The 136,236-nt window shown below is 47.8% G+C and overlaps 10 protein-coding genes and 1 non-coding gene across 50 annotated transcripts; 4 read left to right on the plus strand and 7 right to left on the minus strand.

The window, feature by feature from the left end:
• Window positions 1-13,677: 13,677 nt before the first annotated feature.
• Window positions 13,678-28,218, plus strand: ZNF219 (zinc finger protein 219). 5 transcript variants are annotated; one of them, XM_043471289.1, is made up of 5 exons: window positions 13,678-13,854; window positions 24,709-24,801; window positions 25,091-26,498; window positions 26,807-26,938; window positions 27,158-28,218. In XM_043471289.1, exons 2-5 carry the CDS (start codon window positions 24,796-24,798, stop codon window positions 27,760-27,762), a joined length of 2,151 nt encoding a protein of 716 aa, XP_043327224.1. In that variant the 5' UTR covers window positions 13,678-13,854; window positions 24,709-24,795; the 3' UTR covers window positions 27,763-28,218. The 5 variants fall into 5 exon arrangements, with proteins under 5 accessions (XP_043327224.1, XP_043327221.1, XP_043327220.1 ...); XM_043471286.1 differs by lacking the exon at window positions 13,678-13,854 and adding an exon at window positions 19,318-19,515; XM_043471285.1 differs by lacking the exon at window positions 13,678-13,854 and adding an exon at window positions 19,627-20,016.
• TMEM253 (transmembrane protein 253) lies at window positions 14,643-18,211 on the minus strand. Of its 3 annotated transcripts, none has more exons than XM_043471302.1 (7): window positions 17,365-18,211; window positions 17,107-17,244; window positions 16,612-16,722; window positions 16,471-16,527; window positions 16,077-16,187; window positions 15,815-15,961; window positions 14,643-15,263 (listed from the first exon to the last, which is right to left on the minus strand). In XM_043471302.1, the coding sequence occupies exons 2-7, from the start codon at window positions 17,206-17,208 to the stop codon at window positions 15,183-15,185; spliced, it is 609 nt and encodes a 202-aa protein (XP_043327237.1). In that variant the 5' UTR covers window positions 17,209-17,244; window positions 17,365-18,211; the 3' UTR covers window positions 14,643-15,182. The 3 variants fall into 3 exon arrangements, with proteins under 3 accessions (XP_043327237.1, XP_043327235.1, XP_043327238.1); XM_043471300.1 differs by having other exon boundaries at window positions 16,071-16,187; XM_043471303.1 differs by lacking the exon at window positions 16,077-16,187.
• A 501-nt stretch (window positions 28,219-28,719) lies between the features above and the next one.
• ARHGEF40 (Rho guanine nucleotide exchange factor 40) lies at window positions 28,720-50,341 on the minus strand. Of its 8 annotated transcripts, none has more exons than XR_006269962.1 (25): window positions 50,097-50,330; window positions 47,370-47,567; window positions 45,508-46,759; window positions 45,211-45,378; window positions 44,950-45,070; window positions 44,298-44,394; window positions 44,108-44,188; window positions 43,862-43,978; window positions 39,506-39,601; window positions 39,280-39,395; window positions 38,808-38,934; window positions 36,665-36,787; window positions 36,445-36,588; window positions 35,342-35,952; window positions 35,004-35,238; window positions 34,555-34,641; window positions 33,532-33,747; window positions 32,662-32,832; window positions 31,675-31,852; window positions 30,831-30,935; window positions 30,461-30,604; window positions 29,825-29,967; window positions 29,528-29,677; window positions 29,378-29,423; window positions 28,720-29,257 (listed from the first exon to the last, which is right to left on the minus strand). XR_006269962.1 is itself a non-coding variant. In XM_043471282.1 (24 exons), exons 1-23 carry the CDS (start codon window positions 50,097-50,099, stop codon window positions 29,382-29,384), a joined length of 4,563 nt encoding a protein of 1,520 aa, XP_043327217.1. In that variant the 5' UTR covers window positions 50,100-50,341; the 3' UTR covers window positions 28,720-29,257; window positions 29,378-29,381. The 8 variants fall into 8 exon arrangements, 4 of the variants coding, with proteins under 4 accessions (XP_043327217.1, XP_043327216.1, XP_043327218.1 ...); XR_006269963.1 differs by having other exon boundaries at window positions 29,825-29,955; window positions 50,097-50,322; XR_006269964.1 differs by lacking the exon at window positions 30,461-30,604 and having other exon boundaries at window positions 50,097-50,336.
• RNASE13 (ribonuclease A family member 13 (inactive)) lies at window positions 48,673-95,351 on the plus strand. 9 transcript variants are annotated; one of them, XM_043471307.1, is made up of 5 exons: window positions 49,205-49,748; window positions 69,000-69,155; window positions 93,171-93,321; window positions 93,467-93,646; window positions 93,932-95,351. In XM_043471307.1, the coding sequence occupies exon 5, from the start codon at window positions 93,940-93,942 to the stop codon at window positions 94,399-94,401; it is 462 nt and encodes a 153-aa protein (XP_043327242.1). In that variant the 5' UTR covers window positions 49,205-49,748; window positions 69,000-69,155; window positions 93,171-93,321; window positions 93,467-93,646; window positions 93,932-93,939; the 3' UTR covers window positions 94,402-95,351. The 9 variants fall into 9 exon arrangements, with proteins under 9 accessions (XP_043327245.1, XP_043327242.1, XP_043327243.1 ...); XM_043471308.1 differs by having other exon boundaries at window positions 93,213-93,321; XM_043471313.1 differs by having other exon boundaries at window positions 93,213-93,321; window positions 93,503-93,646.
• LOC122444248 (ribonuclease 7-like) lies at window positions 60,075-65,088 on the minus strand. Its single transcript, XM_043472986.1, has 2 exons — window positions 64,658-65,088; window positions 60,075-60,162 (listed from the first exon to the last, which is right to left on the minus strand). Exons 1-2 carry the CDS (start codon window positions 65,086-65,088, stop codon window positions 60,075-60,077), a joined length of 519 nt encoding a protein of 172 aa, XP_043328921.1.
• On the plus strand, window positions 79,974-80,080 carry LOC122444359. The gene has a single exon (XR_006270203.1). It is a non-coding gene; the product is annotated as a U6 spliceosomal RNA (small nuclear RNA).
• On the minus strand, window positions 82,061-83,275 carry LOC122443296 (ribonuclease 7-like). Its single transcript, XM_043471304.1, has 2 exons — window positions 83,193-83,275; window positions 82,061-82,685 (listed from the first exon to the last, which is right to left on the minus strand). The coding sequence occupies exon 2, from the start codon at window positions 82,643-82,645 to the stop codon at window positions 82,175-82,177; it is 471 nt and encodes a 156-aa protein (XP_043327239.1). The 5' UTR covers window positions 82,646-82,685; window positions 83,193-83,275; the 3' UTR covers window positions 82,061-82,174.
• On the minus strand, window positions 86,309-102,530 carry TPPP2 (tubulin polymerization promoting protein family member 2). 5 transcript variants are annotated; one of them, XR_006269966.1, is made up of 6 exons: window positions 100,297-102,047; window positions 97,997-98,238; window positions 97,597-97,750; window positions 96,391-96,528; window positions 94,041-94,193; window positions 86,309-86,567 (listed from the first exon to the last, which is right to left on the minus strand). XR_006269966.1 is itself a non-coding variant. In XM_043471298.1 (5 exons), exons 2-5 carry the CDS (start codon window positions 100,330-100,332, stop codon window positions 96,340-96,342), a joined length of 621 nt encoding a protein of 206 aa, XP_043327233.1. In that variant the 5' UTR covers window positions 100,333-101,076; window positions 102,253-102,530; the 3' UTR covers window positions 96,239-96,339. The 5 variants fall into 5 exon arrangements, 2 of the variants coding, with proteins under 2 accessions (XP_043327233.1, XP_043327234.1); XR_006269967.1 differs by lacking the exon at window positions 86,309-86,567 and adding an exon at window positions 93,080-93,215; XR_006269968.1 differs by lacking the exon at window positions 86,309-86,567 and adding an exon at window positions 93,658-93,816.
• Window positions 102,079-110,857, plus strand: NDRG2 (NDRG family member 2). Of its 6 annotated transcripts, none has more exons than XM_043471292.1 (17): window positions 102,079-102,174; window positions 103,803-103,869; window positions 104,573-104,653; window positions 104,991-105,032; window positions 105,415-105,520; window positions 105,753-105,873; window positions 106,054-106,116; window positions 106,990-107,050; window positions 107,244-107,330; window positions 107,510-107,566; window positions 107,744-107,847; window positions 108,312-108,356; window positions 108,644-108,695; window positions 109,071-109,118; window positions 109,374-109,409; window positions 109,563-109,614; window positions 109,862-110,857. In XM_043471292.1, the coding sequence occupies exons 3-17, from the start codon at window positions 104,579-104,581 to the stop codon at window positions 110,026-110,028; spliced, it is 1,116 nt and encodes a 371-aa protein (XP_043327227.1). In that variant the 5' UTR covers window positions 102,079-102,174; window positions 103,803-103,869; window positions 104,573-104,578; the 3' UTR covers window positions 110,029-110,857. The 6 variants fall into 6 exon arrangements, with proteins under 6 accessions (XP_043327227.1, XP_043327230.1, XP_043327226.1 ...); XM_043471291.1 differs by lacking the exon at window positions 102,079-102,174 and adding an exon at window positions 102,737-102,818; XM_043471293.1 differs by lacking the exon at window positions 102,079-102,174 and adding an exon at window positions 103,241-103,263.
• Window positions 110,858-117,953: 7,096 nt separating this feature from the next.
• SLC39A2 (solute carrier family 39 member 2) lies at window positions 117,954-121,309 on the minus strand. Of its 7 annotated transcripts, none has more exons than XM_043471319.1 (4): window positions 120,119-121,309; window positions 119,798-119,928; window positions 119,514-119,564; window positions 117,954-118,862 (listed from the first exon to the last, which is right to left on the minus strand). In XM_043471319.1, the coding sequence occupies exons 1-4, from the start codon at window positions 120,231-120,233 to the stop codon at window positions 118,236-118,238; spliced, it is 924 nt and encodes a 307-aa protein (XP_043327254.1). In that variant the 5' UTR covers window positions 120,234-121,309; the 3' UTR covers window positions 117,954-118,235. The 7 variants fall into 7 exon arrangements, 3 of the variants coding, with proteins under 3 accessions (XP_043327254.1, XP_043327255.1, XP_043327256.1); XM_043471320.1 differs by having other exon boundaries at window positions 118,241-118,471; XR_006269971.1 differs by having other exon boundaries at window positions 118,388-118,471; window positions 119,661-119,928.
• A 143-nt stretch (window positions 121,310-121,452) lies between these two features.
• On the minus strand, window positions 121,453-129,180 carry METTL17 (methyltransferase like 17). Of its 4 annotated transcripts, none has more exons than XM_043471315.1 (14): window positions 128,870-129,179; window positions 128,569-128,722; window positions 128,348-128,482; window positions 126,149-126,227; window positions 125,815-125,896; window positions 125,401-125,474; window positions 124,849-124,943; window positions 124,451-124,521; window positions 124,152-124,259; window positions 123,810-123,878; window positions 123,066-123,116; window positions 122,731-122,823; window positions 122,327-122,507; window positions 121,453-122,248 (listed from the first exon to the last, which is right to left on the minus strand). In XM_043471315.1, exons 1-14 carry the CDS (start codon window positions 128,948-128,950, stop codon window positions 122,196-122,198), a joined length of 1,326 nt encoding a protein of 441 aa, XP_043327250.1. In that variant the 5' UTR covers window positions 128,951-129,179; the 3' UTR covers window positions 121,453-122,195. The 4 variants fall into 4 exon arrangements, with proteins under 4 accessions (XP_043327250.1, XP_043327249.1, XP_043327253.1 ...); XM_043471314.1 differs by having other exon boundaries at window positions 122,323-122,507; window positions 128,870-129,178; XM_043471318.1 differs by having other exon boundaries at window positions 122,323-122,507; window positions 128,803-128,930.
• Between the last annotated feature and the right edge of the window lie 7,056 nt (window positions 129,181-136,236).

A 136,236-nucleotide genomic window follows, 5' to 3' on the forward strand; every position in this document is an offset into this window, starting at 1 on the left:
TTGATATCTTTTAAATTCTTTCTTTGTCACTGACTTTTGATAGTTTTAATATAATATGTCTTGGAAAAGGTCCTGCTGCACTGATACAATTAGATGTTGTACTAGTTTCATGAATGTATACATCCATTTCCTTCCCCAGGTTTGGAAAATTCTCAGTTATTATTTCTTTAAAAGTTCTTTTCTCCCTCTTCCTCCTTTCTTCTGGGATACCCATTATCTTTATGTTGCCTTTCCTAATGTAGATAGTTCTCATAGTTTCTTCATTGAAAACAAAACAAAACTTGGTTTTATTATCTCCTCTTCTACATGAATCATTTCTAGATTTCCATCTTTGAGTCTGTGAATTATCTCTTCTATATGGTCTTCTCTATTTTCAATGCTTTCTAATGCATTTTTCATCTCATTTATTGAGCTCTTCATCTCCACAATTTCTACTTGGTTCTTTTTTAGAGTTTCATTCTCTTTGGCAAAATATTCCTTCTGTTAATTGATTCTATTCCTGAGCTCATTGAGCTGTCTTCTGTATTTTCTTGTAGCTCATTTAATTTCTTCATGACAGCTATTTTTGAATTCTAACAGTTGGATTAGAAATCTTCTGTAATTTTGTTTCAGTCCTATGGACTTGTCACTTTCTTTTTTTGATACTGTGTTACCATGTTTTTTATGATGCTGGATGAACAGATCCTCTGCCAGCACATTTGAAATAGTGAACACTTTTGTTATTTAAGTAGTTTTGTTTACTTTTAACAATGTAACAGACCAGTCGCTAGAAGGCCTTTCTTTTGTTTATCAGTAGGTGGTGCTATAGCACAAGTTTTTGGTGTCTCTTACCAGCGCTGCTGCCCATATTTGAGAATCAGCACTTTCCACCTTCCATGACTTTTGCCAAAGGTGTCACTGCGGCCCTTGTCATAGCTGCCTGGGCCTCTGGGGCTCCTAGTGCCTTGCTGCTGCTGGTGACGCTGGTGTTGCTGGTGTCACCACCAGGGGCACTGGGATGGCGGGAACCTTTGTTTTGTCCAAAGTTGTCTGGGTTGCAAGCATTGCCACCGCGATGAGAGAGGAGGGGAAGAGCTGGGGGAGCCAGGGTCAGGCACACCTCCACCATGTCTGGGGTTGTTTGGTTTGCAGTAACTGCTGCAGTAGGCAAGGGCAGGGGGGCACGGAGCGTTGTAGGCGCCACCACAGTTGGAAGGACTGTCTTGGCCCCACCAGTGCCGTGGCCGTTTCCAGTGCAGCAGAGATGCTGAAATTGTGTCTGCTGCCCCTCCTCCTGCCATCCGTGTGCGAGGCTCACTGCTGTGAGCAAGGGGCTGGGATCCTGGGCACTGCCTCTGCTGTCTACCCACCTTCTACCTCCTCTGGGTTCCAATCCACCCACCTTCACAGGTACAGATGTATGGATCTCTCTAGCATCCTGGTGTGTTGGGTAGGGAGCTTTTCTTGAGTCAGGGATGTTTTACTAGTTGTAAATTGAAGGTGTGAAACAAAGGGAGCTTCTCACACTACACGATCCTCCAGGAAAACTTTAAAATAATATTTAAAACCCAGATTAGGAGGTTATATATATGTGTGTGTGTGTGTGTGTGTGTGTGTGTGTGTGTGTATAAGCTACAGTTTTTCCAGTAGTCATGTACGGATATGAGAGGCAGATAATAAAGAAGGCTGAGTGCTGAAGAATTGATGTTTTTGAACCGTAGGGCTAGAGAAGACTCATAAGAGTCCCTTGGACTATAAGGAGATCAAACCAGCCAATCCCAAAGGAAATCAACCCTGAATATTCCTTGGGACAAGGACTGATGCTGAAGCTGAAGCTCCAATACTTTGGCCATCTGATCTGAAGAGCTGACTTATTGGAAAAGACCTTGATGCTGGGAAGGATTGAGGGCAGGAGGGGAAGAGGGTGACAGAGGATGAGATGGTTGGATGGCATCACAGACTCAATGGACATAAGTTTGAGCAATCTCAGGGAGACAGTGAAGGACAGAGGAGCCTGGCAGGCTCCGTGGAGTCGCAAAGAGTTAGACAAGCCTGAGAGAGACTGATCAGAAACTGTTTAGGGATCGGACCTGCATCCCCTGAACTGGAAGGCGATTCTTAACCACTGGACCACCAGAGGAGTCCCTATCCTTCTACACATTTTTTCCTATGCATATACTTCAGAAAAACAAAACCAACTATACCTACTGTTTTATAATGTGCTTTTTTTTATTGTGGTAAAATTCACATAATATACATTTCACTATTTTAACTATTTTAAAGTATACAATTCAGTGGCACTTAATACATTCACAGTGTTCTGCAATCATTACCACTATCTAATTCCAGAACACTTTCAGCGTCACAAAAGGAAACCCCATAGCCATTACGCAGTCTTAGCCCATTCTTTCTTCCTAGCCCATGGCAACCATTAATATGCCTTTTGCTTCCGTGGGTTTGTCTATTCTAGATATTTCAGATAAATGGAATCACACAATATGTGGCCTTTTGTGTCTGGCTTCTTTCACTTAGCACAGTATTTGCAGGGTTCATCCATGTTGTAGCTTAGTGGGATAAGAAGTTTTCCATTATATGGATATACCACATCATATGCATTCATTTATCAGTTGATGGTCATTTGAGTTGTTTCCATCTTTTCTCTATGAATATTTATATCTAAATCTTTGTTTGAACACCTGTTTAGTAAATGCATAAGAGCAGAATTGCTGGCTCACATAGTAATTCTATGTCTCACCTATTGAGGAAATGCCAACCTATTTTCCAAAACAGCATTTACGCTCCTACCAGCAATACATGAGAGGTCCAGTTCCTCCACATCCTTGCCAACAATTGTTATTTTCCGTTTGTTGCTATTGTTCTTATAGTTCTCCTAGTAGGTGTGAGGCAGTAGAGTAGTATCTCATTGTGGTTTTGAATTGTATTTCCCTAATGACTAATGATGCTTGACATCATTTTCATGTGATTATTGGCCATTTGCAAATTTTTTGGAGAAAAATGGCAAAAGACTTTTTTATTCAAGGCTTTTTCCATTTTTTAATTGGATGCAATGATAAGAAAATTTTTTTACTTAGGAATATACCATGGGCATCTTTTACTCTTCTTATACCAGTATAATATAGTATAACATTTCAATCTCTAGGTTTATTATACTTTAAAAATCAACTAGGACTTCCCTGGCAGTCTGATGGCTAGGACTCTGCGCTTCCACTGCAGGGGGCATGGGTGTGGAGTAAAATTTTAAAACAAGAATAATAATAAAAAAATCAACAACTATATTGTTTCTCTGGTGGCTCAGACAGTAAAGAGTCTGCTTACAATGTTGGAGACCTGGGTTCAATCCCTGGGTTGGGAAGATCCCCTGGAGAAGGAAATGGCAACCCACTCCAGCGTTCTTACCTGGGAAATCCCATGGATGGAGGAGCCTGGCAGCCTACAGTCCATGGGGTTGCAAAGGGTAGGACACAACTGAGCAGCTAACACACACACCGAACTGTGTGTTATATTTAGATATTTTATTTAGAATATTATGTTATAATATTAGATATTATGTAAATATAATAATTTAATCTAAATATATTATATTTAGATATATTTATATTTAAGATATTTAAAACTGCTTGCACTTTTAAAATTAATGATGTACTGAACATTTCAGTAGGTAACTCCTTACATATGTCCAAAAGTATTCCTGTAAAAAATTCCTAGATGCAGAATTGCTGGGTCAAGGGTAGGCAATTTTTTTTTTGTGGCCAAGCCATGCAGCATGCAGGATTTTAGCTTCTTGACCAGGGCTCAAACCTGTGCTTCCTGCAGTAAAAGTGCAGAGCCCTAACCACTGGACAACCAGAGAATTCCCAAGGGTAGGTAATTTTTAATCTGTATATATAAGATGTTAAGTTGCTTTCCATTACAGTTTACCAATTTACAGTCCTATCAGAGGAATAAGAAAATCCCTATTTCCTTGCGTACTCATCAATGATGGGTTTTATGCATTTAAAAGTAACAACATGACTGACACAAAATAGCATCTTATTGTTTTAAATTGCATTTATTTAGGGCCTTCTCTGGCAGTCCAGTGGTTAAGATTCTTCACTTCCATTGCAGGGGGCACAGGTTCTATCCTTGGTTGGGGAACTAAGATCTCACATGCTGAGCAGTGCAGCCAAAAAATAGATAGATAAATAAATAAATTGAATTTATTTAACTACTATGATTACAAATCACCTTTCATAGATTTATTGGCCATTTAAGTTTCTTTACTGTATTTCTTTATTTGGTAAATTGGCTGTTTTGTCTTTATCAATTTCTCTGTAAGAAAAGATTCAGAGACTTCCCTGATGGTCCAGTGGCTAAGACTCCATGCTCACAATGCAGGGGGCCGGGGTTTAAACCCTGGTGAGGGATCTAGATCCCACATGTCACATCTAAGACCCAAAGCAGCCAAATAATAAAAATAAATATTAAAAAATAAAAGATTCAGTACTGATACTAACCATCTTTTAGTTTTATGTTATTCTGTCATCCTTTAACTTTACATTTGAACTTTACCTTTATTTATTGTAATTTTTTTGATAGAAAACTTAAAATTTTTAATGTAAAATCAATCTTTTTCCTTTCAGTTTCTACTTTGTTGTTCATTTGCTTAGTAGTGTCCAACTCTTTATGACCCCATAAGCAGCAACACGCCAGGCTTCCCTGTCCTTCACCATCTCTGGGAGTTTGCTCAAACTCATGTCCATTGAGTTGGTGATGCCATCCAACCATCTCATCCTCTGTTGTCCCCTTCTCCTCCTGCCGTCAATCTTGCCCAGTACCAGGGTCTTTTCCAATGAGTCAGCTCTTTGCATCAGGTGGCCAAAATACTGGAGCTTCAGGTTCAGCATCAGTCCTTCCAGTGCATATTCAGGGTTGATTTCCTTTAGGATTGACTGGTTTGATTTCCTCGCTGTTCAAGAGGCTCTCAAAAGTCTTCTCCAACACCACAATTTGAAGGCATCAGTTCTTCGGCACTCAACCTGTTTTATTGTCCAGCTCTCATATCCGTACATGACTACTGGAAAAACCATAGCTTTGATTATACAGACCTTTGTAGGTAAAGTAATATCCCTGCTTTTTAATACACTGTCTAGGTTTGTCACTGCTTTTCTTCCAAGGAGCAAGCATCTTGTGATTTCATGGCTGCAGTCACCATCTGCAGTGATTTTGGAGCCCCCAAAAATAAAGTCTCTCACTGTTTCCATTGTTTCCCCATCTATTTGCCATGAAGTAATGGGACCAGATGCCATGATCTTAGTTTTTTAAATGTTGAGTTTTTTTTTAAAATGTTGAGTTTTAAGCCAGCTTTTTCACTCTCTTCTTTCACCTGCATCAAGAAACTCTTTAGTTCTTCTTCTGCCATAAGGGTGGTATCATCTGCATATCTGAGGTTATGGATATTTCTCCCACAATCTTGATTTCAGCTGTGCTTCATCCAGCCTGGCATTTTGCATGATGTACTCTGCATGTAAGTTAAATAAGCAGGGCAACAATATACAGCCTTGACATACTCATTTCCCAATTTCGAACCACTCCATTGTTCCATGTCTGGTTCTAACTGTGGCTTCTTGATCTGCATACAGATTTTTCAGAAGGCAGGTAAGGTGGTCTGGTATTCCCATCTCTTTAAGAATTTTCCACAGTTTGTTGTGATCCACACAGTCAAAGGCTTTAGCTCATAGTCAATGAAGTGGAAGTAGATGTTTTTCTGGAATTCTCTAGTATTTTCTATGATCCAAAGGATGTTGGCAATTTGATCTCAAGTTCCTCTTCCTTTTCTGTATGCAGGTTGTACATCTGGAAGTTCTTGGTTCACATGCTGTTGAAGTATAGTTTGAAGGGTTTTTGAGCATTACTTTGCTAGCATGTGAAATGAGTGCAGTTGTGTGGTAGCTTGAACATTCTTTGGCATTGCCCTTCTTTAGGATTGGAATGAAAACTTGACCTTTTCCAATCCTGTGGCCACTGCTGAGTTTTCCAAATTTGCTGGCATATTGAGTGCAGCACTATAACAGCATCATCTTTTAGGATTTGAAATAGCTCTGCTGGAATGCCATCACCTCCACTAGCTTTGTTCATCACCTCCACTAGCTTTGTTTGCAGTTTCTGCTATTAATGTTATATCTAAAAGCTCTCATTTGACCTGGGCTGTATAAATAATTACCTATATTTCTTCTCATATTTTTATGATTTTGATTTTTCCCATTTATGTCTAGAATTTATTTTGGTATATGGTATATGATAGAAGTTTAACTTAGTACAGTTATGCAGTTATTCCAATATCATAAACTGATTTTAGTTCATGATTAACTAACTGATAAGAAATAGTACTACTAAAAGTTATTAAATCTTATACTGGAGCTCTTCTTTTGACTCTATTCTATTCCATTCATCTATCTATCTATTCTGATGTCAATACCATAGCGTTTTAATTTTTCATCTTACACATTAATAGCTGATAGACCAAGCCTCATCTTACTACTATTGCTAGAAACCCTTTCTTTGTTCTTTCTTTTTCTTCTTTCCTGACTTCTTGTTCTTTCATTATCATCTGTTTATTCTTCCAGATGCACCTTAGAATAACTATTGAAAACAAAACAAGACAAAAAACTTGAAGTAGCAGCTGTAGACACTGAGAACTGCCAATAGTAGTATTAATATTATGGGGTTGCCTTTAGGATCTGGCTGCAGTTTGAGATCACGAATTTGTTGTGGAACCAGCTGCCATGATTGAGTGACTTTCTCCAGTGACCATGACTGTTAATTTTTTAACAGAGACTGAATGACTGTCAGAATGTTGCATAGGAGTTTCTATGTTGAAGTTCCCTCAGACTTAGTGTATTTATTTATTCATTCAGTCAACATGTATTGAATGTCTCCTACATGCCATTCCCTTAGCTAGGTTCTGGGTTTATAAAGAGGAACAAAACATAGTTCCTGCTTCAAAGGTGGGCACATAAAGATAATTTCATCTGTGGGGGAAGAAAAAAACTTCTCTACTTTCTTGGTTTAGTAGCTGGAGCTTGCAAATTAAATTCATAAAAGTCAAATTAACAGGAAAAAAGGCATATACATTTCACTTGTTAATATTTCAATTTTTATATATACAGAGACTCTTCATAGAAAAGAAATGATGGCTCAAAGAGGTGCTTAGACACAGGGGATTATATAGTATTTTAACAAAGGGTGATAAACTGTGGAGAAGTGACAAGACAAAGGAGAAGCATTTTAGGGCTCTAGGAGTGGTAGATTTCAGGAAACTAAATATATGGGGAAAACTGATAAAAGATAATGGTGATTTTAGTAAGGTTGTTTGTGTACATTCATGATGGTGCTGACTCTGTCTGCCGTGTAATAGTTGCTTTTCTTCCTCCCACTATGAGAGATAGGAGGGGATGACCTTTACAAAGGGAAATTTATATTCCACTTTTATTAGAGGGAGGGCAAAGGGCTCTTTCTGAGTGTGCTGCTTATTTGCCTTCTAATCAAGACAACCTCCATGCCAATGTGACACATTTTGGGGTGATGCCTTCTGATCCCCTTCATAATAAGTATAGAATTATGTGTAGAGCACTGTAAAAGTACCTGGTAGTGAGGAGAGAAGTCAGGGAAGCTTCCCGAAGTAGGTGAAGACTAAACTGAGTCTTGAGGAATCAGTACCAGTTAGCAATTTGGAGCTAGGACTATTTACCACTGCTTGAATAAGGCACATAAGAAACATATGTGCCAAAGTGAGATGTTTTGACTTGGCTATTTTGACATGACATGGCTTTAACTTCTCGCTGAAGTTTTGATTGTTCTGACTTTTCACCAATGTGTGCAAAAAACAGTCCTGACTCCCACCTTGCCCATCACTGAGTCACTGCCGTCATCATCATCACCCTTGAAAGTGAAAGTCACTCAGTCGTGTCTGACTCTTTGAGACCCCCGCCCCCGCCACGGTCTATACAGTCCATGGAATTCTCCAGGCAAGAATACTGGAGTGGGTAGCCTTTCCGTTTTCCAGGGGATCTTCCCAACCCAGGGATTGAACCTGCGTCTCCTGCATTGCAGGCAGATTCTTTACTGCCTGAGCCACCAGATTATGGGTGGGTCCATTTAAAAAACACCATCACTGGGGTTTCCCTGCTAGTCCAGTGGTTAAGAATCTGTCCTGCAATGTAGGGGACATTAGTTCAATCCTTGCTCCAGGAAGATCCCACGTGCCATGGGGCAATTAAGCCTGTGCGCCACAAGTATTGAGACTGTGCTCTGGAGCTTGCAAGCTGCAACTACTGAAGCCTGAGCACCCTAGAGCCTGTGTTTCACAAGGGAAGCCATCTCAATGAGAAGCCCAACACCATAACTACAGAGTAGCCCCCACTCTCCGCAAGCAGAGAAAGCCCATGTGCAGCAATGAAGACGCAGAGCAGTCAAAAAACAAAACAAAAAACAAAACCATCACTGCTGAGAAACCAAATCTTAATGTTGGAGAATGAATTAAAGGTCATCTATTCCAACCATTACTGGAGAAGAGAATGGCAAACCACTTCAGCATTCTTGCCTTGAGAACCCCATGAACAGTACAAAAATGCAAAAAGATATGACACTGAAAGATGAACTCCCCAGGTCGGTAGGTGTACAATATGCTACTGGAAAAGAGCAGAGAAATAGCTCCAGAAGGAATGAAGAGGTTGAGCCAAAGCAGAAACAATGCCCAGCTGTGGATGTGTCTGGTGGTGAAAATAAAGTCTGATGTTGCGGTGTTGGAGAAGCCTGTTGAGAGTCCCTTGGACAGCAAGGAAATCCAACCAGTCAATCCTAAAGGAAATCAGTCCTGAATATTCATTGGAAGGATTCATGCTGAAACTGAAGCTCCAATACTTTGGCTATCTGATGCAAAGAGCTGACTCATTAGAAAAGACCCTGATGCTGGGAAAGATTGAAGGCAGGAGGAGAGGATGAGAAGGTTGGATGGCATCACTGACTCAATGGACATTAGTTTGAGCAAGCTCCCGGAGACGGTGAAAGACAGAGAAGCCTCGTGTGCTACAGTCCATGGGGTCACAAACAGTTGGACATGACACAGAAGCTGAACAACAACATTCCAACCATTTGGTTGATACTTGTAAACTCACTTCAACAACTTAACTGTACAGAAGTGCATTGCACAAAACACCTCAAACATTACCCAGAGGTTGAGACTAACTTCAAAGCAGCTCATCTTTAGAAAGGTGTTCCATTTCTCTCTTTTGCTTGAAAACCAGCCTCTCTGCCTCTCTATAATAGGACACCATTGGACCCAGCTTCACATCTTGGGCTCACTAACAATAGTTTCTCTTCCTCATAATTATCTGTGAGATTTACAAAGACATCAGTCCTGTTTCTCTTATGCCATGACATTGAGTCCTCTCATTTTGTCTAAAGCACGAGAGTGGATACATAGCAGTTTCTTTATACATAAAGTGAGCACAGAATTATAAAGAAGCAAAGCTCCTCTATCTGAGGAGCTTGGACTTGTAGGAAAATACTTTATAAATAAAACTTTAAAAGGCAAGGAAAAATAGACAAGAGTCAACAAAAACAACTCATTCACTCTGGATTGAACACAGGAAAAGTTTCTGAGAAGAAAAATAAACCAAAGATTCAGATCATAAGTAGAATCAAGAATAACATATAGGACTTACCAGATGGTCCAGTGCTTAAGAATCTGCCTGCCAAACCTGGGACACTGTTCAATCTCTGGTCTGAGAAGATCCCACATGCCACGGGGCAACGAAGCCCATGTACCACAACGACTGAAGCCTGTTGCAGAGCCCATCTCTGCAACAAGAGAAGCCATGGCAATGAGAAGCCTGCACAACATAACTAAAGAGTAGCCTCCGCTACCCACACTAGAGAAAGCCCATGTGCACCAATGAAGACCCAGAGCAGCCAGAAATAAATAAGTTTTAAAAAAATTTTATAAAAAATAAAAAGGAATAACATGAACCACAAAATATAATTAAAATAAGCTGAAAAAATATAGGCAAAGAAGGAAAACCAAAAGAAACAGAAGACAACTCCCATTAAGTAAACAGCATCTGAGTTACAAAGCAACACATACCGGTTTAATAGCCTAGGAAATTATACAGGAGGCCCTTCCCCTGAATTTTTCTTTTTTTTCTATTTTTAAATTTAATTTTAAAAAGTTTTTTACAGTGTTGTGTAAAAACACAACTGTATATGTGTGCTTCTGCCATACAGCAATGCAAATCAGCTGCAATTATAGATACAGCCCTTCCCTCCCCAGCCTTCCTCCCCTTCCCCCATCCTATTCCTCCAGGTCATCACAGAGCACCAGACTCCCTAAATTTTTATACATGGGAAAGCATATTAAAACGAACTACAGGCAACTGTTTTTCGTCCCCTTCCTCCTTTGTCTCCTCCTCCAATTCTGCAGTTAGGGATAAGGAGGGCCTGGTAGAGTCTGGGCTCTCCATAAAAAGCCAAACATGTGTAAAATATACAGGAAGAGCAAACAGCTAGGGGACAGTTCTATACATTTATTAATACTTTAACTCTTGGAAGGTTTTAAACACACTATTATAATGAAAGAAAACAGCACCAACTTGAAGTTTTCCTGCCTTTCCTCCAGAACGAGTCACTTGCTGCTCAGTCACCAATAGCCCAGCTACAAGGGCAGTCTCCTAGATTCCCTGTGCCCTGGACATGGACCTCTGATCACTACAGTGCTCAGATCCTGTCATCCTTATAGGAAACACTGCTTAACAGTGACACCCACTGCCACTGTCCTGCTCAATCCAGCAATTAAACATCGAACTTGAAGCAGCACTGGCTGGACAAGCCAAGAAGGAACGGTGTGTACACAGAGCAAACCAAAATGGGCCTGGACAGTAAAACAAAATCCTGATGGGGTAATCATCTCTTCTCACTAAGATAAAGGATATCTCAGCCCTGACGGTGAGTAGAGAGAGGCTGCAGGCCATTCACTGGTCCAAGCAAGCGAGGTCAGCTCCGATTACTCCTGGGTAGTTGAGTTTACTGATTTTCTGGCTTGAGTCCAGGATTGCATAACACATGGAGGCCCAAGGGCTGGGAATGACCCAGAAGGGCCCTGTGCCTCCAGCCTACTTGCTACGCGCTTGGCGTGTGTCACAGCCCAGGTGGACTCATAGCAGGGGAGGGATTTGGCACATACCCCACAGTGAGCAGAGACTCCTTCTCCAACGAAGCCACAAGCCACTGACACACGCCATTACCTGGAGGGAAGAAGGCCCTTTGTGAGACCTCGACCCCGGGCAGCAAAAAGGCCACAAGATGGCAGCAGAGGACACAGCCCAAGACACAAAACCTGAGCCATCTGCAAAAGCTGACACCTCATTTGGGAAATGTCTGTTGTCTGCAATCATGTATTAGAGGTCAGAATAAATGACTGAATTTCAAAAAAAATCAGGGTAAAATTCATCAACATGGAGAATTTCCCAACCACCTCAGAATTCAGCCGCATATGAAGCCACATATTTCTTAAATGCTTAAAGTAGGGGATGGGGTCAAGGCCTTTAAAACTGACGTCAGCAGGAATCTTGTCATAGTCACTTCTTTCTGTGAAGTTCCAATGCGCAGCAATTCAAGTAAAACATGAGTGACTTTTATAGCGGCTGCCAAACTGATGAAGGGACAGATACAATGGTTGCTGGGAAGCACTGCAGCAAAGCAGAATGCTTTCATGGAGCAGCTAGGAACTCTGTCAGTAGGCAGTAGGCCGAGAAGGGGTGGGGGGATAACGAGGACCACAGGACAAGTCTCACAGTCTTCACTTGCAGCTAGCAGAGGACAATGCACGGGAAAGGGGCAACAGTAGCACTGGGACTAAATCTCTGATCTTCCAATTTATCCTCTTAATTCTCTTTTGGTTACATACTCTTTGCCACCCGTGAAGCTGTCACTCCCAAAAATTGCCAAATAATCCCTGTTGGGGCAAAATACCCCTCCCAGAAAACCAATATGAGAGGGATATGATTCTTAAAAAATGGCTTTGAGAACCTAATATTAAATCTCTACAGGACTCTTGAATTTTATAAAAGGCTTTGATGGCCTACAAGAACCATATTGCACATCTAAACTCTAAATTTCTACCATATGTGTATATAAAGGAGACATAATAATTGAAGGACTATGAGCCAAATCTGGTACTGTTTTAAGAAAATCAGTTGTTAACATTTTAAAATCAGAAGATTTTACATTTAAAAAGTCAGAATTTCTGACTATTATAGAAAAATTGGAACAATGGCAATACTAAGCCCACAGTCCCACATGGCAATAATTGGGTAGAGTTGAGTAGGGTTAGTCTTTAAACAGAATGTGGGCTCTCTAGTTTGCCATAGTTCCCATCTCTCCCTATTAACTCATGCCTAATCTGCTTCACTCATTTACACTATTTCTCATCTCTATAGGCAATTTATTTTCAACCTCTGAAGCGCTTTATAAAGTTTTTTTTTCTTTTTCTCATGTGTGATTTATTTGAGCCTTAGTACTCCAGTAAGGTAGAGAGGGTAAATATTATAATCTCCATTTAAGCAAAATGCACTGCAGAGAGGTCTGATTTGCCCAAACTTACACATCAAAACCAGAGTCTAGATTTTCTGACTCCCAATCTTATTATTCTGGGCAGGGGGAACTATTAAGTTTCTATTAAGAACTTCATTTTATGGACTTCCCTGGAAGTCTAGTGGCTGGAACTTCATGTCTCCAACTGTAGGGGGCATGGGTTCCATCCCTGGTCAGGGAACTAAAATCCTGTGAGGCATGTGACATGGACCAAAAAAAGAACTTCATTTTAGTGGTTCATGTATCAAAACCAGAGAAGTAGATACAGGTATAACTGCTGGAATGGATGAATTCCCACTGTTTAGTTGTTCAAGAATCCTTGCAAATGATTACCTCCTCTTCTTTCAGTGAACTATGTCTACTCCTCTTTCAGGCATATGAAGATTGCCCTTCTAACCATCCTGAAGTTGGGTGTGGCTATATGACTTGTTTTTGTCAATGAAGTGTGTGTGAAAGCGATATGTATCCCTTTGACGCAGAAGCATTTAAGAACCTGAACAATTCTTCATGTTTACTTCCCAACTTGGGAAGGGGCTGGAGATGGGGGGAGGGGGGATTAGTCTCATGGTGACATGGTAGGAACTCAAAATGGTGGTGCTCCATGGACTTGGGTACCTGAATAGTTTACAAGGAGCAGAGCACCCTGCCAGAGAGTAAACCTTCACGGTTTTAGACCATTGAGATTTTGGCATTGTTACCACAGCATAACCTAGCCTAACCTGATACAAGGTTCATCTGCATGGTAACTGAACTTTTCCAAGAACTAAAATGCAATTCCTAGATATCTGATCATATCACTAAAACTTGTTGCTCCTACGTGGAAGACAGTTAAGAATGAATTGTTGACTTTTATTCCTAGCTTCTTCAGCTACCACCACCTTCTGATTTTGAGGAAAATTATTGTGAGTGCTTCACAGATGAGCTCTCCATTATTTCGGCATTTAGACTGGGCGTGGGGGCGGGGGGAGATTTTGTTTTCTCATTCCAGAGCCTAATCCCAGAACTGTCCCCACCCACTAATACTCACACAATCTTGTCATAGGGCAACTATTACCACTCCCAAGGTGTCACAAACAGCTGGCGCCACGGCAATGTCAGGGCAATGCAGCCAGGCTGCGCTCTTTCCTCACTGGTGCCTGGGCTTGGTTAAGCCTGGAGAAGCAGCCTTCTCAAGTGGGAACAAAAATGAATGTGAGGCGCACACCCATCCCGGCACTATGTGAATTTGGGGTGAGTTTTCTTAGTATTGCAGCTCTGGTCAATTTCTAGTTTCTCTAGCGGCTAGCAAGCTGTCCGGTTGGTGCTACTGGGTGCCCTCATTTTCCTGGGCTTTTCTCAAGCCCACCTGAACTTGCCATCTTTGCACACTTGCAAAGGTCATAAACGGTGGGGGCTGAGCACAACCAGAGCTTCAGCAAGCGCGCCGCAGCTGGGATCAAAGGTCGGCAGGGCTGCCGAGAGGCTGAGCCTGCGCAGTTCCGCTCCCGCCTTGGAGAGAAAGGGTGGCGGCAACGCGGGATCGTTACACCGGCTAGCTCACAAGAGGCGGGAAAACCTTAGGTTGGGTCGCCGTGTCCCTCCCTCTTCCTGCCCTGTCCACCCCGTCTGCCCAGCCAGTCCGTCCTCCTCAGGCGCCTAGGCCCCGGGGGAGGGGGATGAGAAGGGCCCTGGGCTTCTGACTCATCATCTCCAACCCCTTTCTCGCGCGCGCTCCAAGTCTCAGGACTTTGGACCTGGGCACTGTGGGAGGGGGCGCGGCCACAGCATCTGGGAAACCCCAGTTCTGCCGAGGGGCAGCCCTCAACCCCAGCCGGTCTCCAAAGCTACCAGATGGAGGAATGTAGAACCCCAGTCAGTTCTCAGTTACCGAGGTTGGGGTGGTGGCGCCCCCGCGTAGAACTGCCCGCCCAGCTCCTCCCTGCACGCGGGGCCAGTGGTCGCGTCCGAGGAAACGCTCGTCTAGGCCCAGATTTCCAGCGCCTCGCGTCATTCAGCAGATGCACAGCGCCCCCACCACAGAAGGGAAGGCTCTTTATTTCCCAGCAGGCCACGGGGCGGCGAGGCATCCTGGGATTTGTAGTTTCCGCTAGAGTAGAAAGGCACCAGATCGAAGCGAGAGAACGAAAGCACCAGTAGTGAATTGATTTCAGAGTGGGCGTGTACGGGAACCCGGGTTTGGAGTGAATGGGATTGTGAAAGGTGGAAATCTTGGAAACAGTGAGATGAGGCAGATGTGAAGCTGGGGAGGCAGTGGGTAAGAATGGAAGGGAGGAAATGGATCTAGCTGAAAGTTAGTTTAAAGATATCTTATCTTGCAGGCAGTCAGATTCTCAGGACTGTGAGGTGATGAAAGACTCAGTCTAGTTATTGCTTTCCCCAGCAGGGAAGGGTAAAGCAAGGGGCCTAGTCAGAGTGAAAACTGAAGGCACTCCACTGGACTTCATGTATGTCTCAGGGGACTCCATCTAATTTGAGTTCAGGGGGATGCGGTGCAGGAGAGTCTGGAGAATGTTCCCGTCGGGTAGGAGAGCAGCACATGTCTGCTTCCACTTGCCAGCTCACTCATTTGTTCTCTTTGCTGTGCTAGCCACTGTGGGACCAGTCTCCAACTCAGGAACTTCCTCCAACTCTGAGAGGCCCTGAAAACCAGACAGTTGTGAGGTGAGCAAACTTAAAGTGTGAGAAAGGAATCCCAAAGAGATGCAGCTTCCTCATCTCCCATTTTTTTCCCTCATGTTCCCATAGTCCTTCCAATATGTAGTCACATTCCTAAAGCTCTCCCACATTTCTAGCCCCAACCATTTAGATACTCAGTTTCCTCTAACCCATCACTAGGAGAAAGTGAAAGTGAAGTCAGTCAGTGTGTCTGACTCTTTGCGACCCCATGGACTGTAGCCTACCAGGCTCCTCAGTCCATGGAATTTTCCAGGCAAGAGTACTGTAATGGGTTGCCATTTCCTTCTCCAGGGGATCTTCCCAACCCAGGGATCGAACCCGGGTCTCCTGCACTGCTTTACGGTCTGAGTCTCCTAGCCATCACTAGGAGAGACATGTCCAAAGCCAGAAAACTAATAAGTTTCAGTTTAACAACCCCGCCTGCCCCGCCCCATTTTCTCTTAAGTACCATTGACCAGGATAGCCAGTGAAAAAATGAGCTTCTAGCTCTCTGCTTCCTCCCTGCCCTCAATACCTCCTGTAGCTCCTGGTAGCGCAGACTCTGGCTTCTGCAGCATCTTGGCTTCCTCTGGCTCAGCAGGAACAGGGCGTATGCTGAGACCAGCACTCCCCCTAGAGTGAAGGCCTCAGCGCTGAGCTCCAGCATCAGCAAGCCGGCTAGCTGTAGGTAGATGGGGCTGAGGGTGTGCTGCAGGGGACCCTGCACCTATCTGCCCTTGTCCTTTCCCCTCCTCTTGCCTCCGCATCCTCCCACATTCTCCTTTATTCACTTGTACCTGGGAGGAGACAGTTGGGGCAGACATCAAGGCTGTCTTCATCACCTCGACCACCAATGCGATGAAGCCCGAGATCAGATTAAAGGTGTTGAATATCATCATGGCGCGCACCTGCCAGTGAGCCAGTTGAGTCCTGCCAGCCTAGGGGACTCATTGGAACCTGAAGCCCCACCTGTAGCCTAGCTGAAAACAAAACTCAGCTCCTATTCCTCCACCTCCAAACAAGACCATCAGCCCTTTAACTTTCTTATTTTCCCCTCTCGGGGTTTTAGGCCAGTCACAGGCAGAGAGCTGACACAATTAGTCAACAGAAATTCACTTCCTAGACTGAGATGTGTGTGTGTGTGTGTTTTAGGGGGTGGGAGAATAGTACTACATTCTTTTCCCTTCTCACCTTCCAGAGACGGGGTGCTCTGCGCAGTTCAAGGGTAACAATCCCAGTGAGGAGACCCTGAATGATGAGAAAGGCAAGTGGTGAGGTCTGGCTTGTTAGGGAGGGGCCCTTCCTTCTACCCTCCCACGGGGTAGTTCTTACCAGTATGCCAGGCCCAAGTGGCAGTGCTGTGGTCATGTGACAAGCAGAGTTCAGGCAGGCTACTGAGACAGCAAAGGGCAGCACAGCCACTGCCAGCCACAGCTGGCTCACCTGGAGGCCAGATGCAGTGTAGTTGAAGGGAAACTCAGGAACTCCCTTCCTCCCAATCCTTGGCTCTTCTAGAGATCAGCAATTGGGAGGAATGCATAGTGCCAGAGAGTAGTCAACCAAGGGCCATAAGGAGAAGGAGATATCTTTTAATTTTTCTGCCTCATGCTGTAGTTCAGTTACTTGCCTATGTGTTTTCCCCATATGGAGAATCTACTTGGAGATTAAGGGTCTTGCCTTGTTTGTTTTATATTTCCTCCACCCTCCTCCCACTCAGAGCCTAGCACAGTTTCAGGCACTTGATAGGTGCTTACAAAACATGTGTAGGACTGAACTGGGGGGACACGTGAACATGCTGAGGGGCGGGGTGGGGCAGCTTGGTCTCACCGCCAGCACCAGGAGGCGCCCACTCTGCCTGTGCCTGGCCCAGTGCTGTAGCTTTTCCAGACGAAGGCTAGGTCTCTCTTGCTGACCGGCTCTGTCCTCCATGGTTCCCTTGATCACTAGAGCTCCGTGATTTCTAGCCTGGGGACAATGCATTATGATACTCATCAGAAGACAGGACATACAGCAACATCTCTTTCAGCTGCCCCTCTGCCCGCTTTCAATATCCAGGAAGTTGAGGCTTAGAGTCCTTATACCTACCTAGTCTGAAGCAGCTGCTCCAAAGGGATGGGTCCCAATCGGGCCTGGAGCTCCTGGCGGGGCTCCTGGTAGCTCAGAGCAGACGACAAACTTGTCCTGGCAGAGACAGGCTCTCAGGGCTGAGGTGTGGTGGGGCAAAGGTCCCTATGAGGGCCTATGGATCCAGGGAGTGGCGGTGGGTAGACACCAGCCTCAGTTCACTCTACTAGATACCTCGCCCTATCTCATTCTGTTCCCATTTCCTGTTGACCCCGTCTCTGCCCATCCTTGGTGCCTCTTCTGATCACTCACCTATCGACATGGATACTATCACCCTGGGCTCCAATGTCCCATTTCCATCTAATGTTTCCTTTTTTAGGGGGCTTCCTCCTTAAATTACTTGCCATTCTGTAGGGAAATCCCACCTCACTCTCTGGATTAGTCCCATCATTACCACTTGAAGGTTTGTCCCAACACCAGCCAAGACCTGGCTTCTTATCTCTCACTTTCTGGACAATTTCTCCTCTCCCATTCCTTTCTTGAAGGATTTACTCTGGATTGGGCACTGACTAAGTGGATGGAGAGCTCTATTTATAGTAGGGATTGTTTTTGACTCAGTGATAACCTGTAGTTAGACATGTTAGAAGATGGTCCTTAAATGGTCAGTCTTGGAAAGGACACTATTGCAACAATTAATATTTTTGAGGGACAGACGTTGCCTTGCAGCCAGGCAAGCTCTGACACTTTCCCAGCTGTGTGGCCTTGGATACATTATTCTACCAATTTGAACCTCAGTTTGTTGAAACTGAGTGAAAAAAGGCGGACAGTAATATGACTGGGAAGGATTGTTGACTCAGAGTGGGTACATAATAACCATTAATGATGCTGATTAGTTTATACTGATGTACCTGATGCCCATATATTACAGCACTTATTCAGAAGCTAAACTGGGGTCATTTATTTCTACACACCAGGGAGGCCTGGTGTGCTGCAGTTCCTGGGGTCGAAAAGAGTTGGACACAACTTAGCTACTGAACAGCAATAAAGAAGCAGAATCACCTGGGCCCAAATATATATTCTGTAGATCAAAAGTAGGAAAAGCCCACCTTGGTGCGAGCCTGACTTCTTGAGGCAACCAGATCTATGTTGAAATCCCAGAGCAACCCAGGTGACCTTGGGCAAGTTACTTAATCTCTGTTTTCTTATCATTAAAGGCAAATTAATACCAATCTCAAGGGGTTGCCTTAAGTATTAAAAGAGAAAATGCATATGAACCAATTCAGTCCAGCACCTGGCACATACATGCTCAATAAATATGAATGGCTATTATTAATTAAAGACCAAAGACTGAGCCAGAAGACCCCAGGAGTTAGAACTAGGAGGCAGGGTCCTGGGAGGCAAGTGGCTTTCTGTGTGAGCCACTTCTGCCCTGTTCAGTGCTGTGCCAACTCACTGGAACACTGTGCCCACTCTTCTTTCCTGGGCAGTGAGAATCACATTTAAAGGGATCCTGAGAACTGTTGTGTCTACTCTCTCCTCTATCCTTATGTACATTAATTTTATTTTGTGGCGATGGCCTGACAGAATGTGAGATGTTGGGCTTGCACTGAGTATCCCTTAGCTGGTAGGCCAGTGGAAAGAGACTAGCCTCATTTTCCTTACCTGTAAATGCAGACTAATTACAGAAGTGTTATTGGAAGGATTGTATACTATTAAATATGTGATCAGGCATTCAGTGAAATATTGATCAAATCTAAGTATCCAGTTTACAAATTTGTAGTCCCTGTGTAGATTACAATCTCCTCGAGGGAGAGTACCACATTCCCCTGCTGTGTTCATCCCCCACGGCACTGAGCGTAGTGCTTGGTACTTAGTAAGCACTCAGTAAATATTTGCTGTATTGAAGAGCCATTAAAGTGACTTAAGGAATGGAAAAACAGAATTCGAGAGGAAGGAGCAGGAATTGTTTATCAAGAACAGAAAGGACCGAAGAGTAACTTTAATGTTTCTTACACGGCGCCGACATTAACTATCTCTATAATCGCCCCTCCTCCTCCCCCAAAACAGAGACAGAAATTGTAAGGGAGAGGCTTTGAGATAAAACCCCAGGAAGAACTTCCCGAGTCTGTGCATGTTGGGGCAGAAAGAGCGGCAGAGCCAGCTCCTTCCCTGGTATGTCCGGGTTTAGGGTGGGAGGGGCAGTCCTGCTTGGAGGCTGGGGGAAGGACGAGATGACCTTTCAAAATCTCTTCCAGTCTCCTGTTGGAATCATCCGTGCGCCCCACCCCCGTTCCCCCCCCCTCCTCCGACAGCGCCCCCAGTCTCCAAACGGCCCGCACCCCGCCCCTGGCGGCCGCCTCTCGCGGCTCCCGGGGTCCCCTGCTCCCAGTCCCCGGAGCCACAGCCCCGCTCCCGCTCCCGCTCCCGTGCGGCTCCCAGCCCCGCCGCGCCGCCCCCCGCATGCTAATGGCCGGGCCGCCTCCCGCCGCACACAATGCGGGCCGGGGCCGGGGGCGGGGGACCGGGGAGGGGGCGGGGGCCGGGCCGGGGGCGGGGGGGCCGGGGCCCGGCGCATCTCCCCCGGCCCCACGTAACGCTGACGCCCGCGCCGCCGGCCCGCCGCCCGCCGCCGCCGCCGCCGCCGCCCGCTCCGCCGCCGCCCGCCCGGGGCTCGTGAGTAGCCGCTCCCCCCACTCCCGGCCCCCCCTCCGCCACCCGGCCCCCGCCCCCGGCCCCCGCCCCCCCTCCCGGAGGGGGGGCCCCGCTCCGCGCGCCCGGCTCGGAGCAGGTGCAGGGGGCGGGGGCGGGGGAGGGGCGCCGGCTCGGCCCCAAGCAAACTTCGCCCAGAGCTCCTGGGGGGGCGGGGTGGGGGCGGCGGCCACGGAAGCCCGGAGAGCTAGGGGGGCCTCGAAGGAGGGGGGGCAGGTGGGGGAGTCGGGAAAGCGGACACCAAAGGGGAAAGGCCAGCGGGGGTGGGGGGGGCGGTCGTCTTTGTAGGGGCCCGAAGGCAGGGCGCGAGGGGCCTGGGGGTGCCGGGCGGCCGAACTGGGAACCAGAGTGGATGAGTGCCCCCCGGCCCAGGTAGGGCTGATGGAGGAGGAGGGGGAAGGGACCCAAACTCTCCGGGAGCGGGGGATGGGGGAGGGGAGAGGATGGGGGGGTGCTTCCCTCTCTGCGTCCCAAACAAAGTGTCACAAAGAGCTCGGCCGGCGGCAGCGGCGGAGGCGGCTGCAACTCAGCTTTTGTTCTCCGGGCCCGGGTAGCTGAGCCTTGGCCTCCCAGTCTCCCAACCCTGTCCCCCATCATCCTTCTGGTTTATCTTCCCCGGGAGGGGCCCGGGGTGCTGCTAGAAGAACCTCTTGTGCAAGATCAAAGGTCTTGCCCTACTTGCCAACCTGCTTCTGGGAGGGAGATTTTCCCAGAGTCTTTCCTACCCACTCCCCACCCCCTAATCTGAGAACTGAGGTTCATATGGGTGCTGAGACTCTGACCTTTCTAGGGTCAGCTCCAGCTAAGGGGGCTTAGGGCGGGCTGCATGCCCCTCCCCCAGATCCAGGTCCTTCAGAACTTTCAGAAGAGGGGTCAACTTGGGACATGCCTCTGGGATAAGATTCACCATGGTGGGGTGGCTGTAGGTGAGCAGGTGTACCTCCCTCTCACCTCTTGCTGTCCATTTGAAACCCACAACTGAGGTCTGTAGCCCCCCACTCAGGGTAGTGAGGATGGAAGAAAGGAGGCTTTACCAAGAACTCAGTCTAAAAGGTGGGCAGGCTGTGCTATGAGGTCAGTTTTGGGGGAACCACCTGAGCGGTGCAGTTCAGAGGACCATGGGAAGGAGGCCATAAAAGTGAACTAGTGGCGTGTCTATGTGATAAAGGTGGTCTTGACTCTAGACCACCTAAGGAGTTCCCTTTCAACTCCATCTAGTACAGCATTAATCATAATTGTTAGAGGATTTGGAAGGTGTAAATATTCTCAGAGGGAAAAACATCGAGTATTAGAGATGACCAGAGACAGAGACCTAGTCACTGTCCTTCAGGCCCAAAACTTCAAGTCCTGAACCATTGCCCCTTACACTTTGACCCTAAAAGCTTTTGAAACAGAAAGTTTGAATCTTCATGGTCCTCCAGACAGCAGATGCATCTATGTACTTGTCCCTGTTGTTTCTAAGAGTCTTCTAACCAACCCTTCCATCCTTCCCTACTCAGTAAGGTTTGATGATCCACACCCCCTTTCCCACCAGGTCTCCTAGCACATAAAAGGAGTTGGCCTATTGCTTTGGAAAGATTTTGGATCCCTATCCCTGGCCCTACATCCCTGTAGAACCCAAATAAGGGCAAAATAACCCTTGATTCCCACTGAGGGTGGGAAGTAGGTCAGTGCTACTGCCTGGCTAAGTCTCGTGGTTGGTGTTTAGGGCCTGACTATAGAAAACTCTGATTATTGCCCACAGGCAATGCATGCATGATCTGGGTTCCAGGTCAGTTCATAAAATCTGGGGCTCTGGGGCTCTGTCAGTGCTTTCTCCTACTGAGAAGAACTTGTGGGATCAGGTTCTTGCGACCTCTTTGGTGAGGAGATGATTCTGGAGATCTTGACTGAGTCTAGGAGGGTCTCTCAGTGGGTTTTGTTGATTTGAGGCTACCCTCTGGGGAAACTTTCTGCTTGGGAATTCAGCTTCACTTTGAGCTTTCTTGTATATCACTGCATTTCCGTCCTGGAAAACTGCTATGTGCAAAGCAGTGTTTTGTTTTGTTTTTGGGAGGAAGCTTTGCCCAATTCCTACTCTACTTGCCTTGGTATGAGATCAGCCTCCCATGAGGTATTTTGTTTACTATCCTATAGGCAGTTTTAAGGGCCCTAGAATCTTCTCAGAATCAGAGTATGTGCCCATAGGTTAGTCAGCTATGACCATGCAGTATTCCCAGCCTCCTCCCCCTCCTCCCCCACCATCTGCTTCCTCTGAATATACCAGATTGGCTGTACACCAGGATGTTCCGGGAATCCCCAGGAGAGCAACAGAATGTGATGGACCCAAATATGATGCCTCAGTAACTCATTCCAGGATGTACAAACTGTAACTGTCAGAACACTCCTTATAGCTAATTAAAATTCTTCTAGTTACATCTATTTTCTGTTACATCTGTCTATTTTCAGTGACATCCAAAAGGCCAAAATAATCCCTCTGGTACCACTGGTTTCTTTTTCCCCCTCTACGGTTTCCAGATAAGAATTTCTAAAAATCCTCTGGCTTTTCTCATTGCCTTATGTGAGGTGCTAAAATGGCAAATGTGGCCCCTCTAGCACTTGATTGCTCTATGGTATGGAGGTGGCCAAAGAGGCTCCTCTGGTAGCCCACTGCACTCTCCATGGTACTGAAGGAATGACCATTTGTTTCAACATCTCTCTGGGGTCCAGAAGAGTCCTATGACTCAGAACCACAAAACTTTTGAACTGGAGGGGACCATCAGTATAAATTAGTCTAACCCCCTTATTTTACAAATGAGTAAACTGGGAAGTTAAGTGATTTACTGAAGGTTGCAGGGCTATTAATGATCTGACTGGGCCCACAATAGTGTTGTGTACCCCCTCAGTCCTACACTAATTCATCTTTCATTATATTACTTAATGAACTCAACAAGGCTCTTGGTCTCAGGAAAGGGGCTTATTTGGAGGATCCAGAAGATGAGAGTGGATGCCTTAATTTGGAGCTGCAGAAATAAAGATATTAAAAGTTGTGGTGGAGGTTGTTTAGTGACCTTGGACAAAGACATTTTGTTAATTAATCTCCTGTTAATAAAATTCCCATCACCCAGATTCCACATGTAACAGGTACCTGACCCTTCATAGCGTCTTGTCCCATCTACTAAACGTCAAAAATTAAAGCATCCTTGGGTCTCCAGAGCCTTTTTTCTTTGCAGGGCTGACCCTAGCTCAGTTCTCTTCTGTTACAATTCCTTAAGCAAAATAATGCTGAATCCTTTTCTTTCTCTGTAACCAATTTCAGTTCCATAATGCCTATTGTAAGGAGGTTCTTTATACCTCAAACATTCTGTCTCAAGCCAAAAAAAAAAAAAGAATTCAGGTAAGGTCCACATTTGTCTAGCTTTGACCACATACAGTTCTATATGTAAGCAAGAAAGACAGACTAGATGACTTCTGGTCATTCTTCTAGGCCTATTTCCATGAATCTTAATTCTGAGGTTGCTTCTAAGTCCTAATGCTAACCTCCTCTGCAGCTTAGAATCAGGAGATCCTCGCCCCCCACCCCCACCCCGAAGTCCTCTTCCTCTCGGTGCTCTTCTCCTTCCTCAGAACTGGAGCTCTGCACATCCCAGGCCCAGGGAATTGTAGCCTGGAGAATTTTAACCCTTTTCAGCTCAGAGCTTGTGCTGAGCCCCTATCTGTGCAGATGGCCCAGCCCCGCCCCCCGTCCCTCACTCCAGCCTCTTGAGCTCAGAGCCAGTGTAATCCTCCTCTTGTGTGAGGGAGCCTCTCCCCTGCAGAGAGGAGGAAAGCCTACCTCGGAACAGCCCTGGACAAAGGGGCTGAGGTGCCCCGTCAAACTGCAGGCTCCAAGGTTTGAAACGAGGGGATGAATTCTATCCGGTATTTGCAGTTTTTAACCCCTTCCCGAGGCCAGCAGCGCCTCTTAACTTCCACTCCTCCCCCAACTCTCTCTTCATTCCTTTTCCCTCTGGCTCTCTCCCCCTTCATGCCCCTCCCCCTCTGTCTGTCTCCAGACTCTGCTGCTGGGAGGTGTTTCTCTCCCATGCATGAATGAGTCTCTGTAATGAATGGAAATGAATGGATCAGGAATCCAGGCGGAGGGAGGAAGAATAAGGGGGAAAGACAGAAAGACAGGATAAAGGCAGAAGGAAGAACTATGGAGCCTGCAAGAATGTTTGGCTGGCTGGTCAGTTAGGGGTCTGAGAGCAACTGGTCCCACTTGGATAGCTGAGGAGCATGGCAAGCCGACCCCATTTGCTTTTCCCACTGCACAGCCCAGTTTAAATGAGAGAAGAGTATACTGTGATGGTCTCTTCCACCACCAGGGTGGCAGAGACTTGGGTGGGGGGCGTGGTGGTGGTGGTGGTGGTGATGGTTGTTGTGGATAAGGCATTTAAAATGAATAATTTGGGGGGAAGAAATCTGGGTTATCAGGGAGCCTTGTGGACAAATAAAGTAGTACAAGTTTTGAAGACAGCAGCTTCCTGCTGTCTCAGGATGTAAGGGAGGAGAAGGGATAGATTCCAGGGTGCTAAGAGCTTGGGGCTCTCTGGAAGAGGCTGGGGTTAGGGGTGACTTTTTCCACTGCTGAAAATCAGGGCTCATCCTTTGCTCCAAATCTGTCTCTTGCTTTAGCTCTTCAGCACCTGTTGCCTTCACTAGCAGCTTTTCCCCCCTCCTCTTCCGTACACTCCTCAGAACCAAAGAATGTGAAGGGGGTCCATGGAGGTGAGTGAGGCTCTGGCCTGAACCTACAAGTACCTGCAACTATACTTCCTCCCCTCCTTACCTCTCTTTCTGTCTCTCTGGCCTCCCATTATTAAGTTATTTCCGTGGTCCCAAAAGCTCAGTTCCCATTCATCCCCCAACTTCCTCGAGGTGAGTGGGAGGGGCCCCCGGTGTTCTTGGTTCAGGCCCCGATCCACCCTCTCTTGGGTTCCTCTGGCTCTCCATGTCCATGTCTGCCCCACAGCTCTCCCTTCTCCACCCTTCGCTCTGTTTACATCTTTCTCCACAGGGCTCACGTCCCCGCGCCCCGGTCGGCCACCTAGCGCCGTCGCCCCCGGCTTTCGACGGCGAACTGGATCTGCAGCGCTACTCCAACGGGCCAGGCGTGAGCGCCGGGTCTCCAGGGATGGGAGCAGTAGGCTGGTCTGAAAGTCGCGCAGGCGAACGGCGCTTCCCCTGCCCTGTATGCGGGAAGCGCTTCCGCTTCAACTCTATCCTGGCTTTGCACCTGCGGGCGCACCCAGGCGCCCAGGCCTTCCAGTGCCCGCACTGCGGCCACCGTGCGGCGCAGCGGGCGCTGCTGCGCTCACACCTGCGCACGCACCAGCCCGAGCGCCCGCGAAGCCCCGCGGCGCGCCTGTTGCTGGAGTTGGAGGAGCGCGCTCTACTGCGGGAGGCCCGGCTGGGGAGACCTCGAAGCTCAGGGGGCCTGCAGGCCACCCCAGCCACCGAGGGCCTGGCGCGGCCCCAGGCTCCTTCGTCGTCCGCCTTCCGTTGCCCCTTCTGCAAAGGCAAATTTCGCACCGCGGCGGAGCGCGAACGCCACCTGCACATTCTGCACAGGCCCTGGAAGTGCGGCCTGTGTAGTTTCGGCTCCAGCCAGGAGGAGGAGCTGCTGCACCACAGCCTGACGGCCCACGGAGCTCCCGAACGCCCCCTGGCGGCCGCCTCGGCTGCGCCCCAGCCCCAGCCTCCACCCCAGCCTGAACCTAGATCGGTCCCTGAGCCAGAGCCGGAGCCTGAAAGTGAGGCAACCCCCGCCCCCGCTCCTGCTGCTCCCGAGGAGCCCCCCGCGCCTCCGGAGTTCCGCTGTCAAGTGTGTGGCCAGAGCTTCACGCAGTCCTGGTTTCTCAAGGGTCACATGCGCAAGCACAAGGCCTCCTTCGATCATGCATGTCCTGTTTGTGGCCGCTGCTTCAAGGAGCCCTGGTTCCTGAAGAACCACATGAAAGTGCACGCCAGCAAGCTGGGCCCACTGCGTGCTCCGGGGCCTGGTTCCGGGCCTGCCCGGGCCCCCCAGCCTCCTGACCTGGGTCTACTTGCCTATGAGCCTCTGGGCCCTGCGCTCCTCTTGGCCCCGGCGCCCACCCCGGCTGAGCGCCGTGAGCCTCCGAGCCTCCTGGGCTACCTGAGCCTGCGAGCCGGCGAGGCGCGGCCCAACGGTGAGGGCGCTGAGCCCGGGGCTGGCCGCAGCTTTGGAAGCTTCCGCCCCCTGCCCTCTGCTCTCCCAGCCCGGGCTCGCCGGCACCGCACCGAGGAGCCAGACGAGGAAGAGGAGGTGGTGGAGGCAGAAGAAGAGACCTGGGCCCGGAGCAGGGCGGTGGGCCCTCTGGCTTCCCTGCCCCCGCGCCCAGGCGAGGCCCCGGGGCACTCTGGGCCTGCCGCAGGGGCCCAGGCGAGGTCCACCGCCACGCAGGGTACGTAAGGATCTCCTCTAAGGGGTTCCACGTTGTGGCCCGCTCTGACGCCGCCACTGCCCTCCTGCCCCCTCCTTTTACAAAGGACCCACCTCTCATTTCTCGGTTTTCCTCCCGTAGAGGCTTTACGACCCTTTGAGGGCACAGTCCAACTCAGAGCTAGTTCGAACCTCTCAGGTTCCCGCAAACATTTGGTTTCCTCCTGGGCTGGGAGGGGAAGCAGTCCTGTGGGTGGGTATGGGGGCCCATGGACCTACTAGAGTTAGGGCAACGGGTCCCTCTGACTTCTTTTAATGCGTGTATTGCAGAAGAGAATGGGCTGTTAGTTGGAGGGGCCCGGCCTGAAGGGGGCCGGGGGGCCACCGGCAAGGATTGCCCCTTTTGTGGAAAATCCTTCCGCTCAGCGCATCACCTCAAAGTGCACCTGCGAGTGCACACAGGTGAGGGGGCAACCTCCGGGATGGGGAGGGGGCTGAGGTCAGGAAGCGGGGTGAGGGGTGCGGGTGAGAGCCACGAGAAACACCTCTTAATTCAAATCAGAAGGGTGGGTGAGGCAGTGTTTTTTTTTGGCCTGGCCCAAAGGCCTGTCCGTGGAGTGAAATGCGGGTAGGGGCGGGCAATGATCGTGACTCTGCCATCATCGCACCCCTCCTCTCCAGGAGAGCGCCCCTACAAGTGTCCGCACTGCGACTACGCGGGCACCCAGTCCGGCTCGCTCAAGTATCACCTGCAGCGCCACCACCGGGAGCAGAAGAGCGGAGCCGGTCCCGGGCCACCCCCAGAGCCGCCGCCCCCTTCCCAGCGGGGTTCGGGCCAGTCGTCCGGAGCCAAGGCGGCTCCGCAGCCTGCGACCTGGGTAGAGGGCAGAGCGAGCCCCCGGCCTCCCGCGAGTGGCGGCGCGCCGGGGTCCCGTCGGAAGCCCGCCAGCCCCGGGAGGACCCTGCGCAACGGGCGAGGCGGTGAGGCCGAGCCCCTGGACCTGTCCCTGCGGGCAGGGCCGGGAGGCGAGGCTGGGCCAGGGGGTGCCCTCCACCGATGCCTCTTCTGTCCCTTCGCCACTGGAGCCCCCGAGCTCATGGCCTTGCACCTACAAGTGCACCACAGCCGCAGGGCTCGGGGCCGCAGGCCGCCCCAGGCCGATGCATCCCCGCCCTATGCCCGAGCACCGTCAGGAGAGACCCCTCCCACTCCTCCGCAGGAAGGGGAGGAGGGCCCCGGGCTGTTGAGATCCGGAGAGGCTGGGCTAGGGGGCCAAGAAAGGTAGGGAGCCCTCTTAGGGGGCCGGTAGCTTAGTTTCCCCCGCCGGAGCGGGGCAGCGGTAGAGGTAGTTGGGTAGAGCAGCCAGCAGCGGGCAGCGTGGGACCCATATCCCAGCCCCGGGCGGACCAGAGGTGGAGGAGCAGAGAGCGTGAGGACGGTGGGCGGGCGACACCCACCCAGCCCAGGGGAGAGTCACAGTGCCTTAGCAGTGGCAGGGGTGAGGATCAAAGAACGGGGTCCCAGGGCTGGCAGAGAGGAGTGTTCCTGCTGAGGGGCAGCTCTGCCAGTCTTTGCTGGTCCATAGGCGTGAGAGTTTATTTTTGTACAATGGGTGGGGGTGGGGGGCACTGCACCCTTCTAGCCCCTTCAGGGGCCCTGTAGACGTCGCTATTTTTGGTACGATTCCTGTCATCCCTGTCGCAGAGTTGTGTCCCCAATAAACAGGTGTCTTGAGACACAGGGCACTGTGTCTGCCTGCCTATGTCCTGTCCTCCTTGGGCCACTGCATCCAGAAAAGAGTCGTTTCTTCAGGCACTTTTTACCACCCAAAGAGCTTGGTAAGAAGCTTGGGCTTTACCCTCAGGCTTTGGCTTCAGTAGCTCTGGGGTGGGGCCCATGAATTAGTATTTTAACAAGTAGCCTATTGTTCTCCTGTACTGTGATCTGAGAATGTCATCTTGAGAAACTGCTGGATGGTGCTAGACCCCAGCTTGACTGGGACCAGCTCAGCCTCAGGAAGTGCATGCAGAATGAGAGGAGGAACTTCAAGCCTCTGGAGGCCATTCCTCTGGGAGGGTGCAAGTTCACCCAGGCCCAGCTTTCTGCCAGTAAGGGGGTACAGTGTACCTTGCAGCCTTGGCTTTATTTTCTGTGTTCTAGTTAACGATCGGGTGAGCGGAAGTGCTCAAGTTAGTGGTATCACTTCAACCCTGAGGTCTGCTCTAGCTGTTCGGAGACAAAGTGTGAGTAAATATATTTAATATGACAATAGTATTATAATAACAGTAATTACATATATAAAGTTTGCAGTTCCCTGCCCCACTCTTCTGTAATGGTTTACATAGCTCTGCGTCCTATGACCCCTGCCCCCTTCTCCAAGAACGGAGTTGCCAGGAACTGGCAGAGATGAGTCTTCTCAGGAAGAGTCAGGGGCAGCATGAGGGGAGAACACAGGCTATGGAGGCAGGGCTGACACGGAGCGGTGTCCTGGGAGTATGCACTGGCCCCGGATGGGGAAGGACTGGACGGGGGAAAATTTCCCCACCTCCAGGGTATAAAGGCAAGCAAGTGTGGACATTCTGGTTCTTGTAGGAAGGCACCTGGCTGGGAAGAGCTAGAGACAGTGGTAGCAGGGAAACATACTAGTCCTTTGACCTCCTCTTTGTCCAGGAAGCAGAGGGAAGGACTTCAGTGCTCTTCCAGTCCTCCACTATGTGCCCTCAGCATCCCAGCCCAAAGTGTGCTGAGAGGAGGGACGGTAGCCAAGCTCCGGATCTTCTCTGGAAGCCAGGAAAGAAGAGGGAGGATGGGTTGGGAGAGGGAAGAAGCTGACTCCCAAGTAGCTGGGGAAGGGAAGGGGGAAGGATGTAGGATGTGGCAGAAAGGCGGTACCAACTCACCCAGTCACAGAGGCGTGGTGGGGTCGCTCAGGGCCCGGGTATGGCTCTGAAGGAAGAGAAACTACAGTGAGTTTAAAGAATAAAAAATTATCTCTTGTATAGAGAGGTTATATAACCCTCCCTCTCTCCCAAGCCTGTCAATTAGTTCACCCTTTTTTCCTCTTCATCACTCCTGAATTTTGCTGATTGAGTCCAACTTCAAACCAGTCTGTTAGAATTCTCCCCTTTCTCTCACTCTTGCACTACACTCCTTATTAAAGATTCTTTTTCACTTCTGACCTTCATCCCTCTCAGCCAGGCCTGGAGGAGAGGAGAAACGCAGACTGGACAACACATCCATCTAACCTGTGGCCTTGTGGGAACACAGGCTCACTGGTTCCTCTGCCCCTCATGAGTTGAACGATCAGAAGAGCCCACCCCATTCTCAGCACTACTCCAAGGACTTACCTGGCGGGATAGCCCTAAGATCCCTCCACTGGACAGAATGGGAGTGCTGCTCCCAGGGTGTGGGGGTTGCAGGCTGGGGCTGTTTCTCGGTCCTGGGGACACATCTCCAGAAGAGTCAAGTGTTTCTGGGGCTGGAGGGGAAGCTAGGGTGAGAGCAGAGTACAGAACCCCTCTAGATTACCTTAAGCAACCAAGCTGCTCCATCAGGGAAGAAAAAGCTCCATAGCAACAGGAAGCTGTAAGTCACCATAGCAATCCAGTTGCAAGAGAACCCCCCTACCAAGAGGCAGGAAATTGTCAGCGGCATCATTAGAGCAACCAGGGAAGAAGCGACAGGAAACTATAAGGATTGCCGTGGTGAACCAGGAGGGTACAACAGGAAGCTGAAGCAGTTTCCATAGAAACCCAAGGAGCGCTAGAGAGAGAGGTACAGAGGAAGTGCTTCTTAGCAACAGGCTGCTGTAAGCATTACCCTAGCAACCAGATGGAAGGCTCTTTTAGCAATGGGGAAGCTGTACATAGTTGTCATGGCAACCGGGCCACTTGGCTAGAGAAAGGAATTGCTCAGCAGCAAGCAGCCTGAACATCACCATGATGACCCAGCTGTTGGGAGCCACCCCTTGAGAGGTGCCTCACCCAGGGCAATTTGCTTGACGTCCAGATCCCAGGCCTCCTCCTCGACGCGGGCAGGCAGGGAACAGGCTCCCGGGGAGAGACCGGGAAGGGAGGGGCCGGCATGCTCAAAGGATGACACGGCCACCGAGGCCCGGGTGCGGGCGGCTGCAGAGAGTGGGGGAGGTGGAGGGGTGGGGTGCTGGTGTGGGAAAGCCCTCCTGGCTCCCTGAAAGGACCCTCATCTCCTCGAGGGCCTCCCAGTCAGTCCCACAGTTTCTGAGAAGACACATCCACCTGTGACCCTTCCTCTCTTTCCACCGCACCTCCTCACTGTGCATTCACTCTCAAGGTCTTGACTTCTGGGGGCCGCCCCCAGCACTCTGGCCCTCACCTCTTCCAGTGAGCAGGGCGCTCAGTGTCCGCTCCCCAAGTGCTTTGATGTCCAGGAAGGGTTTATTCCCAATGCCCATGGAGACCATCTGCTGCACTCGAAGCTCTAGGAACAGAGACCATGTTACTAACCTCTTTGCTCCTTCCCAGCTCTTCATTCCTCATTCTCATTCCCTTGGCATCTCTTGTTACTCTCCTGTTGACTGTTACGACCCTAATGATGATGGTGGTCCTGGACTTCCCCCTTAGACATCTGTCTCTTCTCTCCTACCTGTTGCATCCTGCCCATTTGGCGTTCCTGCTACCCAACTTCTCTTTTAATACTCACCTCCTTCCTTTTATCTTGGGCATTAAGAGCAAAATTCCCATTTTTACATACCTTTACGGTTTTATCAAGTGTTTCCATATATATCACCTTATTTAATCCTTCCTATCATACCAAGACGTAGATGTTACTTTCCACTTTTCAGATGAGTGGAATGAGAATTAAAGAGAATTAAAAATGAAAAACAAAAACTAGCAAAACACCGCTCAAAACAAAACAAACAAACTAGGTCTGCTAACATAGAAATTAAGTTCTGGAAGGTAAGGCAGGTGCACTGAGCACCTGCTGACTCTCTTTTGCCCAGCCATTTGTGCTCACCTTCCTGAAATTTAGTGGCTTCCTCTTTTCTTCTGGTACACCTTAGATTAATTTCTATCTTAGCAGTCTCTTTCATGTCAGATCTTGAATCTTCTCATACATCCTTCTCCATCTTATACCCTCTTTTCCCCAGGCCCTCTCCAGCTAACCTCCTGCCATAACCTTGATCCCAAGCACACCCTCTCCTGGTTCTGCCCGGTACCCTTGTTGTGGGCTGCCTGTCTCCACAGCAACTGGGCAATAGAACTTGTCCACTTGAGTTTGATCTCTGGTGAGGCTGCCTGCAGGGTGTATGCCTCTCGTGCACGCCGCCGCCGAAACCACAACTCAAAGCAGAGCCCACTGTCCCCGATGTTTTCTGTTAGCCCCATGTCGGCAGTCTGAGAAAGAGCAGAGGAGTGTGGGTGAAGATGAAGTGCGTCCTGACTAGATGGTACCATGTGGAAAAGCACTACACTTAGCTTGGCATCTGGGAGATGCTCAGTAAATGTTTGCTCAACACCTACCCCGTGCCAAGTGCTCTACATTTAGCCTTCATAACAACCGCGATTTACAGAAGGGGGGGCTGTGTAATACCCAGAGCATCTTGTCCAAAGGCTTATCATAGCTTATTAGAGAAAGTTCAAGCCCATGGCTCTGTTATTCCAAACCTAAGCTTTTTTCTCTATACTGGACTCTGTTGGAACTAGTATAGGAGGACTAAGTCAGAGAAACTCTTAGGATCATGCCACATTGCCTGATCTGGGACTAGGCTGCTATTGATGTTTATCTAGATATCAAGGCTGTTTCCCTAAAGCAAGGCCTCCTCCCTCCTCTTGGTTTCTTCAGTTCCATAAGTTAAGCTATATTTATAGTGTCCTCTCTTCATTCATCTCCCAGGGACCATCCCTAACTCAGAAAGCATGTGTGTCCTTAATGGGAAAGGTCCTCCTCCCTTCTGGTTTGGAATGCCCCATGAATCTCCTGTGTGAATAAGAACCCCCTGCAGTAAACCAATGACAAGGACTTCTGTCACCCTGACACCCTAACCTGATGTTTGATTACAGGCCAAAGCCTGTTCTCCATGATACAGATTCTGAACCTGGGTTGGGATTGCGTTTTCTAGGACATCCTGAGTTCTCAAGAAGAGCATGATTTCCCGTCCTGTCCCTGTGGCTTCCCACCACCACCCTGCCCCCAGGTGTTGTACCTTAAAGGCCTGCTTGTAAACGAAGGTCTCCGACCCCCCCTCAGGGCCCTTGAGCTTGCTGAACAGGAGGAGATGCTCAAAGAGAAAGACATGACGAAAGCACTTTTTTCGGCCACAGATGACTGTGAAAGGGTCCCGGTGCAGGAGTTGTCCCTGCTCCTTCAGATCTATCTGGGGAAAGCAAAAGGAAAAGTCATTGGCCCTGGGGCCCTTTATATATATTTTATGGGGTGTAAAAATGGGCTTTATAGGGCAAGGGGCCTAATGCACTGGTTCTCAGGCAGAGCGAGGAAATCAGGGAAGCCCCTGGCCTAGAATCCATCTACTGGTCACCAGGCATGGCACATCTGTCATGGTAGCACAGCCCTGCCTCTGAAGACAGAAGATGTATCACACAGTAGGGTTTAGGGCCTCCAGTGGGTAAGCCTTTGCATGTTGGGGACCAAAGCACCATTTTGCCCCAGGAAGAGAATCAAATCAGCCAAGACCTGAAGGGAAAAGAGGTCTAACCCAGTGGAGGTAGGTTTCCAAGCTGTTCTGGAACCTTAGGGCTGGAAAGAGACTAAGGAGAGGAGAGTAGTTATGTGTTGAGTGTTGAGATACAGAAAGAACTGCAGGGTAGATGTAGATAAGAATTAGCAAAGGAATAGGAAAGCAGATGGGATGTCGGGCAGGACACAGCTTCTTTATTAGTAGATGAGGAAAATTGAGGGCCAGTGAAGTTCAGTGACTTGACCAAAGCTATCCACGTTGTTAGAAATGACAGCCTGGGGCCCTCTGACATTGAGTCTAGTTCCCTGGTCACCAGCCCACACTGCTTCTGAGGACACAGGGCGGCCTGGGCTGGTGCGTCTGGAGCCACGCCCTTACCTCACAGCCACGCACCGCCTCTGCAGCCAGCAGGTCTCTGCCGCGGATCTCTTGTTCCTGGAGCAGCTGCACAGCGGCCCCCAGGGCCTGGCGCTCAGAACTTGGCTCAGGCCCAGCTTCCCTCAGGAGCTCCTCTAAGAGCCGCCCATACCTGACCAGCTGCTCCAGGGGCTGCTGCAAGGCCCGGGGCAGGTGAGGACCCCCCTCCAAGGTGCCCTAGTATGGGGAGGAAACAGGAATGAGGGGAGGTGCTAAGACCTTTGGGGAAGATGGGCAGTACTCTGGGTTTTTAGGGGTAGATCAAGTCCAGATGGGCTTCCCAGGTGGTACTAGAACCCACCTGCCAATACAGGAGACTTAAAAGACTCAAGTTTGATCCCTGGGTCAGGAAGATCCCCTGGAGGAGGACATGGCAACCCACTCCAGTATTGCCTGGAGAATCCCATGGACAGAGGTGCCTGGCAGGCTACGGTCCATAGGGTCACACAGAGTCGGACATGACTGAAGCAACTTAGCACGCACCCACAAGCCCAGATACACCCAAAGGTAAGGTGAGAAAACTTTCTGCAGAAAGAAAGGAGGTAGGAGGCCTGCCTGAGACTCAGCCATCCTCTATATCTTAAAGGAGAATGGAAGAGGAATACAAATAATCCCTTGTATTCTCCAGCTTTTAACTTTTGAAGTCACTTTCACGTCTTTTGATGTGAGGTCTTTTGACCCTCCGAGCAGTCCATTAGTTAGATGTAGTGAATACTACCCACTTTCACTGGATACAGAAACAGTGGCCCGGAGGAATCAAGACCCTTGCCCAAAGTCCTCAGGTGGACCAGATGTGATCCCAGCTTCACCTGGTTCCCAGACCAGCGCGGGCCCCACCCACAGCAATTCTGGGAGATTACTGGTAGCTGATGTTCCACGGCATGTCTAGGAAAGCTTTTTTTTCCCCTGAGAGATTTTGAGGTTGGCTGAATTTTACGTCTTCCTGGCTTTTCCCCTCCTCATGAGAGTAGGAGAAAAAGTTACCTTGGTTGGGGGGCTGAGGGCAGCCAGACCGGTCTCCAGTTTGTGCCGGTGCTTCACGTACTGGGCATAAAGGCTGAATTGGTCCCCCTGTGCCAATAGGGAAGCAGTAAGTCATCTCCATGAGGCCCTGCAGACCAGCCTCTCCCTCTCCTCCTCCACATCCTGTGCGGCCGGAAGGAGGGCCCGGCCCCCGGGGAGCACTCAGTCTGCCTGGGGAATGACAGGCTCCGGTAGAGAGAGCAAAGGCCAGGCAGCCCTGAAGCTGGGGGGGACACAAGAGGCGGAGTAGATCCAGGAGCCCAGCAAACAGCACTAGGCCCCAGGACCTGGGACTGCACATGCCGGTAGGGGGAGGGGGGAGGAGAGAGGTACTGAGAAGGAGGGACCCTGGATGGGACTGAGACATGTGAAGGGAGAAGCCCTGGAAGAAATTTTAGAGGCTGACTCACATGGCGAAGGAAGCAGGCCCCAATGCGCAGGGGGTGGGCGGTGCAGCCCTGAAGTTCCCGCAGAAAGTGTGTCCGGTGGAAACTGCGGAGCCTCTCCCGGGCGCTCAGGGCAGCGGCCCAGGTGCCCCGCAATTCTGGGGTCAGCTCAGGCCCCGGGGGTGATACCGGCTCACTCAAGGCCGCCACGTATTCTTGCTCACAGGTAATCAGCTCAGACACCAGACGCTGCTGGGCGCTGCAGGTACCACAGGGAGAGACGGGGGAGGCTGTGGCATGGGAGGCAGTCGCCACCCCGACAATGTCACGTTCTTTTCCTGCGGGGCAGCTTGGGCTCTCACCTGATGCTCCTCTTGCGCTCCATCCGGGGGGTGCCCACGCCCCAGGGCCCTTCTGGTCCCCCGGCCCGGCCCAGCAGTACGTGTTCCCGGGGTGAGCACGTCCTGTCTACCACCTCCGTACTGGTGACCTCCAGGCCTCGGATCAGCACAGTCCTTGGTGGTCTGCCTTCTGCTTCCGGACCCAGCTCGGCACCCTCCTCCTCATAGTCCTCCCCACAGGGGGCCAGGGAGCAGTGGGACGGGGCTGCCCGTGGCCCGGGGCTGCTGGGGAGCAGCAGGGAGCTGAGGCTGGGTGAAGGGCTGTGGGGGCCCCGTGGGGCCCCTCCGCTGCTTGCACTGTCTGCTCGTCGTCGCCGTTGGCCCCGGGGACTCGCCTCCTCCCCCAGCTGTTGCTGAATCCTCCTCTCCAGCTCTTGGCAGCGGGCCCGGCAGCGGCCCCATTCTCGCAGGGCTGCCGGGCTGCCCAGGTCCAGGGCCAGGGCCCGCATCTCCTGGAAGGTGCCAGCGCTGGGCTCCGGGGCGCGCCGCAGGGCCAAGGCTGCCAGCACCGCCTCCCGCCCTGGTCCCGCTCCTGCCAGCCTCGCAGAACCTTCGTCCACCCATTCGTGTGCCTGCAAGGCCAAAGGGATGGGGAGTGGGGACAGGAAAGGGTGAGGTCCCGGGCCATCCCTCGAGCTGCCCCATGGCAGCTCCTGTCCTCCTTCACCCGATGGCTTCCCAAGGCCCAGCACCACCACCTCCTCTCAGAACACCTCCCCTCACTGTCCTGCATCACTGCCTAATGTGTTATTCTGAGCTGGTATGGAGACAGAGGAGCCTAAATGAAGATGGCCAATACACAGAATTTACAAGTGGCAGGCTCTGTACTGAGTGCTTATTACATACCGCTTATATAATCCTCACGCAGCCCTGTGAGGTAGGTGCCATGAGGCACACTTGGGTTTAGTCTCCTGTCCCAGGTCATTCATCAGGTGGGTGATAGAGCCCAGAGCCAAAGCCCAGGGGAGGCCCCCTAAGTCCTGGCTTCTAACAGCTCCCTGATCAGCTTCTCCAGGCAGAAGAAAGGTGGCAGCGGGCACCGGAAGAAAAGGCTCGGCACATACCTGCTGGAAGAAGCGCTGTAGCCGCAGAGCCCGATGGAGGCCACTCTCCACCTGCTCCAGGCGCTGTTCAAAGACATCCAGAAGCTTCTGGGAGGCAGCGTCCTCTTCCAGGGCCAGAGTCTCCCTTGCCTGAGCCAGGCGCTCCTGGAGAAGCGAGGCTGCTCTGAGGCCCGGCCCTCAGTCCGGCAGTCTCCCCTTCCTCCCTGCTCCCCTTTCTCACCTGAACCTCAGCACTGAAAGCCCGGAACCGTAGCTCTGTCTCCTGTAGGGCAGGCAGGGAGTCCCCAGGCACAGCAAAGCTCGCCAGCTGCTCCTCTCCGGGGCCCGAGAGCCACTGTAGTGCCTGGGGCAGATGGTGGGAGAGCAGGGCCATGAGGGAGAATGGCAGGGCGAAGGAGAGCTGAGGTTCAGCTCCTACCTCACCACCCTAACTTGTAGAAGTTGGGGGAAACCACATCATCTCAGCTGTCAAGTGGAAATAACAGTGAGTGGTGATAACTTCCACAAGGGTCAAGCGAGAAAGTGAGGAAGAGATCTTTGTAAAACACAAGTTGAAGGGGAGGCTGGGCTGTTAGGAAGCACTGAGAGACCTGCACTAGGGTTCCAGGGCTATGCCTGGAGGTGAAATAGATAAAACTAGTGTGAACTGGAGGCATGAGGGCCAGAAGAAATTTCACATTTACAGAGCCTAGTGACAGGGGCAGTAGTTCCAGGGACTGGGCCTGGAGAGACAACTCAGGTTTGTGTGTGTGTGTGTGTGTGTAGCTCTGGTTGCCTATTATGGGGCTCTAGGAACTCTTATGTTGGTTCTGGGATGTTTGACCAAAAAGGGATGGTAATTCTTTCCTCTGAAGAAAGGCTGGAAGCTGGGGCAAGACAGCCTGAGGACAAGAAGTCTGAGAATGTTCCCAATAACCTGTGCCAACAATAAACACTTCTGCAGTCCTCTGCTGAAATCATTTGATCATTCTAATGCCCTCGTGAGGTAGGCCTTACTGTCACCCCCATTCTGCAGACGAGGACGTGGGAATTCAGAGATGTTTCACGGCTTGTCCAACTTCTCACTCTTAGCAGAGCACAACTCAAACTGAGCACCTTAGACTCCAAATCCTGTGTGCTAACAGTTTTTAAGCAGGAGGAAAACAGCTAATAAGCAAGCAAGCAAACAGTAGGGGAAGCAGGGGGTTAGGTTTTATGTGAAGCAGAGTGCCTGGAAGAGGACTCCATCAGATTACCCTGGTGGCTCAGACGGTAAAGCGTCTGCCTGCAATGCGGGAGACCTGGGTTCGATCCCTGTATCGGGAAGATCCCTTGGAGAAGGAAATGGCAACCCACTCCAGTACTCTTGCCTGGAAAATTTCATGGATGGAGAAGCCTAGTAGGTTAAAATCCATGGGATCGCAAAGAGTTGGACACGACTGAGTGACTTCACTGGTTCACAGACCTGGATGCTGGAATGTGTGTGTGTGCTTAGTCGCTCAAGAATCCTGGAGTGAGTGGCCATGCCCTCCTCCAGGAGATCTTTCCAACCCAAGGATTGAACCCAGGTCTTGAATCCAAGTCTCCTGCATTGCAGGCAGATTCTTCACTGTCTGAGCCACCAGGGAAACCCAGATACTGCAATGGAGGAAGCTAAATATGCAGAAATCTCAGAAAAAAACAGCCCTGCCCCTACTCTCCTTTGTCATTGACCCTGAGATGACCCTTCCCCTGAGGCCACATGCAGTCCATGAGGTGATCACTCAGCACACTTAGGAGTTATGGAGGAGCAATAAGATTTCAAATCTCCCTTTACCCTACAAGATAGGGTGGAGAGCAAATCTCTCTGGCGCTCTTAACCCCAGGAGAAAAGAATTAAGGTTCAAAAAAGCAAGCCTTATCATAAAGAGACTTCAGTTTCCAAGGCATTTAGCAGCTTCCATCATCTTCTCTTTCTAAAGTGGAGGGAGGTGGGACCTTTCCAGCCTCAGGTTTGGGGATGATATTGCCTAAGGGGTGGACAGAGCTGGTGTCAATGGACATTTGTTATTTCTGAGCTAAGGAGGTAGGCTATCAGAATCAATAGACTTCCTACAGTCCCCGAGGGCACCCGAGCATCTCACAATTTCTAAGGATCCTTGATCAAATATCAATGGTGGGAAGGGGAGTTCTGGCTTCTCTTCATTGCTGGTGCTGAAATGCCATCTCCCTCTTGCTGAATCTCACACTGACCATGATCAACTTCCAAGGAGATGAGGAGGGAGGGAGGGTTGTTCAAGCCAGGTTAGGAGAACACCATCAACTGTAAGTATCAGTGGGAAAAGCGTTGCTGGAGGCCAGGCCCTCGGGTGGAAGGAGGCCCGGGGGAGGGGGTGCTGGGTCACCTGCTGCAGTCGGTGCGAGCGTTGCCGCTGCTCCTGCTGCTGCACGTGCAGATTGGAGAGGCGCACGAGCTGGTGGATGGCTTCATCTACCTCTTGATACAGTGCAGCTGGGCCTGGGCCTTCCAGCCTGGGGAAGAAGAGGGGCAGAATTAACCACTGCCCCTGTCAAGCTCCCCTGCAGCCCCATCGCATCCTTGCATTCCAACAGCATCCGAGGTCAGCAGATGGGCCGGTATCTGAATCCTGACTCTTCCATTTACTGACTGACCTTGGCCAAGACATTAAACATTTCTGATCCTCCAAATCTCACTAGCACCTGGGGATGTTATGAGGGTTGTAAATGGAGAAGCATGATATCCCGTCCAGATACCATGCTTAGTAAGAACTTTCTGGCCGCTAAGGTGAATTGGCAGTTCTCTGCTGTGTCTCCATCGTGCATGTCCCCCTGCCCCCGTGCACCCATCCCTCGTACTTGCTGCTGTGGGTGGAACGCAGCTTCATCAGGATGGCTCCTCCGTCCCTCTGCAGTTCCGTCAGCCGGGGATCTGCCAGTACCTTCTGTAGGGGCTCAGGCATCCCTATCACCTCCTGGTAGGCAGGGAGAAATTGACAGTTAGGGTTCCACCAGAAGGTCCTCAGCTCAGCTCAGCCCCACCCCACCTCCACCTCATGCCCTTTTATCCCGTCTCATTTCATACCTCTCCCTCTGACTCTGCTGCTCTCTCTAGCTCCTCAATGGCTTGCCGTATAGAGCCCAGCACGCCTCGGCACAGGCGGCACAGCCTTGCCACTTGCTGAAACAAACACACGGGGATGGAGTCCAGGGACAGAGTCTAGGATAAGGGGCCTAAGCCCGAGGGTGGAGGTGGGGCAACCCTAGAGACTTCTATGAGGCAATGCTGGATTCAGTTAGTAAGTAGGTTGTTGCTTACTAACTATATGACTTTAGGCAGGTCCAGAAAATTCCCTGAACCTCAGTGTTCTCAACTGTAAAGATGTACCAGATTTAAAGGTTTAAAGAGATGACCCTACATAAGCAGTTAGCATAGGGCTGACACATTTTACAGCTTAGTAAACACGAATCTCCTTTCCCTCATCTGCACTGCCTCCTCACACTATAAAACCCACCTCTCTGCCTATTCAGATGCACTTCCCCTTTGATCCACAGCTTAGAGACCATGTTACAGACCCTCTTTAATACTCAGCTCAGATCATATTCAGACCTCTTTTCTTGAAGACAGCATCCAGATTCATAAAATCAGAGATGTCCCAATTGGTGTACTTTGTGGGCAAAAATCTTGAGGCTGGAATGTTGGTGCAGGGAGCAGGTACAGGAAGGCACTAACTCCAGAAGTAAGTAACTTGTTACAGGTCACATGGAACCAGAAACAGCCCCTCTGAGTCAGCTCTTCCTAGAACCCCAGTGACATTCTGCATGCTTCTGTTGTTTCTAATCTATCTTCGGCCAAAAATGATATGTTATTTAATGTCATGTTAAGAATCACAAAAGGAGAAGATTATAGGCCAATATCACCAATGAACATAGACGCAAAAACACTCAACACAACATTAGTAAACCAAATCCAACAATACATTAAAAGGACCATGCATCATGATTAAGTGGGATTTATTCCAGATATGCAAGGATGGTTCAACATCTGCAAATTAATCAACATGAAACACCACATTAACAAAATGAAGGCTAAATATCACACGATCATCTTGATAGATGTGGAAAAACTTTTTCACAAAATTCAATATCCACTTATGACAAAAAAAACTCAATAAAATGGGTAAAGAGGGGAACACCTCAACATCATAAAAGCCACTTACGACAAACCTACAACGAACATCATACTCAATGATGAAAAGCTGAAAGCGTTTCTTCTAAGATGAGGAACAAGACAAGGACATCCATTCACATCAGTTTTATACAACATAGTTTTGGAAGTCCTAGCCACAGCAATCAGAGAAGAAAAAGAAATAAAAAGGCATTGAAACTGAAAAGGAAGAAGTAGAATGGTCACTGTTTGCAGATGATATGATACTGTTTGCAGATGATATGATACTATACATAGAAAATTCTAGAGAAGCCACCAAAATACTGTAACTCACCAATGAATTCAATAAAATTGCTGGATACTGAATTAACATATAGAAATCAGTTGCATTTTTATACACTAACAATGAACTATCAGAGAAATGAAGAAAACAATTCCATTTATAATAATATCAAAACAAATAAAATGCCTAGGAATAAACCTAACTAAGAAGGTAAAAGATTTGTACTTGGTATAACACATCGATGAAAGAAACTGAAAATGACACAAACAGATTGAAAGATATACCATGCTCATGGATTGGCGGAATTAATATTGTTAAAATGTCCATACTTCCCAAGACAATCTACAGATTCAAGGCAATCCCTATCAAAATATCAATGGCATTTTTCACAGAACAAGAACAAATAATTCTAAAATTTATATGAAAATACAAAAGACTCTGAATAGCCAAAACAATTTTGAGAAAAAAGAACAAAGTTGGAGGTATCATGCTCCCTGATTTCAAACTGAAACTACAAAGTTACAGTAATCAAAACAGTATGATACTGGCACAGAAATAGACACAAAGATCAATGGAACAGAATAGAGAACCCAGAAATGAATCTACACACATATGGCCAATTAATCTATGACAAATGAGGCAAGAATATACAATGGAAAAAGACCATCTCTGCAATAAATGGTGTTGGGAGTACCGGACAGCTACCTGCAAAAGCATCAAACTGGACTACTCTTTCACACCACGCACGAAGATAAATTCTAAATCGATTAAACACTTGAATGTAAATCCTGAAATAACAAAACTTCTAGAAGAAAATATAAGCAATATGCTTCTTGACATCTTAGTATTATATTTTTGGATACATCTCTTTAGAGAAGCGAAACAAAAGCAAAAATAAACAAATGGGATTACATCAAACTACATCACCTTTGCGCAGTGAAGGAAACCATCAACAAAATGAAAAAACTCCCTACTGAAGGGGAGAAGATATTTGCAAACAATATATCCTATAAGGGGTTAATATCCAAAATATATGAAGAACTCATACAACTCAATATCAAAAAAGCAAGCAACCCAATTAAAAAATGGGCAGAGGATCTGAATAAACATTTTTCCAAAGAAGACATACAGACATTGTTTCATGGCCAATAGGCACATGAAACAATGCTCAACATTGCTAATAAACAGGAATGTGCAAATCAAAACCACCATGAGATATCACCTCACACCTGTCAGAATAAGTATAGGTGAGGATATGCAGAATGGTGGGAATGCACTATTGGTGGGAATGTAAACTGTATAAGCACTATGGACAACAGTATGGATATTCCTCAAAATATTAAAAATGGAACTACCATATGATCCAGCAATTCCACTCCTGAGTATTTAATGCAAAGAAAGTCAAAACAGTAATTAGAAAATATATATGCACCTCTATGTTAATTGTGGCATTATTACAATAGCCAACATATGGAACCAATTTAAGTTCCCATCAGTAGATGAATGGCTAAAGAAGCTGTGGTACACACACACACACACACACACACACACAGGAATATTACTCAGCCATAAAAAGGATGAAATCTTGCCATTTGTGACAACATGGAAGGACCTAGAGGGTATTATGCTAAGTGAAATAAGTCAGACAGACAAAGACAAGTACTGAACAATTTCACTTATATGTGGAATCTAAAAAACAAAACAAATGAACAAACATAACAAAACAGAAGCAAAGTTATAGATACAGGGAACAAACAGGTGGTTGCCAAAGGGGAGGGGGAGGAGAGGAGAGAAATAGGTGGGGGAGATTAAGAGGTACAAACTTTCAGTTGCAAAGGAAATCAGCCACAAGTATGAAATGTACAGTGTGGGGAATATAGTCAATAATTATGTAATATCTTTGTATGGTGACAGAGGTTAATTAGACATCATGATGATCATTATGAAATGTATGGAAATATTGAGTCTACTCTTGTATACCAGGAACTAAAATAGTGTTGTTGGTCAATTATACTTCAGAAACAAATAAACAAAACAAACTCATAGAAAAAGAGGTCAGATTTTTGTTTTTTAAAGGGTGTAAATGAGGGGGAGGGGGAATTGGACAAAGACGACCAGGACTTCTCTGGTAGCTCAGCTGGTAAAGAATCTGCCTGCAATGCAAGAGACCCTGGTTCATTTCCTGGGTTGGGAAGTTCCCCTGGAGAAGGGATAGGCTACCCACTCCAGTATTCTTGGGCTTCCCTGGTGGCTCAGCTGGTAAAGAATCCTCCTGCAATGTGGGACACCTGGGTTCTATCCCTGGGTTGGGAAGATCACCTGGAGAAGGGAAAGGCTACCCACTCCAGTATTCTGGCCTGGAGAACTCCATGGATTGTATAGTCCACGGGGTTGCAAAGAGTTGGATAACTGAGCGATTTTCACTCACTCTTTCAATCAAAAGGTAAAACTTCCAGTTACAAGATGTGATGTGTACTAGGGAAGTGATGTACAAAACAATATAATTAACACTGCTGTATGTTAAATATGGAAGTTGTTAAGAGTAAATCCTAAGAGTTTTCATCACAAGGAAAACAATTTTCCTATTTCTTTTATTTTGTATCTATATGAGATGATGAATATTCATTAGTGTTGTAGTCACTTCATGATTGTATGTAAATCACTGTGTTGTACACCTCAAACTTGTTCAGTGCTGTATGTCAACTATATCTCAAAACTAGAAGGAAAAAAAGAATTTATTTAACATACTCCTCTCATCTTCCCAGCAGCCCAGGGTACACGCACAATCTTTTGCTCATAAATACTTATTGAATTTGCTAATAAACACGTGTTGAATTGTGAACCATAACTACTTATTGAACTAAATGGAAGGGAAACCATTCTTTCCCAGCTCCTTGGTCAAGTCTCAGATTTGCCATTTTTTCCTAGAAATGTCCTCTGCTGGGTCACTCCTGGCTCCCAGTGTCCTGGGTGGGGGTGAGGAAGCTTACCTGGTGTGTCTCTACCCAGTGACTGGGAGAGGGCTCCCTGTGACCTCCCAAGTCCCACTGCAGCTCCTCTGGCTTGGCCACTCTTTTCAGATCACCCTCTGATAGCAACTCAGCACCCTGTAGACACATGAAGACAGGGGGTTTTAGGCCTGGGCACCTAGGGATTCAGGGATTGACCAGGGGCTCCAACTAGCCTCTTCTGTCTCCATCATTGATGGGAACTAAGTGGGAATGAGGAGCTCAAACCTGAAGTCCATGGAGTTCAACTGGAGGCTCATCAAGAGTGAGAAGCAAGAGCCGCTGAATGAGGGGAGGGTCTCCCGAGTCCTGAAGGCAGAGAAGAATAACCCTAAACTACAGGCAACTAGGTGGCCTGGATGACCACTAGGGAAGAGTTAGGGCCCAGAAGAAGTAATCATCTCAATGGATTGGTTACCTGAAGTTGACTCAGGACAGGAATGAGAGCTGGAGGCAGTGGGGGTGCCTTGCGAAGATCCAGCAGGGCAGACAGCCCCAGTATCTGTAGATCAGGTCTGTGGGGGCAGAAGAGCCAAGGAGACAGAGAGAGAGAGTATGTGTGTGTGTGTGTGTGTGTGTGTGTGTGACTCATCCTCAGGAAAAGTTAGATTCTAGCAATGGGCAAAGGATCAAACAAAGCCTGGGGTGTGTGTCCAAGAGAGTGATGACTAGCAATTAGGAGTCTATATTCATACGACCACTGGGTCATGGGATCAGAGTTTAAAAAGTTAGGAATTCTGTGCTCCAGAAGTATATGAATTCAATGCCAGCACCTAGCCTACTGCCTAATAGGTTCTGGGGCTCAAAAAATAGTTGTTGGATGAGTGAATCAACATTTTTATAATCTAGGTAGCATCTTATGAGACTGAAAGTCAGCAGGGTTGATTTTGAGGATTGATGAAGACATTCTGCAAGTCAGGGGTCAGGAAGGTCAGACGTCAATGATTTGAACAACCTGAGGGTTGTAGAAGTAGGTGTCCTAGAAGGTCAGCATCCTGTGGAGAGAAGAGGGCAGGGTCCTTATGACCCAGGAGGTTACTGTGCAGGGTGTCAGCCTGGGCCTCAGTTACCTGAGCAGTGAGTGAAGGTAATGAAGAGCAGTGCTCAGCACGTCTTGGGAGGGTGGGGGCTCCTCGGGAGGGCACGGTGGGGTAATGGTCAGCAGAGCTCGCCCACTCTGGTCCACCCCTCCTGAGGACACAAAATGGCCAGGCTGTCCTGGCTGGGGGCAGGCTTTGGCTACCTCCCGTCTACCCCGCCTCCCTCTGCAGCCCACCCTGGAGGCTTTTCCTGCCTCAACCCCTTCCCTTCAGCCACTGCTGCCCACTGACCAGTCAGGACGAGGAATCCAGATGCCATTAAGTCCCAAGCTACACCAGGGTCATCAGAGATGGAGACTGGGGGGCCTTCTTCCGGAATGCTCCCCCCTTTCACTTCTTGCACAGTCTCTGGGGATGGTTTTAGGGGGTTGGAGAGGAGCCCTTCTGGGTCGTCGGGCGCTGCAGACACAGGGCAGAAGACAGGTCTGGCTGTTCTGCTCCCAGCCTCACCTCTGCTTTTCCTCCAGCTCCCTTCCCTAGGCCCCACCGAGCCCGGCCCTCGCCCGGCTGGCCTCAATGTTGTCTCACCTGCCATGCACATCAGGCTTAGCCCCTCCTGTTCTCTTTCTCTGGCGCTTTCTTCTACAGGCCTGCAGACTTCTTGGGACAGAGGCTCTTCTTTGTCTGTTGGCTTGAGCTCCTCTCTCGGTTCATGTTCTGGCTTCCCGGAGCCTTCATGTTCCTCCTTAACTGGGCTGCATCCTGGAAGCTCGTGTTCATGTGGTGGGGGCAGGCTGACAAGGGTTTCCTGGTGGCTGGTCTCTTCCTTGTCCCCAGGGCTCAATGGGGCACTGTCCCCTCCTCGGTTAAGAGCCCCTCTGCCTGCAGCTCGCTTCTTTCTCCTGTTTCCTTTGCCTGTTCTCCGAGGGGTACCAGGCAGCCCTTCAGCCCCCTGGCCTGGTCCTGCTCCAACCTCCCCTGGCCTCAGAGAGCAAGACTCAGAGGCTTCTCCCAGTGCCTCTGCCGGGGGCTCAGCTACCTCCAGGGCTGCTGCCTCTGGGAGAGCCTCAACCTCAGCTCCCGGGGGAGACCCAGGGGAGGCTCCAGTGCTGCTCCCCTCACCAGGCGGCCGGGCTCCATCCTGGTCCCGAGGCCCCAGACCCTTCTGGTGCATCCACGCCCGGTGTCTCCGATGCCGGCCCTTCCCTCCAGCACCCTTGCGTGTGGGTACTGTCCGGGTCCGGGAGAGGCCGGGGGAGCCTTCAGCATCCATGGGGCTCCCCCTCACAGGCAGTGTCACCTCCAGCAGCTCCACATACTCGCCCTCAGGTCCTTCAGCGGGGGCATTGTGCCCGTCCCCGGGACTCCGGGTGCCCAAGGCTTCCTCAGGGAGTGGGGGGCTGGGGAGCCCCGGGGGCCCAGAGGGCAGTTCTGGGGGTAGTGTGCTTGGCCGATGTCCAACCATGAGGCCTCCTTTGTGCACAAATCGAGGGCAGATGAGCTCAGCCCAGGGCAGTCGCTGAATCCCAGAGGGCGCAGACAGGAGGCAGGTACTGAGGCGACCTGTGGGCCTGTCCTTATTGATGCCTTGTAGCCACTCAGGTGTGAACAGGTAGGCACAAGCCTCATTGGGCACAGGCAGCTCCTGCACTCGCCCACCCCCTGGGGCCAGGCACTTGAGCGCCAGGCGGGGTGCTTGGGCTGCTGAGGGTACCACTTGCAGGTAGAAGTCTCCCGGGCGCAGCAGCTGCCAGGGGAGGGCGGCTAGCTGCACCACTACCTGCTCATGCAGGCAGAGGGGCCAGCCCTCGTGGAAGAAGAGGAAACCGCTGTACTGGGCCTGGGGAGATAGGGGGCAGGCTGTGCTCAGGCCTCTGCTGATGAAGCCAGCAGGAGGGGCTAGTTAGAATGGGACTAGCCTAGGCAGGAGTGGCCTTATGCCCGGTGGGTTATGACTCCAGGGGAGCAGGAGGAGATATTTTGCTGTGTGCAAGTGACAGAGGAAAGGATTGGGACTGATCGGTGTTCTAGTGGTAGGAAGCTTCTCTAGGAAGCTGGTTCCACGAGTAGGAGTGGAAGAACTGAGTCATTATAAAGATGTGGTCAGCAGATGCCATTGTTTTGGAGGAGTTGGAGGCTCTTAGGAGGTCTTTAGAGCTGTAGAAGTGACTTTGCTGAGTCATTCTTGGGGGAGTCAGTATCTTGAAAAAATTGATATGAGGAGGGAAATGTCTAGAATTTGGTCTGGAAGGTCAGCGTCTTTGGGAGTTGATGTTTCTCAGGGGTCAATATGGGAAGATGAGTGTCTATGTGTTAGTATCTGAGCGGTGTCTCTGGGGGCATCAGTATTGGGGAGGCAGTGTCTCTGGGTGGGGGGAAATTAGTCTGACTGGTGTCTGGGGTGAGGCAGTGGATCTTAGGGGAGACAGAACAGGAACGTGTTCACTTACACAGGCTTCCTGCTGGATCTTGGCAAGCAGGTGCTTGGCAGGCACCAGGAAGTCCAGTGTGTATCTCAGCGCATCCTCCCGATAAGTCCTCTCCACCACCTGGAACACTTGGCCCAACAGTGTGGGGGCTGTTGCCTCGAAAGGTGGGTAAAGGGCCGCTAGAGTACTCTGCACACAGTCCTCTACTGGCTCAGGCTCCTGGGAGAGACAAGATCAGACAGTGGATCCCTAGAGATCACCCAAGCATGGTTCCTTAAAGGCTGGCATTGTCCCCCAGGGGCCCCATCATGTACAAAGTGTGTGTAGAGAGATGGCATTCAGGAAATGCTGGCTGACTGTGATGGGAGTGGGGTTGGGCCAGTCAGAGTGCACTCTGAGACCTTGGTTGTGGAGATCTGGGGAGACTTTTCTGTGAATGTCTTTGATCAGGGCTGAACCTGGTTCTTGTACATTGGGATAATTGCATGGGCCCTCTTCCTCAAGAAGAGATGGCCCCTGGGCCATCAGGGAAGTCACAGGTGGCTGAGAGTTCTGCAGGGTGGAGCCTTTTGACACAGCCTTCCTACTAGTCCCTCCTCACAGAGCCTACCAACCAGAGACCCCCTTCTTAAGTAGCGGTGCCACCACCCATGAGCAATCATATGCTAATGGTCATTGGGTGGGAAGAAGAAGGACTGAAGGGCTATCTGTCTTGAGTCTTTCTAGCACCCCTCATCCTCTCCAGTGGCTCTCAAGCAATCACCCATTCCCGGAGTATGCAGGATTAGGTTACAAAGACTTGGGTGGGGACAGCTGAAAGAGCGAAAAGTCACAAAAGGAACGTGTAGGGAAGGGAGGAGGAGGCCTTGCTGGTATGTATTGGAGCTGAAATATTTTCTGATTTCTGTAGCACCTGTCTGACAACCTCCATCTTGGGCCACTAGCTCAAAAGTTCTCAGCCCTGTTTCCTCTAGACTCACCTCCCTAAGTGAATCAATTGGATATCTTTCTCCATCTCAGAACCTAAACAGCCACCCCTCAGGCTATTCCTTTATAAACTTACTTCTCTTTCAAGGTGGCTTTGAAATTACTTTTATCAGATTTCTTTGCTGTAACTGGGCAAGGGTTATGCTCAAATTGAAGTGTTTACTTAGTTCTCTACTCCGAACTGCCCTCCCCACCCCCTACTCCGCCGGCTCTGCCCTGAGGATAAAACTGCATATTTTACTTTTAGTCCTTCCAGCCTGAGTGTTACAAGCCTGTCCCGACAGTCAGAGAAGCGAGGCAGCCACTCCAGAGACCCACAGTCAGTGCGTCAGCACCGAGACCCGGCCCCAAGGTGTGTGGGCGAGCAGACAGACCCCCCAGTGTTCCGGGGACCCGGCCAGCTCCGGGAGCGTGGGTGGGGGAGGGTGGGGATGGGCGGGGTGAGGCAGAGTGGGCCGTCCCCTCGGAGGCCTGGAAGGGGGAGCTAGAGCTGGAGCAGCGAGGCAGCTGCAACCCATTAGGGGCGGTGAGCTCATGGCTGAGTGAGAGTCTCAGCCACAGGAAACGGCAGCGGCAGGAGGGGAGGAGGGGTCGGGGGTGGGAAAGGCCGGGCAGGAGCTCAGCGACCCGGCCTCCAGCCGGCGCGGACCAAAGAGGAGAGCAGAGAGACTGAGTCAGCTCTCCCTGGCCCAGTTCCTCTTTCTTCTTGTTCCAGTCTCCCTGCCAGGGGCTGCCCTTCCTTCTGTGGAGGAACAACCCCGGTGGTGCTCCTACCCCTCCTCCACTCCCTGCTGTGAGCGCCCCCTGGCAGGGCCTCTCCCCCTCCTCCACTCGCTGCTGTGAGCGCCCCCACGGCCGTGCCCCCCTCCCATCCCTCCGGGGCGGGCGCTCTCCCTGGCAGTGCCCACACCTGCAATGACCCTTTAGAGAGTACTTTTGGAGTGAAAGTTCACAGGACCATGTCCACTCCTATAGGCACGGCCGTCCTCTAGCAGCGCCCTCTTGTTTCCTGTGCCCTCGAGTTGTTGCTGCCAGGGTCCCCGACCCGCTGCAGCGGGAATGCTCCGAGACAGTGCTTCGCTTCCCTGCAGCGGGAGCTCCGGGGTACTCCTCCCCCCATCGCATCTCGGGTCGGCTCTGGCATCGTTACGCCCCCTGGCACTGTGGGCCCCCTCCCCACTCTGTCCACTACTCTGAGGCAGCATCTCTTTCTCCGCGGGAATTTCCCTTTTTGGCGAGGTCCCTGGCCCCAACCCAGCCGCAGCTGTGGCCGGTCCCCCAGGGCCGGATGGGTGGGCCCGGGGTGGGGACCGGGATGGAAAATGGTGGTTCCAGGCAGGTCATTTCTCAGGACCCGAGGCCGGGCCCCCCTCCAGGGCCGCTGCAGCAAGAACCCGCAGGGGTCTCCCGCGGGTAAGGAGTTGGGACCGGGAGGGGGAGGGAAGATCCTGCAAAGGAAAGCACAAGTCAGGACAGAGGAGGGCGAGGGGAGGTCTGTGGATTGGGGGGAGAGACCTAAGGGAGGTTGGGGGAGGGCGCGAAGAAGAGGGGAAGAAAGGAGTGAGGGCAATACCCAGCGGGGTCAGAGTCAGTGGGGCAGACAGGCAGATCAAAGAAAAGAAGGGGGGGATGGGAGGAAGGAGAATCCCAGGAGCGCTCAAGAGTTCCAAGCTGGAGCAGGAGGCACCCAGCTGGGGGCTGGCGATCCGCAGAGGACGGCGCGAAAGCGGAGGGGACACCGGGTGGCGACGCGGGACTCACCATGGCTCGGCTCGCGGCCGCGTCCGACGCTCGGGCCGGCGGGCGGGGCCGGGCGCGCCGCCGCCTCCCTCCCGCCGCTCGCGTCTCGCCGGGTCTGGCTAGGGGACAGCTCCGGCCGCGGTGGCGGCTCGGCCCGCTCGGGCTCCCAGGCCGCGGGGCCCCACCAGGGAGGGTCGAGACGGCCGCCCCTCCTCGCCCCGCCCTGCAGTGCCCGCCTCCGCCTCCGCGTCCGACCCCCTGCCGGGACGCCCGCTCCCGCGCCGGGCCTCGGGCCGCTCCCCCCGACGCCCCCAGCCGATCTGCCCGGCTCTCCCGCAACCCTCTTCCTCCTCCGCCCAGCCCTCCAGCCCGTCGCCCCGACCCTGACCCTCGGAGGCCCGTCCCGCCGAAGATGCCCCTCTTTTCCCGCCTCCGCCTAGCTCCCTAGGCGATCAGTTTAGTCTCCGCAAGGGACTGTCCAGAGACTGGGGCGTGCGTGGATCCCCTGGGGTCCCCAGCCTAGGACTGGAGTCATTTGATGGCCGGAAGCCTCCTGAGTCTTAACTCGCCTGGGAACCTCTTCTCCCCTCTGTTGCCAGACTTTGGCAGCACTAGCAGCACCTGGAGCTCAGAAGAGACCCCCCCCCCCCCAACACACACACACACACACAGAGCCCCTGCACTAGCAGCACCTGGAACTCAGAAGAGACCCCCCCAGCACACACACACACACACACACAGCCCCTGCACTAGCAGCACCTGGAGCTCAGAAGAGACCCCCCAACACACACACACACACACACACACACAGAGCCCCTGCACACACATAGAGCCCCTGCTGGGGACAGGAAAATCGGGGGATTCCTCCCACTCTCCAGGGGCTTGCCTGCCCCCCTCCTTCCCCTCCCATCTCCTCCGGCCTCGAGCCTTCGGGCTCCGACAATGGGCTCCTCTGTGCTGCCTGGGGAGGGCGGGGGCGTGGGGGAATTAGGGAGCCGAGAAGGCTTGGGGAGGGGGGTTGGACGTCGAGGCTGAATGCGCGGAGTCCCGGGATGAGGCTCCTCCTGCCGAGGCGGACGTTTTCTGAGTTCTTTCCTCGCTGCCCCTTCCCCTCTGAATACCTCATCCTCTCCCTTAGCTAGCGGAGGGAAGGCACCAGACCCCGTTCAGCAGCCCCACCTCCGGACTCCAGACCCTTCCTTCTTTGGGGGGTGGCGAAAGAGAGTCTCCTGGGGTCGCTAGAGCTCTTGGTGGCGGGGATGGTAATCTGACGCAGTAGACAAAGGGGTAGGCTAGTTAAGAAAGTTCTAGTCTCGCCCATCCTCCACCTCGTCTGGATGGCAAATGAAGCCCTGGCTAGGGTCCCCCAGGAGGGCCAGAGGAGGCTTAGGCAAAGCAGAGAGATGCTCTGCCCCTCCTCTGAGCCGGCACCTGGAAGCTGTGCAGGGGTGGGCAGGGGCACTTCTAAAGAGTGGGCATTTGAGAAGATAGGAGAGCCAAATAGACCCCAGAGACGGACGTGAACGCAGGTACCACTGCGACTGGGGAGAGGGTGACGTTTGGAAAACATCCTGCCTGGGATGCAGCTCCGACGAAGCCAGGAGGCTGGAGCCTGAGGGCAGTCTTTGGAACAGAGGCAGGCGGAAGAGTGGGGATGGAGGGGGCGTCGCTTAGGTGATGGGCTCTCCTCTCACCTCCTCTGAACGCTAATCTCCGCCCTTTTCTCCTCTCCGCCGGGTCTGGAAAAGAGGAGAGAAAATATTCATTCTTTTGGAGGCAAGAAGATCCCTCTGCTCCATAGAGTAAAAAAAAAAAAAAAAAAAAAATCTAGGGCAGCAAACCTCAGTGCCCATCTTTCCAGCACAGTCAGAGGCAGGGAGCTGGCGCTCTTGTCCGTCAATGGGTTATGAGCTCTCTAGACATCCAGCCTCCCCGGGCCTCCTTATAATTAGTGCTGAGAACTGGGAGAGTGAGATTTTGCTACCCCCTGGTGTCCACTCTGTAAATGAGACCCAGTGGCTGATTACAGAGGCCAGAATTTAGGAGACTTTCTTAGGGGGTTTATTACGAACCTTATTCATTTGTTTCAAACCCAGCTCACCCATTCCCAGTGTTGACAGAGTCTGAAGTTTTCATCATTAGATCTTAACATTCTTTATACTCAAACAAATTGTTTGGGGAACAGTTGGTAGAATCCGAGTTTCCCACAAAGCTGGCTCTTTTAGTCTGTGATCTCCTGGGGGAAAAAAACAAGAGGATATTTCCTCCCCCCCATGGAAAAAAGGGAGTTATTGAAAGTGTTTGAGTCTACGGGTGAGGGGTTTTGGATGCAGGCTCTGAAATCAAGTTATTCCTTTCCAGGAGTTTTAATTCATGCTAAATTAGAAAGGTTTATTTAAGTTAATAAGGAGACAGATATGCATATAGTGGTTAAATGCCACTTTCTCCAAGGATGCAGGCTCTTACCTAATACCTGTGCATCTGTGCGATAGTATGTGTGTTGATGTGAACGTTTTGGGGAGATGGTGAAGTAGAAAGATTAAAAAGGAGGAAATAGAGACTGGCAATAGACCAGACTTAGAAACTCTCTCCAGCATTCACTAAAAGTTCTCACTATATTTCACCAATTTCAGATTCTTTGGAGTGTAACAAACTTGCATTTTACAGATGAAATTCTGGCACATTTAAAATTAAAAAACAAGCTGTAAGCTATACAGTAAGTGGAGAAGCAGAATTTGAACCCCAGCAGCCTGACAACAGAGCCTTCATTCTCAACCACTGTCATAGGGTTTCATCCAAGCTGTGAAGCATGAGTCCGTATAGAAAGTGCTTTGAACACTACATCACCTTTTCTACCACCTAACCATCATGTTAGGTTAACATGTTAGGTTAGGACAGGGAAGCGTGGCGTGCTGCAGTCTATGGGGTTGCAAAGTCAGACACGACTGAGCAACTGAACTGAACTGAACCATCATGTTAAAAAGGGTTAACTTTGGGACTTCGCTGGTGGTCCAGTGGTTAAGACTCCACACTGCCAATGAAGAGGGCCTGGGTTTGATCCCTGATCAGGGAACTAGATCCCATGTGCTGCAACTAAGACCTGGTACAGACAGGTACATTTTTAAAAAAGGATATTAAAAAGTGTTAACTTTGTTTTTGTAGTAACCAGTGCTGGAAAGAATTTCTGAAAGTGATAAATATATCACTGTGGTCAGGCATTGAAACCATTTCCCCCACTAGTCTCGTTCTAGAATAAATAATAGTTAAAATAATTGCCAGGAAATTTCCAGTATGGTTCTTTTGGGAAGTACTGTTATGCAAACATGGGAGATGGTGAAAGAAACATTTGTGTCTGTAATGTTTATTACCTGGCTTGTGTGCACCAAGAGACGTAATGGCCATTCTACATAGGGTTGGGACTTTAGGCTGCTCAGGGTTCGTCCACTTGGAGACTAGAAGAGACTAGGGCTCTGCTTGAGCTGCATCCTCAAGGTAAAGGGGAATTAGTGAAGGACCACAAAGGGGAATTTGGGGGACAGGAAGGGACAGACTTGAGAAAACATATTCTTGTTACTCGTGCTTTCCAAGGAAACTGGGGGCCAAATCTTAGGTATTTCAGGATAAGAAATCTGTGTAGTATATATGTGCTGATTCTATTTTTTGTTTAATTTTCCCTTAGGTTTGGTTTTATTTTATTGGTAATATTCCTTTAAACATTTATAGTTTGTCTGCTTTGAACTAGGTGCCACCAAAGCCCACACCACCACCATCTTGCCTGTACTAATGCGTTCATTTCCATACTGGTCTACCTGCTTCCCTCTCTCCACCTAAGAGGCTGTTCTCTGCACCCTCACCAGAGTGATCTTCTAAAAAACCTGATCATTATCCAGTCATCTGTCACTGGACATCTCGGTTGCTTCCATGTCCTGGCTATGGTAAATAATGCTGCAATGAACATTGGGGCACATATGTCTTTTTAAATTGTGGTTTTCTCAGGGTATATGGATAAAGAAGCTTCCCTGGTGGCTCAGTTGGTAAAGAACCCATTTGTAAGGCAGGAGACTGCCTGCAATGCAGGAGACCTGGGTTTGATCCCTGGGTCAGGAAGATCCCCTGGAGAAGGAAATGGCAACCCACTCCAGTATTCTTGCCTGGGAAATCCTGTGGACAGAGGCAATTGGAAGGCTACCATAGGGTCACGAGAATTGGACACGACTTAGAGACTAAACTGCCACCACCATGGATCAAAGAAGTTGTGCTACAATATATAATAGAATATTACTAAGTCATAGAAGAACAAATTTGAGTCAGTTGTACTGAGGTGGATGAATCTAGAACCTGTTATACAGAGTGAAGTAAATCAGAAAGAGAAAAACACATATTGTATATTAATGCATGTGTATGGAATCTAGAAAAGTAATACTGATGAACCTGTTTGTGCAGATGAAATGGGGATGCACATGTAGAGAATGGACTTGTGGACCCAGGTGGAGAAGGACGAATTGAGAAAGTAGCCCTGACATATATGCACTATCATGTGTAAAACAGACAGTGGGAAGCTGATGTATAACACAAGGAGCCTAGCCTGGTGCTCTGTAGTGACCTAGAGAGGTGGGATGGGAGGATGGAGGGAGAGAGGCTCAAGAAGGAGGGGATATACATATATAATTATGGCTGATCTTCATTGATGTACAGCAGAAATCAACACAACATTGTAAAGCAATTATCTTTCGGTTAAAAAATAATACTCCAATCAGATCCCATCAGCCTCTTTTCATGGCCTCCCCTTTGTATCATGACTGCTTTTCTCCTCTCTCCAGCCTCATCTCTTACCACTCCACTGATGCTGGAAGCCACTAGTGGGCCTCCAGTCATGGCGGCCTTTCAGTTCTTGACACAGGCCTTGCTTATCCCTAATTTGGAATATTCCTTCTGCCTGGAGGCTTCTTTTCACAGTTCCAGGGTCTGGCTCTCATCCTTCGATCCTAACTAAAATATTGCATTCTCAAATGTCTTCCCCAAACTAAAGTGGACTAAACTGGTCTCTCATCTGTTGTCCCTCCAAATAATGTATGTTTTCTGTTTTGTTTTCCTCCCAGCATTTGTCTCTATCTGATTATTTCTTTGATTATTTCCTGTTTCTCAATAAACCCACCTCTACCACCACATATCATTTGAAATTAAGCTTCATGAAAGTCAAGGATCTTGTCTGTTTTGTCACTGCTGTATCCTAGCTAGTGTCCAAAAGATGTCACCGAACTAGGTGAAGACTGTAAAGTGAAAGTCACTCAGTTGTGTCCAACTGTTTGCAACCCCATGGACTATACAGTCTATGGAATTCTCCAGGCCAGAATACTGGAGTGGGTAGCTGTTCCCTTCTCCAGGGGATCTTCCCAACCCAGGGATTGAACCTAGGTCTCGTGCATTGCAGGCAGATTCTTTACCAGCTGAGCCACCAGGGAAATCCAAGAATACTGGAGTGGGTAGCCTAGCCCTTCTCCAACAGATCTTTCCAACCCAGGAACCGAACCAGGGTCTCCTGAATTGCAGGCAGATACTTTACCAGCTGAGCTGCCAGGGAAGCTCCGAAGACTGTAAAGAGAGCAGAAATCCCCACATAATAGGAATGGCTGTGGGAACAGGTGAGAGAGAGAAACCAGGAGCAAGTGAGTAGGCCAAGGCATGGAGTCCACTGCTTAGCTTTCGTTCCTTCCTGAAGAAAAGATATGTGAATGTCTGTGTTCAATGCTGTAGTACTTACAATAGCCAAGACACAGAAACTGCCCAACTATCTGTTGATAGATGCACAAAGGAAATATGGTGTGTGTGTGTGTGTGTGTGTGTGTGTGTGAGTGTGTGAGTGTGTGTGTGTGTGTGTGTGTGTATGTACTTAGTTGCTCAGTTGTGTCCATCTCTTTGCAACCCCATGGACTGTAGTCTGCCAGGCTTCTTTGTCCATGGGGATTCTCCAGGCAAGAATACTGGAGTGGGTTGCCATGCCCTTCTCCAGGGGATCTTCCCAACCCAGGGATCGAACCAGGTTTCTCACAGGGCAGGTGGATTCTTTACCCTCTGAGCCACCAGGAAAGGGCATTATGCTAAGTAAAATAAGTACGAGAAAGACACTATGTGATCTCACTTTTAAAAAAATCTTATAGATACAGAGTACAGATTGCTGGTTGCCTTGCAAGAGGTGGGTTGGTAGGTGGGTGAAATGGATGAGGGGGATCAAAAGATACAAACTTGCAAAATAAGTCATGAGTATGCAATGTACATTATTGGTGACATCATCTCACACACTAGTAAAGTAATGCTCAAAATTCTCCAAGCCAGGCTTCAGCAATACGTGAACTGTGAACTTCCAGATGTTCAAGCTGGTTTTAGAAAAGGCGGAGGAACCAGAGATCAAATTGCTAACATGCGCTGCATCATCAAAAAAGCAAGAGAGTTCCAGAAAAACATCTATTTCTGCTTTATTGACTATGCCAAAGCCTTCGACTGTGTGGATCACAATAAACTGTGGAAAATTCTGAAAGAGATGGAAATACCAGACCACCTGACCTGCCTCTTGAGAAACCTGTATGCAGGTCAGGAAGCAACAGTTAGAACTGGACACGGAACAACAGACTGTTTCAAATAGGAAAAGGAGTATGTCAAAGCTGTATATTGTCATCCTGCTTATTTAACTTATATGCAGAGTACATCATGAGAAATGCTGGGCTGGAGGAAGCACAAGCTGGAATCAAGATTGCTGGGAGAAATATCAATAACCTCAGATATGCAGATGACACCACCCTTATGGCAGAAAGTGAAGAGGAACTAAAAAGCCCCTTGAAAGTGAAAGAGGAGAGTGAAAAAGCTGGCTTAAAGCTCAAGATTCAGAAAACTAAGATCATGGCATCCAGTCCCACCACTTCATGGCAAATAGATGGGGAAACAGTGGAAACAGTGGCTGACTTTATTTTTTTGGGCTCCAAAATCACTGCAGATGGTGATTGCAGCCATGAAATTAAAAGACGCTTACTCCTTGGAAGGAAAGTTATGAACAACCTAGACAGCATATTAAAAAGCAGAGACATTACTTTGTCCACAAAGGTCCATCTAGTCAAGGCTATAGTTTTTTCAGTAGTTATGTATGGATGTGAGAGTTGGACTATAAAGAAAGCTGAGTGCTGAAGAATTGATGCTTTTGAACTGTAGTGTTGGAGAAGACTCTTGAGAGGTCCCTTGGACTGCAAGGAGATCCAACCAGTCCATCCTAAAAGAGATCAGTCCTGGGTGTTCATTGGAAGGACTGCTGTTGAAGCTGAAACTCCAATACTTTGGCCACCCAATGCAAAGAGCTGACTCATTGGAAAAGACCCCGATGCTGGGAGGGATTGGAGGCAGGAAGAGAAGGGGATGACAGAGGATAAGATGGCTGGATGGCATCACCGACTCGATGGACATGAGTTTGAGTAAACTCTGGGAGTTGGTGATGGACAGGGAGGTCTGGCGTGCTGCGGTTCATGGGGTTGCAGAGAGTCTGACACAACTGAGTGACTGAACTGAAGTAATATTGTAATTACTGATGACAATAATTTATAACACTGTATTACATATTTGAAAGTTGCCTAGGGAGTAGTTCTTAAAAGTTCTCATCACAAGAAAAAGATGTTTTGTAACTATGTGTGGTGACAGATGTAGACTTATTCTGGTAATCACTTTGCAGCACATACAAATATTGAACTATGGTGTCCTATACCTGAAGCTGGTATGATGTTATATTCAATTATACTTTAATTAAAAAACAGCAACACACGTGGAAAGTCTTCTGAGTCAGGCGTAGTTCACTGGGCTAGATGAATCTGAAGGAAGCACTGGTTTGGAGAGGGTTCTGGAAAGGCTCCAAATTCACTTGTGGACTTTCTTGGTGTACAAAAGCAGGTCCTCTTTTACATAGCTGTAGTCCGTTTGAAAATACAGGTTTTTTTTTTTTTTTTTGGTTGGGGTGGTGATACATGGCATGCAGGATCTTAGTTCCCTGACAAAGGATCAAACCCATGTCCCCTGCATTGGAAGGCAGATTCTTAACCACTGGACCAGCAGGGAAGTCTCAATGTTCTCTTTTCTTCATTTATCATTCCCCACACAAATTTCTATGCATCAATATAATTTTTGTATATTTATCTTCAATTATCATAACTTCAATTTGTCTTCAAGTTATCATAAAGTGATAACTTGATGCTTCAATTAATGCATTATAAATAGCTGCCCCATCATTTGTATGGTCATTCTCAATTTGGGGAAATTTGTATTATTTCTACCATTTCTATTTTTTTTTTTTTGCCACACAAAGACAAATATAAACAGGTTGCACAAATTTACTCCTTCTCACTGTGACTGATTTCCATTTAGCATATTTTGCCAACTGAAAATTTATTGGGTCAAACTTTAGAAGCCACTTTATAGCTCGTGTTATTGTCTGTTGAGGCAATTTTGGAGGTTAGGGGGCACGAAACACTGAAAATCTTTACAAAGTTGGGTGTGATGAGGAATTGGATTTACTCTGAATGGCTCAAAGTGATAGGGCATCAGCAAATTGCTGCAGTGACAGAGATATAGATTAGTTTCTCTATAGGAGAATTTTTAATATTTAGAGCTGCCAGAAAATGGGACAGACTCTCTCGATAGGTAGTAAATTCCCCCTCTCTGGACATTTTGAAGCATAATAAGAGAGTTTTAAAATAAATTGTTTTATAAGCTTTCCAGAGTTGTGATCTGTATATTTCCCTAGCCCCATTCCTTTGTTCTGAAGACATATTGTGTTCAATGAACATTTATTAAGACTTCAATGTGCCAGGTATATCCAGTGGCAGCTGGAGAGCTCATTGGCAAACTCCCAGCCGAGCCTCCAGGGGCAGGCAACCTGGGAATTATAGCACCATGAAATCCTATCTCCCAACCCCTCAGTCTTCAGAACTGCTAAGCCGGTGGGCACAAATTTGTCTCCAGTTCCTTGACATCTCGTTTTTTATGCTCATTTTCTCCCTCCACGTCTCTGCCTCTATTCCACCTATTCTTAAGATCTTTGTTACAAACCTTTCAATACACTATGCCATGCATCCAACAGCTCCCAAGCCATGGGACTAACACACACACATGCTGCTATACATATCGATAAAATAAATAACCAACAAGGACCTACTTAATAGCACAGGAAACTCTACTCAATACTGTGCAATAACTTATATGGGAAAAGAATCTGGAAAAGAATGAATATATGGATATGTATTACTGAATCACTCTGCTGTACATCTGAAACTAACACAAAGCCGTAAATCAACTATACTCAATAAATTAAAAAAATAAACAAACCAAAGCCCAAGCCAAATGCACCCAGTACCTAAGTGATTGATTCCAATTAATTATTACATTATATTGTTGTTGTTTTTAGTTAGTTAATTAATTAACTAATTTGGCTGCATCAGGTCTTAGTTGCAGCACATGGGCTCTCCGGTCGTGGTGCATGGGATCAGTCGTTGCAGCTTGCAGCAGGCTTAGTTACTCCATGGCATGTGGGATCTTAGTTTCCAGACTAGGGATAGGACCTGTATACCCTGCCTTGCAAGGTGAATTCTTAACCACTGGACCACCAGGGAAGTCCCAACATTATCTTGTTTTTTATTTCTACTAAAAAATATTTGTACTCCACACAAGGCATTCTGGTCCCCAGAGAATCTGTAACTGATGGAATACAGCACTCCTAATCCCACTAACATAACTTCTCCTCCTCACCATGAACACATGTGTTTACACACACACACACACACATTTCCAGGCAAGCAGCCTGATTTATTGAAGGAAACAGTTGCTTAACAATCTGTTGTTTTTAAAAAGCCATCTTACTTGGAAATATGTTGTCTCAAAATTCCAAATTTGGCCAGGGAGGAAAAGTCCCTATTGAGGATGGAGACTTAGCTATATAGTCTCTGAGTTTTACTTTTTCTTGGAGTGTGTTTAGCTGAATTCGTCTGCCACCACCACAGCGGCCTCAGGGAAGCCCTGCTCCCCTTTCGCAGTTCCTCCAGAATGCAGAATGACCCATCTGGGGGTGGCACAACGGAGAGAACGGAGGCGCTGAGGAGAGACAATTTCGGAGTCAGTCCCTGCCAGCTCTGTGCCTTGAGCCTGGCCTCTGCTATTCCATCAGCAGAGCCATTCTCCCTTCTGAAGGCTTAGCAAAACATGGGAAGAGCAGGAAATATAATCACCCAATCTGCTCCGTACTGCGTAGATGCAAGCAGTCCAGAAAATGGACTTGTAGTATCAGTGTGAATTTTTAAAATGTCCTTTTCATGCCAGAAAAGAACATGTAGGGGGCTACTTTGGCTTTTTGAAATTTGTGTTCCCTATGTTAAAGATGCAAATCAGAAGCTCAGTTCTTAAGTTTTTATGTTCAACTTGAAAACAAGTATATTGTAATAATCACTTTAAATGATTGTACTCGATGAACTGTTTGGTACCATTTATATATGTAGTTAATGACTCCTTTAAACACTTAAAAGTATACTTTATAAGTTTAACATATTCCATGTCCTTACAAAGTAATTTGGTTACCTGAACTAACCAACCACACATTCCTGAATACCTAAAAAATTCTTAGAAATCTGACAATTTATGAATATAGTGATTAAATTCCTAAGTTTTTAAAATGTCCCCAAACTAGTTTTAAAGGGAAATTCTATACATAAAAAGGATGTGTGTGTGTATATATATATATATAGAGAGAGAGTTACTTTGCTGTACAGTGGAGATCAGCACATTGTAAATCAACTACTTCAGTAAAGAAAATTGAGGACTTCTCTGGTGGACCAGTGGTTAAGAATTCGCTTTCCAATGCAGAAGGCCGTGTGCCACAACTACTGAGCCTGCGCTCTCTGGAGCTCACACACCTAGAGGAGCCTTCACACTGGAACAAAGATCCTGCACGCCACAACTAAAGACCCAATGTAACCAAATAAATAAATAAATATAAATATTGTTTTTTTAACTTGAAGAAAAAAATAAAGGAAAATTCTATTTCAAACCACACATCTAAACTAATTACACATTTAAAATAGCAAGACCAATTTGTTACTGTAACAGGCTAAATTCTCTTAAGCACGGTAAATACCTAAAATACAAAATACACAGGAAGTCTTTAATACAAACACAGTAATGCCATGTACTTGATTTGCGTAACTATTTCTATTCTTACCATTTTCTGGATAGTAAAGCAAACTTACCCACCTGGAAATAATTATGTCATCCTAAATATCTGGGGAGTGCCTTTCCGAGTTGACTTTTTGGAAATCCGTTCTCAGAGAATATAACCAACAGAGATTTGGTCCCAAGGCTTTTGAGTGGCTCTTCTCAGGCCCCCAACTGCCCCCAATAGGCCCTGTATTCTGTGTCATTAGTCTCTGAATGGGCCAGGTTCATGATCCATGGCCCCTGGATTCAAGTTACACTCCATCTAATTCTTCAGCCTACACACGGAAGTCAGACACTCCTACCCAAGCTGCTACATTACTTGTTTGGATATCATTAGTCTATTTAAGGATCCATTCTATTCTGTGTTCCTTCCACACTCTTGCCAACTTCTGGAACCACAGCTCTTACATATATTCAGTGGTTTGATTTCTCCTGGCGTTGCCTGACTCTAATTATAGACCTAATGTTATGTCAGAGACATGTTATCAGGAATATTAGCATTTAACAGAGAACAGAGAACCTAACCTGTAGGTTAGGGTGAATGAAACCCTGGGGGAAGTGGGAGAGAAATGTTACAGAATCCACTTGATTCATTATACTCTTCTATTGCTGCTTTTTTTTTTTTCTTACCTTTTTGGCCCCACCCCTTGGCGTGTAGGGTTCCACCACCCGGGATTGAACCTGTACCTCCTGCATTGGGAGGTGGAGTCATAACCACTGGACCACCAGGGAAGTCCCTATTCCGTTATTGTTCGATAGAGTTCTAAAGGTGTTATTTTTTCTTCCCTCTGTAGCTAGAAAATAAATTCTTGATTGCAACCACTTAGGTGTATTTGCTTAGCTTCAAATCACAGCCGCCTCCAAAATCATAATGTCTGTTGGACCCATGTTAGGAACTTAGTGGTATCTGGAAAAAAGAAAATCCAAGAACTTGTGCGCCCTCTTAAGGTAATACCTGGGATTACCTGGGTGGTCTCAGGTGGCGCTAGTGGTAAAGAACCAAGTTGCCAAGCAGGAGATGTAAGAGAGAGATGTGGGTTTGATCCCTAGGTGGGGAAGATATTCTGGAGAAGGAAATGGCAACGCACCGCCAGTATTCTTGCCTGGGGAATCCCATGGACAGAGGAACCTGGAGGGCTATAGTCCATTGGGGTTGCAAAGAGTCAGACACGACTGAAACAAGTTAGTATGCAAGCATGGGATAGATGGGGAGTTACTGGTGATGCCAGCAAATGGAAAAAGAATGCGTAGACATAGGTGTCTCTTAGATTAAGAATTTGAATGACTGGCTCTGATGTTTCCCCTCACCAAGACTGAGAGATGGCAGGAGGAGGGGCAAGTTTGGCAGCCAGGCAGATCTGAGCCCAGTTCTGACTCTTTTTTTTAATGATGTCTGCAAGATGCTGAGATGAGTATATGTGCCTGGAACTTGGGAGACAGGGCTGGAGAGATGCTTTTGGGAGCAGATAAGGGGCAGTTGAAGCTATGGGACTGTATCAAGTCACTCAAGAGAGTTCAGTGTGAGAGGAAAAGAGAGCTAAGAATAGGAGCCTGAGAAACACCATCATTTAAGGTGCAGACAGAGGAAGCGAAGCCTGCCCACAACACCCGGGCAAAGACAGAGGAGTAGAAGGATGTTGTTTTCCTCTCATTTCCAGTATATCTTCCTTGGTCAGAAGCACTGGGTGGGTACAATAGTGGTAGTGATGGGCAGAGTGTGATGTGGGAAGGCTGTCTGGGTGCTGTGGGGAAAGCTATATTTGGGTAGGATAGTGTGGGTGTGGTAGGTGGCAAGGAGCTCTGCTTTAGATCTCTTTCTAGGTAGCAGGGAAGGGGGCTGGGAGTCAGAATTTTTGGATTTTCTGCGTTTCTTGCCACTTCATGTTTCTCCAGTCATGCTTTCCTTATTATGAGCTCTAGTCGGTGTAGAAAAGTCTCTTTCTAAATATGGAAAGGGAGTGGTATGGGCGAGGCAGAATCAGAAGAGGGAAGGATGGTGTCGCCTTACTGTTGAGTGTGTGTTGGTGCTGTGTACACACGTGCACATGTGTGAGTACGTGCCCATGTATATGTATATATGTACGGGCGTGTATGTCTTATGCTGGTGTTTAATTTATACGTGTATGTATATAGTGTTTTCCTCTGTGTATCTATCATAAGTACAGAAATTGAAAGGCAGCATTGAGAAACTTTTATCCCAATCTGATACACCAGTTTTATGTTCACTGAATTTGATTATAAAAAAATTTGACCTTGTGTTATCTATATCTGTATATTCGATTTCATTTTTCCAGTAATTCATTTTATTGTATTTTATGAAAGTGCTGATCTGTGGCAGATTTTGCATACAAAACTGATCCTTCACCGCAGTTAGTTGGAGAAGCACTAATTAGAACCAGATCAAGATTTTTAGAAGGTCCTGGTTCTGAAATTTCCAAGGGAGGGAAGTTCACTTCAAAAATCCGAGATTCCTGCTCTGGGTCATAACAGTGAGGCATGAGGTCAGGTCTTGAGCATAAACAAGGGGTCCCACCTTAGGTCTGACTGCCATCCTGGGGCTCAACCTGCCCTTCCTTGCCTTCCTCTCCTTCATGTGACGTGGGACCACCAGGCAGTTTTTAAGGGGGCGGAAGGCAGAGCCCCTCAGACTGACTGCTCCTTCCAACCTGAGCCTGCTCAGGGTGCTGCCATCTCTTCTGCCTGCAGGGTACATGATGCTGAAGCTTCACAGAGCTAAAGAGGGGTTTCCAAACCTCCATGCTTCCCCTGGACAGTAACGCACACACTCGATCAGGAAAAGAAGGGTTTTTCATTGTAGCAAAGTCAGACACATTCCTTTGCCCAGTACAGTGAACAGAGCACAGACTCTCCTGGCCTCCTTCCTTGAATGATCTCCCCTGGGGTTCCCTCTGAATGGTCCAACCACAGCTCTACCAAGGTCCTGACTTTACTTTGCACTTGTAATTTTGTGTTCTTCTTTAAGATGGCCTCTAAAATCACATGTGCCATAAGCCCCACAAAACCTGGATCCACCCATGCCAAGAGCCTTAGTGCCTGAAGAGCCACAGGGCATCCACACTCAGAAAACAATGTAAGCAGCAGTGAAGGGTTAAGGAGAATCACCTCTCTTCCCTCATCATTTGGAGCATCCACAAAACCCTGTAAGGAATTAAGAGTATGTGAAGTTGTCTGCGTGGGAGAGAAGTGGTATTTGCAAAAAGGGTGAGGATTAGTGAAGAACTCAGGGGAGAGAAGGCAGCCGCAGTGTCGGGAGTCTGCAGAGCTTGGGGTGAGGGGAACACTTGGCCTTAGACAACGTTATCCAAAAGCATAGGACCAGCTGGTACCTCAGGTCATCCTTCTGTTGTGGAAGGTCACAGGCTACGATGAAGAATGCGTCCAGTTGCTTTTCCTTGTACCGGCAGTCTGGACATCTTCCTGAGACGAGCTCACACGTAGTCAGGGTTATAGGCTTTTGGCTCTGGTGGCAGTTTTTATGACCATTCTTGCAGGCTATGTTGGGGGTCTGACAAGTGGTGACCACGCAGTAGATGGATTCATGCAGGAAGGTGTTGAGGTCTTTAAAGTGTTTGGAGAACTTGTTGATTTTGGGTATCGCAGTGTTGCATCCTTGAGGTCTGGGCTGCACATGCTGAGTTTCAAACCACTGAGCTGGGGTCATGTTCCCGGGCCTGGCACTGACTGGGTCCTCGGCCACCCACAGCCTCAGCAGCAGGAGCAGAAGCAGAGGGCAGAATCCTGCTCTGGCTGGTGCCATTGCTCCCAGGGGGCACAGGGGGCACAGAAGTGGGGGGTGGGTGACTAGGTCACCATGGGGTGCCCTGCTAGCCCTAGTAAAAATTTCATACTGTAAGTCAATTATTGCAGGGCTCCTACAGCCTCAGATATTTAAAAACACTATTGGCATTTAATTGTTTGGTTCCAGCAGATACATTTTATTTTATTGATACATTTTATGCCCCCTAATAAATACGTACACAGTTTTTCCTTCATAAGAGTTTTATGAGGTATGAACTCTTTCTTTCTTTCTTTTTTTTTTTTTTTTCAATAGGCAAGCAAACCAAAGCTCAGAAAAGTTAGGGAAATTGCCCATCATCACACAGCTCGGGAGTGTCACAGGCTTTGAATCGATGCTTCTCAGCTTCCAAAGCCCCTATTCTTTCCACATTCCCATGTTTCTGGTTTGAAACTCTGAGAAGTCAGACCACAAAAGGAAACCAGTCTTGGAAGAAAGTAGGCCAAGGGTCCATACGGTGCTCTTCCAGGCTAGCTCAGACATTCCTGAAAATCAATATTAAGGTTGTGGTGTCAGGCTAATTCCTCTTTGCTCTGTGGTCCAGTTTCTCACTGAAGCTAGAAAAACAATCACTCTCAGTGTCCCAGCCAGCCAAGCAGGATTCTGTGAATTGGGTTCTTTCTGGGACTGACATATCGCCCTAAGTGGAGAAAGTTTTGGAATGACAGAATCAGAGCAGAAGAGTTTCTTCAAGATCATCTCAATCAACTCTGCTTTACAGAGGAAAGAGCTAGAGGGCGTGAAAGAGCAAGTGCCCTTCCCAAGGCCACCAGCTGAGTGTCAGAGCTGGGACTGGAGCTTCCTCACTTTCAACCCATCCCTTTGGTCTAGTGCCAGGCTGAAAAGGGAAGGAGAACGTGTTTCCCATAGAGACAGGGCCTAGTGAGTGTGTCTGTTTGTGGTTTAAGTGAAACATGACCATTGCCTTTGATAATTCTTTTCTAATCCTCCTGATGACATTTAGGAGAAAGTCTCCTATTAGGACAAGAAGGTAAAGCCTTTGTTTCCACTCACTTTTCAGTACAGACAACAGATCTCAGGCTGAGCCTTCAGTTGAAAACAGTATCTGGATAGAACTTTAAAATCTTTTTTTTTTTTTTGGCTGCACTGGGTTTGTTGCAGCATGCCCTTTCTTTTGTGGAGCAGTGGGTTTAGTTGCCTCAGAGCATGTGGGATCTTAATTCCCTGACCAGGGATTGAACCCACATTCTCTGCTTTGGAAGGCAGAGTCTCAACCACTGGACCACCAGGGAAGATCACCAGAATTTTAAACAATTTGATGACATTCTTTATTTTTACTTCTATTTATCCAGTGACACTCTAGTATTCTTTGAAATATGATGTTACACAGTTTCATTTTCAAAGAACTCTTTGAACTGAATGCATATAAATATAAATTTAGTAAATGATAATACCGGCAGTATTACAACAATTATCAAGGGAGGGACCAAATGACTGAAGTGGGGGATCTGGCTTTAGCTATAGCCTCACAGGCCTGTGCTGGCATGTAGAGCCCTACCTTGACTTCTGTGTGACTTCACTGCCTTTGAGATAAAATGCTCTGCAAAGTGGCAAAAAACACTTAGACTCCTATGATCTGCATTGCCAAATGGGAAACTTTGGAGATGTTTTCCTTTCTGTCTCCAAGGTGGAGCCTGGTTCATCAACCGAGCTCACCCTTTTCCTGCACTTCTCCCCACAAAGCTAACGAAACATGGCTTTTTGATCCCAGTAGAGCATTATCCAGCAAATAGTTGATCTGGGCCTCAGAGAGCAAATATATTGAGTTGTTCAAAAAGTTCATTTCATTCGTTTTTTCCATAAGATGTTACAGAAAATCTCAAACTAATTTTTTGGCCAACCCAATATGTATATTTCCCTTTTGCAGGTTGTCAGCTGAGCCTTTCCCATTGGGATGGTTGAATTGCATTGTGATTGTTCATTACCTGTTGCAGACCCAAGCCTCTGGGCTTTTTGTGTGAGAGGGTAGGGATGGCAGCAGGAGCCAAAGGTTGGCAGGAACATTTCATGCCAACCCAGTGACTGACCATGGACTTTGCAAGCTCTGAATCCAGTTAAGTTGCAAACATGCTTTCCTCAAGTAGGTACTGACCGTACAACTGGCCAGTCCCACTCAGGGAGGTCTGAGGAAGGGGTTCCTTTAATTGTGTATTTGATCCTAGTTATTCATCACAAATCTTCCCAGTGGTCACAGTCTCAGGGCTGTTTTATCCATTAAGCGCTAAAAGCCCAGTGCCCAGGGTCTGGGAGGTTTTCAAGGGCCTACAATATTTGAGACTAGGAAAAAAATATATTGGCTCCAATATAGGAAAAGTTAACTATAAAATCAAAGTTAAAATATTTACTTACCTGCTACCACAGTAACATAAAGTTGATTTCGCTTATTTTGGAATTTGGCACCCATAAGAAGTCTATTACTTTGGAAAACAGTCTTCGGTTAGATTTTTTTTTTCCCCATCCTTTTACTGGAATTCTCAATACCACGATTGGAGAAGAAGAAGTGCCAATCCCAAGTTACTTGGAGTCAAAGAATTTCAGAAGTAAAACTTTTAAAATCACTTCAGATACATTTGTGCAAGAATGATATTGAATGAGGAACATACATTTTATATATGCAATGTGGCATGACAAAATGTTAAAAGGCCTAGTGTGGTATGGGGGTATTAAACAGAGCCCTTGACATTCTAGAGCTAGTTGCCTTGAGTGTATCATTTACTGCTTTCCTAAAGGCAGCCTGGATGATACACACTGCATTGCTTTAGAGGCAGGTCAGCCCAGGGCTGTGCTGCAGCAACTGGAGGAAAGTGTAGGGTAACCACCGCTCAGTGAACATGTAGCATGTGCTTGGCACAGTGCTAGGTGCTCTGCTAAGGATTAGAGCTGTCATTTAAAAGTGCTTGGGGACTTCCCTGGTGGTCCAGTGGTTAAGACTCTGCACTTCCACTGCAGGTGGTTTGATCCCTGGTTGGGGAACTAAGATTCTGCATGCTGCAGTGTATGGCCAAATTTTTTTTTTTTAAAGTGCTCAGTGTGTGCCAAGGCCTTGTGCTTTATGTACAATTCAGTTTGCAAAACAGTGTTATGTGTTCCATGTTATTTTTTTCCATTTTATAGAAAAGGAAACGGAGGCTTGGAGAGGTTAGGTTCACAGATGGGTTAAGTGGCAGGCCTAGGACAGAAAAGGAGGGAGGTCTGGCTCCAGTGTTGTGTTGTCCCCTCCTCACCACGCTGCTTTTTAAAATTTTATAAATGTGCTTTTCGAATCTATTATTTCCTTATTTTATTATTTCCTGTATTTCCTGGTACCACTCATTTGAATGCTCCATCAGGTACCACCTTGTTCTACTATGTGACTCTCACACGTGTATTCATTCTTCCCGACTAGATGGTGAACTTATGGGACAGAAATCATGTCCTTTCCTGCTTCTCAGTCTCCACAGAGCTGGGCATGTGGCTAGCTCAGAGGGCTACTTATTTCCTCTTATTTCCTTATCTTATTTTTTGTTGCACTGAGTCTTCATTGCTATGTGTGGGCTTCTCACTGCAGTGGCTTCTTCCGTTGCAGAGCACAGGCTCTAGGCCCATGGCCTTCAGTAGCTGCAGCGCTTGTGGACCCGGACTTAGCTTCTCTGTGGCATGCGGGATCTTCTTGGACCAAGTCTGGAACCCTTGTCCCCTGCATTGGCAGGCAGATTCCTGTCCCAGGGTAGGAAGTCCCCACGCTGCTTTCTGATAGTTACCTTATGGGCTGACAGTTACCATATGACTAACAGATTGGGCTTCTTTTCATCTCCTGTATATGTTTTGTTTTCTTCACCTTTATTTCTGCTTTTTTTCCCTCTTCCCTAAAGGTTCTCCTTCAACTATCATCCATCCTTCAGAGCTCAGCTTGGTCTCCTGAGCTTGTGCTGGAACCTTCCCGTGCAACTCTACCTGGGGTGACCCTTTCCTGAACATACCTCCTTCAGCATGAACTCCTGGTACCACTCACTTGGATGCTCAATCAGGTACTACCTTGTTCTATTATTTGACTCTGATGTGTGTATTCAGGATTCCCAACTAGATGGTGAACTCGTGGGCAGATATCAGGTCCTTTCATGCTTCTCAATCTCCAGAAAGCTGGGATAGCTCAGAGGGATACTCAGTAACTGCGTGTTGAACTGAATCGCCACTCTTGTCCTCTTAGTCTCCTCATCATTTATAACCTAAAGAGTTTCAGTTGAATAATTTCTAAAAAGCATAATAATTTCTAAATATTTTCTAAAAAGAATAATTTCTAAAAGACTCTGTGAAACAAGAGGAACCATCAAAGTGCTAGTGGCCAGACTAGAATGTGAAAAGAGATCCTGCAGGAAGACCCCAAAGGTAGCTCCAAGAGGGTGAGTGGAGAATAAGCACTGATTCTGTAGAGACCAGTTTTTCCAGGATAGCCTAGGAGGTGTGAAGAACTGACTCATTTGAAAAGATCCTGATGGTGGGAATGATTGAAGGCGGGAGGAGAAGGGGACGACAGAGGATAGGATGGTTGGATGGCATCACTGACTCAATGGACATGAGTTTGAGTAAGCTCCGGGAGTTGGGAGTTGGTGTTGGACAGGGAGGCTTGGCATACTGCAGTCCATGTGGTCGCAAAGAGTCGGACATGACTGAGCTACTGAACTAAACTGAACTGAGGAGGTGTGAGGAGGGGGCCAGAAAAGTCTATCTGTTGCTGGGCTGAGGTAGTCTTTAAGCTACAAATGCCACCTTCATAATGGTTGTCAGGCTTTACCCTGGAGGCGAGGGGCAGCCTCTTCAGGAAGAAGGGGGTTCTGGAAGAGCAGGACTGGTGTAGGCGTGGCCAGGACCATACAAATGGCCACAAGTGGCTAAGTGGAGAATGGGCGGTATGTACATTTTCTGGTCCTCTGCTTGGATCTTGTGTGAGATTGCCCAGAACTGATTCCTGGCACCTCAATAGAGGGCCTTGGTGGGATCTGTTCATAGAGGTCTCCGAGGACAGGTTCAGCTTGAGTAACCAGCGGGAAGCTTCACTTGCTTGGCTAAGTTACTCCTGACTATGCATGAGAGGAGCTATTGCTGACTATGTTTTCCATAGGTGCCAAGGATGAGGCAGGCTGGGGTGCAGATGCCCTGAGGTAAAATTCACCAAGAGGCAAGCTGAATGAAGGTATAATGTTAACTTCAGGAGGCAGGTGGCTGCTGATAGTGATCAGGTTCTCTGGGCACAGTATGGAAGATTCTCAGCTGACTTTCTGCCAAACAGCTCACACATCCGTGAGTACCACGTGGGGCCGGGACAGGTGACTGGAAGCTGCCCTTACTCCTAATGATGGAAGTCCTGACCGTGGATGCCCTGAAGATGGATGCCCTGACGCCCCACAGCTCTGCTATGAAACACTATTGCGTTTCTAATTCAGAAAGGAGGCCGAGATTGTGAATATTCAGCTCCTCAATTACTTTGTAAATATATATAAAGATATCCTCAGGAGAGAGGGAAGAGGGAGAAAGGAGAAAAATGCAAATAGAATGAAAGTCCAGGAAGCTGGGTAGATACAAGCTCAGGCTGGAAAAACCCAGAGGGACGCTAGAAGGATGAGCAGCCTGAAGGGCAGAGCCCTGCTCCAGGGTATCTCTGGACCATAGGGCTACCTCACCTGCGATTCTTTGAACGTCCTCCTTGCTCTGCTTGCTGGGACTCGTGGTCTTGGCACTGAGTCTACAGCCAGGCTAGATAGAGGAGCTGCCTCAGGCTGAGGCAGAAGCTTGCCAGAAACTTTGACAAGGAATCTCGCTAAGAAAGATTCTCCTCCAAGAGAATTGGAGGGGAAGACCCATGGCCGTAAGATGTCCTGGATTCTGGTTTTTAAACTTTGAGCCTCAGAGTGCTATCACAGGAAATCTCTGTTCTCGGTGGCTGACCCTCTCTCTTACCAGCTCCATTTTTCTCTACTGTGAAGCTCTTTGGGGCCTTCTCAGGGCATCCAGTCCACCATGATTGTGCTTCAGTGGGTGGACTGCCTCCCTTTGTTCCTCTTTATAGGATCTGTCCTCAAGCAGGAGAGGATGTTGGTCCTCAATCCAACAAGCCTGGGGGTCTGTGTCTCCCCTTGCATGTGTTTTGTGGCTTTTGACTTACTTCAAGCCTGTGTTCAGTATTCAGACCTCCCAGGGGTGATGATGACAGTGATAAAAACAGTCTGAGTGAACACTTACTGAGGGAGTTCTAGGTCCTAGTTTCAAAGTGCTCCATGTTTCTTTTCTCATTTTTAGATGTGAAGAACCTTCCTACTGTGCTGGCTCTGTGGTTATCATATCTTCCTCATCCAGTTCTTATTTTTTCCCTGATAAGACTTCTGTTTTTCATTCTCATAGTGATTCACACGTAAAGAAATTTCTAAAAATTGTAAGCCTTGAGGGGAAGAATGCAAAACAAACCAGAACCAAATATGATTCCCCTTTAAAGTATGAATAAACATTGGTAAATGATATTTGGGCTATATTTAAAATTTTTAAAGTGAGATTTTTAGAGAATGAGTGAAAGGTGGGCTTCCCTGGTGGCTCAGCTGGTAAAGAATCTGCCCGGAATGCGGGAGACCTGAGTTCGATCCCTGGGTTGGGAAGATCCCCTGGAGAAGGGAAAGGCTACCCACTCCAGTATTCCAGCCTAGAGAATTCCATGGACTGTACAGTCCATGGGGCTGCAAAGAGTTGAAAGGTGGGCATTCACTCCCTGTTACTCAAAAAATTTCTGGATTTTGGCTTGTAGTTTTAAAATAGCAGCCCAAATTGTTTTTTTTTCCAATTCTATTTACAAAATTAAGAAAAAAAAAAGGTATAAATTAGTAACACTCTAAATAATACAGGACTGCACTATGCAGTTAAAGAACAAGCCAAAATGAAAAATGTGTGCTGAACCCTCATCCAGTTCTTTAAGAGAAATATCGGTCAGAGGCACAGTCCACAGAGAGCGAATTAAAGAAAACGTCATTAAGGCGACTGTATTCCTAGTCTAGGTTGAATGCAGATATGCACAAAGTGCACACAAAGCTATGAGATAAATGTCTTCTTTCCCAATTTTACCAAAACATATATTTTGGAGGGGAAAGGAAGTAATTTGAAGCATTGTTTTTTACACAAAATAAAACTATGATAGGGTTTATTGAAACATTGAAATCAATTGTTTAAAAAATAATTTTCAAATGTTTCTGTTTTGAAATAATTTCAAAGTTATATATGTTTTAGGAATAGGACACCGAGCTCCGCTGTATACTTCACCCATATTTCCTAATTTTTATTAACATTGCTGAACTGTTTGGGACTAAGTTACAGACCAAGTGCTTTATTGCCCCTTCATACCAAAATGAACATTTCCTAACTACAAGTATGCCTGCCTGCATAACCATGGCATAGGCATCAAAACCAGGAAATTAACATTGATTCATTATGACCACAAATTAAAGTCTAAGATATAAAACAACTATGCATGTGGCTATTTTATAAGTATTAATTAAGTGAAAGAAAAAGGCTTCAGAGAAAGCTCATGCCTACGGGACATGACTTAGTGTTTAATTAATTCTCCTCTGCCATTACTAGCACTTCAGGGAAAAGTCTGAGAAACATTGCTCTGGGGGCTCTAGTTGACCATGAACACCCAGCCCTGGATGTGTCAACCTTGAGGGTAAAGCATGATAACCCTTACCAAAGATAAAAGATGTTGGATGTTTCAGGCCCATCTGTAGATCCACCCAATGGGATCTCTGCAATGCTTTCACCTTGGCCCCAAACAGCAGATGGAGAGTAAAGACCTTTGTTCTTGCTCTGTGCCCTTATTTATGTCTCCAACAGGCATGGCCCAGGGATATGCTTGACGAGTTTACCATCAAGTTCTTGGGTGCTATTTTGTTTTTTCCATCTCATTGATACAATGTAAGCATTCAGGTGAAGTGGGTGTAGTCCACAGGTTAGCAGCAGAAAGGTAAACACCTCAGGATCATGGACACTGAACTCTCTGTTTTCGATGAACATGCTTTTGTCTCAATCTGGGAACCTGCCCATTTGCTGATTGATTTGCCAGTCATGTATCGTGAATTTGACCTTGGAAGATGTCTGAGATCCATTTGGGAGCTTTAACTGGAATAACACTTTGGAAATGTCATTGGACTGGTTCAAGAAACATGAGTTCTTACTTAAACTAATCACAGGGTCTTAGGTTCCCTGGGTTTCATTTTTCTCATTTGCAAAATAGGGAGGGCGGTACTAGATGATCTCTGAGGTCACTGGATACAGCATCTTATGAGATCATTTTGTGAATATCTACTGAAAGAGTCTAAAGCTATGCAGATGTGAATGCCATGGCCCAGGCAGGAATTTGTACTGATTCACACCAGGTCAGTTTGTTTGCTAGTTTATTTATTTATAATGAAAATATGGTTGGTTTACAATATTGTATTAGTTTCAAGTGTACAGTTTATGTTTTAAATGTGTAACTTCAATTAAGTTTCCAAGGTGAAGATCAGAGAAAGTAACAATGGTGATTATTTTACCATTGTAAACAATCCATGGGAAAGCAGTGGACCACCCTTGGTGGTAGTTTTATGTAATGGAAGACAGACTAGCAAATGAAGCTGAATCAGAGGGTGGGAAAAATTCAAGAGGTCTTCCATGATAGAATGAAGGGACAGTAAGCTTACCTAAGGACTAGTTTAAATAACTCAGGAAGGGAAGTGGAAATGTAACTAGGAACTTCTCTCCATCAACTGCTGTGATAATTGAACTCTTTGGAGAGGAGCTGGTAAGGAGGATACTCTCAAAAGTTAGTGACCTTAATTCCTTTGTCTTCTTTCCACATCTTTGGATTCATGGATGGTAGAGATGAGAAAAACCCATTACATAGTCTTAATAGAAATATTCAATAGCTTTCTTTCCCCTCTAATTGAAAACATTGCTCCCACTTCACTGCAGAGAGAGCAGAGAAATTAATGCATATTGTCCTTTTTGTCTAATTTTGAACCTTACCTTATCTCCTCTTTGCTGGGAATTGTTTTGGACAAGAGGAGGCTGAGGAGGAGCTTGGCCTTCTTTGTTTAAGTCCTCTGTTCTTCTGTTACGGAAGTCAGGCCTGCTCCATCAGAGATTTGGCCACTCAACATTTGACATCAGAGTAATAAATATAAATGATTGCATTTCTCAAACTTTTCCTGAACACCAGCCACTGTACTAAGTGCTTTGTGTATGTTATCACATTTAATGTGCATAATACTCTGAAGTTGATGACCTTTACACAGATGAGGAAATTCCAGTTTCTCTAAGTCAAGAGGACTTTCCTTCATGGGCACATTTCCATTATGGGTAGACATTTTTCCTTGCCTCTCCTCTCGTGAACTTTCTATGAAGCCTCACTAGCAATGTTTTCTCATGTCCCCATGGCTTCATGGATGTTCCCATGCTTACTGGCTTTGAAATCCTGCACAGGAAAACATCCTGGTAAGAGCTGTGACTGCTGTTTCTCTCTCCAGGTGGAATAGAGGGTAGAAGGAGGACTTTAGAATGAGGATCTGAAGTTTTCAAAGCTGTCTTGGAGGCTCAGTTGTGCAGTAGCACAGGAGAAATGTGGTGAAATCGGGCGAGGTTCTTGTCAAGAAGGCTCTTCCCTGAGTATTGTTATTGGTTTGTTTTCTGCTGCTGTAGCTCTGAGGTCACCCCTTAGGGCCACAGATACTATGAAGAGGGCCATCAGAGTGGATGTGAGGAAAAAGTTTCCAGTCTCAAGGGCATTTCCTCTTCCTACAACATGCCCTTGAGATCAGGACCCTTCTCTCTGCTTTGACTCAGCTGGCCCTCTTCATAGTGTCTGTGGGTCATTTTCTTCAGAGCCTGCTGACTTTGGAGCAACTAGAGTCATGTCAAAATTCCCTTACCTAGTCTACCTCAGATAGTCTCATGCCTAGAAAGTTAGCTCACACTAGCTCCAGTTTTGGGTTATGTTCTTTATGAGATGCCATTTCTGCTCCTTAGATAGATCCAGGGCGAAACAATTTCCTTTAGAGCCATCTACCCAAGACTGGGCAATACCTCCCTGGACACCCTCCTCCCCCTTCAAGCTGCCACCCCCAGGAACAGAAATCTCACAACTAATCAGTCTTCTTTTCCCATTTTTCAGCCTTTAAGTAAGAATGTGTCAAGATGCAACCTTGGTAATTGGCGCAAACCTCTTATTCGTTTTGGACCTCAGCTTTGGCCTTTCAAAGTCTGAATAGCCCAATGCTTATTTCAACATAATTCCTGGCATCCCTGAACTTGGCTGTGATCAAGATCATGTGAAGGAATGGGTGACTGTCAAATCTAATCTGTTAATGCATTCGTATGAAAACAAGTCATGTCATTTGGGTTCATTGTTAATATCGGAATAAGCTTTTTCAAATATTGGTGAGCACTCTGAATGTAACTGGAAGTGAAATTTTCCTTCTGAACTTAAAAAGTTGAAATTCTATCAGTCTGTGGAAATACAAATACATGATTATTATTTTAAGGAAAATGTAATTATTGATTGTAAAAGCTTATACTTGGCTTCCCCTGTAGCTCAGAGGTAAAGAATCTGCCTGTAGTGCAGGAGATGCAGGAGACGTTGGTTTGATCCCTGGGTAGGGATGACCCCCTGGAGAAGGCAGGCAACCCATTCCAGTATTCTTGCCTGAAGAATCGTACGCACAGAGGAGCCTGGCGGGCTACAGTCCAAAGGATCACAAAGAGTTGAACACAACTGAGCAGCTGAGAATGAGCACAAGCACAAAAGCTTATACTACATGTAAAATTCATTAATAATTCTCAGTTAAAAAATAATTTCTTATTTTGATTTATATTTTATTTTTCTATTTTCATTAGTTGACAGTTACATAAATAGTAGAAGAGTATAGATTACCAGGATAACTTTAGAAAAAAAACTTTATATGCTTTTTGAGCCAAAAATATTTACAATATTTCAATAAACAGTACAGTTCAGTTCAGTTGCTCAGTCATGTCCAACTCTTGGTGATCCCACGGACTGCAGCACGCCAGGCTTCCCTGTCCATCACCAAATCCCAGAACTTGCTCAAACCCATGTCCATTGAGTCAGTGATGCCATCCAACCATCTCATCCTCTGTCGTCCCCTTCTCCTCCCGCTTTCAATCTTTCCCAGCATCAAGGTCTTTTCAAATGAGTCAGTTTTTCTCATCAGGTGGCCAAAGTGTTGGAGTTTCAGCTTCAGAATCAGTCCATCCAATGATCTCCCAGGACTGATTTCCTTTAGGATGGACTGGTTTGATCTCCTTGCAGTCCAAGGGACTCTCAAGAGTCTTCTCCAGCACCACAGTTCAAAAGCATAAATTCTTCGCTACTCAGCTTTCTTTGTAGTCCAGCTCTCACATCCATACATGACTACTGGAAAAACCATAGCTTTTACTAGATGGACCTTTGTTGGCAAAGTAATGTCTCTGCTTTTTTAATATGCTGTCTGGGTTGGTCATAGCTTTTCTTCCAAGGAGCGTCTTTTAATTTCATGGCTGCAATCACCATCTGCAGTGATTTTGGAGCCCCCGCAAATAAAGTCTGTCACTATTCCCATTGTTTCCCCATCTATCTGCCATGAAGTGATGAGACTGGATGCCATGATCTTAGTTTTTGGGATGTTGAGTTTTAAGCCTACTTTTTCCGTTCTTGTTCACGTTCATCAAGAGGCTCTTTAGTTCTTCATTTTATGCCATAAGGGTGGTATCATCTGCATATATGAGGTTACTGATATTTCTCCTGGAAATCTTGATTCCAGTTTGTGCTTCATCCAGCCCAGCATTTCGCATGATGTACTCTGCATATAAGTTAAATAAGCAGGGTGACAATATACAGCCTTGACATACTCCTTTCCCGATTTGGAACCAGTCTGTTGTTCCATGTCCAGTTCTAACTGTTGCTTCTTGACCTGCATACAGAGTTGTCAGGAGACAGGTCAGGTGGTCTGATATTCCCATCTCTTTCAGAATTTTCCACAGTTTGTTGTGATCCACCCAGTCAAAGGCATTGGCCTAATCAATAAAGTGGAAGTAAATGTTTTTCTGGAACTCTTTTGCTTTTTTGATGATCCAACAGATGTTGGGAAATTGCCAGGAACCAGGAACCAGGAACCAGGGTCCCTGTTTCCTCTGGCTCTTCTAAATCCAGCTTGAACATCTGGAAGTTCACAGTTCATGTAATGTTGAAGCCTGCTTGGATAATTTTAAGCATTACTTTGCTAGCATGTGAGATGAATGCAATTGTGAGGTAGTTTGAATATTCTTTAGCATTGCATTTCTTTGGCATTGGAATGAAAAACTGATCTTTTCCAGTCCTGTGCCCACTGCTGAGTTTTCCAAATTTGCTGGCACACTGAGTGCTGCACTTTAATAGCATTATCTTTTAGGGTTTGAAATAGCTCAACTGGAATTCCATATCCTCCACTTGCTTTGTTTGTAGCGATGTTTCCTAAGGCCCACTTGACTTCGCATTCCAGGACGTCTGACTCTAGGTGAGTAATCACACCATTGTGGTTATCTGGGTAGTGAAAATCTTTTTTTGTACAGTTCTTCTGTGTATTCTTGCCACCTCTTAATATCTTCTGCTTCTGTTAGGTGCATACCATTTCTGTCCTTTATTGTGCCCATCTTTGCATGAAATGTTCCTTTGGTATCTCTAATTTTCTTGAAGTGATCTCTAGTCTTCCCCATTCTACTGTTTTTCTCTATTTCTTTGCATTGATCTTTGAGGAAGGCTTTCTTATCTCTCCTTGCTATTCTTTGGAACTCTGCATTCAAATGGGTGTATCTTTCTTTTTCTCCTTTGCTTTTTACTTCTCTTCTATTCTCAGCTATTTGTAAGGCTTCCTCAGACAACCATTTTGCCTTTTTGCATTTCTTTTTCTTGGGGATAGCCTTGATCACTGCCTCCTGTACAATGTCAAGAACCTCCACCCATAGTTCTTCAGGAACTCTATCAGATCTAATCCCTTGAATCTATTTGTCACTTCCACTGTATAATTGTAGGGGATTTGATTTAGGTCATACCTGAATGGTCTAGTGGTTTTCCCTAGTTTCTTCCATTTAAGTGTGAATTTGGGAATAAGGAATTCATGATCTGAGCCACAGTCAGCTCCCCGTCTTGTTTTTGCTGACTCTATAGAGCTTCTCCATCTTTGGCTGCAAAGAATATAATCAATCTGATTTTGGTATTGACTATTTGGTGATGTTGATGTGTAGAGTCTTCTCTTGTATTGTTGGAAGAGGGTGTTTACTATGACCAGTGTGTTCTCTCAGCAAAACTCTGTCAGGTTTGCCCTGCTTCATTTTGTACTCCAAGGCCAAACTTACCTGTTACTCAAGTATCTCTTGACTTCCTACTTTTGCCTTCCAGTCCCCTTAAATGAAAAGGATGTTAGTTCTAGAAGGTCTTGTAGGTCTTTATGGAGCTGTTCAACTTCAGCTTCTTCAGTGTTACTGGTTGGGGCATAGACTTGGATTACTGTGATATTGAATGGTTTGCCTTGGAAATGAACAGAGATCATTCTGTCATTTTTGAGATTGCACCCAAGTACTGCAGTTTGGACTCTTTTGTTGACTATGAGGGCTACTCCATTTCTTCTAAGGGATTCTTGCCCACAGTAGTAGATATAATGGTCATCTGAGTTAAATTTGCCCATTCCTGTCCATTTTAGTTTGCTGATTCCTAAAATATCGATATTCACTCTTGCCATCCTGTTAGACCACTTCCATTTGCCTTGATTCATGGACCTAACATTCCAGGTTCCTATGCAATATTGTTCTTTACAGCACTGGGCTTTACTTCCATCACCAGTCACATCCACAACTGGGCATTGTTTTTGCTTTGACTCTGTCTCTTCATTCTTTCTGGAGTTATTTCTCCACTCTTCTCCAGTAGCATGTTGGGCACCTGCTGACCTGGCCATAATGGTGACCTCCTTCAAAAGGTCCCGTGCATGCACTGCCACACTCAGTGCCCCTGACCCTGCAGCAGGCCACAGCTGACCCACGCTTCCGCTGGAGACTCCTGGACACTCACAGGCAAGTCTGAGTCAGTCTCTTGTGGGGTCAGTGCTCCTTTCTCCTGGGTCCTGGTGCACACAGGGTCTTGTTTGTGCCCTCCAAGAGTCTGTTTCCCCAGTCCTGTGTAAGTTCTGGTGGCTCTATGGGGTTACTGATGACCTCCTCCAAGAGAGCTTATGCCATACCCTGGTGTGGGTAAATAGTACAACTACTATTTAATTTAACAAATAGTACAAAGTAGGATGATAGAAATGGATTAGATCATGATTCTGTGATTTTATTTTATTATAATATTTGTGAATTGATGTATTAGCATTTCTCATGTTAAATAAACTAATCTTTAAAAACTATACTTTTTGGGAAGAGTTTAAAATTGAGGCATAATTTCCATGCAGTAAAGTACACAGATCATAAATGTGCAACTCAGTAAATTTTCACAAAGTAAGCATATCCAGAGCAGGAATCAAACATTTCCAGCTTACTTCCTATACCTTCCCAGTTAGTATTCCCTAAGTCTACCACTATTCTGACCACTATCATCATAGATTGCTTTAGAATTATGCTTAATTTTTAGCTACTATTGAGATTATGAGTTCTTCAAGAAAAAAAAATTATATTTGGAAATTGGAAATTCTTTTTATTTTGAGAGAATACATTAATTTTAGCCACTTAAGAAGTTTATGAGGAGGATGTCTTCCAAAACCATAATATCCATAAGAAAAATCATCAATAAAGAGTATAAAAAGAGTTGTTAAGTGCTCGCTTCGGCAGCACATATACTAAAATTGGAACGATACAGAGAAGATTAGCATGGCCCCTGCGCAAGGATGACACGCAAATTCGTGAAGCGTTCCATATTATTTAAAAGAAGAAATAAAGAAAAAAAAAAAAAAAAAGAGTTGTTAAAGAAGAAAACAGTGAAAAGCAAAAAATCAGCTACCCATCAGTCATGGTTATCCATATACCTCAGTTGAAAATCATCTATTTAGAGTGATAAATGTATAGCACAGTGACCATAGATATGTAGACTTTACATTCAGTCATTTGGCTATAAAATATACTTACTGCCCCTCTACTTTGAAGGCTCATCAATGTATTGGCCCCACACTTGGCTTGGAGTGTTCAATGTTTTGCTCCCCATTGTTTTCCCATCCCTTCCCTCACCATCTCAAACCACCCAGTCTGTCTAGCCAAAAGTGGATATGATAGGGTTATTGCTATTACTACCTGCTACTAGCTATTATTATTGACTGCCTACCAGTGCCAGGGGTTGACTGAGACTTCAAAAGTGTCATTTCTAAGTCTTCTTGAAATCCTATTGGGTAGGTGGTATTACTCCAATATGCATGGAAACATAGTTGCAAAGAGGTGCTGGTTTTCTTTAGGACATGTAGTCACAAAGGACTGAACCAAGATTTATACCCAATTGTATCTGGCTCCAAAGCTTACCTGACTCTGGTAAGGCATAAAGGAACACTGGAGTGTTGGGAAGGGACAGGTAGGCAGTAGACTCCACAGCTGGGGAGGGAAGGTCTAACAAGGTAGTCTTTAGGTGCTCAGCTAGGGTGGGCATGGGCATAGTGAAGTTTGGGACTGAGATTAAGGGAGAGAGAAGGGGCTGGTGATGGTCAGGGCTGCAGGCAATGCTGGGTGGGGGCTATGAGTGGGAGGCTATCAGCCCTGAGCCGACAGAAACCAATAGTTTCTGTTCCAGTTCTGCTCACCAGGAAGGGAGAACTGGTGTCTGCAGCCCTTGGGGGACAGGGAGGTGGCATTTCCACATCTCAACCCCTCTGGCCTGGGCGGACAGCCAGAGCGGAGAGCCAGGGAAGCACCAAGCAGGAGAGATCATTATCGGGAGGAAGGAAGCTCTGGCAGCTCCCACGAGCTTGTTTGTGACAAGCAGGCACTGGGCCACGGAAGTCCCTTGAGGTCAAGGGAAATGTGATCCTGGAACAGCGGGATGAAGCTGGGACACTTCCCTGACGCACTGTGCCTTCAGGGCTAAGCCATCCAGCCAGCCAGAGCCAGGCCCAGGGCCCAGGACAGAAGAGTAGTGGGCTGGAGAGGCGGGAGGGCGGAGCGGCGGGGTGGGGGTGGGGTGCAGGGAAGAGAGAGGATTACGATCCTTGGAACACCTCAGCAGCAGTCCCTTGGCTAGAGAGGTAATGACCTTTCCTGCAGCCAGCATGGCGTAACTGGCTCTGCCGAGCTCCCCGACATTGCCTCACGGGTGAACTCTCACCCAGTACCCCCTGGTCCCTGCAGAGCTCTCCATTTCAGGCCTGGTGATAAACTAGAAAGTGCACTGCAGGCAGAGTCAGGAGACCCGGTTTCAAGTCCAAATTCTGCTACGAACCTCCCTGACAAGCTCTTTAATAAAGCCATCTGAAACCTCAATTTCCTCATCCCTAAAGAAGTAAGTAATCTCTGTCAAGTCTGTCTCACAAGGGACGCCCATGGACACACCATGAAGAGCCTGAAATGCCGGATCATTGTGATGTGCTATGGCCTCCTTCTCTTCCCTTCCGGCCGCCTCCCTGCACACAGGACACCTCACCACCACATCAGGGCTGGGGAAGAGGCCTAGTTTAGGAACGGAAGTAACTCTTTCCTAAATCCCATACATGCTTTTTCCAGTCCTTTCTTCCTCGCGCCATGCTGCCATAAGAAGATAGGGCACGGGAGAGATGTATGAGGCACAGACCAAGGAACCCACACCCGCTAAGCTTATTGGGGATAAACTTCTGGAAAAACAGCAATAAAAAGTAGAGAGATCATCTCTTCCAGAGCTTAGCCTGCTAAGGTATCATCTCAGCCCTCCAGGCCTCTATCTTTTCAGAGGAGCTTGAGCCAGGAAGGGTCCCAAGAGATGTCAGAAAAGAACCTTCTGGGTGGAGGAGTGGTTCAGAGGCCTGGAGAGGGAATTAGCTCAAGCGCAAGGAAGGCTGAAAACCTAAAGGACTTTTTCCAAGTGGACAGGAACCAGCTTGAATTTCCCAGAGTCCCCTTTCTTGGGAGGGTCACAGGCCACGATGTAAGAAGCGACCCGTTTCTTCTCCTTGTACTTGCAGTCTGAGTATCTCTTTGAGGTGAGCTTACAGTCGGTCAGGGATACAGGCTTCTGGCTCTGGTGGCAGTTCTTCTTATGATTCTTGCAGGCTTTGTTGGGAGTCTGACAAGTGGTGGCCACACTGGAGAAGGACTCATGTAGGAAGGTGTTGAGGTCTTTGCAGCGTTTGGAAAACTTGTTGATTTTGCGCATCGCAGCATTGCAGCCTTGAGGCCTGGGCTGCACATGCTGAATTTCAAACCACTGAGCTGGGGTCATGTTCCCAGGCCTGGCACTGACTGGGTCCTCGGCCACCCACAGCCCCAGCAGCAGGAGCAGCAGCAGAGGGCAGAATCCTGTTCTAGCTGGTGCCATCTCTCTTAGGGGGCACAGTTGGAAGGGAGGACTGGGGTCTCTGGGGATGGAGAGCAGAAGGTGGAAATTAGCCCTCCTGAACCTGCTCCTTCCAGCGGATCACCATCTCCCTCCCCCTCCTTCCTCCCTCTGTCTGTGTCTTTCTCCTCCTGTCTTCTCTGTGTGCCCACAGCTGCTATGACCCCTTCCCATAATCCTAGGCCCTGTCCCCCTCATCTTGTGTCCCTATCTTCTTTCATTCATTCTGTCCCACACGTCTCCTACTCCTTGCTCCGTCTCCTCTTCCTCACCTCCCTCCTTCTGTGTCCCTGTTTCTATCCTTTTCTCTGTTTTGTACCCTCCACGACTCCATCCCCATCTCCTCCAAAGCCCCATTTTGTGCCCCCAGAACCCAGCATCTCTCTCCTCTCCCCCTTGTGTGTCCTCATCCCTACACATTGAGTCCCTCCTTTGCCCACCTTGTCACTCACCTGAGGGCACTCTTATCTGACCAGAACCCATCCCTTCCCTGTCCTCTCTCCTCACCCACGTCCTACTGTGGCCTCACCTCGTCAAGGAGTCCTCCTGTTGCAACGCCGGCTCAGTGGACACACCTTCCCTCCGCTGGCCTTCAGATCTCTGAGGGCCTCCTCTCCCACCATGAACTCCTTAAGAGCTGGCCTGGCCTGTGGTGCTTTTATTTGGGTGTGGGCTGGGGAGCAGCCTTGGATCAGGAAATGAATCAGGGTCATGTCTTTCCACTTACATATTCCAAGTGTATTAAGTGGAGCTAGTACACCTGCCTAAACATCTTTAGCAATGAGGAAGTCTGAATCGGCATACTCAAAGAGTAGATCTGGCCTCTAGCCACAAGATTGTGATGACTCTGATAAAACACTTGACCCAGGTGTCTACCCCAAATGACAGCTGTCATTTATCCTCTCCTATATACACCTCTGGTTCTGATTCTGGGAAGAGCCCATGGCTGTGGTGGTAAGGCTTGCTTTTTTCTGATCTGAGATACAGATGGAATAGCCTAGAAGGTTACTTTGCAAGACTTCCTGTCATCAGGACTTATTACTAATCTTTTGGAGGAGACAGGGAAATGGACCAATCATCACAGCCACTATTCCCAGCACCATTCCAACTCAACCATTCTACAGTGATTCATCTTTCTGGGTTCCTCCTGTTCCAGGGTCAAGCAAGGTCACCTGGCTTTACCTGGAGATGATGCCCAACACCTCTCATCCTTCACTCTTTTCCTTACCACTTTATTAAAATTTTCAGCACTTAGTGACCAGGTTGAGAATGCCGCTGGTGGTGATGCTGCTCCACAGCTAACTAGACCTTCCTCCACCTGTGTTCCCTGTTCCTTGTGGCAGTTACAGCTGTGTGGAAGGCTGGAGTCAATGCTGCTCCTGTGGCTCCAGTGAGCTTGGTATGGGAGACTCAGAAGAACCGAGATACCAAGGAAGAGAAGCATCACTACAGGTGGATGGGAAAGCCTAGAAAACTGACATGAACAGTGTTCTTCTTTTCAGGATTTACTTGTAAGCAGTAAGTGATCTCAGAAAAGTGGATTCAGGTTCATTCACGCAGTCAGTATTTATTGAGTATCTACATGGGCCAAGGAGCTTGGGATATACCAGTGAATAAAAGAGTCAAAATCCTTACCTTTGGAATTCTTGCATTTCATTGAGGGAATAGAATCTTTACATTACATTGGAGGAAATACAGTAAAAAAAAAAAAAAACATGTTTTGCTCAAAGTGATCATTACTAAGGAAAAAAGAACAAATGGAGATTGGTAGGCAGTGATTTTTAAACAGAGTCATTGAAGTAGGTGACTGGAAAAACACTTGAAGGTGAGAAAGTGAACTTATGCTTGTTTGGGGAAGAAGCCTCCAAGCAGAGGGATTCAGTTCAGTTCGTTCAGTCAGTCGTATCCAGCTCTTTGCAATCCCATGGACTGCAGCACACCAGGCTTCCCTGTCCATTGCTGAAACACATGTTCATTGAGTTGGTGATGCCATCCAATCATCTCATCCTCTGTCATCCCCTTCTCCCGCCTTCAATCTTTCCCAGCATCAGGGTCTTTTCCAGTGAGTCACTTCTTTGCATCAGGTGGCCAAAGTTTGGAGGAGTTTCAGCTTTAGCATCAGTCCTTCCAATGAATATTCAGGACTGATTTCCTTTAGGATTGACTGGTTGGATCTCCTTGCAGTCCAGGGGACTCTCAAGAGAGTCTTCTCCAACACCACAGTTCAAAAGCATCAGTTCTTCAGTGCTCAGCTTTCTTTGTAGTCCAACTCTCACATCCATACATGACTACTGGAAAAACCATAGGTTTGACTAGATGGACCTTTGTCAGCAAAATGATGTCTCTGCTTTTTAATATGCTGCCTAGGTTTGTCATAGCTTTTCTTCCAAGGAGCAAGCGTCTTTTAATTTCATGGCTGCAGTCACCAGCTGCAGCAATTTGGGAGCCCAGGAAAATAAAGTCTGTCACTGTTTCCATTGTTTCCCCATCTATTTGCCATGAAGTGATAGGACTGGATGCCATGATCTTAGTTTTTTGAATGTCGACTTTTAAGACAGCTTTTTCACTCTCCTCTTTCACTTTCATTAAGAGGCTCTTTAGTTCCTCTTCATTTTCTGCCATAAGGGTGATGTCATCTGCACATCTGAGGTTATTGATATTTCTCCCAGCAATTTTGATTCCAGCTTGTGCTTCCTCCAGCCCAGCATTTCGCATGATATACTCTGCATTTAAGTTAAATAAGCAGGGTGACAATATACAGCCTTGACGTACTCCTTTCTCTACTTGGAACCAGTCTGTTATTCCATGTCCAGTTCTAACTGTTGCTTCTTGACCTGCATACAGATTTTTCAGGAGGCAGGTCAGGGTCTGGTATTCCCATCTCTTAAAGAATTTTCCACAGTTTGTTGTGATCCACACAAAGGCTTTGGTGTAATCAATAAAGCAGAAGTAAATGTTTTTCTGGAATTCTCTTGCTTTTTCTATGATCCAACGGATGTTGGCAATTTGATCTCTGGTTCCTCTGCCTTTACTAAAACCAGCTTGAACACCTGGAAGTTCATGGTTCACATACTGTTGAAGCCTGGCTTGGAGAATTCTGAGCATTACTTTGCTAGCGTGTAAGATGAGTACAAAGGTGTGGTAGTTTGAGCATTCTTTGGGATTGCCTTTCTTTGGCATTGGAATGCAAACTGACCTTTTCCAGTCCTGTAGCCACTGCTGAGTTTTCCAAATTTGCTGGCATATTGAGTGCAGCCCTTTAACAGCATTATCTTTTAGGATTTGAAATACCTCAACTGGAATTCCATCACCTCCACTAGCCTTGTTCATAGTGATGCTGTCCCCTCTCCAGTATGAAAAAGCAGAGGGGACAGCACTGCAAAGGCCCTAAAGCAGATGGATGCCTGGGGGCTGGAGGAACAGTAAAGAGTCCAGTGTGGCTGGAGCAGGTGAGCGATAGGGTCAGACGGGTCCAGAGGCCAGATCATGGAAGCCTCAGAGACCATTGGAAGGACTGTGGTGGAGGGCTGAAAAAAGAAAAAAAAGAAAGGACTGTGGTGGCTCAGTGGTAGAGTCGTCTGCCAATGCAGGAGACACAGGAAGCAAAAATTGGATTCCTGTGCTGGGAAGATCCCCCGGAAATGGCAACCTGCTCCAGTATTCTTGCTTGGAAGTTTCCATGAACAGAAGAGCCTGGCAGGTTACAGTCCATGGGGTTGCAAAGAGTTGAACATGACTGAGAAGCTGAGTATGCAGACACATTTTGCTGTGTACACAGCGGGAGCCGAGGAGGGTTCTAAGCAGAGGAATAGAGACAGTTCCCTGGTGGCCTAGTGACTAGGAGTCCAGACTTTCATTGCCATGGCCTGAGTTCAATCCCTGGTCAGGAAGCAGATCCTGCAAGCTGCATGGCAAAAAAAGAAAAAAAAGCAGAGAAATAGAAGATCTATCTGTTTAAAGATTCCCTGGCTGTTGTGTGGATGTGACTGCAGAGAAGTCCCACGAACCATCCAGGTCATGCAAACCTGAGTCATACAGTTTGTGTTCTGGTCCAGAAGTTAGGGTTTTGAGTCAGGGAGGTGGGGTGTTTGTTTTGAGGTTGGGGACGTCATTTTAGTAGCTAGAGAGCACAGCTGTGGGTCAGGATGGAGAATCTTTGGAAGAAAAAATGATGTCGGAGTGAGAAACACCACTAGATGGCAACAGAGAACCAGGAGCAGGTTGACACAGGCCTTGATTCCCCTGGTTCCCCCTTGGTGAGGCCTTGGCATGGTAACAGCTTTCACTGCTTTGTTCAGGTGCCTGATTCTTTGTAGTTTGAGCTTCTGGGTAGAGAATTATGCCTCTGCTACTGTAGGAATGCAAATGTTTGGAGATAAAATGCAAGGGTTAAAGCAGAATGTGGACAGAATGCAGATCAGCTCAGGCTAGTCCTGCCCTGGACTGGAGGCTGGGGTTAGAGAGGGGGTGGAAAGGCCAAGAGCTCATTTGGATTCCTTGCCTGCCGGACTCCTCCTCACTTCTTATTATTCTAGAGTGAGATGATTCCACACCACAGCTTGCACTGCCCTCCGCTCTTGTGTTTTCCTGTTAACATAATTATCCAGTTTGCTCTTTGACTTCATCGTGTGGAGTTCTAAAAAAAGTCTACTTTAGTGCTCTGTGAAAGTAAACACGGCCACGCTGTCTCAGGTCAAAGGGAAGAGGGAGTCAACGTTTAGATTTGCACGTGAGAACTGAACAGTTAAACCGACTGTTTACACAGTTCGGGCTGAAACCCTTACTTTGTCTCCATTATTTGGATAAGGCAGGTGATTTGTTTATTTATTCACTGAAACTATACAGTTTCCAAGATCTGCTTTGCTTTGCACTCGGTAGGATAATTTTGCCATGTTTCCGTCACTGCATTCACAGGGCGAGAAAGGATGGAGGAAGGGGAATAAGGTTAGGGAGAACAAAAGGAGTCAGGCGTCAGGCCAAGGACTGGTCGGGAAGTCTGGCAGAAGGGAGAAAAGAAAAATTAAAGAGGGGAGAGAAGAAGACAAAATGGTGGGAGGGAAGATGAGAGGGAAGCAAGCCTCTTTGCAAGGATGTAAGGTAGCCTCCTTCTCCTTCTATTGCCATAGTCTCTGCTCTTGGCCTAACCTCTCCCTGGGCCACTGCTGTGTGTGTGTGTGGTGTATGGTGTATGTGTGTGTGTGTTTAAAGTTGTTGGGGTGGGTGTTGTGAAAATCCCAACGGTGCCAGGTGGACCTCTGCCTGTCTTCCCCACAGGACAACAGCTGCTACTTCCTCTAGCCCTCGTTGGGAGGGGCTGAGGGGGGCTGGGAGAGAGGAAGCCAAACCTGGATTGGTGCCCACCCTTCAAAGCCCAGGCTCTCTCTCTTCTGGAGTTCTACACAGCCTCTGGAGACCCACGGAAAGCCCATGAGCCTTTCCCTCCAAGCAGGAGCAGATCCAGGTTCTGTTAATCTGTGTTGCTCCTAGGATAAATAAAGGTAATGGACTCATTTTTGCAGACGAGGAAAGTGAAACAAATGGCAAGTTGGGGTCAGATGTGGGATTCGCTTTGGGTCTTTGAATTCTCATGACCTCTCCTGGAACAGCTGGGATCTGTAGGAGGCAGCAGTGACAGAAGGTTGGAATCCTTGGCTCCTAGACCAGTGCCTTTAGACCAGCCAGGATGTAGGCGTGGGGAACCTGGCCTGGGCTTGAGAGGCCTCACCAGATCACTCTGTCCCGCAAGCCCCTGCCAGTTCCTCACTTGTCTATGGAGTAAGTTAGAAATTCCTTAGCTTGATACTCAAGGTCTGCCACAATCTGGCAAACCTACCTTTCTAATTTTGTCTCTGACTTTTCTCCCACTGAGTGCCTCAGTCTCAGTCAGGCTGTTTTTTTTCTTTCCTCAAACATGCCTTTCATAATTCTCCCCACTCCCTCTTTTTTTTTTCTCAAGCTTTGAGGCTGCAACTATCTTGCTTTTTTTCCTCCTTCGGTATATTTTACTGAAGTACAGTTGGCTTACAATGTTTCAGGTACACAGTAAGGTGATTCAGTTATACATACACACATACATTATTTTCAGATTATTTTCCACTATAGGTTATTACAAGATACTGACTATAGCTCTCTGCGCTATACAGTGAAACGTTGTTGCTTGATGCGTATCTATTTTAACTAGAAATCAAGTATTCTATTCACACTAAGTCAAACAAGTGGAATCAAAATGTCATAAATTTTTTAGGCAAAAATTCATAAAGTTTTCTAAAATATATATTATACATGCTCTTTATATTTTAAAAATTTTATTTTGTATTGGAATATAACCAATGAACAACACTGTGATGCTTTCAGGTGACCAGCAAAGGGACTCAGACACACATATACTTCTATCCATTCTCTCCCAAACTCCCCTTGCATCCAGGTTTCTACATAACATTGAGCAGGATTCCATGTGCTAGACAGTAGGCTCATAATTCTCTTTATCTCCACTTAACTGTTCCTTGAGACCCATCTGAAGGTTTCAATTTCCCTCCAGAAGGCTTTCTCTGACCTTCCTAATTCAGAGGGATCTCTCTCGTCTTTAAATTCCTACATTTACTGTCTGCAAAATGTATAATTTTCTGCCTTGAATTGTTGGTTATTTCTTCATATATATTTGTTTTCCTCTAGTTTTGACTGTCAATTCCCAGAAGACAAGGACCATGTTATACTACTCCCACAGGATATAGCAGTTAGTGACCCTAAATGATTCAAATTCTAGGTTACAAGGCATTCGTCCTGCCCTTGAGTGATCCCATTCCCAAGTGGTATCACCTGAATGATCCCAGTCCCAGTTAAGGAACTGACAGTGCAGCTGCTGAACTCTAACCCTGGGGTGAAGGTCAAACCACGACAAGGAGGTTGAAATGGCTGCAACAGTCCTTTGAGTTCAAGGACAACCCAGGACAGTTTGCTACTTGAACCGTTTGAGTTAGAAAGGGCAAAGGTAAAGCCACCAGGATTGCAGTGAGCTCACTTAGGGCTCCCCTTCGATCACAGGGAATCATTTTTGCATTTGTCAGTCTAGCCAGTGGTTCTAGAATCCTACCACTGGGGAGGGGAGGAGGGAGAGAATGTGTACATGGCTATATGCAGAGAGTCAGTTTCAGAGGAAAAATAGCAAAAGGTTGTTTCAGTGATGAACTGTCAGTAGTCCTTTTGCTGGCAGAAGAACCAGCACCATCCAAGCGAAGTCAAACAAATGAACAAAAAATCTCAAAGTCTTAGATATTTACCAATCCTTTTCAATATGTAAGGTATAAATAAGTTTGCTCTTGTTAGGGAATCTGATTCTGTCATTAGACCAGAAGTTTTCAACCTCAGCACAAGCTACATTTCCATCTGGGCATTTCTTTGTTGTGGGAGCTGTCTTGTGTGATGTAAGACGATGTAAGATGTCTTATGCGATGTAAGATGAGCAGCATCTCTGGCCTCCACCCACTAGAGGCCAGTAGCGCCTCCCAGTTGGGACAAACAAAAAAGTCCCCAGACATGATCTAACTGCTCTTCCTGGAGAACCACTGAATTAGACGTGTGGCCTCAAGCACGCTGCTGGCCCTCTCTAAAAGTTAGTTTCTTCATCTCTAGGATGATTGTTGTATAAGTAAAGTCCAGTATAATGGGGTAACAATTTCACAAATCTCAGGCCTTAGAAGCAGATGAAACCACGGCAAGAATGTCAGAATGGATGAAGCAATACTATGGATCAGGATGGGACTTTAAAGACCAAACCAGGGGAATACGTGTAAATCTATGGCTGATTCATATCAATGTATGACAAAAAAATAAATAAATAAAAATTAAAAAAAAAAAATAAAGACCAAACCACAAGAATTGCAGATTGAAACTCAAAGGCCAATCATACACTCAGCACTTTTTCTGGTCCCACAATCATGACTTTGTCACATATGTGCATACCTGTGTTGTTCCTACTGAATTGTAAATTTAATCTGGATTGGAACTGTCTCATTTACTTTTCTATTTCCCCCAATACTTGTTGTAATGCTTTTCAGGTAGTATGTAACAATTTTAAAATATTTTCAAGCAATTAGCATGGGGCATGATTAATATAAAGCTTGGTGAAGATGAATTTAAGTCAGGCAATACTCTGAGGGCTCTAGACTGGCAGTGGGGATGTAGGGGGGTCACTTGGCTCATTTGGGGAATATAAGACTTGTCAATGAGGAGTGAGTTGGGAATAAAAAGTAAGTTGGTATGGGACCATAACTAGTTATCCATTTATATATTGTTTAATGACTAAAAGGCATTTCCATACTGACTGTCTCATTTTATTCTCACAGCCTCATGAGGAAAGGAAGGTATCAATCCCATCCTCTACAAGAGGAAACAGAAGCCCAGTAGGCTAACCTGAGCTCATGTCCTAAACTTTTTATAATGTGTTGTTCCATTTCTGTAATTGTGCAAGTGGAGGTCAGTGATGAAGGGGGAGTAGCAAATGAAGGAAGTGGAAGACCAAGAGGCACAAAAAGCCCCTTTCTCTTTCACAGGAAGCTGCAGCCTTGAGCAAATAGGGAAGAGGTGGCATGCTCTGAGACTGGGGCCACACAATGCTAGTAGCTTCCTCAAAACAAAGACTTGAGTCAGCCGGGCTCTGGCACCACCCCGCCTGGGCTCCCACAGGATGCTGACTGATAGACCAGCCTGAAGGATGCAGATGAACCAACTGCCTGTGTGGGCCTTCCCCTCACCTGCCTGGCTGTGCACACTTCCCTAAGGAGATGCGCCAAACAGAGGCTTCTTAAACACAATCTCTGGGTTGATCTCCACATGAACTGGCTCAGAAGAACTGAGCGTGGGGGTGAGGGTGGGAGGAGAGAGTGGCATTCTGGGTAGAGGAGGTGAGGTGAATAAGATGTGGTGGAAGTGGGCAGGGATGGAGACGCAGTTGGAGACATGGGTGGGAGGGGGAAACACGTCATGGAGGTCTTCTGTCCCATGAGATGGAGAGTCCTCTTGTGGTTGGGAGTGTGTCGCGTCTGAGAGAAGGGAGATCCTGAGCAGGGGAAGGAATAGGAATGGAAGAGACAGGTTCGAGGAAAATTTTAGTTAAGAGATTGTCAGGGCTGCGTGACTGGTGGACTCGAGCTCATACCAGTGCCCGGCCCTGGGCTAAGAGCTCCTGATATACATCTTAATGAATCCTAATACTGCTTCGAGGTATGGAATATTGCCCTCACTGACAGATGAAGAAGCTGAAACTTACACAGGTTTAGTGAACTAAGATCGATGGTGCACAGCTGGGAAGCATCAGAGCCAGGATTCAATTCCTGGTCTGTTTGGCTCAAAAGCTTTGCTCTTAGCCATCTTGCAGTACTGCCTCCAAACGGATGGGATTAGGGAGAGGGTAAGGTGGAGGATCACTCTCAGATTTCTCGCAGAGGTAACTGAGGAAATGGACAAGGCAGGAGGGAAAGCAAGTTGGAAGAGGATGGGTTTGGTTTTGGAGTCTACCTTGTGTTGTCAGAAAGAGCAAGTTTGGACTTTCCTGGCGGTGCGGTGAATAAGAATCCTGCTGCCAATGCTGGAATCACCGGTTTGGTCCCTGGTCCAGGAAGATTCCACATGACTTGGGGTAACTAAGTCCTTGTGTCACAATTACTGAGCCTGCGCTCTAGAGCCCATGAGCCACAACAACTGAAGCCTGTACGCCCATGCTCTGCAACAAGAGAAGCCACTGCAAAGAGAAGCCTGTGCGTCATGACCAGAGAGTAGCCCCTGCTCTTTGCAAGTAGAGAAAGCCTGTGCACAGCAATGAACACCCAGCACAGCCATAAATAAATAATTAAAAGAAAACTTCTTAAAAAAAAGAAAAAAAAAAAACCCAGCAAGGTTAAGGGGGCTGTGAATGAGGAATACCCATGCATCTCCCCATGCCCCCTACCCTTTCTGAATCACACATCAGCCTTGGAACACTCAGGGATCTGTTCTGACTCCCCTTTCCTGCTCTCCAGGGAGAAAATGGTAAGCTGTCCTAAGACACAACCAGACAACAGGTGCTGGAGGCAAGGCCAAGAGGCCTGTGGAAGTCAAGGACTGTGAAGGGGCATGGGTTTATGAAAAAGATTTAAAAGCCTGCCCACCCCCCTTTTTTTAACAGAAAGAATCTGATCTATTGGGTACCGGCCCACACCGCCTCAAGCCCAGGCTATGCTGTCTACTCCCACCTGACAACTTTGAGCCTTCGGGGTCAGCACTCATAGGTTTCCAGGAGTGCTCTGACGCTAAAGGGTCTGAGGTTACAGGGTCAGTGTGATCACCACTGGAGTGCAGTTGATGATGGAGACGGTGAGGGGTCCACAGAATGGTCTTTGATTCTTTGCCCAGCATTCAGGCGGCAGGGAGGCTCCGTTGTATATGTGGCCCCGGGACCCCCAGGAGTGGGATGAGAGAGTGGAAGACCCCCTGTTCTCTGAGGGTCAGGAATAAGCAGCACCTTGTTTCTCAGAAACACGATGGTGCTTTCCTTATCACCTTTCCACGGGAGCAGGGCCTGTGAACCAGAGAAGACATCAAAGGAAGCCTAAGAACCACAGGACTTCTGGCAAGGAGGCCAGAACTTAGTGTTCTGATGACACCAGAGAGGAGGAGAGCAGAAGGTAAATGGCTCTTTCCTCCTCCTCATCCAGCCCCCTCAGCCCAGGGGCTCCTCAAACCCAGGGGACATGCCCTCCTCCCACACCAGTCTTTATCCACCAACCTTCCTAGCCTCTTCTCTTACCTGTTGGCTGTCCCTGGCCTCAGGCAAGAAGACTCCGCCTCTGTCCTGCTGCCTTCCAGCTCCCGTCCCTCCTCAGCTGCAGTCAGGGAAGTGCTGCTGAGCCTGTCACTTCTGGACCCTCTGCATTTTTACCAGAAGGACTAACCGGGCCAGGGTAACCACGAAGAGCCTCTTATCCAAGGACCAGTTGGACCTCTTATTTCGTAAGTGTCACAGCTCCCGGATGGATGGGGTGAAGCTGAGATTCTAAGGTAGACCCAGGGACAGGGGGAATGGCTAGAGGTGGCCGACCAGTGGGGTGACTTTGGGCAAATGTCTCCTCTCTCTGATGCATGACGACTTGGGCTGGATGATCTCTGAGGGACAGTTGGGCCTGGAAGGCATAGGGGAGGCCACACTGGGGAGGCTGGGGGCACACTGGAGGCTCTGGGCAGGGACAGCCAGCCACCCAGGCCCACCTCTGTCTCCAACCACCTTAACTCTGCCAGCAGGAAGAATGGAACCACCTGTGGCCCAGCTCCTCTTCCTCCAGGTTGTTCTAGGGCCAGCTTTGGTTGAAAACATCAGGACTCAGTTTGCCATCAAGAACTTCCGTACCTTACACGTTGACTATCCCAAGGTTGACTACGCCAAAGGTTTCCAAGGTTACTGCAATGGTCTGATGTCCTATGTCCGGGGCAGGCAAGAAAGCTGGTATTGCCCAAAGATCCATTATGTCTTACATGCCCCTTGGACAGTCGTCTGGAATTTCTGCAAGTACAGTGAGAGCTTCTGTGAGAATTACAATGAATACTGCACGCTCACCCAGGACTCCATCCCGCTCACAATTTGCTCCCTGTACACCAAACAGCCGCCCACCAGCTGCCGCTACAATACCACCCTGACCAACCAAAGGCTCTATCTGCTCTGCTCTGAAAAGTACGATGGTGCACCCATAGATATCATTGGCCTCTACTAGGAAGGGAGGCCTTCGGTCTGAAACCACCCCCCCAACTCCCCCACCCACGGCCGCTGCTACACACTAGCCTGTCCCCACTCCCGAAGCTCAGATTCCTGGTACAAGGCTTCCTTTCTGGCTTCACAGGCAGGCAGAGTCTCCTCCCAAGAGACCGGGGAGGCAGGAAGTATGTCCAGACTTTTGGTCACCATGCAAAGTTGTACTGTCTTCTAGGCCTTTTCGGTCTTGTTTCCCTCCCCCCACCACCCCCGCCACCATTCTCCCTCTCCCACAGACTGTTTTACCCACCCAAGAAGCTGACTGTGTCCAGTTGGCAGCGACTGTCCGTCTACTGGGCCAGATCCTGAATCCTGGCCGGAGTCCCAGAGCCTCAGCTCACACCATGGCACTGGTTCCGAGTCTCAAATCCTCTCCCCTGCCACCTTTCCCTTCTGGGTCCTCCCCATCTCCCTTACGATTCCCTCCACTCGCTCACCCATACTGTGGGTATCTCTAGCTGTAAGACCCTCCCTGAGAGTCTTAGACTCATATTAGCTTCATTTCTCCAGGACATCCCCCTCAGCTCTCAGTCTCCCGTTCAGTCTCTCCCCCATACTTCCAACCTCTTTAGTCATCCTGTATTCTTTCTCTGACCTCTTTTCCTTCCATCCTTCTCACCTTGGACCCCTGCAGTTTTAAGTTATCTTCTCTGACCTGCTCTTCCAGAGATTCCTGCATCCTTTTCCTTCCCGAAGCTCTTTCTGATATCCCCCCAAATCCAGGATCTGCCTCTGACAAGGCAGGGATGAAGTGGGCTCAGCTGTGGTCACAGAAGGTTTTAAAACCATATTTGAATTATGTAAGATAAAACCATTGGATGAAACTGGGAGAAGGGTACATGGAATCTCTCTGTAATTTTTTTTGCATCTGCCTGTGAATCTAATCACTGCAAAATAAAAAGATAAAAAGCCCATCTGAATTAGTTCTGATTTCATTACTTTTTCTGCAATGCATCAGAACTCCTACTCTCAGAGTCCTGGAGGTCACCCACCTCTGGCCATCTTCCTGGGCCACCCTTTGGCAGCAGGGTCAGTAGGATCTTCTGTTCCATGTCTACCATGATGGAGGCGGGTGGGGTAAAACTCAGCTCTGGACTGGGTTGAAAATGGAGTCTCCTTACCCTTGTTGTTGTGCTGTGTGCTCAGTCGTATCAGACTCTTGCGACCCCATGGACTGTAGCCCACCAGGCTCCTCTGTCTATGGAATTTTCCAGGCAAGTATATTGGAGTGGGTTGTCATTTCCTACTCCAGGGGATCTTTCTGACCCAAGGATAGAACCCATGTCTCCTGTACATCTCTTGCATTGCAGGCACATTCTCGAGTCACCGGGGAAACCCTTAGCTCTAGAATAAGCTGATAACAGGAGTTAGGCTAAGTAGATCCTTGGCCTACCCTCTCTGGTGTCCATTTCTCCCCCAACAAAACATGGACTGCAACAGATGAGGAAGGTGGAGGGACAGGGAACTGTCTCATTGCTAGTATTTGGGCTGTACTATGTCAAATCGGGAATTGCTACTCCCCTTTGGGGTGGTGGTGGGGATGGATACTGGTAATGTGTGAGCACAGCTAGCAAATACTTTTGCCTCCACAGCTAGTTTAACTCTTATCTCCAAATATATTCCTCAGCCATGTTCTTAGAAGCAGCTGTTGAGGGGGATGCTACCCAGTGATGAGGAGGCCAAGTAGAATGAAGGGCGTGCTTCTGGGAAGTCCTACCCTTGGGTTTCTCGGCTCTTCTCTCTGTCTCTGCACCGAGGGTCCCTCGTCCTTCGGCGGGTGGAAGACAGAGGTCATGAACTGCTGCACACACAGATGTTTATTGTCCCCCCTCAAGCTCCCCGGTGTTCAAGATGCAGGTCAAGGGCCAACAGGCAAAGATGAGGCTACTCCGGCCACTCCCTAGTTGCTGCCCTTCTTATCATACGTGCCAGCACCCTTGTAGCCACTCACGTAGCCTGAGTTGTCAGTCACGTCTTCCCGTCCCGCGATGCCTTTCCCCTTGCCACTCTCGTCAAATCGCTCCTTGTGGGTGCCAGTGTACTTGCTGGTGTCCGTCAGCCGGCTCACCCCGCCCACCGTGGTCGCTTTCTGTGGGCCAGAGGGTGAGGAGACTGAGCCTTCTCCCTTCTTTTCCCTCCACTCTCACAGCCCTTCTCTAGAGATGGCCTTCGAGCCATCTATTAGCTCTCTGAGCTCATGTTCAACCCCTGGCATGGTGCTGCCTGCTTAGGGCTCAGGTGTAGATGAGAGGAGGAACTATGATAAGAGCCATCCACTCGTGAGAAAGGAATCCAGGGCATGGGAATGAGTAGGGAGGTGTGTGTGGACTTTTCTGCTTCCAGAGAAGCTATTTTGACTAGGCCACAGCCAGAGGACTTCAACCCCAGACCTAAAACACAAGATCTGTCCTGCTGTGCTGGGCTTAGTCGCTCAGTCGTGTCCAACTCTTTGTGACCCCATGGACTGTGGCCCCCCAGGCTCCTCTGTCCATGGGGATTCTCTAGGCAAGCATACTGGAGTGGGTTGCCATGCCCTCCTCTATGGGATCTTTCCAACCCAGGGATTGAACTTAGGTGTCCAGCACTGCAAGCAGATTCTTTACCGTCTGAGCCATCAGGGAAGCCCCCTGTCCTGCTGGGAAGGCCCTATTTGAAACCCACAGTAGAGAGAGCTTTTAGTAGAGAGGGGATAAATAGGGAACAGAAAGCTGGGTGCAGGGCAAGATGTTGGATATTAGACCTTACATGAGAGTGTGAAGAGGAGTAGGGAGCAGGCGCTCCCTACAGCAGTAGGGTGCTCTGCACTCAGTGTCCCCCCAAAACCACCTGGGCCTGGTGGCCTGGCCCAGATCCTGGATGCTTGGGAATGAGTCTAAGTTTTACTATTAAAATAGGTGTGAAAAGAAAAATTAGTAAATAAATAAAATTGCTGTGGACCTTGGGTAAGTCACTTCTTCTCACAGTTTCCTCACTTCTGAAATGACTCGATGATCTCTAAATTAGTCTGTTTCAGCACCAACAGTGCCCAGAGGCCTTCTGCCCCGTCTCCCTGCTGCTGTTGACAAGGGTTGGGGACATCGGCGTAGAGGAGGGGAGGCGGGAGCAGCAGGGACTCAGGGAGGCAGAGTCAGGGTTCGGAATGAAGTCTGTCACTCACAGTAACACCGGTGGTAGCTGGGTCCTTGCCCTCCATGAGCTTATAAATGTTCTCCAGGGCTTCATCTGGGCTTTTGCCCTTGAATCGCTTCTGGCCCAGTTCCTTCATCGCTTCCTGGAACTGTTGGAATGTGATGGTTCGGGCATTCTTGGCCCTGGTCAGTAAGACAGAAATCCAGGAAACTGGGGAACATGAACTCATCGCTTTCCAAGGTCCAGCCCTCCCGTTACTCAGACGGGGCCTCTACATGCTGAAGGTCTTGATGTCAGGGGCTAGCAGTTCCAGACACCCAGTAGGTGCTCAGGAGACCCATTACAAATGTTCTACAGTAGAAACCCTGCCACATCCCATGACTTTGCTTGTTCTATTCACCACCCCACTCCTGTCTTTGGTCCCTTACTTGACTTTGCTGAAAACGATGTCCACGTCAGTGGAGGTGACCATCTTGCCATCCATGATGCCACAGTCTTTGCACAGCTTGGAGAAGTTCTTGTTGTTCATTTCAGTGCCACTGCTTGATGATTCTCCAAAGACAGCAAACCGCTGGAATGTTCTTTCTGCTTCTGATGCCATGGTCAATTGGAGGTGGGGGAGGACAGTAAGGGGGGAGACTTGGGGGTGAGGGAGGAGGGGAGGGGAGGACTGAGGGATAAGAATGATGAAGGTTAAAGTAAAATCAGAATCAGCAACAGGAACAAACACACCTGTCCGACCTACTGTTCCCAGTACGAGGGATACTAGTGTGGATCCTATACACTGAATAATCACCACTGCCAACCACTTCCCCACCACTTTTGTGTACCTGAGAGTGCCCGGATGGTGTCTGACCCTAACCAGCCTCTGTAGCTAAGTGTGTGCAGATCCGTGGGAGCTGGCTGGCTGGAGAGACTGGGGGGCAGTGGGGAGGGAGACAGGGGAGGAGAGGGAAGCTTCTGTGACCTCAGCAGTGTTTATGTGACATCATTTTCAGCCCCTGCTACAGCACTGATCTTGGGGGAGGGGGTCTTAGGTCCCTACCTTGCATGCTGCATTGAGCATGTTACCAACCTCCTGATCTTTGCAAGTGACCAAGCTTCCCTCATTGATTCAGCCCTGTTTGAACCAGTCTTCTGGGTCCTAGTTAAACTGCATTATGCTCTGTCCCTCAACAAAAGTTGAGGAGAGCTCAGGGAAGGAGTTAAGGGAAACAGGTTGACATCAGTCCAGCACTGTCCTTTTTTCGTCTCCTGGCCAGGTTAATGACCCACATGGAAAATCCCACTGGCTTTGGCAGACCAGGTGCAATAGGAACTTGAAACGGCTTCCAGTTTGGGCCCCACATGGAAAGAGCATGGGTCTTGGAGGGTCACATACCTGGCTGGGTTAGGGTGAGGATGAGCCTCAGACTCTCAAAATCTTCCAGATAATTTTAATTTTCTATGCAGGTCAGGGATATTTTTTTTTTTTCCCATGCCACACAACTTTTGGAATCTTAGTTCACTGACCAGGGATTGAACCTGGACCCTTGGCAGTGAAGGCTCTGAGTAACTACTAGACCACTAGGGAATGCCCTCCCCTCTCTTTTTAAAGTAATGCTGTAATTTTATTCAGTTTTTACTACATGTGTTGTTTCTTCTTTCAGAAGGGGTTTCTCTTTGGCCTTTTCTCTGGCTGGAAACCATTTAGAGGAATGAACTTCATGGCTCCTAAAATATTGCCACTAGGTTGGTGACTTCCCTCCCCATCCCATCTAATCAGTCACCAATTTCTGTAATTTCCTTTGTTTTATAAATCCATTCCTTCCTTTCCATTCCTATTACTCCCATTCTTTATTCAAGTCCTTGTCATCTCATATCTAGTTGATTATTCTGGCTTCTAAATGACCTCTTTCCTAAGTCAAAATGCCTTACCCTCAACCACTCCACAATCCATCTCTTCTTAACCCCCTGCTCCCAATCAGATTATTTTCACAAAACAATTACTTATCCATTGCTCCTGATCAAGAATACTCTGGATCTTCAAAACGTTTTGAAGAGTCAACTCTTTTTACCTGTCATTCAAGGACCTTCACACTTGGCTCCAGTCCACCTTATCAGATGTCACGTTTCATCAGTATTACTCTGCATTTGTGGCCATAATGACCTAATCACTCTATGCTGCAGAGGCTACCTGAAGTCTAGTAGAGACAGAATAACTTTGGAGAGGACTGAATCCAGGGATTTAAGTCCTAGATAAATCATTTACTAGTGAGTGGCCTTGAGCAAGAGACTAAACATCTCTGAGCTTTAACTTCTTCATCTGTACAGTGAGGACAATAATATTTATCTTATAGTATTAGGGGATACTATGTGGGAATTACCTTCCCTGTAGTAGCTACTATGCAGTTCATCAAAGTAACATGTGTATTTCTGTCCCTAAACTTTCCCTTATGGACTCTCTGCCTTGATAGAATGCCCCTGCTTCTCACGCAAGTACTGTACTGTACTTCTCATAGGACGCTTTACCCTAAGAACAAAACCCTTTCCTTCTCTGAATTATACTAAGATAATGGTTCCTAGCCTGTGGGCTGCAGCCTCTTTGGGCAAGGGTTTCTGAGTTATTGAGGGCCTGTGGAACCTGTATATATACAGAAGACTGGTCATTGAGTAAATAATAAACTTTGCACACGTAGGTGCATACGTGCATAGATGTTGCAATTATCAGAAGACTGAACAAACTTACCTGAAAGTATTTGCCGAATTCACAGTTGGGCTCCATCAGGGGATTCTAAAATCATCATTTGGGAATGGAAGTCTCTGATCTCCCACTTGAAAAGGATGGGAAACTCTTCCTATAGGACTTATTGTCTAAACAATTAATCTTTTATTACATCATTCTGAACTTTTTCTATCTTTGTATCTTCTCTCAACTACTGGATCCTAAGCTCTAGAGAGAGATGACTAGCCTCACACTTCTTTGAATTCCATCTATACAGTGGCTTGCACAGAGCAGGTCCTTATTGCTGCCAACTGGAAGGTATAGTTTGAAGCTGCTTCTCGGTCCAAGAGAAGGAAGTTAGGGAAAATGTTCTTGTTGGGCCACTGACACTGGGCCAGGCTGAGACCTGCCTTGACAAGGAGGAACCCCATCTTAGAGCAGAAGCAGCCTCTTACTGCCTGTGGCAGGCTGAGACCCCCCTAGCCTAGGAAGCAAACATCCCAGTGGAAATTTCCCGACTCCTGCCTGCCCTACGCCCCTGCGTAGGCCCCTTATCAGGTTCCCCCTGAGTCATCCTGACCCAGAGACGAATTTAGATGCTGGAACCTCCAGGTCCTTCCCTCCCCCACTCCAAGTAAGACCTACTTTAGATACATCAGAGGAGGCAGCAGGCAGAGTTTCTCACTGCAGGCTCTCTTTTCTCTCCCAGTTCCAGCTGGGCTGGGAGAGCTCTCTTCTGTCCTATGCATTTTTATCTATGGTCCCAGTTCCAGCAGGCTTTTCCTTGTCCAGGAGAGTGTTAAACTGGCATTCAGACGGGAGAGGGGACTAGGCAAGGAGCCAGGGTGCCCAGCTTCTGTGTCAGTTTCTGGGTAAATGGTTATCAAGGGAACGGGGAAGGGAATGGAGGAAAACTTGGGTGCCCCAAATTGGGGGACCTAGAGGGAATCCTTTAGGTTTGGGGTTGTTAAAAGCTGGATTTGATTAGTCGGGATCTACCCTGGGTCACCTCCTCCCTCTTGGCCCCTCCTTTCCAATAGACCCTGCCAAGTGGGGATGAAAGGGGCATTGATGTTCCTTGGATGGGAGGGGGTGGTGAGGGTGGTTGTGGGGGGTGGTTCCCAGGCAGGAGGGGGAAGGCAATTTAGGGGTCTTGGGGGGGGGCAGTCTGAGCTGGTGTTGCAGTTGGCAGCTCCAGTTCCATTGGCCATTGTTCCCAACTGGCCTGGTGCCCAGCCCCTGAAATGGCAACTCAGGAACCAGGCTGAAGGAGGATGGGGTGGGGACCTCTGGGGGAAGGGAACCTGGAAAGGGTGTAGGTGGGGAGAAATCCAGTCTGTTTCCTTTTGTGTAAGACAACTTTGAATCCCTTTAGCCTCATAACTATCACATTCTGGGTGACTTTTCCCTGAGGGGCACAGGGAGGGTGCATATGGGTGGGGAGAGAGCAGGGTGATTGAGGGATCCAGGCCATCACACCCACCCAGGCCCTGAGAGACAGCAGCAGTCCCTGAGAAACCATCGCCTGGGCTGGACTGAGCTGGCCTCTCCCTCCTTCTCTGAGCCAGACTCGAACGGGTTAGCCCTGAAGCCACAGGGTCTCTTGGGTCCCAGCCCGGGACACTGCGTCCTCCCTAACCCCCCACCCCACTTCCACAGAGTTAACTCCACCCCTGTGCCTGTTTACCCAAGAGTCAGCACCCCTGGGGGTCCTGGCCCCTCCTCCGCCCCTCCTTGGGGCCTTGACCCGGGAGTCTCCGTTGGCCATCCTCTCCCCCCTCCCGCGATCTCCCTCTATTTATAGCGGCCCCCCGCATTCCCCGCCCCCCCTCCCCGCCTTGTTTTCCAACTTCTCAGGGAGCAGCCCAGAGAGCAGTCGCCGGAACCCTGGAGAGAGAGGAGGTACCAGGACCCTGGGCGCCCCGAAACTGGAGCTCCCGCGCCCTCGACGCCCCCAGCCCCTAGTCGGTGCAGGCACACCTTCCCCTCTCCGCGGTCGAGACCCTCGCCTCCTCAGCAGTGATCCTTCTGTAGCCTAGCCCTCTGTTTCCGGGCGGGTGGAGTCAAAATCGTGGGGTGCCAGCACCCCGGCTTCGTCTCCCTTTTACCGGTCCCCACCTCGGAGTCGGGGCGCAGGAAGGAGCCCGAGTGCTACAGGCAGGGCCAGACCACGGGTGGGGCGGTGCTGAGAGCCAGCGTGGGGATCTCCCGCGGGACTAAGGGATCCCCCACGCCCACAGCCGCCCGGTTGCGGGGGTGGGGGGTGAATGTTGTGGGGAGCGCGGGCCGGAGCCAGGAAGCACCCAGCTGTTGGCTTTCTTTAGAGTTCCCCTCGGGCCCCCAGCGCTGCCCCTCCCGGAGCTGCGGGCGGCCCGGGGCGGGGTGAAGGGGGGCGTGTTTACCAGGGGTCTGGGGCGGATCTGCGGGGAGCTGGCGGCCCGTGGGCGGGCTGGGGCGGGCCGGGGGCGGGTCTGCGGGGAGCCCGAGCCGGGGCGGGCCGGGGAGTCAAAGGCAAGTGAAGGTGGAAGCGGCCGCGGCGGCAGCAGGTAGGGGGAAGGGCGGGAGTGGGGCCGCGGGGCTAGGCTGGCGCCGGGGGGTGCCGGGAGGCGCTTGGATCCCAACCTCTCGGAGTGTACGGCTCGCGGCGGCAGCCGGCCCTCAGGGCCGCGAGGCCGCGGCGCACAGAGGCGGAGGCTCCGCGGGCTGCAGGGCGTGTTTGGGGCGTGCACGAAGTTGTGTCCGGGGTCAGGGCTCTCCGCGCCAGCCGCGCGAATTGTCAGGCCCCACGCGGACAGCAGCGAGGGGACTCGGAGGGACAGGTTCCGGGGGCTGGGCCCAGTCAGTCCCATCTGTCCTCCCCATCCCTTCCCAGCTGGCTCTCGGCCCTTGCGGGTCGTCGGGGCACGCTGGGGAGAGACTGTGGAACCGCCCCACACACCCCCCTTCTGCACTTTCGGGACCCACACCGAGACTGGGAGGAGAGAAGCGAAGGCACGAGGCTTTAAAAAAAATTTTTTTTTTTTTTTTTTTAATGGTGGAAAGAAACAGTCGTGTTCTGCCACCCCATCTCACTTGAGAGCTGTCAAAAATCTTGGGGATCCCTTAGTCCCCACTTTAATTTGCAAATAAGAAATTGAGCGCAAGAGCAGTGACAGACGGAGCCAAGGTCACGGTGGGAGCAACAGAGTCTGGGGTAGAATCCAGAGGTTCTGACACAAGACACGCTCTTTCCTCCACATCAGCACTTCCTTCTCTCCTCTCCCCGCCCCGCCCCCGGCCCCCCGCCCCCGCTTCCCCAAGCCTGGACTGATACCTGCTGTGTTGCCAGGCAGACCCTTCCAGCCTGTATTGATTCTAGCTAAAGCCTGGAGAAGACTTGTTCACTGGACTCGTGGGTGCAGATTGGGAGGGTTAGTGACCTGGCAGGGGTTGGTGACCCAGATAGTCCAGGTCTTGGCTTAGATTTTCTGTCTCTAAAAGACCCAGGATCGGTCTCTCATGTCATTCACCTCATTGCCTTGTTTTCTCAGACCCCAGAGCCAGGAGGAGTGAGAACCCTGACCCCTAACCCTACTTCATCCAGCCAATAGGAGCCAAGTAAGTGACCCCACCTCCAGGCTGCTGGCCCTTTACTCCACTGGTCTGCACAGGTGCTCTGCTCCTCACCGGCCCCAAAGGTTGAATACATGCTACTTTATTGAAGTCAGGAGTCTTGGGAGGAAGAGAGGCATTGGGTCTGTTGGACACAGATGTCCCTTGTCCTTCTTTTCTGGTTCCCCCTCCCCCCCTTGGTCATGTTACTCAGGTCATTTTTATCCCCTTTCTCTTTGCGCTGCTGACCTTGGCGCTTTAGTCGAAGGTCACAGCCAGTGGTGAACTCTCCATACCCATCCCTTGGTATCTTTAGAGCACCCAGTCACTGAGCCACGAGTTTCACCCCCTACCTAACTAGGAGTGTGGGGTGGCCCCTAAATATAGCCTGGGAAACCTGAGCTGCCCTGCTGCCCCACCCTGGTATTTCCATCCAGGATAGGGGAGGGGGTACGGAGGTGTCGGTGTTGAGGGGTGTTGGGATGGCCGGGCTGAAAGGAAGTGGTGTCCTGAGTCCTCTTCCCCAAGCGGCCTGGCCCTGCAGCTGGGGGCTGCTGGACAGCCTCTCTCTGTGTACTGGAGTAGTCTTCAGCTCCTGGGGCCCTCCTCACCCAGCACTGTCCAGTGTTGAGAGAGGAAGCCAGGGGTTGGGGGAGGCATGTGGTGTGGAGGCAGCCGCCCCAGTCTCTGTGTTTCCTCACCCTGCCAGGTCACCATGGCAGAGCTGCGGGAAGTGCAGATCACGGAGGAGAAGCCGCTGTTGCCAGGGCAGGCACCCGAGGTGGCCAAGGTTATCAGAGACCCCTGACTCCCAGGCCGGAACCCCAGACCCCCAAGCAGAGCCCTCGCTTCTTCCCTTCCCAGACTCACGATCTCATTCTCACTCACACCCCGCTACGCTCTCCACATCTCCCCATGTATCTCTCCCCGAACACCACGACTGAGAGTCCAGGCTTTTTCCTGTCACTAGGCTAACCTTCATCCTCTCCATGTCTCTTTTTCGTCAATCTCTTTCTGTCCTTGGTCTCCGTTGGTCTCTTTACCTACCTTTTTTTATTTGTGTCTGTCTCTCTGTGACTCTACGTGGCTGCGTGTTTCTGTGTGTATCTGTGTGTGTATCTCTCCAGGAGGCTGAGTTAGCTGCCCGAATCCTCCTGGACCAGGGACAGGTAACAGCTTGGGGCAGCCCCAGGTGGGAGGAGGGGCTCTTCTCTCCCCAGGAAGGAGGGGCCCTTACCTGGTTTTCTTCTCTCTGCTGCTTCTCCTTCTATTCCAGTCCTTTCCTGTCCCCATCTCCCTGCTCTCCTCCCTTCTCCTCTTTTCTCAGCGTTCCCTGATGGTCTTCGATCTTTCATTATTCTGTCCCACCCCCTAAATCATCTTCCAGTGTCATTTTTGCCTCAATTCTTGCTGATCCTACTTCTACTTTTTGGTTCCAGTTTCCTGTCTTTGCCCCTGCCCCTTCAACTCCCCGACTTTTATGGAGGTTCCTCTCCTGCCTCTTTTCCTCTCAGCCTAACTCCTGCCTGATGGTGACCCATTTTTCTGCAGACTCACTCTGTGGAGACACCTTATGGCTCTGTCACTTTTACTGTCTATGGCACCCCCAAACCCAAACGGCCAGCGATACTCACCTACCATGATGTGGGACTCAACTGTAAGGACCTTCCCTTCCTCTCCCATTTCTTTCCGGGAAGAGGCTGGTGGGGCAGGGGGAGGGTAAAACTCCAGTGTGAGGGGAAGGGTCAGTATGGGAAGGGAGCCATGTGGTATGTCAGGGGAAGTTCTCTCCTAGTCTGAATGTGGCATGAAAGAAAGAGGGTGGATTCTGACCTGGGGACATTTTCCCCATCTGACTCTACTGTTGGGGTGATGGGGATTCTCTTTAGATAAATCCTGCTTCCAGCCGCTGTTTCAATTTGCGGATATGCAGGAAATCATTCAGAACTTCGTGCGGGTTCATGTGGATGCCCCTGGCATGGAAGAGGGGGCTCCCGTGTTCCCTTTGGGGTGAGAATTAGCTCCTTCCCTCCTCGTCAGGCTGTGAGGCACATGGCAGGTATGGAGTAGATTGGATCCGGGAGGAGGAAGGGGAGGGCGATGGTGACCCCGGGAGAGAATGAGTAGGACACGGAGCTGGGGGCCCTGGGGAGAGGTTGGTGTTTTCCTTAACATTCTTCTCTTCCCCAGGTATCAGTACCCATCTCTGGACCAGCTTGCGGACATGATCCCTTGCATCCTGCAGTACTTAAAGTGAGAGGCCTGGGGACCCCTCCGAGCCAGAGTTCTCTTTCCAGCACAAGGTGGCCCTTAGAACTCCTGAGCGAGTTCTGTCTGGACTAGATGTTGTCTATTCCAGTTGAGAGGAAGTGGGTGGCTTTGGAAAGCTGACTTGAGTCAGCAGAGTAGCCCTAAGGGATAGAGGAGAAGAAAAGGGAGCTGTGTGCCTGGTCCTGCCTCAGGCTGAGGAAGGTCTCTGATCTGGAAGCTAGAGAAGAAGGGGAGGGGGCGACGTAGTCCCTGAGGAACCAGACAGGCCTGTCTTCCCCTCCCACTCCCTGTGCCTCCTCCGGACAGAGGCAGAGGGGGTGAGAGAAGGAAAAGAAAGCCGGGTGTGGCTTCTTCGGTGCATAGTTAATGCTGATGACACCTGGGCTCTGTCCTTGACTCGGCTTTTCCTGGGCTTCAGGGCCCTGGGCAGCTGTGGTTCACCTCTTTGGCTCTTTCTCCTGATACTTCCTGTTGTTCACCAAAGTTGTATGTTTTTTTAATATCTTGCTTTAAGTTCTCTCCTTCCCAGTTCCTCTAGAGGAACCAGGAACTAAAACAGAACTAGTTGAACTAGCTCCTGAAAGTTGAGAATGGACAAAGAGCTACATAGGAAACAGTGTCTGGTTGGTTGGCGTGTGGGTGTTTCTTTTCAAGACACTCACTCTCCTGGAGGGAGCTGGGAAAAGACTACAGTGTCCATTTCTTAGCTCCTTGGCACCTTCTTTTTCAGCATCCCCCCAAAGGAAAGTCCCTTTCTGTCCTTTGTGCCCATGGCCTTAGGAAGGAGGGTGAGGAGTTTGGAGAGTCAAAGTTTTGGATATCAGGACCCATTAGACCTACATTTACCTTTCACAGTTTCTCCACAATAATTGGAATTGGTGTTGGAGCTGGGGCCTACGTCCTGTCGCGATACGCTGTAAGAAATTTAAAAAATCCCAGATAAGCAAAAGGCGGGTCCACAGCCCAGGCAGTGTTTACTAGTGTGTGCTTGGGGGGAGGCTGTGAGTACGAGGGTGGAACGCAGGCCCCGTGAAGCCTGGGGTGGACAGAGCTCAGTGGGAAGGGGATAAGTCCATGCTTGCCTCTGACTTCCCTCTGCTGCTCCTCAGCTTAACCACCCTGATACCGTCGAGGGTCTTGTCCTCATCAACATTGATCCCAACGCCAAAGGCTGGATGGATTGGGCAGCCCACAAGGTTTGGAGGGGCCTGTGCACTGAGATCTTGGGGGCTTCCCCTTGTGTGGGTCCATTTAGGCTCTAACAACAGAACTGGCTGGCCTGTGAGCTTCAGGGAGGGGGGAAGGAGCAGGAAAGAAACTCGGGTCTCTACTCCTCATAGTGTCCTGAGCTTTCTCACCTGCCCTGTCCTCATAGCTAACAGGCCTCACCTCTTCCATTTCGGAGATGATCCTTGGACATCTTTTCAGCCAGGTAAGTGGTTGTGGAAAATGGAAGAAGTAGAGGGAACCAGCAGGGACTGGAATGTGTGGGGTGATTTCCTTACTTCGGACCGATTTGGGGAGGGAAGAACGCTTGCCTCTTTGCATCTAGTAATTGTTTTTGAGTTCTCTTCCCAGCCCTATTTATTCTCCCTCTATTTTCCTTCAGGAAGAGCTGTCGGGAAATTCTGAGTTGATACAAAAGTATAGAAATATCATTGCACATGCCCCCAATCTGGATAACATTGAACTGTACTGGAACAGCTACAACAAGTGAGTGGGCATGGAAGAGAGATGTAGACGCGGTCATGGGGCCATGGGAGGCACAGAGGGGCCGACGGGAGGGGAAGCAGGCTGGGCGAGCTGGGCAGGGATTGCTGGGCAGTAGTGGGTAGCTGCAGGACAGATGGGGGTGGGGTGGGGGGAGAATTGTGGTCTGCCCCCTCTCTCTTGTTACTTCCTTGGACTTTTGGATTCCCTGAAGTAAGATGATCCCCTGTCCTCGTGCCCTTCATCCCCTTCACTGCCCTCTGACCAGGGACCTTGGGCACAAGGGACCATAGGGCTCATGCTTGAGGCCTGTCTGCCACCTTCTCCTTTGGTTCTCACTTGTAATCACCAATATTCAACTTTAGTTTAGGGGAGGAAGATTGCTTCCTCATGGGGAAACTGGCTTACATCTGGGTGGGTAGCACTGCTTGCCTAAAATTTCCACTCTTCTTTTAAACCCTCTTTAGTCGCCGAGACCTGAACTTTGTGCGTGGAGGTGATAACACCCTCAAGTAAGACTTTAAGGGATAAAGCTTTGCCTCTCTCCCTAGATCTTCCCTTAGTAGATGCTTACATCCTTTAGCAGGAGAGTCTTTTGCCAGAGAATTTTCTTGTCACCTCCTCCCCTATCCTGTTTAGCAAACCACCACCCTCTAGGTCTTACCCCTTTGAACTCTGTTGGTGGGGTCAGCGGGGTTCAGAAGGTTGTTTTCTCTTTGGAGCCAACTGCTCTTCTGGGAGGAGGCGGAGGAGGGAGTGCCAGGGGCTCACCACCTGCTCCCCAACACTATGCCTCTAGGTGCCCTGTGATGCTGGTGGTAGGAGACCAAGCACCCCATGAAGATGCAGTGGTCAGTAGGGAGTCTTGGGGTGGGTGAAGGAGGGTGGCAGTCAGAGGGCTATCTTGCCAAGAGGCAAGCTCTGTTTGGGGGCGGGGAGAGTAACTTTGGGACATAAGAGGTTGATTCCTGACAAGAAGGAAATGGGCAGAGGCCTGAGAAGAAAGGAACTTGGAAGACTCTTCTGGTGGTCCAGTGGTTAAGACTGCAAGCTCCCAATGCGGGGGGCATGGGTTTGATCCCTGGTCGGGGAACTAAGATTCCATATGTTGTGGGTATGGGCAAATTAAAAAAATAAAAAGAACTGGGTCTGGGCCCCTGGGTCCTTTGGTTGGGAGGGGCCACTGGGAGTGTGACTTCATTCATTCAACCTCCTCCCTACTCCAGGTGGAATGTAACTCAAAACTGGACCCCACCCAGACTTCCTTCCTCAAGGTCAGTAACCCTATTCCACGTCTAGCCTGACTCTTGGCCCCTGGTCCAGGGCCATAGATCTTCTCCAGATTCAGCTGCTAGGCTGGCTTCCAGGGTCCTACATGGGAGCAAGTGGGCGGGTGGAGGAAAAGAAACAAAAAACACCCCAATGGCCTGGAGTGGAAAGCCTAGGGAAGAGAGCCCTCTGATACCTCTTGGCATGGCTCATTTGTTTATGTATATGTCACTTTTTCTGGATGACTCTCTCCTGAACAGATGGCTGACTCTGGGGGGCAGCCCCAGCTGACTCAGGTGAGCACCCCTGCCATTCGTGGGGTGGGACATCAGTGGCCCTGAACTATACCCTGCGCTACACACCCCGTCTCTAACCTGCCGTGGCTGTGGGCTCCAGCTCAGGTTCTAACCTCACTCTGCTGTCTCCCTTTCCTCATTTTACTTTTACAGCCAGGCAAGCTGACCGAGGCCTTCAAGTACTTCCTGCAGGGCATGGGCTATAGTGAGTATGGGGGTCAGAGGCTGTCATGAGGACAAGAGGTTGTCACATAGGAGGAGGGAGGGCCACGGGGGGCGGGCAGGAACCACTTCAGGCGAATTCCTGGGTTTACCGCCGTCTGTCAAATCAAGCTCATTGACCCCTGGCCCCATGTGTAACTCTCGTCTGCACCCAAGCACCCCACTCTTGAGTTGCCTGCTCCTCTTCCCACCTTTTCTCTGACTGCCGGCTCTTCCTTCCGTCTCCACAGTGGCCTCATCCTGCATGACCCGCCTGTCCCGGTCTCGCACGGCCTCGCTGACCAGCGCGGCATCCATTGATGGCAACCGCTCCCGCTCCCGTACCCTGTCCCAGAGCAGCGAGTCTGGGACTCTCTCTTCAGGGCCCCCGGGTCACACCATGGAGGTCTCCTGTTGAATGACCCTTGTTGCCCTGGTGTGGGACCCAGCCCTCACCTCCCCCAGTACTAACCTGGGAGGTGCGTAGGGCACTGGGCTTAAGTGAGCACAGGAAGCTGGGCAGATCATGTGGGGAGATGACCTTGATCTTTGATTGCTACCCTAACCTTGACCTCTAACCTGTGATTTCCCTCAGCTCCTGGGAGAGATGTCCTAATATCTCTTAGGGACCCAGACCCCTAAATGATCCCTCTCCTTCATCTTGGTGTTAAGGTGGAGAAGGCATGTATCCCTGCTCCCTAATCTGGGTGTCTGTAGCTAAGGGACAAGAGGTTGTAGAAGTTGTCCGTGGTGACTCCCCCAGACTCTCCCTCCTTATCCCAGATTGCAAGGGTAAGGGGCTCCGGGCTGGGGCTCCACTCACCAAAGCTGACATGGTGTCACATTAATCCTTCATGCCTCTGAAGGGCGCGGGCCTAAATGAATGTTTGACAGGGAAGAACTGCTGGTGGTTTAGTGGTCCTCAGGACCACCACAGAAACATTCAGTGTGGAAATGGAAGTTGGAATGGGAGGTGGTGGGCGGTGAACAAGTGTGATGGAAGGACTGGAGCTGGGCAGTAGGAAGGGGACTGGGGCCGTTGGCTGCTCTAACTTTGGTAGCTATCTAGACAGCGTGTGTCTAGAGGGGGGTGGGCGGGGGGAGCCAAGCTGGGCATGGCTGCTTGGGGCTTGGCATGGGGGTGGGAAGGGCTGCCTTGGGGCTCTGACCACAGTGTGTGATATGTGGGGGGTGCCCTCCTGTCTCCCACAACTTCTGCTGTAACAATAAACTATAGAGGAATCTGAGCTCCATTATTCTTCTGGGTCTGAATATGCCTGCCTCATGCGCCTTTTCTGCCTTTCCCTACTCAGCCCTTACATTTCTCTTCTCAAGGTGACAAAACCACAGGAGAGGGCTTGTATAGCACAAGTGTTAGTTGCGCAGTCGTGTCCAACTCTTGCAGACCCCATGGACTGTATGTAGCCCACCAGGCTCCTCTGTCTGTGAAATTCTCCAGGCAAGGATACTGGAGTGGGTTGCCATGCCCTCTTCCAGGGGCTCTTCCTGACCCAGGGACTGAACCCCGGACTCCTGTATCGTAGGCAGATTCTTTACTGTCTAAGCCGCCAGGGAGGCCCCTGTATAGCATAGACAAACGCTATAACATGTGACCTCATGGTCACTGGTCCCTACTCCAATAGTGTGGTATTGTCCTTGATATTGATAGGATATCCCAGTTGGGGGCCAGAGGAGGTACTCAGATCTTAAGAGACTTCCTTATCAGTGGACTGGCCCACTGAGAAATGCCATAGGATTTTAGAGACATCACCAACATCGTGATTTAAAGAAGGAAGCATAGAAAACTGACGCGAGTGTCCAAGGACATCTTTTGACTCATTTTCTGGCAGGATCCTCCCTAGGGTTCTATAGATTTCATTTTTGATTGATCGATACAGTCAGTAGACCAGGCCTCATGCAGTTGCTAGAGAGGTTGGATTGCTCATAGTTGATCCCAATTTGAAGACTCCTTTAGGAGAGTTACAGCAAGAGAGGATTTCCTCTCAGGAATTTCTCCTCTTCTGTGAATCAGGGAGTTAATTAGACTATGTGTGTGGTTCTCTAAGAAGCTTTTCAAGTAAGAACAATGATCAAGAGGACTTCAGATAGTCTGTGGCTGTTGCAGGCTGATTCTTATGCTCTTGGGGCACAAGAAGTAAAAATGAGAAGGCACCATATAGCGTTACTGGCAAGAGGATTGTCGATGGATTGTTACAGGGCCATTTGTTAGATTACTTCATATAATAGAAACGCCATAGGCAATTGCACTTTCCTCAGTGAAACTGAGCTAAGGACTAATGTAGCTTGAGATCTGGTGCTGACACATTGGCATCAAAGTGGAGCGTGGAATGTATACTTGAATCTTGAGCATTTCCTCACTGTCTCACACAGGACGAAATCTATCTTAAATGCGGTAGGCCAGGATCAGAAGGGGGCAGTATTAGGTGACTAGCAGAGATACAGACCCTGGAAAAGGGAATGGCAACCCACTCCAGTATTCTTGCCTGGAGAATCCCATGGACAGAGAAGCCTGGCAGGCTGCATTCCATTGGGTCGCAAAGAGTTGGACATGACGGAAGCGACTTAGCGTGTGTGCACACACACAGAGATACAGAAGTTACAGAGCCGGCTATGGATGATGAGGGTGTTGACCAACCACACAGGGTAGACAGCAAGCAGGGCTTAAATGCCATGCTAAAGAAACAAAACAGCATAGTTGGAACATTGGGCCAAACAGCTCCTAGATAAACATGCAGAAAAGGCAAAGAACTTACAGCCTTGACCAGCAATACCAGCTGTTGTTCATTATGGAAGGGAAGGCCAGTCTTCTCAGTACATTTACCGACAAAGATAACACTGTTATCAGGGTGCTCTTCAGAAGAGGGAGTAAATTACATTTGTGTATACATATCAGAGAGTGTGTATCTGCCATGGAGGTGAGTGTGAATGGGTGATGACTGTATCTCTCTCTCCTACAGATCTGTCTGCATCTTTAGCAAACCCAAGAATTAAGTAGAGGGGGAGATGCTGTCTGCTGGGAGCAAGGGAGAGGGGCTTTGCTGTCCTTGACTGACCTCTCTGCTTTGCTGGTCCTGCGCACTCCAGGCTAGCCCATAGGGATGTAGTGCCCTCCTGTGGTTGGCATGGTTCTTCTAACTTTCCCTAGCTCCCAGGTCCCTTCCAAAGTCTCCCATGGCTCTTTGTGATTCTAGTGGTGGCTCTGGAGGGAAGGCCTGATACCATGGTCAGTAGTGGTCTGTGGCTCTTGCCCATTCTCAAGATCAGAGCTTAGAGGAGAGGTGAGGGGACTTTATAGGTGTCAAACCACAAACTACCTCTCTTTTGTCTTGGCTTCAGGCTTAGGACTCTTGTTTCTCTCTTCCTCTTCTTCTCAAGGAATGTTTCCCTGACTTTAGGGACAGAAGCCCAAGACAGCTAAGCAAGGGTGCCATGGGAAGGAAATCAAAACTAGAACACAGTGATGAGAGCCCTTAAAAATTCTGGAACTACTAAAGAGCTGTGAAAGGGTGATTCTCTGAAGGAACACACAAGCGGTGAAACTGCAGAGGGAGGATGGATGTTAAGCTTTAGAGAGCACTCCTCTAACGGGGAACAGTTAGAGTGGGAGACACCATCTTTCTACAGAGATTTTAGGACTAAAGTGGAAAGTGTGAGTCAATTCTGACCAGAGGCCAGGGGTGTGGTCAGGGTAAACAGTACCCAGAGCATTGTAAGTCACAACATAACCTTCTCTTCTCACCAACATTAGAATTTTCCTCCAACTGGATGAATATACAGTAAAAATAGAATGCTTCCTTCCTGTTTTTTCACTTTCAATGAATCTAAAGAAAGTAACTCAGGGACTTTCCTGGCGGTACAGTGGATAAAAGTCTGCCTGCCAATGCAGGGAAACATGGGTTCAATCCCTGGTCTGGGAAGATCCCACTTGCTGTGAAGCAACTAAGCTTGTGCGCCACAAGTACTGAGTCCGTAGAGCCCACACACCACAACTGAAACTGCTGAAGCCCACACACCACAACTCTTGAAGCCAGTGAGCTCTAGGGCCTGAGAGCCACAACTAATAAGCCTCTGTGCTGCAACTGCTGAAGCCCACGAGTCTAGAGCCTGTGCTCTGCAACAAGACAAGCCACCGCAATGAGAAGCCCGCACACCGCAACTGGAGAGTAGCCCCCGCACTCTCCGCTAGAGAGTTAGAGAAAGCCTTCACACAGCAGTGAAGACCCTGCACAGCCAAATAAATAAATCTGTGTGTTAGCTGCTCAGTCGTGTTTGACTCCTTGCGACCCCATGGACTGCAGCCCTCCAGGCTCCTGTGTCCATAGGATTTCCTAGGCAAGGATACTGGAGTGGGTTGCCATTTCCTTCTCCAGGGGATCTTCCCGACCCAGGGATTGAACCTGGGCCTCCTGCATTGCAGGCAGATTCTTTACCATCTGAGCCACCAGGGAAGCCAAATAAATGAATAAAGTTACCACCTCCACTCCCAGTCTGTGGAGATTATTAAAGACACCAGTTGTCAATTATTTCCTTTTTTATTTCAGTTTTCGTTGTTACTTTTTTTAATATAATTTTATCTATTTAAACATTAATTATTTATTTAAATAAAGTTATATAAAAAAAGTAACTCACAACAAAAACTGAAATAAAAAAGGAAATAATTGACAACTGGTGTTTTTAAGCATCTTCACAGACTGGGGTGGGGGTGGGTGTCACCCCTGTCTGTATCCATTTTTGCTTCACCTTTGCTAGTAATCATGGGCTTCTCCCTCAGGTTGCGGGCTGGGGTGGGGTGGGGAAATGTGAGGGTATCTGGCTGATTGGCACACTCATGTTACCAACCCACCCCAATTAGCTGTTTCTTACTCTATCACCCAGAGCAAGGAGCAAGGGACCATTTCCTCTGGCAAGACATTGGAAAACTGTCCTTTGGGGGAGGGGTGAAATGGCATGAATTGCCTCATAAGAATTAGTTCAGAGCTCTTTGGTTTTTGTTCCTGGGTGTGTCTTGTTCACATGTATTGTTCTCTGACTGGCCTCCCACCTGACTCTGAGGTATTCACTGAGTACTGTTCAGTATGCTGTTCCCCATCTCCCTTTTTCCATACAGCAGCAATATCTAAACCCAACCCTTAGCTCATAAGCAAAGGAAAGGAGGGGAGCTCCCAAGGATTACTTCAAAGAATTATTTATTTTTTGGTCACTCCACGAGACTTGTGGAATCTGTTCCCTGAGCAGGGATTGAACCCGGGCTATGGCAGTGAAAGTAACCACTAGATCCCCAGGGAACTCTCCCAGAGAATCATTTATTGGTGCAAAAATCGAAAGCTGGCTCAAAGTGGGAAGGAAGTTGGAGGTTTCATTCTTCTGTTTCAGATTTTTTTTTCCTGTTTAAATATGTAAAAAACAGATCGCGTGGAGAAGACGGGTGAGGAAGAGACACAGAAAGAAGACTTGAGAAGATTTGAAAACTATTTGTATAAATTCTCTTGTGATTATTCCAACTAGTTTCTCCTCTTATCCACTCTTCCAACCTGTATATCTTCGCTCTGATTTTTATATTTCAACTCTCATGATTCTAATTTTCTTCAGTTACAATCTATCTTTCAAGGCTGAGTGAATCAGGGTTCACTCCTGAATCCGGCTTCTAGTCACCAGGCCCAAGTTAACTCAGCTCTCCCTCCTGTCCTATAGTTCTTATTCCATTCTTCCTCATTTCTAGCTCATTCAGAAATCACACTCATCTTCTGCTCCCTTAGAGCCCTTTCTGGCTCCTTGCTGGGGATTCAGAGCTTTTGAAAACGATCAGGATTGTTCCTTTTCTTCATCCCAGTGTCTCTCTCTGTGGCATTCCCCAGCTCTATTCCAGCTCTTGATACAATATGGTTCAAACTAAAGATGGTTCCTGGTTGGTAAGAATCTTGAGAAAGGAAAAGGAAATGGACTTTGGAAGGATGGCTGAAAGCAGAGGAGGAGAAGGGAAATCTAAAGGCCCGTGGGTTGGGAGGAAGCAAAAAAATGCATGACCCACTCACGCTTGAAATCTCCAGCCTCCGCTCATTGTCATCAAATGCTGATAGCATCAGTGACCCAGAAACATATGGAGAGCCCCAGAGTCTAATGAACTCCTCCTTGAGCTTCCTTTCTAGTCATACAAATCCTCAGTACCAGAAAGAGCTAACTTCCACATAACCGTGTCCCTTCCAAAGTCCTGGAAAGATCACTGGAGTCGAAGGCAGCAGAGAATCGATGGTGTGTGGAATGTCTTCTCTTTGCCCTTCCAGAGTTCTTTAGGACCTGTGCCTCACAAGGCTGACCTACGCGCAATCACCTGTAGACATTTTTGTCCTTGGTTTCTGTTTGGGTATGGCCAATAGGAGACGCTGGCAGCAGGCCACAGGGTAGAAAGAGAGTGAGGATATTCCTCTAACTTCCTCCTGGTCCCTGCAGGTTGGTTGCTTCCCTGTACCAAGGCCACAGCTCTTATTGGACTGCCCTCTAGTTTCTGGTTGCTACTCCCTCTGTTCAGCCCAGGTAACAGCATTGTTATTACTCAGCCCCAAGGAATTGCACCATCCCTTGTTGCTCTGTCTAAACCCTGCCCACACCTTTCTATATACTCCCTTTATTAAGCTTGTCTCACTTATCCAAAGTGCTCTCTGCTTTCTTATGAAACCCTAACGTGGAAGATGGGGAGGGAAAGGTAAGGTAGGAGAAGAAAAGCTACATCTTGAGTTTTTCTTAGAATCACAGAAACACAGGTTTGAAGCCCAGTTAGCTACCAAGTTATTTAACTTTTCTAGTACTTCCCTTGACTTACCATAGGGATAATATTTACCTGGTACCGTTGGGAAGGTGAGATAATATATGTGAAGGCAATAGAACAGTGCCAGATGCTCAGCATAGAAATTCTATTATTACTACATTGGAGTGTATTCCATGTGAGTGCAATTAATACTGAAGGGAAAACAAAATAGGATGATGCTTCAGGGAAATTATTTCCCTTGTCAGACATTTTTATTTAGCTTTGCCCGAGGCTTGCCTTCTCAACTGATCCCTGTGAGTGTAAGCTGGGTTGGTGCGGAGGTTTGTGTATCTTAATTTATGGGAAGGGGAAGGGGAATGGGACAGGAGATAGACTGAGACAAGAATGAAAGTCAGGAGACCTTGTCTGTGTTAAGGCCAGTTAAATACCAAAAATATGAGAAGGAGCAAACTGGTGAGCAGTTGAGTGCACAGCGCACACCTTCTCTTTCCCTATTTCTCCACGAAGTCTGATACATTCCTCCATCCCATGCGTCAGTGGCTGGGCAACAGTCATCTGTCCCCCTTGGTTTTAGATAATGTATATGTCCTTAGCAGCTCTTGAGAGAAGCAACACAAGTTGCTTGTGTTAAGCAACTTGTTAAGAGTTACTCAAACTGAAAGGCAAATGGTCTAGAAAGGAGGGGCTGCAGCCATAGTGGCAGGTAAGGCAGGCAGAAAGAAAGTCACTAAGTTATGGGGTGAGCCCAGTAATCACCCCAGACATCTGTCTGGCATCTCTCTCTCTCTCCAAACACACTGCTTCTTAATCCCTCAGCTAGAAGGCTGCTGGAAGGAGACAGAGACTCCAGGAAGAGCAAGAGTGTCCCTGAAGCCACATGGGGCTCAGCATGAAACAGAGGAAGCATATGGAAATAGCTTCCATTTAGTTTTATCTCAAGAATCCGTTGGATACTTTGTGGGAGGCTGATAACAGGCACTGGGAGTAGGGTGGGTGTGGATAGCATAGGAGAAAAATCTAGATCCCTAAGCCTCTTCTCTCTGAATGTGGGAGCTCTGGCTCAGTTTCTCAAATCTGTGCGTAAGGAGGCTTCCTAGGTGGCGCCAGTGGTAAACCACGCTCCTGCCAATGAAGGAGATGTAAGAGATGCAGGTTCAATCCCTGGGTTGGGAAGATCCCCTGGAGGAGGGCATGGCAAACTACTCCTGTATTCTTGCCTGGAGAACCTCCATGGACAGAGGAGCCTGGTGGGCTGCGGTCCACAGGGTTGCAAAGAGTCGGACATGACTGAAGTGACTTACACACACACACACACACACACACACACACAGAGACACACACACACACACACACGTGCATAAGGTGGTCGTGAGTTGTTGGAATTTCAGTAATGCTCCCATATCTGGAGGGGCTGGGCCTGCAACTGACAGAATGAATGACTGGGGGCCCAATTCCAGAAAACAAGACCGTGTCCCACACTCACCCTTCCCGCTCGCCACTCCACCACCTCCTGACCAGGCACTTCCTAGGCAACCCAGAGAAATGAAGCACAGCATAGCTGAAGGGGAAGGACAAAATGACATTTTATTACATATAACAGCATAAACGGGACAAGAGTCAAATCCTCTCATTTATAAGCACTCAACCAAAACAACTTTTTCTCAGTCCTGTATGAGAAATGGCATCTCACGTGGTGAAAAGTTGGGGTCCAGTTTACGGCATAATGCCTAGTAAATGTCACTGTGTCTCAGGGAAGAAATGTCAGAGGGTGAAGGCATTTGAGCAGCTTCTCCTGGGGGTAGGTAGGTCATCTTGGGTCCATCAGAAAAGTCAGGAATCTCTCAGGCCCACAAGGCAATGACAGCCATAAAAGCAAAACCAGCAGCTACACAGCTCCACTTGGCCAGAGGGGCTTCAGGACTTGCGAGTTCCCGGGGCAGAATTTCCAGGAAGGTGACATATAGGAATGTACCAGCTGCCATGCCTTCTAACACAGCCTGAGCCAAACCTTGTCCAGCTTTAGAGTCTCCTTGAGGCACAGCCAGCCCCACGGCGAGGCCCAGGGGGGACATGAGAGCTAAAGACAGAATGGAGAGCATGGCCCAGCGTGATTCAGTGCCTACCTGCACCAGCCGCAGTCCCACGCCAAACACTACAATCCCCTTGTGAGCAAGGACAGCAAGACAGAGCTGCACCGTAGAAGCGACTGTGAGCTGCAGCCCCACAGCGAGACCTTCAAACACGGAGTGAAAGGAGAGAGAGAGCAAGAGGATGAGGGCCCGAAAGGGACCCCGTGAAGGGGAGGGGAGAAGTCCATGGCTGTGAGGTTCAAGCTCATGAGCTGTCCCCAGTTCCTGCACTTCGGGTGTCTCAGCAGCCCCCGGACAGCACTGCAATGCCAGCGACTCCAAAAAGAAGACAAGGAAGAAGCCCAGGGAGATGATGAGCTCTCCGTAGGGATAGTCCATCTGGGTGGGAACAGAAAGAGGGGTTGTGAGATGGGAAAGTGAGCTGTTTGTGCTCAATCATTCACAACTCTTTGTGATCCTCTGGACTGCAGCCCGCCAGGTTCCATGGGATTTTCCAGGCAAGGATACTGGAGTGGGCTGCCATCTCCTTCTCCAGGGGTTCTTCCCCACCCAGGGATCGAACTCGGGTCTCCCGCATTGATGGTGGTTTCTTTACTTCTGAGCCCTGGGGGAAGTAAGGAAGGGAAGAAATTGCACAGGATTGGGACTGGGCTGAAGAGAATGGGAAGTGTGGTAACAGAACATACAAAAGGGGAACGAAGCCAAGAGGAGACATGGACGTTTGACCACAAGAAAACCTGAGGAAATAAGCGAAAGAATATCAATAGGGTTAGAAATACGGGGAAATGATAGGAAGCATATCAAAGGGTCCAGAGAAAGAATGGAAGGTTAAACAAGAGTTCTCTCTGGGTTTCATAAGCCCAGAAGGATTGAGTGGCTCCACCTTTCCTTGCCAACAACAGTGCTAGAGCTGAGGGGTAGGAGGAATTCTTAGAATTCCACACATAAATCCTCTCAAAAAGGTCTGGGCATGAAAGCAATCTCTGGTTCTCCTTACTGTCCAGGTAAGGGCTGGTGGGAGACACTTACATAAGCTGAATCAGCACCATCATCAGAATGCCCCTCACTCTTTGTCCTGTTCTAGGGAGAAAAAAGCACAAATTAGATGAGGGAAAGCAGCTCAGCTTCCTGTTCTGTGCCATTGGCTCTACCACTTTCCTTCAAAGCCAGTCTGACCTGTTTCCATCACTCCACACAAGAGCCGTCATCTTCCTTGTCGTTCCTTCTGTCCTTGGCTTTGTCACTTTTCCCCCTTTCTTCCCCTGGTTCTGTTCATCATTCTGGCCTCACGGCCTGGTAGGTCTGCCGCTCACCTGTATCACCAAGTTCTGGATCTCTGATTTAATTCCCTCCAAGGCTTCAGCGGTCATGTGCATGAACCCCGCTCCCAGGAAAACGCCAGCAGACGTGCAGCCCAGGAAACTGAGGACCCGGCGGTGACAACCTAATTCAAAGCAGGAGTTACAACCCAGTTGGCAGAGAGGAGATAAGAAGAAGGTGACTAAGGAGCCACGGGCAGCACTCAATGTCCGAAGACTGGGGATGATGAGAGAATCAGAGCAAGATATCAGGACAGGGTGACAAGGCTGAAGTCAGACTTAGGTCATGGGGACAAAGATGTGACAGGGCTGTACCTGTGGCTGTAGCAGTCTGGAACCATTTGAAGCAGATGGGAATAAGGCCACAGACCAGAGTGAGCACCAGCAGGGCAAATAGGCAGCCAATTTTTGCTCCTAGTAGTGGCTCCATTCTTGTGGTACAGGGTTAGTTGAGGCCTCAGAAAGACAAATGGAGTTATAGTCTTTGGAGCAGGAGGGGTGTCTCAGGTGGTCAGAGCTGGTGTTCACTCTCCTGCTTCAGGAGACTATTGCAGATCCTCTCTCTGGATGCCTCTTCTTGCGTAGCCTCACATAGGAAGCTTGCCCAGCCCGTTTCTCACCCTTCCCCTACATGCAGGCCCCTCCCCTGGCTGACGCCTTCCTGAGTTTAGAAACCAGAAACTCCAGACTCCCTGCCAGGCATGGCCTGGTGCAGTGTCTTCTCCTCCTCTTCATTGCCGGGACTAATCCAGGGGCTGTTGAGTCTTAGTTCTGGCCTGGGGCTGTTCTAATCCAGAGTGTCTTTAGTAGCTCTCCCCAGCTGTTCTGTCCTGGGGACAATCTGATCCTGCCTCACTCAGGACATTTGAGCTAAGCCTTCCATACCCTGTCTACTCCACCTCAAGTCCTTTAGGTTGCTCTGTTGAAACCTGAACTGCATCCTTTCAAAGGGGATTTGGGGCTACTTGGGATAAGGAGGTGGGGCTGGCAAGTGGAGCTGCCACCACCCTGTGAGAACTAGTACAGGAGGGGACTCTCCTATCCTGTCACTCCAGAGAAATAGCTCCAGGCATGGAAATGTCTACAAGGAAGTTGAGATTTCTAGTATGACAACACTGATGCTGTTAGAACTTTTGACTAGGCCTTTTTCCTGATATAAATTATAGAAGAGGGACTGAGAATTTTAAGATGAAGAAAGTTGCTCTAGTTCTGAAACAGCAAGGCCTAGGGGAAAACAGAAACGAACCACATATACTGAAGGCTCCTGCCTGGACATGTAGAGATGGAGATGGAAGATTGAGGCCTGAGGGGAACCGACTCTTGAGGCAAACGTGTATGAGGTTAACTCTGAGGAAGCTGAGAAAGTTGAAAGGGAAGAAGGCAGAAAAAAATAGAAGCCAAGCAGCTGTTGACTCCCCTGTTCAGGTGGCCTGGCTAACAACCCTGAGACCTCTTGAGCCAGTTCTCAGGAAGCTGGGGGTGACTTTCCCCATCCCCCCTCCTCCCATTATTTGGTGGAAGCAGGATTCTTCCAGGACAGGATGAGCTGGAGACTTGTGGGGGGACCACTGAAAATCTGAGGATTCTCTTCATTATAGGATAGGCCATGACAACAGACCTCTATACCTTTTAAGAAATCGCAAGATTCATTTCCATTCTTTGAAAACCTTTATTATTAAACCTTCAAGTGAACCCAGGTATACAGGGCTACTGTTGCTGAAACTCGTCTCTGTTCATCAGAGTGAACGGAAACATAAAGAAAGAATTTGAGGTGAAGTATAAAAGAGTAGTTGTTTTATTGTGCCAGGTAAAGGAGGCCACTGCAGGTCAATGTCCTATAGACTGTGCCCTCCCTAGAGAGAGAACAGCAAGGGGGTCTTATAGTTTGAGGGTGGAAACCAGGACCATAGATAAGGATCAGGGTAGATCAAGCTTGCATTCTTCACTTCCGGAAATTTTCAAAATTGTCAAAGTTGGTTAGGTGCTCCTGGGACTGATTCTGGTGGTCCTTGAGATGATCACACCATGCATGACCTTCTTTCTGGAATGAATGATGCTCACAAGGGAAGGGAGTGTCAGGGAGCGTTTTCTTGGAGAAGTAAACACCAGGTGCACCATACAATTCTAGCTAGAAGGCAATCATCTGAGAAGTGCAATTAGGAAAGAAAAGCAGCTGCGAGAGGATGGCCGAGTGAGTTGGAAGAATAAGGCTGACTATGATGGAGGATATTTGAACTAGCTTTTTTGCCATTAACAGTACTAGCACTCCCATCCTGGACCAGGTAGCTTCCACCTCGGCCTTCGTCAAGAGAGAAGAAAACACTTGTCACACATCTGTGTCAACTCTCAGGGGCATCTTGAGCAGGGGATGGAGGAAGTTCCGATGGTGTGATCACAGGTAAAAGATCTCCCCAGGAACTGACCCGGGCACAGCGATACAAATCCCTACAGAAAAGAGAGGGTCAATGTGGGCTGCAGAGTCTTGCCACCTCCCACTAATTCTGGCCATACCCCCACACCTGCCATGTCTGCGGGCTGTGATCACGGCATGCTGCATCCGTCCATCTGGACAGCACAGGTGACAGTGCACATGGCGGGGCCGTCTAAGAACAGGCTGAGTGATGCGGGGCCAGCGCGTGGCCTCCTCTGGAGATCCTCGGGCAAGGATTACCAAGGACAACTTTTCTTCCTTTGGCTTCTTGTTCTAAGACAAGGATACAGAGATGGCTTGCAGGAAAAGATGAGGGAAAAAAATTTCTTCAAACCTCATTCCTGTGACTCTTCACATATTCTATAAGTCATATACATTCAGACCCTAAAATCTCCAAGCATTCTCTGAAGTTCCCAAATCCTCCTGTCTCTGAATCTCTTTCACTGTGCTTTCCCAGGCTATTTTCTCCCCACCACAGTATTCCCAGAGTACATACCCAGCTGAAGGGGATGGGATGGTAGGCCTGGGAAAAGCTACAGGCCAGGGGCTTAGAGGCTGTCAACTGGGGACATGGAAGTTCATGGGGACACTGTGAAGACAAAGATGAGGTAAGACAAAAGAACCGCATATCGTAAAACCCAGAAACTACAAGTAAGAGAGCCAAGAAGGGCCAGGGCTAAGGGAGCACAGAGCAGATGAAGGGCAGGCCCGCGGAATCACTGAGGAGGAGGCTGGACAGGGACTCAAGAGTGGCTGGTGGCTAGCCCTCTTTTCCTGGCCAGCCCCGAGTTCAGATCTTTGCTTGCTGGGAAAGGCAGAAGTAATACTCACTGGGGCAAAGACAAAACCAGGTCGAGGGTCCAAAGGTGACTTTTCTTTTCCCTGAAATCAAAGGAAATAAAAAAAAATTTAGGCTGGGCAGAGGGGTCTGTTCTAACTCAATGTCTGCACTCAATAAATTGAGGACTCCTCTAACATTCAATTCTGGTAATTATTAACTATGTTCTTTGAATTAAGCTGGCTGTTTCTCTAATACTCCAAACAAAGAACTTTCTCTTTGCAGCAGGAGAAAGGCAGAAACTTGGCACATGGTATGGTGCTCTCCCTTGTCAGTAACCTTCACTCTCAAAAAAAATTCCATCTCAAGACAATGAAATTTGCAATTATACACTGGTTCATATGGTCCTAAACTGGTTCTTAGCTCAGAAGTGCCCTGGATCAGGGGCTGGCAAAAATAAAAAATTTTAAAAGTCCAGAGACTAGACAAAATTTGTTTCCTACTGCTATCTGTATGGTGAAAATAGCCACAGGCAACAGACCTATAGCCACAGACACATGGTTACAGATGCACAAATAAGCACGGCTCATATAAAAACAGGTGGCAGGCTGGATCTGAGCCATAGGCTGGAGTTTGCCAACTACTACCCTATATCATAATGACTTCATGTGCTTACTATCTTCAGAGTCATCCTTATTGCTATATGCCAGTCCCTTCAGTTTTCAGGAGAGTGCCAAGAACCGGTGAGAATAAGCGGGGAAAGGAGGGTAAGGTGAAAGAAGGCGAAAGAACCTTACATTAAGGACCAGGTCCCTGGCGTCCATGAGAAGGGAGTGCCCAGCTTTTGTTCCATTCTCTACCAATACCTGATTACAAAAGGGGAAAGTAAGAAGCCTTGAATTACATGAAAACATAAATGTCGGTAGCTCCGTAAGAGCATTCCCAAATAGAGTAGGGATTTTAAATGAAACGGGTATTACATATATGATGCAGATGGAGACCTGAAAAGAGGGACAAAGGGATCTGTGTAGGAGGAAAATGGTTAAAAATGAAGACAAGCTCCAATGGGGATAAGGAAAGGCATGAAACAAACCCGTGAAGCCGCTTAAAAACTTGAGGGGAAAGGGGCTTCCACTTACCAGAAAACGACCTGTCTTGCGCCACAAGGTTTGGACCACATCAGTGCGGTCGGCCTTGCTGGGCAGTTCACTCAGGGAAAAGGCTGCGACCACCACATCGAATTGTACCTGGTGCACAAGACAAGGAAAATGACCGACCTGACATCTCCCTCTTTCAAAGAGTACAACAAAGGCCTATCCCACTAAATTTCTTCTGCTTTCTTTTACTTTCTAACATTCAATGCTAGGTTGTAAAGCCAGGGCCACAGTTTTCCATCTGCATACTCCACATCTGGCATACTTTAAACACTGCCACTTGCCTTGGGTGATACAGGTAGAAACTGTCTGAAAAAGACACCTGGAACACAAGGCATCCCAGATCCTGAACCACCTGTGGAGGAAAGTAGAAATGTGGCAACTATGAGTGTAGGTATAAACTGAAGGGACAAAACGCTAGCTGAGGGTGAGATGCAACAGAGTAGACAACTATTAAAAAAAAGGGCAGGGGGAATATTGGGTCATTTGTCCTGTTCTTCTTACCCTACCCATCCACAGTCCAACAAAGGCCTCCAGCATCTTCAACAGGGTCATTGCATCAGACTCATCTTTAACTTTCAGGCCTCGCCTCTATCCCCCAATAAAACACCCTTTCTGGTACTCCTTTGATTTGTAAATGCCTTCAACTTTGGAAAAGCCCTTCCTTACATTTTGTCCTCACCTTTCAGTAGCTTTTCTGCCAATTCCAACATGGCAGCTGAGCTGTCCACACACATATACTCACGTAGGCTCTGGCCCCAAGTACTATGAGCAGCCCTAAAGTCGCAAAAAATAAATCATCAGTTCTCATGACAAAGTTATTCCTACAAAAGACCCCTCTGCCCCTAACCTAACCTTGGGGAAACAGAGTGCTATGTTAAAATAGTTGGAAAAACGAGCAATCTTATTTTCTTGTTTCATCTACAACTCTTAAGAAGACTCAAAAACTACTTGAACACACACAAAATAATCTTGATGATACATAAATCCCTGTCCGAGATCAAATTCCTTTCCTTTTTTTATCCTTCTAAACATGGGTTTTTTTCACTTGACATATTCTTTAAGTTCTGATCCTAATTTATGTAACTTCTCATGCCTTGTCTAATCTGAGGGAAGAAACACATCAGTTCCCAATTTTCCTCTTCTTCCTTTGGTTCTCCAGTCTCTTGATATTGACATGGTATAAGCTAGCTCTAGCTCTCTCGAGTTAGAACTGACAGAGAAAGATACTCACCAGGTGACAGAGCCAGTACCCGAGCCAAAGTCCATCAGGGTTTGTGGCTGGAACTCTGGAAGTCGAGCTTGGATCTGAAGAAATATTCAATACCCCACAGTGGGGAAGACAGACACTTATTTAGGGTCTTGGTAAACATGAATTAGGGGACTGCAACAGAGGAAATGAGACATGAATGTCTTTTAAGATTCAATATAAATGCCTTACATTTAAGGCAATGTAAATGCTTACATGTAAGCTCTTAAAACAGTGATTCTAAACCTTTTTTGGGTCAAAAATTCCTTTCAGAGGATAAAGAAAACCTCTTGAAAAAAATGCACATGTAATGTCCCAAGAATCCTGCCCCAGAAGATTACTTTATGAAAAAGGGAACTGATAGTAAAAGTTTCTGGTTGGAAGTTGAGGGAATTTTACCTCATGGAAAGCTCTGGAGACTGCTGCAAAGCCACCATCCAGTCTTGCTGCCATATACACCAGGCTCAGTCCCTCATTGTAGCTGCCAGAAAAAGCAGACATACCACTGGGAATTAACCTCTATCCTGCAGCTACCCTCCAGACTTTTAGGAAATGAAATCTTTGTAAAGGGCTCTTCCAGCTCAATCCTTTCACTGCTCTACACAGACAAGCCTTAGGAAGGCTTACAAACCAGACTGCTTTTTCAAACACTACATGGTGTAATTGTACTTCCCCAACTCCTTCTCAAAAGGCAAACTTTGCCTTCTTCTGCAGCCCTTCTCGTCTCCCTTACCTCAGTTTTTGCCAATGATAGGTAGTTCTGCGCAAGGCACGCAGGACTTCTTCTTGATGTTTCTCCATCTGACATGAGTCTGGGGTGAGAACAAGGACTGGAAGTAAGGACCTAGGAAGAACAGGGCTCAGATACAATATTGCCGGGAGCCAGCACACCATACCCATGACAAGGCCTTAAGGGAGAAAACCTGACGGGCAAGGCGGATCAGGTTTTCAAGGATTCCAAAAAGGCTAGCTCACGAGATCCCACCCATGACAAGGTCATGGGGAGAAAGCCTGACGGGCAAGGCGGATCAGGCTTTCAGGGATTCCAAAAAGCTGCCCCAAAGCTGCCCCCGGCTCTCACCTTAAAGATGCTGTTTTTCTGATGCCTGCCTCAATGGATTATTCCCCAATTTTTTTGATATAGGCAGGAAGGCCTTTTTTGATTTCTTCCCATATAAGAATTAATTTAAAATTTTAATCAATAAGTATTTTAGGTGGTGGTATTTTATGAGATTATTTAGGGTGAGAGGAGTGTCTTAATTTGAGCTCCTTTGCTGGTAGTTTGTTAGTTAAATGCATTTATGCCTTTGGTATTATTATGCATGATTGCTTATGATATTTTAATTATAGAATAGTATAAAGAATTTAATTATATAAAAGCCCTAATAGATATAGAGCATTTTTGAGGGATGAAGGAGTTTAATTAAAATATATAAGAAAAGTTATTATAAAAGTGGTTATTGGGTTAACGTTTGCTTGCTGTGTTTTTGCTTTTAGTGTGCTAAGGTTGTGCTATGGTAATCATTGTTAATATAGTTATAAATCTAGAAAAATAAGAGCTTAGCCCTAGTATTGTAACAATGAAATAGTTGTTAATTATTAGCCAGGAGTACTAGGCAGAGGCCGTCTTATTAGAGCCACAGAGTCTGTATGGGGTAAAACTTTTAGATAAATTTAACTGACAACTTTTGCAGAAGAACTGATGTTGGTATTAACAGGGTCATATTTTTATTATGTTGTGACATGCTGTCCTGTTGCCCTATGAGACTGTAACTTTTCTGTTAAGGTCACCACAGAAACAGAAAACAGGCCTATATTCACCTGACTTACATAAAATGTTAATAAGTCCTAAGGCCAAAAGATAATGTGTAAAGATTTATTATAGAAACAAAACACAGAAAGCATCTTGTTCTTCCCTAAGGACAAACTGACGTAATGTAAACTAACCCTGTATAGACATGAGTGAGCATCTTGTATCCTGGATACACTCTGAGTGAGGGTATAAAAACTGCTGTCAAAAAATAAAGACAGACTTGGCCCTATCAAGGCTGGTCTCATGTGTCTCCTATCACTCACCGACGCCGTTCAGCCTAAGGGAACCCTCTGGATCCTGCTGGGGCTGGACCCCGGCACAATATCTGAATTTACTGCCTGCCATTCCCCACCAATTGCCACATGGAAAATGCTTAAGAGAGAAGCCAAACTAGAGAAAAGTTTCAGGTAAGAATAATAATGACCAACACCACCACCATAGAATATCAAATAATATATTGCCTCTAACAGCAGTTCATTCAATTCAACCAACTCTGTCTCACAGGTTTTATTCTGTATTAAAGCCAAGTGTAATAAAAAGTTAAAGGATAGGATAAAGGCAGTACTTTGTAGATTTCTTCACTTCCCCCAAATTTAATAATGTGATGTCTCCAAAGTTCCTATAGGAAGGAAAGGGGCTTGAAAAACTTGTCTTATAATTGTGTTCAGTTCAGTACTATTTTACCTACGGAGTGCCTACTACAAACCAGGTACTACAAGAAGTTCAGGGAATACAAGATAAACAAAAGGCAGGCCTCTTAATAGCAAGGAACTCACAATCATGAAAATAACTTGACAAACTAATTCTCCTTTCCCTGTAGTACTGGAGAGAGACTTTGTTTTACCTGAACAAAAACTTAGACGGTCTTAATCCAGTGAACTTGGGGAAAAAAACAAAGATCTAAATTACAACAGGAGACTGAAGCACTCACTAAAGCCCTGAGTGCAACCTCTGAAATTACTTATCGTCTTTTAGAAAGGCAACATTATGAATAACTGCTCTGGTCAGAACGTCAAATAAAAAATTGCAGTATCTATTTAAGAGGCTGCAGAATTATTACTTGCTCTTCATTTCCCTCTGCTCTTTCTATTTGGCTTACTCTTTATTTTTAAGACCTACCTGCGTTTTCCAGGATTTTTTTCTCAAGAAGAACTGCCCGTCTTTGTAGCTCCTCTGGCTCTACAGGTAAATGCCGGCTCCAGAGATAATTGGTTAGTACTTGCACCTGCTTCTCCATATTGGGCATCGCGCCCTCTACGGACCAAAGATGCAAAGAGGAATCACTTGTACGTAGGGCCCAATCTCCGCTTCTGGAGCTTCCATTTCCCACCTTTACTCACCAAGCAGCAGTAACTGCGCGGCGTCAGCCAATGCTTGCGGCAGCCGCACGCATGACAGCTGCAGGATGCCAGGGTGCCGGCGATGGGGCCTCTTCCCCAGGAAATCGGACTTGTTATCCACGTGGGATACGCCGGGCACGAGGGTAGCAAGCGCCTGCAGAAAAAGAAAAGCTAATGGGGGGCACAGAGGATGGCCGCGGGCACTGGCTAACGGAGGAACTGGCGAAAGCGCACCTCCTCGGAGAGAAGCCGTTCTTGAGATCCACAGCCTCTTTTGAAAGCGGGGAAAATAGGTACTCACTCGGAACTGGGGAGCTATTCCAAAGCTGCGGCGCCATCTGCCTATTTTCAGCAGATACCGCGACCCTCTTGCGGTCGCCATGGCGCCAGCGGTGAACCGGAACCGGAAACTTAGGTGCAGTGTCTGTCACTCTCACTAGCGGCGGCGAACATCCTCCGCGAAAATCGGCGCCGGGCAGAAACAGCCAATGCGGAGAACGAGTGCTTGCTAGTAGCCAATAAACAATCGGTCTGTAAATCGCCTTGAAGACCGTTTGTGCACCACAATGCCGGCGTAGCCAGCCGGAAGCTAGGTGACTTCCACGCTGCGTTGTGATTTGTCTCCGCCTCCAGAAATCGGAGGGGCGGGGTTAGGTAGTTATGGGCTGGCCCTATGCTGGGTTCCCTAGAAACGCGTCACAGGACGGCAAAGAATTTTTGTTTGTATTAACTACCAGTGTTCTTTGTTTTACCTTCTGGAGAACACTGAAGTCTTGGAGTTTTTACCTCCTGTGTGAAATGGAGAGACTGCAGTAATGGGAAGATGAACAAGGAAAGCCAGATTTAGGGACCAAATTGATGGAATAATAGATAATAGATTTAATGTTTCTTACTTGTTAGTTTCTCTTAATATTAAACCAGTACTTTTAAACCAGGTAACTAGCTACCATAAGAACATTATGTGACAGGGAGTGTGACAAGCGCTGTTGTATGATACTACCCTATTTAGTCCCCATAATTCTAAAGGATAGATTATTTAAACCCCATTTTGCACCCAAGGAAAGTGAAAGTTCAGGTGGCTAAATATTAGGCTTGAGATTCAAGAGCTTGTTAGGTGAGAGTAAGTTCTAAACCTTGGCAATCTAAGTCTGATCTTCACCTTTAAACATATGCTCTACTGGTAGTATTGGTACTTAGAATGCAAGTTAGCAAGTGCCAATTTGTCAAGTGCCAATGACAAATTGGTACTTGCCATCTTGGGGCTTCCCTGGTAGCTCAGTTGGTAAAGAATCTTCCTGTGATACAGGAGACCTGGGTTCAATTCCTGGGTTGGGAAGATACCCTGGAGAAGGAAATGGCAACCCACTCCAGTATTCTTGCCTGGAGAATCCCATGGACAGAGGAGCCTGGCAGGCTACTGTCCATGGGGTCCCAAGAGTCGGACACGACTTAGCGACTAAACCACCACCACCATCTACATCTATAAGGATTAAATCATGACCTATTGTAGCTGCTGACCTGAAAGGATTTCAGAGTGGAGATCAGGAATGAGGCACTCTGTGCTCTGGGAAAAACTGGCAGAAAAGTCCTTAATATATTTTCAGGAGATGATTGTTATGAGCTCAATTTTTGCATCTTCTCGTATCTAGAAAAGCAACATCTTTCATGGTGATGCCTGCTCCTCATAACTAGCAGTAACCTTCACATGACTAGCAGCAACCGTCTGCAAAAATTTGTGCTTGATTGCGTGTATTCCCCCTCCTTCACCAAAATCACACATGTACGGATCTTGCCCCGTGCCTCTTCAGAACAGTTTCTCAGAGCTATCTGAAATGCTGGTTCCTGGCCTCTAAGTTCTCATTTTGCCCCCAAATATAAGTTAATTCACAACTCATCACAACTCTTCAGTCTGCAATGCAGGTCTGACCTCTGTGAAAGTGGGAGGGAAAGAAAACAGGTTGGATAGGCACAGTTCTAAAAAGGTTCAGCCAGGCTAATGGAGAGTCTTTGAGCTCAAGGTGGCTATCAGAGAAGCTGTGCTTCCCGAGAAATAGGCCTGACTTAGTATCAGAGCTACACTCAGTCATTGTCTGAGAGCAGCCCATAAGAAGCGTAGCAGATTCACAGGCTGGCAGTTGGGGTCATCAGTTAATTATGATTGCCACAGCAGGAGATCTGAGTAGTGCATTTTCACACTTGCCCTAGAACCACACAGATTTACTTCGACAGATAGGTTCAAGAGACGATTCCTTCAAGCTTTGTATGGGACTCCGTTTTTGAAGAGAAATTTAGAAGAAGGCGGGTGAAAATACAGTCACTGTTACTGCGGTTGATTTCAGGGCTGCAACTGGCAGCTATCCTCTCCTTCCTTTACATTCATTCTCATTCCCCCCTTACCCTCAGCTGTCATAGTGGCTTGTCTGGTATTAGGACCCAAACCCTCTATCCTGAATGGTCCAAACCCTTGATAGTCATATGCTTCTCCAGCTGACATTGTAGTACATATACACTCACACTTACATGGGAATGCTGGGAAGCACCCAAGTAGATCACTTGGGTTCTACATGAATTCTTCTCTGCTCTCATTGTGTAAAAAAGAGTTCTACCTCTTCCTTCTAATTAGTGTTACTTAGCTCTGACAGTACGGTAACTCCTCATCTTCTGCTCCCTAGACCTAAGAAATCCAAAGTGTCTTGGCAGCAGCTGTAGATTGTAGTTCAGTGAGACCCTTGATATATCCCTTGACAAGAGTGCATCCTCTTCGGGGACCTGAACCTTTGACTTGACAGAACCCAGCGTTAGAGAGATGAAAGCATGAAATTTCCATGGGTCAGAAAGAGTGATGGTAAGGGAAACCCTTCCTTCTTCTACTCCTTGGTTATCAGACGTATGTAATCATCTTATTGGGGTATCATTTAGAGTTTTCTGATTCAATAAGTACACTGCATCCTGAAGGATGGTACCCTATCTTTTCAGAATGTTCCCTCCAAGCTGTTGTTTCAGCTGTGCCCTTAGAAAGCCAGCCTGTAGCTTTCCCCTCTCCTCCCCTCCCTTCCTCTTTCCTTCCCTTCCTTTTCCTTTCCTTCCCTTGTCAGCAGAGTCGGACACAACTTAGCCACTAAGCAATAACAAATACTGATGCTGAGCAGGGCCCTATGGGACTCCTGGGTAGAAAGCCTTTCTGTGTCCCCCATTTCTTTGATTATAGGAAATAGCCTTCATTCAGCCTCCATGAACTTCCCTGAGTTCCAATGGCCAGATTCAGCAGTTACTAATTAGGGAAGGGAGAAGATGCAAGACAAGGGAGAAATAGTCAAGAGAAACAGTAGTGCAGCCTTGGGGCAGGGTCCTGGTTCCCCATCAGAGGATGCACACAATAATTTCTTTGAATTGTTTTGCAGATACTGAAACCCTCTCCCTGGGTAATAGGGAGACGTTTATAGTTAACTATCAACAATGGTATGTTGCCCAGATAAGAAGCAGGTAGACCTCAGACCAGTTGAAACTGGAAGGCTGATGCTGTTGACACATCCTTACCTTACTACCAACCCATTAGAAGAATGCAAACCTGTCACTGCTTTGATCCTTATCACCTACTTGACTGTAAGTCTTCTCCCTATTCCCCAGGGAGGAGGGCACAGTTCTTGAGGTGCTAACCTACTGTGTTCCCTCTTTGCCTGGCAAGGAAATAAAGCCACTCTATCTTTTTTCTGTATAACTCTATCTCTGTATTTCTGTTTGACATCCGTGCATGGAGAGCCAAGATTTTGGCATCAGTACCAATTAATGCCTCGCATTAGTCCTTTGCTTTCCTTTAGAAGTAAGTGATATTGTTGAAATAACTTCGAAAGAAATTAGGGGAGTTCTTATGAACTATGATTAAAAATAGTATGTAGTAGTTTAGCTACTTCTCCTTGGTTATAACCCTCTGCATCTTTGATTTTACTTATCAAGCCAGTAGAGCCACCTGGTGATGACTGCACTAACTTTTCATCTTATGATGTATGACTTCTGTTTTCCCCAGATTTGATAAATAATTTATCCTCACACAATTCTCTGAAGCAGGCCACATAGGAGGTCTCAAGCCATAGTCTTGATGCCAAAGGCAGTGTCATTCTTCCTCTTGCACTGTCGCTGGTTATGATGGTAATGAAAGTGGGAGCTCACTGCAATATTTAATTGCCTCAATAGAAGGATTTTCTTTTCTTAGTTAAAATATGCCCCCACTGAATTAGTTTGAGAAATATCCAAGATGTGTGGGTAAACTGAGTGAAACCCTGTGGGGCTCCTAGGCCTGGAGGCATTTTCTGTCTCCCATTTCTTGTAGGCAAGATTCCAGCCCCATGTCTTCCTTGAGTTCCAAATAGCAGATTCAAACAATTGCTAACCAGAGGAGAAGCAGTCAAGAAACCCCCTGAAGCCATGTTAACAGGACCAGAGATGCTGGTCTCAAGATTAGGAGACTGACCATTTGAGACAAGATTAAGGGAGTGCAGGCCCTTGTTGTTCAGTCGCTGAGTTGTGTCCATCTCTGTGAAACCATGGGCTGCAGTGCTCCAGGCTTCCCTGTCCTTCCCCATCCTTCCCCATCTCCCAGAGCTTGCTCAAACTCATGTCCATTGAGTCAGTGATGCCATTCAGCCCCCAAATCTCATACTCTGTTGCCCCTTTCTCCTCCTGCCTTCTATCTTTCACAGCATCAGGGTCTTTGCCAATGAGTTGGCTCTTTGCATCACGTGGCTACAGTATTGGGCTTCAGCTTCAGCATCGGTCCTTCCGGTGAATATTCAGGGTTGATTTCCTTTAGGATTTACTGGTTTGATCTTCTTGCTGTCCAAGGAACTCTCAAGAGTCTTCTCCAGCACCACAGTTTGAAAGCATAAATTCTTCGGCACTCAGCCTTCTTTTTGGTCCAACTCTCACATTTGTACATGATTCCTGGAAAAACCATAGCTTTGACTAGGGGAAGCACACTGACTGAAACCACCCATCCTGGCCAGGCACCGCAATTTTCTGACAGGAGGTCCTGGTAAGGAACATGGAATGAATAAGCCACCACTAACCGGAAGAGTTTGGGAAAGGTCAAAAGGAGACGCCACGTGTCAGATCACCTCCCAGAATCCTTCTGGCTGGCATCCATCTTGGTTGAGCAATGCGTGTGTGCCACCACGAAGGACTCTGAGACATATGATTGGTCAAAGACAACCCAGAAACTAATCCCATTACCATAAAATCCAAAACTTTGAGCCATGTAGCAGAGCAGTTCTCCTGGGTTCCCTTGCCCTACTGCTCTCCACCTGGGCACCCCTTCCTAATAAAATCTCTTGCTTTGTCAGCACATGTGTCTCTTCAGACAATTCATTTCTGAGTGTTAGACAAGAGCCAACTCTTGGACCCTGGAGGGGTCCCCCTTTCTGCAACATGTGAACCTTTGTTGGCAAAGTGATGTCTCTGCTTCTTAATATACTGTTTAGGTTTGTCATAGTTTTCCTTCCAAGGAGCAAGTGTCTTTCAATTTCATAGCTGCAGTCACCATCCACAGTGATTTTGGAGCCCAGGAAATTAAAATCTGTCACTGTTGCCACTTTTCCCCCTTCTATTTGCCATGAAGTGGTGGGACCAGATGCCATGATCTTAGTTTTTTGAATGTTGAGTTTTAAGCCAGCTTTTTCACTCTCCTCTTTCACCCTCATCAAGACACTGTTTAGTTCCTCTTCACTTTCTGCCCTTATATTGGTATCATCTGCATATCTGAGATTGCTGATATTTCTCCTGGACAATCTTGATTCCAGCTTGTGCTTCAGGGAATTCCCTGGTGGGCCAGTGGTTAGGACTCTGTTCTCTCACTGCTGAAGGCCCAGGTTTGATCCCTGGTTTGGGAACTAAGTTCCCACAAGCACAGCAAAAAATAGAAAACCCAGCTTGTGCTTCATCCAGACCAGCATTTTGCATGATGTACTCTGCATATAAGTTAAATTATCAGGGTGACAATATAAAGTCTTGACATACTCCTTTCGCAATTTTGAACCAGGCCCGGCACACACTCTAATCATGTCAGGGACCCCAGCCTTGAACCATTGCTATAAAACTTCTCATCAAATCCTTATTGGTTGGTACACATAGTTTTCGAGGGCAGGAGCCCACTGTGTCTCCCTTTGCCTGGAAAAGCAATAAAGCTATTCTTTCCCACTTCACTTAGAACTCTGAGATTTGATTTGGCACTGATGTACAGAGAGGCTGAGCTTCAGCATCACAGGGACAAAATTTCTAAAATGCAGGTGACTCTGATTTGCTCACCACTATATGCACAGCACTTAGAATAGTGCTTGTTACATCAAAGGCACTCAGAAAGAAATGTCAGTTAAATAAGTATTAGTATTCTAAGAATGACTCTGTTGTCTTCGTATAAGAATAAAAAGTTAACTAAAGTATCATTCTCTTGGTGTCCACTCAGTAATTTTAATTTTTTCAGTGGAATGACATGGATTATTATTGTCTGTACTCCTCTTTTGGGCTTCCCTGCTGGCCCAGTGGTAAAGAATACACTGGCCAATGCAGGAGATGCAGGTTCAATCCCTGGGTTGGGAAGATCTCCTGCATCAAGGCAGTGCAACCCACTCCAGTGTTCTTGCCTGTGGGCAGAGGAGCCTGGCGGGCTACAGTCCATGGGGTTGCAAAAGAGTTGGACAGGACTTAGCGACTTACAGCAACAAAATATGTCCCTCTATTAGTGGTCTGCTTTTCCTACTTAGGAATTTTCAGAATGCTGTTCTTTTGAAAAGCAATAGTGGGAATTGCCTATGGTGAGAATCTATGAGGTTTACCTATTTCTAAAACCAGTTCCCTACCTCCTGCCAAAGAAATATTTCTTCCATCTTTGATTATTGATTCTGTGTCTTGTGCTTTATATTCGTTTTTGGAATCTCAGCATGTTTTAGGTTAATTCTCTAGGAATCTCTAGCATCATCCTTTTCTTCCGTGCTGTGGTTAAGGACAGTATCATTACCAACTGAATTAACACCTTGTTCTAGTGTTTAGATATTTAGGTTTTCGGCATTTGACTGTGGTTTGAAAACTGTACTTTCTACAGCGTGGAAAAGGGGAGTTATTAAAAAATATATATATTCTAAAGTAGAGATTTGGGGCCCTTTCAGGTTAATAGAGCCTATTAATAGATTTGGGGACCAAGTTAGATATTCAACAAATAGACATGGTACGTTTCTACTGGTTCGACTTCCTTGTTGCTGGAATGTAATTTAAATGTGACTCTGGGCTCGTAGTGATTCTTGCCCCAGGGAGGGAAGGCAAGACCAAGAAAATTCTCTAACAGTGATAAAGAATCACTGGATTGACCAAATTGAGTTAGAATAGATTTTTTTACATTTCTCTTATGACTTTGAAGGATTCAGCAGGCCCAGAACGACAAGAAAGGATATGTGTATTATTTTGAGTAATACGATTAAGTATAAAGCCCATAGGCTTCAGGATTTCAAAGTACAGGCAATCCTGAGAGAACATATTTATGACACACCACATTCACTTGATTAATGCAGCATTTACATTTATTTCTGTCAGTTAGCTAAATGGAGAGTAAGCAAATGTGTAGTAAAGGAAAACAGGAACAGAGAAACCAACCTAGAAACAATGTTTTTATCATGCCAGTGTTTT

Source organism: Cervus canadensis, chromosome 6 (assembly GCF_019320065.1).
Source record: "Cervus canadensis isolate Bull #8, Minnesota chromosome 6, ASM1932006v1, whole genome shotgun sequence".
NCBI lineage: Eukaryota > Metazoa > Chordata > Mammalia > Artiodactyla > Cervidae > Cervus > Cervus canadensis.

Bases quoted from the DNA above. Each gene is read 5' to 3' on its own strand.
- TMEM253 (XM_043471300.1), bottom strand. From the start codon at position 17,208: ATGGAGGACAGAGCCGGTCAGCAAGAGAGACCTAGCCTTCGTCTGGAA. The intron at 16,723-17,106 runs GTGAGACCAAGC...TCTGGCCTCCAG, and splicing joins GGCGCCTCCTGGTGCTGGCG to GTGAGCCAGCTGTGGCTGGC. The intron at 16,528-16,611 runs GTAAGAACTACC...CTCATCATTCAG, and splicing joins CACTTGGGCCTGGCATACTG to GGTCTCCTCACTGGGATTGT.
- ZNF219 (XM_043471289.1), top strand. The intron at 26,499-26,806 runs GTACGTAAGGAT...CGTGTATTGCAG, and splicing joins GAGGTCCACCGCCACGCAGG to AAGAGAATGGGCTGTTAGTT. The intron at 26,939-27,157 runs GTGAGGGGGCAA...CCTCCTCTCCAG, and splicing joins GCACCTGCGAGTGCACACAG to GAGAGCGCCCCTACAAGTGT.
- ARHGEF40 (XM_043471281.1), bottom strand. The intron at 44,395-44,949 runs GTAACTGAGGCC...CTGCCCCCACAG, and splicing joins TACCTTCACTCACTGCTCAG to ACCTGATCTACAGATACTGG. The intron at 29,968-30,460 runs GTGAGGCACCTC...CTCTCACCCTAG, and splicing joins CGTCAAGCAAATTGCCCTGG to CTTCCCCTCCAGCCCCAGAA.
- LOC122444248 (XM_043472986.1), bottom strand. From the start codon at position 65,088: ATGGCACCAGCCAGAGCAGGATTCTGCCCTCTGCTTCTGCTCCTGCTG. The intron at 60,163-64,657 runs GTACCAGCTGGT...TGCCACCCCCAG, and splicing joins CAACAGAAGGATGACCTGAG to ATGGGTCATTCTGCATTCTG.
- LOC122443296 (XM_043471304.1), bottom strand. From the start codon at position 82,645: ATGGCACCAGCTAGAACAGGATTCTGCCCTCTGCTGCTGCTCCTGCTG.
- RNASE13 (XM_043471310.1), top strand. From the start codon at position 93,940: ATGGAACCACCTGTGGCCCAGCTCCTCTTCCTCCAGGTTGTTCTAGGG.
- TPPP2 (XM_043471298.1), bottom strand. From the start codon at position 100,332: ATGGAGCCCAACTGTGAATTCGGCAAATACTTTCAG. The intron at 98,239-100,296 runs GTAAGTTTGTTC...CTTATCCCTCAG, and splicing joins AATTCGGCAAATACTTTCAG to TCCTCCCCTCCCCTCCTCCC. The intron at 96,529-97,596 runs GTGAGTGACAGA...TCTGGCCCACAG, and splicing joins CAGCTACCACCGGTGTTACT to AAAGCGACCACGGTGGGCGG.
- NDRG2 (XM_043471292.1), top strand. From the start codon at position 104,579: ATGGCAGAGCTGCGGGAAGTGCAGATCACGGAGGAGAAGCCGCTGTTG. The intron at 107,567-107,743 runs GTAAGTGGTTGT...ATTTTCCTTCAG, and splicing joins TTGGACATCTTTTCAGCCAG to GAAGAGCTGTCGGGAAATTC. The intron at 108,357-108,643 runs GTAAGACTTTAA...CTATGCCTCTAG, and splicing joins GGAGGTGATAACACCCTCAA to GTGCCCTGTGATGCTGGTGG.
- SLC39A2 (XM_043471319.1), bottom strand. From the start codon at position 120,233: ATGGAGCCACTACTAGGAGCAAAAATTGGCTGCCTATTTGCCCTGCTG. The intron at 119,565-119,797 runs GTGAGCGGCAGA...TTTTCTCCCTAG, and splicing joins TCCAGAACTTGGTGATACAG to AACAGGACAAAGAGTGAGGG. The intron at 118,863-119,513 runs GTAAGTGTCTCC...GTTCCCACCCAG, and splicing joins ATGGTGCTGATTCAGCTTAT to ATGGACTATCCCTACGGAGA.
- METTL17 (XM_043471314.1), bottom strand. From the start codon at position 128,950: ATGGCGACCGCAAGAGGGTCGCGGTATCTGCTGAAAATAGGCAGATGG. The intron at 126,228-128,347 runs GTAGGTCTTAAA...TTCTCACCCCAG, and splicing joins AAAAATCCTGGAAAACGCAG to ACTCATGTCAGATGGAGAAA. The intron at 124,944-125,400 runs GTGAGTATCTTT...TTGCGACTTTAG, and splicing joins GGTACTGGCTCTGTCACCTG to GGCTGCTCATAGTACTTGGG.